General features: G+C 43.5%; 1 protein-coding gene across 1 annotated transcript; it reads left to right on the top strand.

The window, feature by feature from the left end:
• Positions 1–4,466: 4,466 nt before the first annotated feature.
• Arhgef28 (Rho guanine nucleotide exchange factor 28) lies at positions 4,467–119,241 on the top strand. Its single transcript, XM_038322967.1, has 28 exons — positions 4,467–4,557; positions 22,503–22,624; positions 25,965–26,245; positions 30,950–31,154; positions 34,057–34,168; positions 36,794–36,836; positions 39,880–40,003; positions 40,271–40,403; positions 47,124–47,179; positions 48,140–48,188; positions 49,977–50,121; positions 50,203–50,330; positions 52,034–52,174; positions 55,575–55,822; positions 60,634–60,756; positions 62,014–62,131; positions 64,683–64,937; positions 66,552–66,628; positions 69,692–69,870; positions 70,843–70,934; positions 72,039–72,221; positions 74,259–74,390; positions 77,519–77,619; positions 80,305–80,343; positions 80,442–80,489; positions 85,730–86,206; positions 87,491–87,788; positions 118,967–119,241. Exons 1-28 carry the CDS (start codon positions 4,473–4,475, stop codon positions 119,128–119,130), a joined length of 4,158 nt encoding a protein of 1,385 aa, XP_038178895.1. The 5' UTR covers positions 4,467–4,472; the 3' UTR covers positions 119,131–119,241.
• Positions 119,242–144,179: the final 24,938 nt, after the last annotated feature.

Raw genomic sequence — 144,179 nt, forward strand, 5'->3', positions numbered from 1 at the left:
TGAATACTTCAGCAGTACACTGTAGAAATACAAGGAAAGGACACTTTATTTCTGTTTCATATTTAAATTATACTGGAAATGTCTTTAATTTCTTTGTGCTATATTCCTTATGACAACCTCTGCAATATAGATGTCATGATTCTATTTTGAATGTGCTAAGATTCAGAACATATGAGTGACGTGGTTAAGGATACTAATTAAGTGGTAGAAATATAGATGTATATATATATATATAATATATATATATATCTGATGTGTGTGTGTGTGTGTGTTGCTGATGTCCATGATTTTCCTTGTAGCATGAGGTACTTTTAAAATATGAATCAAACTCAAGGAATTTGGTATCTCTTTAACAGATAAGAAAACTTCACAGTTACTAGTCCTCAAATCCCATATTAATATTCCTTTGAAAAGATTTAGTTTTATCAAGGTCAAGAGGGAAGTGGCCTATTGTCTGTATGAAGAAAGTGGAGGGGTATTTTCTGCATGGGTCCCCCAGAAAGCAACAACTTGAAGGCAGCGGTGTCTGTCTTGAATGATAAGAACCTGGTGGAGCTGCTTTGCTCAGTGAAATTTTTGGTAATTAAAGAAGGCACTGGGAGGTGAAGGTGTAGCCCATGAGGTCACTTGCACACTACGGTCATGACTGTGTCTTGAATCTTTACAAAGGGACTGGAGACTGTATCATTAAATTCTCCCAACTGCAGTTTTGATCAGCCAATCAGACAAAGCAAAAAAAATGTATCTTTTGAATATGAATGAGATGTAAATAACTTCTTGGATTAATTTAAATGCAATTAAATTGACAAACTGGAGAGAGAAAGAGAGAGGGAATGGTGCCCTCAATCACAGCAGGAAACAATAAGGACAAATGAAACACATTTAAGGAGTCTTTGGAAGGCAAGCAACTGAGCTGACCTAAAAATAAAACAGGCTGTGCAAGTAATATTTTCTACTTCACTTTCCGTGCTACCGCAGGGCTGGTGAGTGGAGCTCATTCCATTTCTTCAACAACTATGGACAGACGAAGGCAAATGAGGGCTCTGGAAAGTCTCTGGATGGCACAGCTGTTTCCTCATGTATTGCTGGCTTTTTATTGTCAGAAAATTTCCATAAAGTCATTGATCTGTACTTTGTCAACAAGGATTGTACCTCTAGGAGAACAGGTTAAGACACACCTACTTGTCACCTCAACCTGTAGAAACGCTGTGCCGGTTCCTTCATGCCTCCCTCTGTCTTTTTAAACTCTTCTGACCCATTAGTCTAAATGGTAGTCAAGGGAGGAACGTCTGTCCAGTAACTTCTTTGAAAAGATTTGTTTTTAATTGTGTGTGCACGTGCGAGTGCATGCTCATGTGAGGGCAGGTACCCTCAGAGACAGGAGGAGGATATTGGGTCCTGTGGAGCTGGCCACATGGCAGTTGTGAGATGCCTAGTGTGGGTGCTGGGAAATGAACTTAAATCCTCTGTAAGCGCAGCAAATACTCTAAATGGCTGAGCCGTCTCTCTAGCCCCTCCTGTAGATTCTGGACTTATACTTACCCATCTCCCAGTTCAGTGGCTCTAAAATGACTCTGAAGCTGAGGATCAGCTAGGATGGCGCTTCTTCTTAGTACAGATTCCTGCACCACTGTAGGACTAGGAATCCAGTTGTTTGCGTTGTAATGGACACTCTGCCTCTTGTCTGCCTCACCTGTGCTAATGATGCCTCTGAGGGAATCCTGGCCTGCACTGCTGCCTGTGCTGTTGAAGCCCATGTGTCATTGCATTCTGGCCACCCTAAGCAAAACAAATTAGGGGCCCTGCTTGAATGGCATGCTTGTTGCGTTTGCCATTTTACCAAAAACATAGCTCCTCTTTTGCATATTACCAGGACAACATAGTAAGTATAGCATCCCCATGCCTGGGATCTCCTTCCAGACCCTTGACACATCACTGAACGAGCATAGCAATGTCCCGATGGTATTTCAGGCTGTGTGAGTGCAGATCCCCTTTGCCTAGAGATGACATAGAAGAAGCTTGTGGCCACACAATGTCCCAATGTTATCTGAAGCCTTAGGGAACCAGAAATTTTCTTCACTGCAAGATGATGTTCCTTCTACAAATGCAGATACTTTTATTACACAAGTATCAATATATTTTAAACAATTTTAAGAATCCTGTGACTTATCAAAATATATAGTTGTAGTCAGTAGATGCTACAGTTATTACAGCTGTTGTGTAAGGTTTTTTTACCCTCAGGTTGTGACCAACTTGTATGACTCATTCATTCAACAATTGTTTACAGTGCCCCAGGCATGCTCCTTGGCTCTGTACATGAGACTGCATCTCATGTACCCCCGACTAGCCTGAAATTTGTTATGCAACTGACTTCTGATCTTCTTGCCTCTGCCTTTTAAGTGTTGGGATTCCAGGCCTGCACCATCACGGCCAGGTGTGCAGTGCTGGGGACCAAGCCCAGGACTTCATGCATGTTAGGCAAACACTCTATCAACCGAGCTACATCTTAAGCTCCCAGCTGCTCTTGTCTATTTTGTTTACTTTTTTAAAAAAATTAATGTTTTTAATGGAAGAATTACATCACTTTCCCTTCCTCCCTCCTACCCCTCCCAGCTACTCTCCATCAAATAATATCCCCCTCAAGTTGATAGCCTCTTCTTATTGGATTATATTTGGTGCACAGATGCACACATGGGATTTTTAAATTTTTATTTAGGAGGGGGACCCATACCTCAGGACACACGTGTGAAATCAGAAGATGTCTCTTTCCATCATGTGGGTCCCAGGGATCGAACTAGGGGTGTTAGGCTTGAATCCATCTTCCTGACCCCACTGTCTGTTGTTTTTTTTCTTATTAAGGATCATATTGATTAAAACTCTCTTACTTGATGTTAAAGGCTGGGAATAATTTATTCTTACAGTTGTACCCATCTGTTCAAGAAAAATGTATACTTTATTCTTCTTTAAAAGGCTACAACATAGAAAACTACTCAATTTTCCTTTAGGTTAAATCCCCGCAGCTATATTCTAGCTTTGTTTTGTCAGAGTTTCCTAAAGATCTAGAAAGCCATGTGAAAGCACAGTAGTAGTTTACATAATCCGGATGCGGACTTGAATTTACACCCCGTAGCCCCTCCCACTTTTTATCTTGGCCTGTGCCCCTCGCTCACACCTCCCTAATCAGAGAGGATTAGGTACCCACAGCGCACGCTGGGAAGCTGTTTCTTCCACAGCACAGCGCTGGTGCCAAGGCTGGAGAGGGAGTTGAAGAGATGAATGCTAATGAAGACACACGCTGTCATGTTCCAAGCCTGCAGGATCAAATGGCTCCTCGTGTTGTTTCCTTTAGTTTCGCTGCGCATCCCAAGGCTTCATAAAACAGAGCAAAACCTAGGACTTCTTGGTGTTCCTCCTGCGTGGAGTGCTTTAGAGACTCCTGCAGGAGAGTCCTCTTATAGACCTTGGCTGCTCAACTTGATCTTATTTGGGTTCCCTATCTCTGTGTGTCTATAGGAGTAGAAAAAAAAATCAGTGAGTGGCAGCCGTGATTTATGGGGAGGCAATGTGGGCTTCCACTGAATGCTGATCACTGGGAAGTGTTTAGGGGGAACTGCAGGAACTTTTGGTTTGTGGCAAATGAGTCATTAGCATAGTGAGATGGACTGAAAGTTTAGTACTGAGCTACAGAGTCACCCAAAACCTTATGACTGACTGCTAAACTTGGTAACAGTCCAGGGAAGGAGCAAACAAACAACCAAGTTGTCCTAAACAGTAGTGAGTGACTTTGGATGGGTGTGATGAGGTGAGCACCATTGCGTATGAAGTTGAAAGCATCTGACCAATTTAGGACCAAAAGGACCAGGAGACCAGACTATTAAATAAAATATCAGTTATACCCTTCAACCTGTCTAAGTTGCTGATGGTGTAGATGCTCAGTTTCTCTGGAGGGGTGGACCCTGGAGCAGACTGGCTTGTGTTTGCTGTGGATCAACTCTCCGCACACAATTGCTACGCAGCACAACACAGCTTTCCCTAAGAAATGATTTCCTAGCTCTCAGCAAAACAGGCGCCTGTCTTGGGAAGCTTTTCTTGAATCACGGGCAGCGGTTCTTTCTCATCCCGAGCCCTTCCTTCTTCATTTCCATATCTAGCCACAAGAAGAGGGGAGTTAATGATTCATTTGCTCCCTGATGACCTTTTGAATAACTGGACTGCCATGTATCAGCCAGACTCCAGGTCCCCCGCTCTCCCCCTCCGGCTTCTCTGGTTTGGCTTTAATATTTACAGCCTCCTTGTTGGTCTACATGCCTGAACGCCCGAAGGAAGCAAAACATTTATTGCCTCTCCCTCCCTGAGTTTGGAGCTGTTTCACCCAGCCCCATTCCCGCCTTTGACATCACGGGGAGGCTCCTGGCTGGGCACGGTCTGCCTGCTCTCCTCTGCCTCAGCTGGTCCTTTTACCCAAACAAACAATGGATTCTGACTCCGACTCACCGTTCAACTACTCCTGGCCTTCCTTCCCCAAGATGAAGATTCGGCGCAGGGCATCCAAGAAAGGTAGATAGATCATGGTGCCTTTTGTTTGCCCAGAGCCAAACCCCAGCACCTCCCGCTCTTACCTCTCTGCGTGCATTTCCCTGCCTGCCTGCCTGCCTGCTTGCGAGTGTAGTTCGTGTTTTTACACGTCTTGCTGTACAAACACTTTGTGTGTGGACTCCCAGGGCATACTTATTTCCTCCTTCTGTTCCTTCTACTTTAAAAACTACCAGAGTGTCACTATCCATACTTAAAAAAAAAAATGCAGGGGTCGGGGAGGTGGCTGGGGGTCACTGCAAGGTAAATGTTTTGGATTCATTTAATCAGAGTTACCTTGGAGTTACCTTGACAATAGAGTCCTGTTGATTTAAACATGTCTAGACTTCGTAAAGTTTAAAGAGAACGAGCGCTTGCTACTTACTTTATGCTTCTAATTTTTTTTAACGTTTTGAAATCTTAAGGAACATTTGTTCATTAAAAATCCTATCTAAAGATTTTGTAGTTGTTACAAGGAAAGGATTTAGAAATAGTGATTTCAACAAGAAAGTCTCCAGAGAACCCGGAGACCAATCTGTTTGCCTTGAGTCAGAACAAGTAAGCAAGGTCACCCAGAAGGAAGGAGGGCCTGGAATCCCTGGTGGTGCATGGTGGAAGGGACTTGCCTGGTTTATTTCCTCTTCTTGGGCCTTCACTGTAGTGTGGGCTTAGCAACCAAGGGGAAAGTTCTCCGGGAAGTACTGAGAGAAGAGAGACTCTCCCTTCCTGGGCTAGGCGGCAGAGGTGGTCCTTGTTGCCTTCTGTGACTTAGAAAAGCCAGAGAAGTAGTGGGCTGCCCTTCCCATTCCTTGTCTTGTGTACAGACTTGAGTGGTCTTGCCTTTAACCCCAGGGGGAAAGAACATGAAAGATGGCTGGCTAAGGGGCATTTCTCCTTACGTTTCTGTCTTCTGGAGCTTGCCAACTCTGTACAGCAGTGATGTACTTGAAGTACTTTGTGTTCGCACAGGGGACAGACTCCTGCCATAACTCATGTACCTGGTTAGCTTCAAGGATTTTCTTCTGACCTTCCAGGATAAGATAAAGGTGTTGTTTGTTTGTTTGCCTTTTAGCTGGGATTAATGCAATTTTAGGAATAAGATGAGTTGGACAGGAGGGGAAGCAGGAAGCCTTAGCCCCAACACCTTTTTCAGGCTGCTCCATGGCCGTCCTTTAAAGGCAACCGTCAGACACCTTAATACTTAGTGTTTAATATATTATTTGGTTATCCTGTCTTAAAACCAATTTCTTCTTTATTTTGTACCCAAGGAAAGGGTTCTTTTATTTTACAAGGTTTTATTGAGTTTATAGATATAAGGAAGGGATTTTAAAATGTGAGTGGCAAAGCCCATTCCCTTTAAAAGGTGCAGTTCATTTATTAAAGGGCATAGGGTATTGTCAGACATGTTTCTGGGAGAAGGCACACTCAGGGCAGCAGCCACCAGCATGTAAAAGTGAGCTCATACATAGATAGAAGGCAGAGTAAAACTTTAACAAAGGGGAAATCTGGGCAAAGAGTCCGGTAATCTTTGTGTTTCTCCTACTTTTCAAGGTCTTTTGTGATCTGCAATTATTATCAAACTATAAAGTTTTACCAAGTATGACTTATGTCCAAGAGGAGAGATACTTGGAGGCTCCAAACACTGAGGGTGCAATTTTTAGTTGTGGGATACTGGGGAGTGTAGCAAGAGCAGGTTACACTAATTTTATGTTTCTGTTGTCCAGACAATCAAGTGGGTGCCCATACTTTGGCGGCTGGGACTCCAGGTAGAGAACAACCTGGGAGGGGAGGGATTAGGACTGGAAGCCAGGGAGAGCCTCGAGAGGCCGGTGGAAGAGTGGTAGGAACACATGAATCACATTCTCCCTTTAAACCCAAATTTGGAGTACTGCCAGGCTGAGCCAGAACAGAAAATCATAGCAGAGCTATGTATAAATTAAACCTGGTTCAAGTGAAAGCAAGTACCCGGGTAGGAAAATGATTAACTCTTTGCCCCCAGCAAGCAAAGGACAAGTGAGAATGAAGTCTGTAGGGTGGCACGGGGGATTTTTAGACTGCATAGCGCATGTCCCTCCTTGTTTAAGTTACTGTGACCTAGTTGTGAAGAAAGTGATTGGTCCTGATGTAATATCAGCTGGACAGAATCCCAGACCCATAAGCTCTTAGAGAGCTACAAGGGTTATAGAGATGAGCCAGGCCAGCCACCTTACCTCCGTGTGCAGGAGGTAGAGCTCAGAGAGGCTCGCTCAGCAAAGAAATGATCGAATACTCCAGCAAACGTCTCTGGAGTGGCAGATGCTTAACAGGACAGGTCAGCACTGGGCAGGTCTTCCAGAGACCAAGAGCACCAGTTCCTCCCTTCCCCCATTTAGTAGCAAAACAGCAGCAGCAGCAGCAGCAGCAGCAATAACAACAACAACATAAGAAATCTGACTTTGACAAGGTCTCACTATAGAGTCCTGGCTGGTTTGAATTTGCCATGTAGAGCAGACTGGCCTTGAACTCGGAGATCTGCCAGTCTCTGCTTCCCAAGCACTGGGATTAAAGGAGTGTGCCACCCCTCCTGGTCCAATAATTCTGCTTTTCTAACTCAGCAGCCAGTTTGTGAAGAACAACGCTTTCTTGCCTTTGAAAGGGTGATACCATTGTTAGTGCCTCTTCACCAGTAAGACTTTCTCTTCATTCTCTCTACCGGTCCTTGTGTGTGTGTGTGTGTTTATGTATGTACTGAGGCTAAATGTCAACCTCCGACATTGTTCCTTAAGAGCTGTCCCCCTTTTCTGAGACAAGGTTCTTCCCTGGGACCTGGGGCTTATGATGAAGTTAGGCCAGCTGTCAAGAAGGCCCCAGGGAGCCACCTGTCACTTCCCCAATACTGGGCAGAGGTTACAAGCCTCTGCCACCACACTTGTTTTTTCTCCTTGGGGACAGAACTCGGCTGATCATGTTCTATGGAAAGCAGTGGACCTGCTGAGCCATCTCCCTGGCTCCTCTCTCTTTCCTTCCAATCATCAGCAAAGTTATTCTCCCTGTAGGTTCAGCTGCCTTGGAAGTCTTGAAGGAGGATCTTAGGGCTTTGAATTTATGGTCTGTTAAGCAAATGTCTCTTGTATTCAATTCATTAAGGTATACTCTCTTCTAGTCTCTACTATTGGCTCCCTGTCTTAACCCTCTTTGCTTGTATTTCTTTCCCCCAGAGGCATCCACACTCCCAGCTTACTTAGTGAGTGATGTGAAGTTTCAGCAGGGGTTTGTAAACAAGAAAACCCACCAAACAGTATTTTAACTCAGAACTTGCTTTTCCTCATGCCGTCAGAGAAGGAGACTATGTCACCATTCTTTGGAAATTACGTGTGCCTCTGGGAGGGGCTCATGGAAGCAGTTAAAGCCAAGTTGGCCAACATGAGACCTGGGGAGGCCATTCTCAGAAGCTGTCCTTCGTCAGCTCATGGGCAGCCCCAGGACAAGTTGCTTTTGAAGCCAGTGGTTACTAATTGGAGTCGGTCAGAACCCATGACCGTTCTGCTTCAAGGGCTCTAGGAATGCCTGGATTTTTGTTTTGTTGGTTTCAGTAGGCAAATCAACTAAGAAATATAATATTTGTTAATCAAAGATTAATCATAAAAAACCCCCACAAAGATCAGACTTCACATAGATTTCCCATCATTATCATTCAATCTTGGAAGGGCATACCTTGACGTAAGTCATCAGATCCCTGGGAATGTCGACACAGGCTCTCCTTCATATGTTTTGTCCACTCTGCAGCATCTCTCAGTCTCTCCTCCCCCAGGTCATAGCATGTCCCTCTTCGGGGAGGCTGAATGTGAAGAGGTGCCATTTTTCTTTTCATGTGGGCAAAGGTTCCAGAGTTCCAAAGGAGCCAGTACAAACTAGAAAGTTTGACAAGCCTGAGAAGCTTGGGTAATCCTAGAATTGTGCAGTTACGACCAGTCTAAACAGCAGTGTGCAGTGCTTTACCAAGTGTTACTGAACTACAGTGGATGCTTGCCATAGGGAATACATGATTCTTACAATAAGGAGATATCTGTGTTTTCTCAGTGAGGAGCGTGAGGCTTAGAGAGGGCTGCCATTTGGGTGTGACTTGTGTTAGCTAAGGGTGCGTATATTGGCAGTTCGATCCCTGGATAGTGTTGGTAAGATGTTGAGACTTAGATGAAGTAAGACCCAGAGGAGGTCGTTAGGTCACAAAAGGCCCTTCCCTTGGAAGGGATTACGGCAGTTCTTTTGGGACCCTGGTTAGTTCTCGAGAAGATTGTTATGAAACAGCCGGCCCTTGTGTGTCTTCAGGAGGCCTGGCTTACATGGGATGTCTCCCTTGATAGCCTCGTGCTGAGATGCTGGTGTCTCTGTTCCACCCATTTCCTTTCCTTGTCTCTGTGCTTCCTAGAATAGCTTCGGAATCAGCTTTGAAACACTGTTGTCTATGGTTGTCACAAAGTGTCTGAAGTTAGGTAACTTATAAATTAAAAGGGTCTGTTTAGCTCACAGTTTGGGATGTTTAAAGTTGAAACAGCATAGCATTGATGCTTATGAGGGCTCCTTCGCTATGTCACGTAACAAGGCCACACCTACTTCAGCAAGGCCAGGCCTCTTAATGCTACACCCTCAGCATTCATATATGAGTCTAGGGGGACCATTCTTATTCAGACCACCACAGGGTGAGCATGCTAGGAAATCCACGGTCTTCTAGATGGAGAGAGAGACGGACAGAATGGTGAAGTGTGCCCGGAGTGAGATGACAGTGTTCTGCTTTCCCTTCTGTGCTGGGGTCTGGCTGTGTTACTCAGTCTGGTCTTGAACTCTGGGGTTCAAATGATCCTCCTGTTCCAGCCTCCCCAGTAGTATGACTACAAACGTGCAACACCATGCTTGGTTTGCTTTCTTCTGGACATGACCTCATTTAGTATTTGAAGAACGGGTATTTGATCTGAAAAGTAACTCTTGATTTGCATTTAGAAGTATGATGACATTTCCGAAGTTTAGTGATAATTGTTAAAGGCAAATTACTTTAGCTTCATGAGCTTGTTCATTCCCTTCTTCCTTTTCATGGAATAGATTGTGTGTGTGTGTGTGTGTGTGTGTGTGTGTTTGGGTATAATCTAGAAATTTACAAGGAAATTAATAGGTCACTTCAAAAAGCCGTATGACAAATCTTAGGGACTAGAGAGAGGACTCAGTGGTTAAGACTGCTCTTCCAGAGGACCCAGGTTGAATTCCAGGTTCAATTAGCACCCACATGGCATCTAACAGCTGTCTGTAACACCAAGATCTGACACACTCACACAGACATACATGCAGACAAACACCAATGCACACACAAAAAATAAATAAATTATTTTTTTAAAAAAAGTCTTCCCCTTAAGGTGACATAACTCGCTAAGGTATCTTTGCTGTCAGTGAGCTGTGTTTCACAGAGAGTAGTTTCAATGCCGGACTGCCCAGAAGTGCCTCTCTGCCGTAAAGGACAGGGGCTACATTGCAAACCTGTGGCAGACAATACCGATAACATAGCTTCATCCTTCCCTTAATTAAACAAATGCTTAGCCAAATTTTTGAAAGTGATCCCTCCTCCCATCTCTGTAGGAGGAAGGAAATAGTATTACAATTTATTGTCTCCGTATTTGAGGAACTTCTCCCCAAATCCCACAGGAGAGACTGGTACAACTTACTGTTGAATCTCACAGTGAAGAGGGATATCCTGGCTGGGAATGTAGTTTGGTGTGGGGGCGCTCACCTAGTGTATGTAAGGCATATGCTTGTTCAGTCCCCAGCCCTGAACAAAAACAACACAAAAATTGAAAAGCCGTAGGAAGGCAGGGTGGAAGACGTCGCCAAGGGGATGGCACTTGGCAGCCTGTGGTGAACTGATGGGTTTGCACAGGCAGTGTGGCCCCTCCAAACAGATGCCGAGTCAGACATGCACAGAGCAGAACAAAGTGATGGAGAAGAGCCCGGTTGTGTGCACTGCTGATTCACGAGGATACGGAAATATTGTGCAACACTGGGCGTTTCGCTGGCCTCCGTGCCTATCTGTGTCTGTGTGCTTGGCACCTTCCCTTTCCAGCACTCACGTGAGTGTAAGTATGCCATCCGAGGTATGCTGACTGGGGCTCTCACCAATTGAGACCAATCCCAGTGATAAGCCCATGGTGGGCACATCACCCAGACGGAGCCAGTCAGAATCCTTCCTTTGGATGAAATGCTTTTCTTCTTGGGTGGCATCTCTGAAGAAGTTGGCGATGAAGCCATTCGCTATAGAAAGCTTAGTCTGTAGTCAGAAGGAATGCAAAGAGACACAAATAAATCATAAGGTTCTGTGAGGCTCCAGGCCTGTGCACTAGTCTCTGTGCCCCCCCTCCCCTCCGTAGCTGCCCACTTCCCTACTTAAGCTCTGAGTATTAAATCCCTTCAATTCTGCAAGTTAACCTCATGGTCTCCTTCATTCCTTTTTATTTTGAGAAGTTTAGGTGAATGTCTCTTGTCACAAACTGGAAACCTCTGATGTTCCCATCAAGATGCAGCTCATAGACCCTTTCTCAGGTCTCTCTTGTCTCTCTTCAGAGGTCAGCATTCTATCTCATGCAGCATTCTGCTTGTTATGTGTTCTTCTCATGGCCCCTCTCTTTCTCTGTCACAGCTGGCATTTCACATCTCTACCCTGAGTTCCTGGAAGGTGGGGTTGTCCTATGCATCCCACATCTCCAGTGTTGGAATGCAGGCAGTGAATATTGATTTACTTACTATATATTTTTTGTCTACAGTCAGTCTTATTTCCACATAGTATACTGCATAGATATTGGGATAGGAGAGTGGGGGAGAGTATATTTTCTTAGATTTCTCCTGCCGACTCTTTACCCCTTCCTTGTTAGTATTTAATATGGTTTCCTGGTGAGACTGGAGGGCAGTTGGTGGTAGGGGGAGCCTGGTTCTTGAATCTGTGCAGTTTCTGGATCTTTCTGGCTCTTACTGAACTGACCTAGCCTCTTCTCAGAAATATGACTTCTTGAGTTTGGCACCTGTGACCAAGGTCTATTGCTGAGGTCATCCCCTGCTGTCAGCAGGGCTTGGTGACTCTCCTCCTGGACTTCTAGTGATTTGGCTTTCCCTTGGCTCTCATATGACAGAGCTTGGGGTCTCTGTCCTTGGATGCTATCCCAGATGCTCTCTCCAGAAACATCTACCATACGTCTTCTTTTACACGGTAGTGGCTATGATAGGCAGTCATATATCCTCAATACACCCCTGATTGCTTCTCTCTGGGGTGTTTGGGATCTCAGATGGCCTTCCTGGCATATAGACAACTGGAAGCAACCTGGGGAAGCCAAGACTGGCCCTGCTGGGTGATTTTTGTGTGCGTGAACCTCATTTCCTCAGGATTCAGATGATCTGAATTTAAAAAAAACAAAACAAAACAAAACAAAACAAAAAAAAAACCCCACCCATTCTTAGAATGGAAACCTATCTCACACTTCTTCCCCAGGGAGAGAAAGCACTTACTTGTGCCTTTAATCTTCATTATCCTCACAGTAGAGAGCCCTGATCATGGACAAATCCCATATCCAGCTCTCTTTCATCTTTACCTGCCCAGAGTTTCCCCCATAATGGAGTACGATTTAGGAATTCAGCAGTGTTTCTCAGCCAGAAGAAACCTGGAATGATCTGAGGACTTGCCAGGCATCACTTAGCTTTATTATTCATTCACCCACTCATTCATTCATTCACTCACTCATTCATTCAAAATGCTCTTGTTGAAGACCCTTAAGAAATAAGTGACTTTATTATAGTTCCAAGAATAGTTCTCTGTTCTGCTAATGTAGCACCTTGCCTTTGGTAGAACTCAATAGATTCTGATGACTTTTAGGGGGTGAAAGCTTATTACTCTGGAGGCAGGTCCTAGGGTGTCGAACAAAATCATGTCTGTGTGCTAGTGTCTGTCCATAGGAAGGATATGAATTATTCATTGAGTTCCCATGATGATGACATCTGGGGACATCTTCCTTAGCCACTTGTTAATATTTTTAGAATTACTTGAAGTGGTTTTGAAAAGAACAACAGCGCCGGGCGGTGGTGGCGCACGCCTTTAATCCCAGCACTCGGGAGGCAGAGGCAGGCGGATCTCTGTGAGTTCGAGGCCAGCCTGGTCTACAAGAGCTAGTTCCAGGACAGGCTCTAGAAACTACAGGGAAACCCTGTCTCGAAAAAAAAAAAAAAAAAAAAAAAAAAGAAAAGAAAGAAAGAAAGAAAAGAACAACAGCAACAAAGGAAAACACTTTATATTTCTGAGGCTGTCAGTTCTGTCTTGGGTCTCATGCCATGGGTTAGTTTCCTTTGCAGCTGGCCAGTGTTGCCTTTATGCTCACTTACTTCAGGCCTCAGAAGATTTAACCAAGAAAAAAAGGCGTTGTTGACTGAATCTAATCACACCAAAGTCCACACACCAACACAATATCTACTTGAGTGCCCGGTGGGAACGAGAGCAGAAACAAATTATTTACACACTTGAGAGTCTGTTCAAATGTAAACATGTGTGTTGGAAGGCCACTTTGTGCTGCTAGAATTAGGAAAGATTTCGGGGAAATGGTTGCTCTCAAAAGATTGCTCTTTCTCCCTGCCTCTCACTTTCCTTGTTGCCTCTTGGGTGTGATGGAGGCGGGGTGGAGGACTAGTTTCTCATTCAGTAATTAGGACTGTTAAGTCTTACAAACAGCAGAAAGGACTTGGCTAAAGATCTGATGTAATGGAACCAAAATAACTGGGTATGGACAAAAGGTTGTTTGACCCTCTGAGAAAGGCCCTTCACCTCAGGAGTCTACTGGCTTCTGTGTTTGGCTCTCACTCTTGGTAGAGGGACTAGGCAGTGAGGCAAGATTCCAGGAGGTAAAGCAAGTTCTGAGGACATTGGACACTTTGGTATGATGGTCAGAGGTTTCTTGGTTTCTCTATTAGCCTTCTCTCAGTGCAGACTGAGGTCTACAAGTAACCTAGCTTCCATCCAACCCACAGGAAATTCCTGGGCTGGAGATCTTTCTGGAATCTGGATAATTTTCTGTGTAGCCACAGGTCCAGCTCAGAAGAGCTTGAGGTGAGATCTTCCATGCCAAGACTAATGCCAGCAAAGTCCCGAGAGAGCCTTGAAGAGGAATGGCTAAGGAGAAGAGCAATAGTTCTCTGGGCATGGTCGCTCTCAGTGTGAGGGCACTGTATACTTTCTTCTGGATCACATAGAAATCAGCTCAAGGGCCTTCTGTGCATTCTAGAACTTCACAAAGGCCGCTTAAATTGGGAAACAGAGACAAGGAGAGGGTTAGTTCTTGGTCGTCGCTGGGTTTGTGCCACAGTAGTTCAGTCCCTCACACACCTGGACAGGGTTACCACTGCCCCTCTCCTTTGGTCTGACTCTTACTCCACCCACTTTTATCTGGTAGTTTTGGGGTGGAACCCAGGGCTTTGTACACTGTGGCTGAGCTATGCCCCTGGCCCACCTCACATTTCGAGACATGAATGTGTGAGAGGTTTTTGAGGAAAAGGGAGAATAAACAGACATAGTAGGGAGATGGGAGAGGGTGAGAGCGGTCAATATGTATTATATGTATGTTTGAAATTTGACAAGAAATATGTACTTTGTCAAGTACAAATCTAAACAATAGAAATACAATAACTAGAAAAAAATATATTAATACGCATATGGTTATGGAGAATACAGATGACAGGTGGTTACAAATAGCCCTGTGTACTCGTAGGGAAAACACTTCCAAATAATATGCTCATGCATATATTACCTGATACGGGTGACTTACTGATAAACTGCTGTTTTGCATGAAAAGACACATTGCAAAAGAAATGAGCTTTCTCCCACTCTTGTTTTTTTATGTAAGGATGTTGTTCTTGAAAAATCTAGCAATTGTAGATCATAAAGATTTAAAAGTAAAAACATAATATATTTCATGCCATGTAGCTATCTGTTGGCATCTTGGTTTTCCTCTCCAGCTCTTTCCCCTGGGTATTTTGAATGCTGTGCTGCTAAAACAAAATGAAATTTTACATCTGCTGTTTGATGGATGTTTTCTCAGCTAGGCCCACGCTGTCATATCCTGGCAGCAAGTTACCAGGAGAAATTACACACGGGGGACCCAGGAAGTAGGCAAACACACCCAGGGATAAGTCCCACTGTAACATATTAATGAGACTTCTTAATGGGAAAATACAAGACATTGTTCAAATACCATTTTCTTTAAAATTTTTAAGTGTACATTCTATGTAAGTTGTCTTAATAGTAATCTATTTGTTACAAACTGATGGAAATTTCTAATTTTCCTACTTGTATATTGCAGCACTGTAAAAATAAAATCGTGCTTACTTTGTCTCGGATGTATGCCATATTGTATAGTCAGAGGGATTAATTTGTGAAGAGAAAAATTAAATGATATGATTTCTTGGTAGTTCATTCTTCTACAAATAATAAAGATGATTATAGATAATTCATCTAGACTTTTACACATGTGCACATTCTATCCCTCCCTCCCTCCTTCCCTCCCTCCCCCCTTCTCTCTCTCTCTCTCTCTCTCTCTCTCTCTCTCACACACACACACACACACACACACACACACACACACTGAAGGGGTAGTTCAGAATTGTCTGCCAGACTAGATTGAAGCTGTGTCTGCATTTCTAAAATAATTTCCATGGAATATTTGAGCATATATCAGTTTTATGGCTGCAATAGCAAATTTTTTTTTTGGAAAACAAGAAAGTCATGCTACTTCTAAACCATCTTTCTTTCTTTCCCCAAGGCCAGGTGTTTATTATGCATTCATTGCATCTATAGAATCTCCATTATGAAAATGCTCACCAATATTAGGAATATTAGTTTCACATTAATCTTTAAATTGATTAGTCTCTGCTAGAGTATTGCCCAGAGTCAAACATTATTTCCTTTGTTTCCAAACAGAGCATCCAGTGACCTCAGAGATATAGTAAAGTGCTTAGAGCCTAGCAGGGTGGTTGCCAGTTATCTGTTATGTGATCTTGGGGACCTCGAATGACACCTTGGTTTCCTTGCCTGTGTTATTTGGGGATCAGATAATTGAACAGCATCACAGATATCTGGTTCGTAAAGGGGACAATGCATGCAGTTGTCATAGCTGTGCAGTGCCATGCGGACCGGCTGTGCCAAAGATGATGCTTTTGTTATATTTCACATTTTATTCCTTCTTGACCAGTGCCTTTCCCCATCCCTCCCCCTGTTCCTTCATTTATAAATTCGCATGATATCCCCTTATTTCTTTAGAAGAGAGCAAGTACCTGTACTCTACTCTGTTAGTTTTTAAGGCAGAATCCCACAGTGTAGCCCAAACAGCTTACACTCACAATCCTCCTGCCTCAGCCTCCTGAGTCCTGGGATTACAACCTTGTGCCACCGTCACCAGATCCTGATGTTTTGATTGAGGGGATTAAATAGTACTATTCTCAGGCTGTTGATATCCGGGACAAAGGAAGTCGGGGTCTATATTGTTTCATTTGCACTGTTTATTGGTCAGACCCAACCAGGAAGTTACCTCTGCCTGGAGAAGTGAAATGAAAGTTTCTTCTCTGAGGTGTGGCGGATGCTTGGGAAGGAGAGTCTGCTGGCCCTGCTGAGACTTGGCAGGTGACAGTAATGAGTGCCTTGAGGATGTTTGCAAAGGTCAGAGAAGCAGAGAGGCCTGGGCTGGGCCCAGTGGGTCATACAACTCACTCTTGGTGAATGTTGAGAAAAGAGTTGGAAGGAGAGGGAGAGAGAAGGAAGTCTGGAGAAGAACTAGAAACACTGGGACAAAGCCAAGGAAGCTTCCAGAAGCCCAGAAGACGTTCAGTGCCCTTCCCCACCCCACAAGAGGATTCTCTTCATTGTTCCTGGTACAAGTTTATTCCTTCTTTCTTTCTTTCTCTCTTTCTTTCTTTCTTTCTTTCTTTCTTTCTTTCTTTCTTTCTTTCTCTCTTTCTTTTCTTTTTTGTTTGTTTGTTTGTTTGTTTGCCAAGACAAGGTTTCTCTGTGTAGCCCTGGCTGCCCTGGAACTTGCTTTGTCAACTAGACAGACCTTGAACTCACAGAGATCCACCTGCCTCTGCCTCCCAAGTGCTGGGATTAATGGCGTGCGCCACCACCGCCCCCGGCACAAATTTCTTCTCTTGAGGTGAAATTATTCCTTATTTCCACAGTTACTGATTGCATATTGCATATGGCCCGGCCTGCTTCTTGGCGCTGGGGACAAAGAGAATACAACGTTCAAAGTCACTCTTCTTCCAGGACTTAGGTTCTTGGAAGAAAATGGATGCATGGAGGAAGCAGATAAAACTGGTGGAAGAGATGATGAAGCAGATTGTGAGTGGCTGGGAAAAAGCCACACTGGGTCCAATGGATAAGACAGAAGCTGTCCTAGGAGGGCCACTGCTGCCATAGACAGTATTGGTCACTGTTTCATAGGCTGCCTCCCACGGAATCCTGCAACCAGGCTTACCTAGTGTGCCTGGCTAGTTAGTCTCAATAAATCTTCCTGTGTTCATATAGTTCTATGTTTTTGTTATTTTGTCTCTTCCCCCCTTCCCGGAGCTGAGGATTGAACCCAGGGTCATGCTAGGCAAGTGCTCTATCACTGAGCTAAACCCTCAACCCCCAGTTCTATGTTTAAGACAAAGCACACTGCAGGAAGAGGAAAAGAAAGGAAGAAGGGAGGGAGGGAGGGAGGGAGGGAGGGAGGAAGGAAGGAAGGAAGGAAGGAAGGAAGGAAGGAAGGAAGGAAGGAAGGGAATGAATGAGACTAACTTGCCTAGCTGTGGTCAAGAAACTTTGGGAGTGCAAAGCCCTACCTAGCTTTTGTGGCGGGAGCTTGACAGGGCTGGCGAGAGCAAGCCAGGCAGCAGCTTTGGAGGAAGCTGGCCACAGGTTTGTTTATGTCTGGGTGTGTTTCTCTTACATAACTAGGCAAATCGGCTACACTTTCCTTTAGCTACCAGGCCTGGCCTTCCAGAAGGCAAGCTGGCTTTCATCAGAAGTCAGCTTGTAGACATCCAGGCTGTTCTATGTTGGTAACTACTCCCTGTCAGATTTGTAGCATCTCTGAGAGAAGTGAGGCCCTTCAGCCTCCTCCTCCCTCCCTTCTTGGTGCCAAAGGGCCCTCTTCCCATGACAAAAATGTCTCCCTTGTTATCTCCTGCCACTAGAGCATCTGGTATAGCTAGGAAGTACTGATGGGAATCTGTGGTTTAGGAGCCCCAGTGGAGCTACCCAGTAGCGAGGATAATAACTGAAGGAGGACCAGGGATCCCCTGAGCAGTTGTTGATCCTGTAGGATCCTCAGGAAGAAGCTGGCCCCCATCCACTCTGTCTTGTCATAGCTTCTCATTCCTGAGCCGCCCCCGCTGTTCTGGGAACGCAGCATCTCTGACTGATTCTGCTTAGCAGTTATAATCCCTCGGATTTAGAAATGTTCGCTCTTGAGTCATGGGAGAGAAATCCTATTGGAAGTGAGATAAAAGCAGAATTTTCCATGGTTTTTATGCAGCACATGCAATGTTTGATGTGTTCCAGTTTGCCTTGGGTTTGGTGGTTGTCTTGTTTGCTTTTATGAGACTGAGTCTCGTGTAGCCCAGGCTGGCCTTAAATGTGTTGTCTAGCCAAGGGTGAATGTGAACTTCTGATCTTCTTGGCTCTACCTCCTAAGTGCTGGGATTATAGGAGTGTGCCGCCACAACAGATTTGGGTTGTTTTTAAACATGTGACGTTATAGTCACATGAAATTGTTTGCTTGTTGTTTGTTTTATTTATTGTGCGTGTCCATGGAATGTGTAAGTCAGAGAACAACTTTGTGGAGTTGTTTTTTTCCTGCTTCACATGGGTCCTGGGGGTGGGGACTCACCAGGCTTGTCCTTTTACCCCCTGAACCACTTGACAGACCCAAAGTATTCTTTAAAATCACCACTACACATAAATATTAAAGCCCAGCTCTGGGGTCTGGAGAGACTCTGTCAGAGTGGGTCATCCTTGGGGTGACAGAGCAATGACAAGGTCTGGGAGGTGGCTCGCTTCGTACTGGGTCACACCGGGTCACTCCCACACTGAGCCACTCACACCTAGCTACATAGTCAGGTAGGTTTCGAGCGTCTCCTCTCTGTGACATATGAGTGGCAGCAGCATTTCCAGGGCAGGAGGTTTATTTGGATCAGAGTTTTGTGGGAGCTAAGGTGTGGCGGAGAGGCTCAGTGGATGTGGATGGGAGCTTGTAGCTGTGACTTCTCTCATGGGGACAGCCTTGACTGTCTGTCAGTCTGTCAGCTGGGCCCCACAGCCTTCTAGAACAGTATCTCAAGGTGGGGACCAAGTGTTCAAGCATATGAGCTTGTAGGGGCCATTTCACAGTTCACCTGTAGCAATTTTGTATTGCTTTTGCAAGTTGCTCTGTGTATTGCTCTGTGTGTGTGTGTGTGTGTGCGCGTGTCGTGTTCGTGTGCATGTGTGCACATGTGTTCCTGCCATTGTGGAAGCCAGAGTACAACCTCGGTGTCCTTCCTCGAGTGCTAGCCACCTTGGCTTTTACTTGAGAGAGATTTCTGATTCGCATGGGACTCACTAAGTAGTTTGGTTGGCTGCCTAGCAAGCTCTCGGGATGTGTCCACTTCCCCAGCACCAGGATTACATGCATGCATCACCATGCACAGCTTCTTTTTTTTTTTTTTTTTTTTTTTAATCTCCTACCCCACCTGGGTTCTGATACTAGTGCTTTGGGTGGCAAGTGGTTTAGTGACTGAGCTTCCTCAGGCTTTCGCGTCTTTCGGTCTGCCCGTCGTTAAGAAGAGACTTTTAGTGGGACACATCACATCATTAGTGCTTCTTTGGGATTCTGGAATCTCCGTGTGTTTAACAGAGAAGACAGGCAGGCTCCCAGCTTGAGTAGATAGCTATACTTGGAATTTACTGTATTGCTTCACTTCTATAGCCTTTTAGCTTGTCCATTCCTTTCTATTTATGTCAGGGGAGACTGGCTTTCTGTTTATACTGGAGATAAGGTATTTCTTAAAACAATATCATTTAAAAGAAAAAAGTGTACGAACCTGATGGAAATACTAAAAAATGTTGTGCTGCTGTAGAAAAATGGGAAATTAAGAGAGGAATGGCAACAGTTTGAGATGTTTTGGTCCATTATCACTTGTCGCTATGGTTGTAGAGACTCACAGTCTCTTCTCCGTGAATCTGGGATCGGCTCTATTTGGGGATTTTTTTTTTTTTTTTTTTTTTGGCGTGGGGCTTGCACTTTGTAAGTTGTGACTCTTGTAGGAGCCCCTGGGGCACCACAGTCATCTAGACTAGTAGTGTCTCTGTGGCAAATGTCTGAATGTTGACCTAAGTGGGGGAAATAAAGACTTTACCTGAGTTTGAGTTAGATTTGGCCACTAAATATATTTGTGAAGCAAATGTATAAAGAAAAAAAAAAGATTTTCAGAGCTTTGACTATTTTAAATTACTGCTAAGGGATCATTCTTAATCCTGCCTTTGTAACTCAATCAAATAATTTTCTAAGCCCTAATCAAATTAGTAATTCAGAAAACAAATTAGACTCTAAGTCTCCAAACTCAGCCATCTTGTAGTTTATTTTGTGACATGGGCACAGTCTCCTGACATGACTCGGAGGGCACAGGTTTATAATGGACGAAGTCCATCCTACCTGTGTGCTGGAAAACAGCCGTAGTTTCTGGTCCTGCTCATTGCTGGAGCAAGTGGTCGGCATTCTGAACACAGTGTTCTTGGTTATTAAGAACAAGGCTCTCGGGGACTGGAGACAGGCCTGTTAAAAGCGCTTGCTATTTCAGAGGGTCAGAGTTTGGTTCTAGCTTCCTACCCTGGAGGGTAACCACCACCTGTGACTCCAGGGGATCTAATGTCTTTCTCAGACCTCCTCGGGCCTCCACAGGCACTTATATGTGTGCGTGAATACATGCACACAGAAAAAAAATCAGACTGTTGGTGACAGAGCAACACCTTCATCTAAGCCCCTCAATTTGGGGTGAGCTTTCACTAGATTCTATATCTTTCCAATTAAATCTATTCATTGCTTGTTGTCTTCTTGGGTCAATCCAGTTATGAATGAAATCTTAATAGGGCAGTCCCCTGGAAAAGAGGTGAATGGCCTCTAAATGTGAAGGCATAAATGCCAGGTGTTTCATGTCTGTATAAGCAAAGCACTGTAAACAGCCCGGCTGGATTAATCACATGCCCCGAGGCCATGTTGTATTATTTGTGACCGCTTTCAAACATTCTCCAGAGTGACAAATGAGCCCTGGAAGTGTGTTGCTGCCTCATTGGTAGATAACTCATGGAGCCTCTTCTGTGTAATGAGAATGAATGTATTATAGCCATTGATCATAAAGGTCGTACTTGTGAAGTGCCTGTAGGCTTTGTGTGGATCACATTGCTAGCTAGTTAAATACGTTAATGAAATAATCAGTTATGGTTACAAGAAAATACTTTCTTCTATTTTGTATATTTTCTTAAGAAACTAAATAAAACTCAGTTTTGGTATTCTGGGAAAGTAGGTCTAGATTTGTGATCTGAAGCCAGGGCCATTTGGTTTGTTCCATTCATATGTCATTATATCTTTTACATCCTCCAGAACTTTCTGTGGGAAAATAGAATTTTAAAATATAGACCATCAACCCAGTAGTCATGAGTAATAATTCACAATCTGATTTTACCTATGACAGAGCTAAGCCAGGCAGTGGGATACAAGCCAATTCTAATGGCCTTGGGACAGTACTGTCTCCTTGCTTTGTTTTTAAGACAGGGTCTTATTATGTATCCCTGGCTGGCCTAAAACTTGCTATGTAGACCAGGCTGGTCACAAATTCACAGAGACCCGCCTTTGTCTGCTGCCCTGCTGGGTGTGAAGGTGTGTGTCACCACACCCAATCCATTTTCTCTCCATTTTATATCCATTCAAGAAAACTTGCTAGGTAGCACTGTGTGTGGAGATATACCATAAATCTACCCTGTTAAAGTCACTTACAGATACAATACAATGGCTCATTTTATTATCCTTGTACTTCATACTGATCATAATTAAAGATCTTAATAATGACAGCAAACATTAATACCAGCCACATATCATGTTAATGGAGCACTTACTGTCAGTGCTGTGGGCGGCCAGGCTCGTTTCTCTGACATAGACACACAAAGTCAAGAGTAGCGCTGCTCTGTCTTTACAGATGGGAGGACTCCACAGAGGTGTCTGGAGATTGAGTAAACAGACCGGGCACAGGGAGCCAGGCCTCTGGCTTGCACAGGCTTTATTGCCTTCAACTCTGCACTCGCTGCAAACACAGAAGCATCTCAACTGTCCAGGACCCCATTCTGAGCAGCTTTTGCTATCTGAAAGCAAAGCTGAGACCACAGAAGAGACCACGGAAGCAAAAAGCCATTTCAAAATTTAAAATGAAGGAAAGAGCCCCCTGTGACGGCTTGTGGATGATCCAGAGCCACCACTGCTGGGCTCCGTGCTGTCTTTGGATCGTTAGTGACTCAGTCTAACCCCGTCACATACTTGAGAAGCGTGCCGCTAACAATTCTTCCATTTTATTAGTAAAGGAGATGGAGTGGAGGTTAATGTGAGAGAATTTAAAGGTCTCCCATGAAGGGGAAATCTATGCTTGCAGTGGGCTAATATTTATCTGTCTAGATAGAACCATTCTAGTTTTAGATAACAGAAAAGATCTAGGTATAGAAAAGACAGTCCTTGCACTGTAGCTCTTAACATATGAAGATAGAAATACCATGTTAAAATGCATTTTTGTTGTTGTTTTGTTTTGTTGACTAAAAAGGCTTGGTTGTAAGAGAAATTGCTCATACTTGGTCATTTCCTAATCCTGTTCATTTCTTCCAGATCACTCCTTTGATGGCTTCAAAAAGTCCAAGCATGCCCCAACGTCCCTTGCTGCGGGCCAGCTCTCTGACATGCTGAATGGGGGCGATGAAGTCTATGCTAACTGCATGGTGATTGATCAGGTAAGGCATGCTGAAGTGACCAGGGGTATAGGAACCACTTCCCAGAGAGAGAGAGAGAGAGAGAGAGAGAGAGAGAGAGAGAGAGAGAGAGAGAGAGAGAGAGAGAGAGAGCTAGCTTAAGCTCCACCCCTAAGCTTTGACTAGGATTCTTCCTTGGTGCACAAAATACCTTACTCCACGAAGAAGCACTGGAAGGGAAGGGTCTTGAGTATAGCCAGGAGGAATGAGAAAGCTCTTGGAGCAACCACACAGCGAATGGCAGTGAGTGGCCAGTATCATTCATAGAGCTTTTCAATAAGTGCTGTGTCTGTGTATGTGGCAAAGTATGTGCTTAAATTTAGCAGGCAGAAATGAGTAGCTAGACACCTGATCCTAGCCCATCTGATGTGATTGTCTTTCATCCTTGTAACATGCGAGCGGGTGTGTATTGAGATTGTAGAACTTTGATGTGTTGAGAGTACAAGGTCTACTCATGGGGAAGCTGGACCGTTTAGAATATCTCCACTCCTCGCCCAATTTAGAGACTTGTGGGCTTGAGCTCAGAGCAGAGCTTAGATGCATCAGCTCTACTCAGCTTTGGTTTGGTTCTTCAACTCAGTCACCTTGATGCTTTTCGGTATTTGCAAATTTAAATATTCTTATAAATGTGAATGTTTTTTTTCACATCCTAATTTGGCGAAATTTTATGGAATTTTCTTGGATAATTTTGATAATATGAGATTCCTGCTACTTTGAAAAGTAATCTCCTTATAGACATACCATACACACATGTACACATACACACTTGCACATATACATACACATTCACACGTGCACACACACACTAAATACACATTAAGGTATTTTCCCATTTTCTTGCCTAGTAGATCTTTGCTTTGACCTGTAGTTGAGTATTCTGCTCCTCTGCTTTAGTGTCATGAAGCAGGGTTGCAATAAATGCATACTATAAATTGCAGAGGGCTGGGGTGGATCCCAAAATGATGGAGAAACCAATAAATCAGAGTACAGTGTGAGTCCTTCAGGTTCAGGATGATCAGCCTGTGTGTCTTATAAGCGGGTATTTACATGTCAGGTTTATATTATATTTGTGATGACGTATAAGATTTATTTTCTAGCCCTTTGGGGGATAGCTGACAAGGTACTATGTGCTGAAGTCTACAGGGTGATGTGTTGAGATGCATGTGGCTTGAAGCATGAATGATGCTTCTATGATGTGGGAGCAGAGACAGTTCCTAAGGAGCGCGGTTGGATTTCCCCCGATATACCCAGAACGGTGCTTCTGGATTGTATGGTGGTTGTGCTTTGAATTTTTTTTGAAGAATCTCTGTTGTTTTCAGTGATGAGTGTGCTAATTTACATCTTCTGTCAGCAGCTTGCTGGGGCTTCCTTCTCTAGCTCCTTGCTCCTTCTCTTCTGCTGCCTTCCGGTGACAGAAAGCTGTACCACGACAGACACTTTGCTGTGGGTTTGGTTTGCACTGGTGTTAGCAGACATCTTTTCATGTGCACAGTGCCCATTTCTTTGGGAAAATGTCTGTTTAAGCCCTTTGCTCATTTAAAAATGAACTGTTATCACTGAGTGTGTGAGTGTGTGTGTGTGAGTGTGTGTGTGTGAATGTGTGTGTGAGTGTGTGTGTGTGAGTGTGTGTGTGTGAGTGTGTGTGAGTGTGTGTGTGTGTGTGTGTGTGTGTGTGTGTATAAACCACAGTGTGAGTGAGGAGGGTCAGAGGACACCAGTTCTTTCTCCCTGCCAACATAGGCTGTCTTTGTGTTTCTCTGTGTCTTTTCGAAATTCTTTCAGCAGTGTTTTATAGTTTTCAGCATACAGGTATTTCTTGTCTTAATGAGATTTTTTTTACATTATCTCCATAATTTCAGTGGACTTTTCGAGTCTTTATTCCATCTTGTTGTAAGCTTCACTAGACAGATTATTGATCCTTCTTTTTTTTCCCCAACTATTGTGAATGTTTCAACTTTATATAGGGAAATTGTTATTATAATATTCAAAAAATGCACTGAAATTGAAAAAATCCTCAAAGATGAACTTAGGTTATAGTTTTCATTTATGACTACTTTAGGTCAGAGAAAAGCTGCTTTAATAAAATGAAACAAACAAGAAAAAGAGAACGCAGACAGCCCAATTCAGTAATCATAGTAAAGGATTGCTGAATTTGTACAGTTAAGACAAACTTGGCTAGCTTGACTGGCTGGCCAGCAAGCCACAGGCAACCTTCATCTCTTTCCTCCTGCTGTTGGGGTCACAGATACACACCACCATGCCTGGCTTTTCTATGGGGGCCCCAGCACTTTACCAACTGAGGGATTCCCATAGCCCTTCCTGTTACTCGTAGCATCCCATTGGCTGCCTGGAGCATTTGTATTGGTTTTTGTCATAGTATATTATTAAGATGATGATTGATGATCTCAGACCCTAACAACCCCACTCACTCTGCCTTTTCCTCCCCCTTTATCCCTTCACTCTTTGGCCCTAGGAATGGAATCCAGGGCTTTGCATTTGCTAGGCTGCTCTCACCATGGAACTCCTCCTGCAGCTTCCAGTCCCCTCTACAGGGGTGTGGCTGTCTTCCTTTTCACTGCCTGTTCCTGAGAAATGATGCCTTTGGGCAGCCAGCCCTAATTCACAAGCACATGTAAGCCCGTGTCTCAGAGCAAGGGTTCCATCAGCCAGAGCTCTCTTCCATGTGCGCAGCAGGGACTTCTGTCTACGGCAGGTTTCAGGTTTCCCTCTGACTTCCTGCTCTTTCTCCACGGTTTCTTCCCAGGCCTTTCCTACTCTCTGATGAGTGCTCTGCTATGAATACAGTGTTGCTTGTTGGCTTTCATGCTTATTTTATTTGCAGGTAATTTGAGGTTTGTGCATTAAAAAAAATCTTCTGGTTATACAATGTGCTTTATGTAGTTTGATTCATTAGTGATGTTTATTAGGGAACCTCAGACTTCTGTACCCACTGGGACGATTCTTATGAACCGTGTTTTGAATAAAGCTCGTACTCTTTGGTGTTTTCTCAGGTGTTTAAAAACATATGCCCCTCATTTTGAGGTAGTGGTTCATAAAGTGTTAAAAGAAAAGCTAGGTTCTGCTTAGGTCACAGGCTTGGAGGCATTTTTTATTTTTTTGAGAATTATGGGAAAGTGAGAGGATCATGGGATAGACCACACGAACACAAACATATCGGAATTCTCTGGTTACCTAAAGCACAAATTAGAAGAAAAAGATAAATGTGGTGGAGATTTTTTTAAACTCTTGGGGGGTTTGTTGATTTTAATCAAACCACTCTTTCCTTCTTTCATTTGGCACAATGCTTTCTTCCAATGTCCAGGTTGGTGATTTGGACATCAACTATATCAACATAGAGGGACTCTCGGCCCATACGAGCCCCGAGTCCATGAGGTCCACTCTGGGGCCTCAGGCTTGCAGACACATCCCTCCTCCTGACTCCAGTCCCTGTGGGCATCCACTCGGTGAGGACAGTGAGGGGCCAGAGAGCACTGTAGCTCTGCAGCCCTGCTTGTCACCGGCCAGCTCTTGCACTTCTCAGTTGAACCTTCCTTTTGGTCTTCATGAGTTTGAGAAGGAGCAGGGTCATCTCAAGAAAAGAAGGTAAGATGTTTCTCTCTGGAGGAAAATTGCAGGGAACGGGGAAAAGGTTTCTTTTTAAAGATTGTCCTCATTGCTATTTCTCTATATCAAAATGCTATCCCCCTTTTATTTCCTGTATATCTTCATTTGAAAGGAAGGCAGTTAAGAAAGCCAACAAAAATGAAGGAAAGGAAAACCACAATTCTGAGTATTAGTAAATTGGTAGAAGTTGATAAGTCTGACATTGCCAAGATTGTGACATGACCTCAATGGCGGCTGAGGGAAGAGCATTGTGTAACAAGTTTGGAAAAATGATTGCATTGTCTTGTCACTACTATTGACCAGTAGACCAACACGTCAGAAATTGTAGCAGAAGGACATAACTCAGCTGGAGCTAGACGTGTAGCTATGCCTCGTCTTAAACTGTATAAATGGAATGCTGTACAGGTCAAGAAAATGAATTAAATACAAGTGTGTATATATGATGTGCATCTCAAAGGCATGAAGTTGAAAAAGAGGAAGCTACAAACAGATTTAATTTTCAAAGAATGCAAAATAAGACAAACTATTTCATATGCGCATAAGCTATAAAGAAGAAGAAGAGAATGGGGAGGAAAAAAATCCCTAATTTCAAGACGGTTGCGGGAAAGCGGAAGGAGAGTGAGCTAGAGCGGGCTAGAAGGACTTTGCCTGGACTTGTCTTTCAAGCTGGGTGGGCTCATAAAGGCTCTATTTTTTTCTGGTACACATGAAATACCATTTTTAAAAAGTACGATTGTACATGTCGTGGTGACATATATTTGTGTGTGTTCATGCTGTGTCCATTTTCTTTAGGAAATAAGCCAGTTTCCACTTTCCTTATGGGTTAATCTACTTTTCTCTCATGTCCTAACTCTATGATTCTGTGTTCAGTTTCACAGGTGAAGTTAGAGATCAGTGAACTTAGCATATACACATGTGTATGTAAATGTTTATCTATAAATGAACATGCATGTAGACAAACAGATACTCAGAAGAGCTATAGTTGACCAAGCAGAGACGAGGGGGGAACCAGTGTCAGTGGACACCATCCACTGGGTATATTTCTATATGGACCTACAGACTGAGTTTCTTTAAGTGCCAGGTATTGATACTGAAGGCTATTTTGGCCATAAGTCCTAAAATCCTCACTCCGGGTTTGTGTTTTATCTTATGGTTTTGTAGATGCTGGAGAGAGGTTTTTTTTTTTTTTTTTCATTGCATTGTAGGGCCTTTGGGGCTTTGAACCTGTGCACTGGGGTAAGAAGCTGTCAGTGTAGGCCAGACTCCATACGGCCCCACTGTGTGTGATTTGATACATTCTGGCAGAATCTTTTTGGGTCTGTTAAGTGCCCTCCAGATCTCAAGAAGTGGGTTGCTTAAAGAGCCATTTGAGAAATATAAGGCAGAAAAAGTACAAATGGTTATTCTGCTCTCTTTATGAAAATATTCCCAGAACTTCAAATTGATGTCATCATGTTCTGTTGTGAAAACTTTTTCTTGCTACAGATAGAGATTTTCATTTTTACAATAACAAAAAAATCTAAGCCAGCACTCAGGAGGAAGAAGTAGGAAGATTGCAAGTTCAAGGTCAGCCTGAGCTACACACACACACAGAAAGACACACACACATACACACACACACACACACACACACACACACACACACACACACACACACGGTTCTTATTGGGAGGAGTAGAAGCTGTTCTCTCGAAAACACTCTTTGTCAGGCTGCCTACACAGACCAGCACTCTTCCAGTCTTGAGAAATGAGAATAGTGGCAGGAATAGAAGGGAGGGTGGTGGCTGTAGATATTTCTTTTTAGCCTTGAGATGACTAAATTTCCCTCCTGTCAGTGAATGCTGTCATGGAGTAAGCAGCCTGAGAGACAATAAACTGTAGTGAAATTTAGTAAGAGAACAATATCGCGAGAGACCAGGAACTTCTAACAAAAGAGGAATTTGGGGGCACAGAGTCAAAACTGTGGATGCTATAGGGACAAGGTTAACCAAAACAAATCTTACATTTCCTGAGAGTCAAAGCAATATTAAATGGGGTAGCACACGCTAATTCCGATGCTGCAGCTCTCTGCCCGCTCCGTATCTGTATGTTACAGTAGGATTTTCCCGACTTCGCAGGACAGAAGATGCTCCCAGAATCCATTCTAAATCCTACCTCAGTGCACAAAGGGTGTGTCAATTTGTAGAGAAGATGACTGGGAAGCAGGAAAACAATCACAGTCACACTGGCCGTTTTGGGAAGTGTGGGTTTACCGTGACATACAAACCAGTCTGCCGTCTTACCGGGAGAGGAATGGCTAACTGTCTTAGTCACAGTTGAGCTACTTTCCCAAAGGAGACAATAACAAGTTGTGATTAACATTTGCTCTGTGACAGATAACGTGCAGTTAAGTCATTCCTTTTCCCAGTTCTTTCTCAGCTACAGTCAAGGTATTGGGAATGAGTTGGGGTTAGGAATGTATCTAAGGTTTGCATTATAAGCATGGAGTAAGAACTCTGTCTGAGAGTCACATAGTTTTTTTGTTTTGTTTTTTTGTTTTTTTGAGACAGTGTTTCTCTGTTCTGGAACTTGCTCTGTATACCAAGCTGGCCTCGAACTTACAAAGATCTGCCTGCCTCTGCCTCCCGAGTGCTGGGGTTAAGGGCATGTGCCGCCACCGCCCGGCAAGAGTCACATAGTTTATGAAATCTATATTCCACTATTATATGACCCATGTTAAAAAAAAAGCCAAAAGAGATAATTTAAATTTTCATCTTCCATTGTTTGTAGTTCCAACAAGATGGTTTTCCAGTGTTGTGTTGGATGAAAACCTCATCGTCTAGCACTGAAACAGTCACGGAAAATAATAATAAAAAAAAACCCACGTTATAATGCACCCATGGCCACTCATGGCCTTGATGCTTGACGGAATGGTTTAAAATGTAAATGCTATGAGGGACTGAACCTTGAAAGTGGGCAGTCACATTCTGTCCTTTGATGCTGTGGTTATGAACGTTAAATAGGAGGAAAGAAGTTGTAGTCAGGCAGAGGGAATCTTTGCTTCCATCTGAGACAGAATCCTTAGTGGGAAGTCTCTGAAAGTGACCATCTCACGTTGACATGCTTGAGGCTTGACATGCAGTTTATCTCTGACCTTGGTCTTGTCCCCCTGAGGTGAGCCCTTCACGGCACTCCCCTCTTATACTTGCCTCTGCCCTTCTGGCTTTCCAACCGCAGGGATGGTAACTGGATCTTCCCTGTGTCATTGCCTGGAGGCTGCTGTGCAAACAGCCCTGTGGATCAGAATCACTGGCATGTTCAGTATGTGAGGGGTGGCTATACAGGACTGGTAATGGTGTTTACGAAACAAAAATAGAGAGGTTCTCACTGTCAAACCAACCTTTGTAAAGTCGTTGAAATGGAGTATCAAGCTATTTTAGGCCACCAACCAGCTCCCAAATCATGACACATGGACTTCTTATTTGTTTTGAAAGCTCGACCTTAGCTTAGCTGGCTAGCTCTTTTAACTTAGCCTGCTTCTGTTAATCTGCCTTTGCCTCGGGGTGTTTCACTTTTTTCTTTCTGAATATCTTAACTTTCACTGCTTCTCTGTGTCTGGCTGGTGTCTGCCTGGCTTCTTACCCAGGCATGCTCTTTCCTTCTCTCTCATTCTGTTCGCCCCTCCTGAGCCTAGATTTCTCCTCCTTTTTAATGTCTCTGCCCGCCAGCCTTGCCTGTCCCTCTCCTGCCTAGCTTTTGACCATTCAGCTCTTTATGAGACCAATCAGGTACCTTAGGTAGGTAAGGTGAAACAAATCCGAAACATCTTTACGTAATTAATAACACATCTTTACATTTTTAAAAACAAATGCAGCATAAAGAGAAGCAACACACCTTTCCACAGTTAAAGTAATATTCTGCAGCACAAACAGATGTAGCACACCTTTCCACAGTTAAAGTAATATTCTGCAGCACAAACAGATGTAGCACACCTTTCCACAGTTAAAGTAATATTCTGCAGCATAAACAGATGTAGCACACCTTTCCACAGTTAAAGTAATATTCTGCAGCATAAACAGATGTAACACACCTTTCCACAGTTAAAGTAATATTCTGCAGCATAAACAGATGTAGCACATCTTCACACAGTTAAAGTAATATTCTGCAGCATAAACAGATGTAGCACACCTTTCCACAGTTAAAGGAATATTCTGCAGCATAAACAGATGTAGCACACCTTTCCACAGTTAAAGGAATATTCTGCAGCATAAACAGATGTAGCACATCTTTGCCTAATTAAAATAATATTCCACAGAAAATGGCTTTTGCCAGGTAGGACCATCCATTTGGGGACACATGAAATTTTGTTTAAAGGGCCGGTGAGGTGGCTCCGCAGGTAGAGGTACTTGCCACCAAGCATGACATCCTGACTGTGATCCCCAGGTTCCATATGGTGGTAGGAGAGAACTCTTGTGGATTGTTCTATGACTTTCACGTGTGTGCAGGTGGCACATGCACCCCCACTTGTGCACAAAGGGGAAAAAAACAATAAAAATGTTTGTTGGAAAAGTTATAAAAAGCAATATCAATGAAAAGTTGTATGGGCACTCATTGCATCTCACACCAATGATAGAATCTGAACACAGAAAATCAAAACCCAGCATCTGTCTGACTGCTCACCGAATGATCTGTTTCATGCTCTAGTTCCAGCCTGGATGCCCTGAATGCCGACAGTGAGGGGGAAGGGCATTCTCAGCCCCCCATCTGCTATGCTGTGGGCTCTCAGAGTTCCTCAAGAACTGGGCTTCCTAGTGGAGATGAACTGGATTCTTTTGAGACCAGTGCTGAAGCAGATTGTAATATCTCCAGGACCGAATCGCTTTCCCTATCCAGTACTCTGCATTCAAAGGTATTCTCCTTGGTCTTAGCTCGACTTATTGTAAATGCACAGAACGTGTTCTCAATGCCCCCATCTCCACCTACAGGACAGGTTCTGTCTTCTTCCCACAGGAGAAATGCTTGTGTATGTGTTGGGAGGGACTTTGGTGACCTCTGATTTTTAATCTCCATGACTCCATTTTAAGTTTTACAACTCTTCCAGCAGTTGGTTGATGTTATTGACTCACAGGGAGTACATCCTTTTTTACGCACTTGGGAAATGTTACTATTTCAGTTAATATTCCTGCTCTCCTTCCTGCCACAGAGTGAGGTAAACTGGTGATACTGGGTTCCAGTGGTCAAGCTTGCTTATGCACATAATCTTTAGTCTGGTCCAGGCGAGGAGGTAGATGATGTCAGTAAGTCAGAGGTGACGTTTACTGGGTGTTCCTGGCTTCACGAGCCAATCTTCAATGTTACTCATTTCTTCATTTTGAAGTTTAATTTTTCTTGATAATTTCATGAGTTTTATGGACTCACAGAAACTGAACGACAATCAGGGAGCCTGCATGGGGCTGACCTAGGCACTCTGCATGTATGTTAGAGTTGTGTAGCGTAGTCTTCTTGTGGGACTCCTCACAGAGGGAGCAGGGGCTGTCTCCAGCTCTTTTACAAGCTTCTTGGACCCTACTCCTCATACTGGCTTGCCTTGCCCAGCCTTAATACGTGGGGAGGTGGTTAGTTTTACTACAACCTGATATGCCATATTTTGTTGATACTCAAGGGAAACTTGCCCTTTCCTAAACAGAAACAGAGGAGGAGTGGACTGGGAGTGGGAACAGAGTGGCTGGGAGGAGAGGAGGGAGGGGAAATTGTAGCTGGGATGTAAAATAAATAAATAAATTTATTAAAAACAAATATACTTTAGTTTCTCAAAGCAAACTCTTCTGTTTGAACATAGTTATTTTTCTATTTGAAAATAGTCTGTTATAGTCCAGTCATTTTCCTCTTAAATTATATTTATTCATTACTGTAAAACAATGTGTGAAATGCCAAGGTTCTACCCAGAACATGGGGTTATAAGACCTTACCTTTGCAGTGTACCCTGTAATGTACCAAATGGTTTTATGTATGTGAAAAATACAGAGATTTTTCTTAGCCCATCTAAGACGTAAGTAGCACTTTTATTTTATGTTTTGAAAGCATTAGAGTTTTGACTAGGTGGCCCCAGGTTGGTCACATGCCATTACTCAAATTAAGGTCTTCTAACCTCCATACTGAATCCGTTTTCCTGTGTAACCTGGAAATCTATGCTTATCTTTTGAACCTGAACATGATATGATAATTCTGGATAATAAAAATACAAGTGTGGATGAATACTATTCAAGAAAAAGATGGATATGGTTGTGAATGCTAATGCTAGCTAGTTTTGAATGGAATGTGAAAACCTTATCGTTCCTTGGAATGAAATACAGCTTTTTGGAAACAGTTTCACATTGATTTGAAAGAAGATTTTTGCTGTGAAGCACAGCTTCTCTTGCCTCTGTAATTACTCAGCATAGCGTCGCCAAAAGATTTTGGACAGTTTCCAAAGTTCCATCGTCATGAACAGTGGCTTCCGTGCATGATTTAAGAGAGAGGATGGCTTCAGGTGGATTCCTTGTGGCCAGTTCCCTGCTCGGGTTAGAGTGCAGCTCAACACCCCGGGACTCGGCCTCTGGGCCCAGCCGGTGCTTCTAGATAAGGCACCTAAGCCAAGGCTCCTTGAAGCCAGGGGAAGCTTCTGTGATCGGCTCTGCCCTGAGCTCTTTAACCAATGGCTGCCAAGAAACCAGGTGTTTTTATTTAGGAAGACTAGGCAAGACTGACTCTCATGCAGGGCCGTTTGTGATGGCTTAATTTTAGCAAAGAATTCTGCACTCACTTTCTCTTGACTCTCACTGTAGATGACGCCTCAAAAATACATGGGCGGATCGATACTAAGGCCTCTGTGGGATAGACGTTAGATACCATAAATGACTTTGGTAAATTTCTTTTGCATATTCATCTAAAATTTCTAGAACATGTAAGAAAACTGTGTTTTAATTATCTTGACAGCTTTCATTTTTATATATGTTGCAAATATAATAATAGAAATTGGGAAACAGGAACAAAATGGTGGTCATTTAAAAGGAATGATATTAAAGTCATATAAATCATTGATAGCTTCACTCTGGGAAATACAGATAGAAAGTTTAATAAACAATGGGCCCAGAGAAACAGGATTCACATGGACTTTCTCTAGAGGCCACAGCTAACCCTGTAAATTTAAACAGCCATTTGAAAACTTAAAACCTCTTAAAATTAGACATAGGTATCCTTCTAAAATTTCTTAAGGAAAGATATCTCGGTTAGTATATAATTTTGTTTAAATGCTGAAGTGTAAACTAACAAAAAAATAATAACCTGTGTAAAAACAAATTAATTCCATGGCTGAACATTCAGAGAAAAAGTTGTGTGATTTAATTTTCTCATTTTTAACCAAGTTGTTGAAATGGTCCCAAGGTATTCTTTGACATGGATGAGAACTCTCCACAAAACTTAAGTTTATCAGGGCTTAGATGAAAAGGAGAACACTGGAAAAGCAAACAGAGCAAATTATTAAGAAGGTCATGTGAGAAAAGAGATGGCGGGTACAGATCTCTTATCCCAGCTGCATGGGAGTCCAAGACTAAGCCAAGAACAGTGCCAGCCTGGGCAACTTAGTAAGACCATGTCTCAAAAGGTGCTGTAGAACATGGACTGAGAATGTAGCTCAGTGATAGAGTACCTTCCCAGCATGCACAAAGCCCTGGGTTCAATTCCCAGGACAAAGAAATAGCTGCCTGGATGAAGTGCATGGGTTGGGGCTTTGTTTCGTGATGGGGATTACATAACGCTGCACTCTCTCTCAGGAGTCCCTGCTTTCTGGAATTCGCTCACGTTCATACTCCTGCTCATCACCCAAAGTCTCTGTCGGGAAGTCCCGGCTAGTGCGTGATTTCACAGTGTGCAGTTCCGCCGAAGGTAAGCGCTGTCTGCATCTGACTCCGCACACATTCCCTTCCAGAGCAGGTGTCCAGCTAGTCTACATACATAAAACATACAGGGACTGCAGGCCAGCTCCAGCTCTGCGTCCACAACCGATTCCTCTAAACCAAGTAGAAACCTTTCCTTGTTGGACGTCAGCTCTTATAGATTTCATTTTGATAAAATTATACATACGTTCCCACTTCTCTGTTGTTTTAGTTTAGTAAAACGTTGCTCTTTGGGATGGTGCAAACAAGAATGGACTTCAGGGATATTCTGTGAGGGCCTTAGAGGATTTTACTTAAGTGGATTCTGAGAATTACTTTTGTCCTGTATGGATGGTGCTACGAAGCAGCAACTCTGAGGCAGCCCAGCAGGGCAGATTGGAGGTGTCCCCTTCCTGGTTTAGCCCAGGGCTTGGAAGAGCTGAAATAATAGTGTGCTCATGGTACCAATAGCTACATCTCAGCATTTGAAGAAAGAGCAGCCATGGAAGGAAGCAGAAACATAACTTTTGTACGATAAACTTTTATTAAAATCGAGCATAGCTGCAAGAAACGAGGCACATTAGAGGAGTATGCTGAATTTTCAAAAGTGAATTCTGCCCTCCAAATAGAAAACTTGTGGGCAGTGTAGGGCTCCCCTGGGAGCTGCTCTCCTCCACTTCTCCCTTGATGAATTTCGCATAGTACTAAGTTTTTCTCGATTTAAACAAAGAGCAAGTCTTCATTTGCCCCAGGGGGGATGCTTCCTGGTGTGAGACATAATACAAATACCCAAACTTAGGGTGCATTTGTGCTATTTTTCATTCTTTAAAAACCTTTTTAATTTATTTGTGCATGTAGGTATTTTGCTTGCATGCAAGTATATGCACCACATGCTTGTCTGGGGCCCAGGGAGGCCAGCAAGGTATCAGATCCTCTCCAACTGGAATTAAAAATAGTTTTGAGCCACCCTGTGGGTATTGGGAATTGAACCCAGGCCCTCTGAAAGAGTAGCCAGTGCTCTTAACCACTGAGCCATCTCTCCTTCTTAATCCTTTTAAAAATCTTTTATTTATATTTAATTTATGTTGTATGTGTAGGAATGTGCCTGAGTGTGTGTGTGTGTGTGTGTGTGTGTGTGTGTGTGCGCGTGCGTGCCCATGCACAGGTATCAGGGACAGTAGTGAGCTACCCAGTGAATACTGGGAAGTAGATTCACGTCCTCTGCTGGAGCAGCGAGTGCCTTAACTACAAAGCCACCTCTCCAGCCCTTCTTTTCTAGTTCTTATTTGGCATATTCTTCCTTATCAGTTCTGAAGTTACTTCTTATTCTTTCTCATGCCTTCTTTTTTTGAGTCGAGTGTTTAATGGCAGTAACTTAAGTATTTAATTTTTATATGCCTAAAATAAAACCCAGTTTTATAGTTTCCTTTGGTACCTGGTGGATTTCTATAAAAGGGAAGTTGTCAATATAATGATAACTTCAACCTCACTGTGAAAGCCAAATATAGAGATCTGAGCACTCGAGAGGCAGAGTCAGGCAGATCTCTGTGAGTTTGAGGCCAGCCTGGTGTATAGAGTGAGTTTCAGGACAGGCTCCAAAGCTACAGAGAAACCCTGCCTAAGAGAGAGAGAATAAAGAAAAGAATTTGTAGCGTGATGTCATACCTTAAAAGTTGCTATAAACCGATGGATGGAATCCAATTAGATTGTGACTAGTTTCTTTATAATGGGCTGTGTAAGTTGATAGGCTTGGCTCTCTTACTTTCTTGGAATGCCACCCTATTTATTTATAAGAACAATGACTTAATTTGTAAAACATTTTGCAATGACCATAAAAAGCCTTTGATTTTTCTCAAAGTACATTTGTCTATTACATACAAGAACTCAGGGGGTATTTACACGGTATGCGTAACTGGCTCATCCTCCTGTATTCCTGTTCCTACCTCATCCCCCACTCTGCATGGTATTGGTGAAGGATTGCCCTTCTCTGTGGGTGGTGTGCTCCTCGGTGCCCGCTCCCTCCCACCCTCTTTCCAGGTCTAACTCTGCATCCCCCTTCATCCCCATAGTGAGTATTTTGAGTCTCTAAATAGGATGGCACCATGTTTGCAGAAGCCTGCCCTTGTGCAGCAGCAGGCCAATGAGGTGGGTGGTTCTTCTTCCCCATCAGCCACAGAGTGTATCTCTGATTGGGCTGCTTGAGGGTGTGACCTTGGAGTTGTGTTAAGAAAGACCCTTCCCCGTGCTGGCCTTCAAGGCGTTCACAGGAGCTTTGCTGAAAAGCAGCAGCTTATCGATCCCCTGTGTTGGGGGTTGGTGTTACTAATAAAGGGTGGCATCCAAGTGAGAAGTACCCTAAATTAGCCAGTTTTCTGTACAGTCTGCAAACCATGGGCTTCCCTTTGTTGGGGCTAACACACTCTCTGAAGGTGCCAAATTGACCTCTTCTCCTCCAAACCAGGGAAAGCATTAAAACCTCACATGCAGAAGGTCAGTTCTCGCAGGTTTTCTAACTGATAACACATAAAATGATGAGTTTGGTGAACATGGGCAGCTCAGACTGACAAGTGACTGCTGTTTGTCTTAGCTTCCTTATTAATTAATTGATTAATTTATTTGTGTGTGTGCCTTACAGAACAGAGATCGTATAGTTTTACGGAGCCACCAGGAGAAAAAAGGTACGTTGAGGGTTCCCCTTTCTTCAGGGTCCACTGATCTGTCTTTGCAAATGTCTGTACATCACTTTTCCTCTGTGTCCTATAGTTGGTGAGAGGTTTCTGTGTAAGAAGCTACCCAAGACCCGTTGTTCCCTCTCTGGAGTCAGTATAGCCAGCCAGCTGTGACGTCTGTTTTCTATCCTCAGGGGGACAGGCTAAGGGCTGGGGACAGGGGGTTCTGTTTTAGGTTCTTTTCAGGTCTGAACATCTCAGGGGGCTGTGAGGACCGCAAGCTTCACTTGTTGTAGGATTTCTCTGCCTCTGCTCTACCTCTAGAAGACTCTTTGTAGCTCCAGTTGCTCAGGTGGTTGTGGAAAGCCCAGAAACATGCCTGCCCTGCCCTCTGTGGATCTCCGCCTAGCAGTATTAGGCCTGATGCAAGTGCGGTCTTCAGCACCGCCAGGCTTCTGCTTAATATGTAGATCTGAGGCTTGAAGCCCAGGCTGCTGTCTATCCTAGGATGTAAAGCTGGTGCCATAACCAAGCCTGGGAAGAGACCAGGCTGCAAGTGGGAGGGAAGGCTGAGTTCTTTTGGCCTTGAACACCTAGCTGGTGTTATTAGCCCTGGACTTGCTACAGAACAAGTGACAGAAATGGCAGTCAAGGTTGGCTTTCAGGACTCTCTGGGAAACAGTGAAGTAGTTTTCACTTTAGTGGCGTGAATCCTAGCACTCTGGAACTTTTTTAACATCTAGGTGAAGATGAGTGTTTTGCTTTAAAACCTCCCGATGAAAGTAGTGGTAAGAAAAAGGCAGTTTGGGTTCATTTATACTGTTTTAGACAAGAATAGAAAGTTCCAGATACATGAACACAGGAAAACTAAGAATGCCATTGAAAGAGGGGGTGATGACGAGGATGGCATTAACAAAGATGGTGATGACAATGGTGACAGCCGAGGCAGTAGTAACTGACAATTTCTGGGTGCTCGTGTGTGCCTCCTGCTGTTCTAAGCAGTTTATATTTAAAGAGTCTGTTCCAAACACTGTAATTTGACAATCATCTAGGTTGTCAATTCCCTGTCTTCAGGATCCTGTCTTTCCAACAGTTGTAGTAATAGTAGGTTGATTATTAAGACATTTTTTAAAGTAAAGTATTTCCATTAGGTGGTTGAAAGATGAGAAGAGTCCCAGCATAGCACTTGGTCACGTCACAGCTCGTGCAGTAGTGTTCCCTGCATGGCATGTGTGGGGGAAGGGCCTTTCTTACCCTTTGTTGCTCTGTTTTCCCTCTCAGTCTGACCCCGCCCACTCATGCACTTAGAGGGCACAGTCGGGCACAGCAGGGTAGATCTGTCTTCTCCCTGTCTCGATTCCTGGTGTCTTGTTGGATCTGCTAAGAAGCTCCCCAGCTGCACCTGGTGCTTTGCCTTAGTCATGGTGTAGGTAACTACTCGAAGAACTGTCCTCTCTGGAATTCTCTTACTTAGACCAGCCAGTTTCTGAAGAAAAGAACTCATCTGAGGTAAAGGAGGACTTACCCCAGACCTTGTAGGCTTATTGCTACAGACAGGCCATTTTCTCACTTCACTGATGATTCTATAGTACAGATCATCGTTATCCCAACGACTATCCGTTTTAAATTAATTACATCTAATTAAATTAATTAGCCTTAAAGCGTCTATGTGTTAAAGGAAGTCTGACTACGTTGATCCTCCATTTGCATAGTGGGAACTTACTTTAAATACCTTGAATCCAGTTCACTGAAAATAATAGGTTATCGATGAAATTGATTATGGTTAAGATTTGAAGATTCATATTCCTGATACACTTGAAGTATGTGTTGGCCTATTGAAAAGGGTGCCACAGAGTTTTCTGAAGACTAGGGTTTGTAAGACTTTATAGTGAGAAACCCCACTGATCATCAACCTGATATCAGAAATAGAATATTTTTGTTTGGGGATATTGAAAAGAACTTCTGAGTTTTCTAAGTTTAGAAGTGATTTCAACCGAGTTAGTTCTTGCCCAAAGCAGCAGGAATACAGTGCAGTCGATTTTGGTTAAAATACAGAATGCCCCAATCTCCTGCATGTGCAGAGAGGCAGCACCCCTCCCCCATTCTCATGACCCAGCAGTGGCTCATGTGTGTGCTATCCACTCTTCTACCAGGCTGGGTGGTGGTTCTAACACCTGAATAGTCCATCTTTGTTTGTTAACACCTAGATTTAAGTCTCCTCTACTCTGAGCCTCAGGGTTGAATGCCATAGTTTTGCAGCATTCTGAAGAACAGCATATGGGGAAGTCAACTTACAGATTTTTGACAAAGACTAATAGTTTCTTGACAAAGCCTTCTGGGATATAGAGAACAGAAATAGATTCGAGGAACCAGGAATTAATTTTCTTTTATTTGGGATAGTTCAGTCTGACTCTTCTAGGAATGGCTGTATGGACTAGGGGAACGGAAAATGGCCATGGTGAAATTACTTCTGGTTTGCAGTCTGCTTAGCCTCAAGGTGCAAACCTGGCTGAAGGGAAGAGGCTGAACCTACAGATGCAGGATTTGTTTCTCAATTGGTGCCCGCCAGGGAAACGCCCGTCTACTAAAAACCACCCCTGCGTTTCCAAGATAATAAAATCTACTTCCATACTGCCAGTTATTTGGCTTCTCTGTCTCAGGAAGTTTCTGTTTTCATATTAAGCAGGTGGATGAGTTTTTTCAGGGTAAGATTATCCAAGTATATTTTCGAAATATTTCAGTATAATTTCAGGAATATAGGAAAGTTGAAGCAAGTGTATGGCAACTACTTCTTTTGTTGGATTCCGATGTTGTTAGCATTGCTAGACAGTTGCTTTATCAAATCTAGTCACCTGTTCATCCCTTTATAAGATATACTTTTAATTATGAAGTTGCTATTTTTTCTCTTCACAACCATTTTTTCTCTTCACAATCCAAAAAAAAAAAAAAAGTTTAGCCATGTCCATACAGACGTATGAACAACCACATTTCATGATGCCCTTTGGCTCCCTTTAGGCTTCTAACACCTGGTCACAGAGTCCTTTCTTTGTAGAATTCAGGAAGAAGAATGGGACGAATACATCATTCCTGCAAAATCTGAATCCGAAAAGTACAAAGTGAGCCGGACGTTCAGCTTCCTCATGAACAGGATGACCAGCCCTCGGAACAAATCTAAGGTAATCCAGGGTGTGCGCCTACCCGCTGTAGAGTGTAGGCAGCTTCAGTCCTCAGCAGTCAGGACAGTTTCCACACGTGTCCCTTTTAGGCCACCACCCGCCTTTGCCTGAGTATGCACCTTTATTACGGATTCCTGGCAGGTTGTTGGGAATATCATGGCAGCTCCAGCAGGGGTCAGTCTGTGTTGATGCCTGAGTTCTGTAAGCATGCCCGCTGACAGCTGTCTCCTTTGTCCATTCCCTCCCACTTTTCTGCTGCTTCTGAAGATGAAAAACAAGGAAGCCAAAGACAAAGAAAAACCGAATCGGCACCAGTTTGTCCCGGGAACCTTCTCCGGGGTTCTGCAGTGCTCGGGTTGTGAGAAAACACTCCTGGGGAAAGAGTCACTCCAGTGTGCCAGTAAGTTCTCAAATCCAGTGTATGATGAGTTTTCTCCCCATCCTGCAAGCTCCCCAAGGGTAAAGCCTCTGCTCAGCAGCTTTACACAACCTTCTTTCTTGAGGGGTATAACATGAGGGCCTGCTTGTGTGTGGGGGTTTCTGTCCTGCCCAGTTCCCACAACCAGTAAGCTCCAAAGAAAATCACACAGAGAGTCTACATTAGGTTATAAATCATTAGCTCAGGCTTCTTATGAACTCTTGTAACTTATATTAACCCATTATTATCTATCTTAGCCACATGGCTCAGTACCCTTTTCAGCAGGGTAGGTCACATCCTGCTTCTTCCATGATCTGGGCAGGAGTCAGGGAAGAGCTTCCTTCTTCCCAGCATCCTCCTGTTCTCATTGCCCTGCCTCTACTTCCTGTCTGGTTTTCCCACCTATATTTCCTGCCTGGCTATCGGCCAATCAGCGTTTATTTAAAACATGATTGACAGAATACAGACACTTCTCCTGCACCAGAGGGCCTTGTATACCACTGAGCTGTTTGCCTTGCCGTGGTCAATACTGGTTGTTTGGTACTTTTCGTCTCTGGTTGATGACTTTCTTACATCCAGGCCTATCAACCTTGCTGTCTGCTGGATGTCTCACTGCTTTTGAATGTTGCATGTCTGAAACTGAGACCTTCCTCCCAGCTCAGTGCTTACCGGCAAGGCAATCCTCCCATCACTCCAGACAGATACTCAGGACAAGATTTTAGAGGATTTGTCCATGACTCCCATTTCTCATGTGTGACAGCCAGTCCTTTAGCAACTCCGCTGGCTCTGTTTACAGTGTGTATTTCAAGCCCATCCACTTGTCAACCCACCGCTGCTCTCACTGCTCTGAAGCCACCATTCCTTTAGGTCCCTTATACTCTTGCCACCTCTGTTGGTTTGTTTTCTATCGCTGTGATAAACACCATTGATCTGGACCAGCAGGTCATTGACAGGAAGAAGCAGGGGATCAGAAAACAAAGAAGATAGGAGAAGTTTGGAATCAAGAGATCTTATATAAGCTGTGATATGCCCAACACGTTTATTAAGAAGTATGACATCTTAAATATAGTTTGCAGGGGAAAACGGGACAGAGTCAGCAAAAACTATCATACAATGGAAAGAAGTCTGCAGGAAGCTGATCAAGTGATGTTGCACAAAGGGAACAAAGGATATCTCAAGTGTGTCAGAGACAAGATCACAAAGCCTTGGGAATTAAGCACAGCCCTTCAAGGGGGCAGGGGAGTCGAGTTCTCAGGATCCTAAAAACTGTAGCTCCTTCAAGGCCTTGGCCCAAGCCATTACTGGCCTTGCCAAGCGTATCTGGGTTTAGGCAAGGAACTGAGTTCCTTTTCTATGCATCAGGGCCACAGGGAAGGTCTTGGACTAGCCTGGCCCTTAATACACCATGCCCAAAAGCAGCTAGAACAGGAAAGGGTTACCTACCTCGTGCATCCTGATCACAGTGCATCATCAAGGAAAGCCAGGACAGGAGCTCAAACAGGACAGGAACTGAAACAGGGACCATGGAAGGATACTGTGTACTGGCTTGTTCTCTATGGCTCACTCTGCTTGCTTTTTCTATAACCCAGGACCACCTATGCAGGGGTAGCAATGCCCACGAGTGGGCTGGATGCTACCACAGTAATTTTAAAACTGCCTGTAAGCCAATCTGATGGAGATTCAATTTTTCAATTGAATTTTCCAAATGACTTTAACTTGAGTCAAATTGACAAAGAACTAAGCAGGACACAAGATAAGGCTATTCTCAAGATATCTGTCAGGGAGAGGGGATCCCTAATGTCTTACAGTGGCTGCAGAGCTCTTTAAGACCTGGCTCATTTCCTTTCTCTCCCCTTTCTCCCTTTGTTCTGGCCACACTGCCATCTTTACTGTTTCTCCAACAAGCCAGCATCTTGTCTTAGCACCTTTTATCTTTGAGGCTCTTCCTTCTGACCCCTGTAGATTTTTGGGTAACACCCCTCAGACATGACCACCTTGTGTCTAGCTTGTCATTTCCCTCATCATTAAATCCCGGGCCCTATAATTTACCACCATCCATGCTGTGGCATAGTCTCCATGTAATTTTCCTTGGCCCTCTCTGTCACCATAAATGCTGGAAGGGGAAAGGGAGGGGGGCATAGTAATTTTTCATAACCCCCCAGGTGCTGCCACAAAGCTGACCCTTAACACTTAGGCTCAGTTAATGGCTGCTAAGGAAAACAGATGCATAAGCAAGACCCACTCCTGTTGAGTTCATTAAGTGCATGTTAATGACATCGTGTGGAAGCCAGAAATTGCTGAAAGTCCCTCAGACATGCTCAGCTATCAAATCTGTCATTGCTTAAAAAAAATAACTATATAAAGACTTACAGAAGACTTACTCACTGCTTTTGAATGTTGCATGTCTGAAACTGAGACCTTGCTCCCAGCTCAGTGCTTACCAGCAAGCCAATCCTCCCATCACTCCAGACAGATACTCAAGACAAGATTCAATAGAAACTTAAGTTGTCTAAAAATTTTCTATATGCAAAAACTTTGCTATCAATATATCATCATTTTGTGAGCATTTAAATTGTATAAGCTAATGAGTTTTATTATGGCATTTCATACATGTATATAATATACTGCATCATTTTCAATTACCTACTGTCATACCCTGCTACCCCCTCCCACTGTTACCCTCCCTCCAGCTCCCACCCTCCCCCACTCTCGTGTATTATCTCTATTGTTTTTCTTTAATTACCATTTTACACGTATGCACACATACAAATATACGGCTACAACCCGAGTCCATTTGGGGTTGCTCTTGTTTTGAGCTCTGAGCGCGTGGCATTGGATAGGCCCTTAGAGGGCTCTTCCCCAGGGAGGTCTAATTCTCCCGCTCTCCACATTCATTATTTAGTCGCTAACCTAACGAGGTTACGTCAGTTTTTAATGCTGGGATTTCGCTTGATGATTCTATCAAGAGTCTTCAGTCATTTCTCATCATATACTTAGGTTTCCTATATTTTCATAACATAGACGAACATGTGTTTTCACACACCTCTGCCTACATTGCTGATTACTCCCTTAGATTAAATTCTGCAGTCTGTGTGCAAGCTGAAGTGTATACTCGCTGTTTCTCTCTGTACCACAGTGGGTTTTAGGATTAGTTTGGGGGACTTCCAAGGTTTTTCACTGGAAGGCGGAATATTGGTCATTTAAACTTATATTAACCTTACATTTTTGACATTGAGTAGTAGGCAGACTTTGACAGTCTCTTCTGTGCTGGGTGGATCTTCTATGTGTTTGATTAATAGCTTCAATCTTACAGACAAATATGAGGTGAAACAGTACATTGTAGAGCTACTCAAAATCTTAGTGTCATTTTCTCTGTGAGATTCCGAGATGCTAACAGTTCATAAACACTGCAGTTCTGTAACATTCTCGTGTATGCCTGAGCTCAGTTGCTTGTGTTTTGATACAACATTATCTGGTGCACAGACTTTCATACGTGAATTCATTGCAGATGAACTTTAATTAATATTGTTGCACTTTGATATCCTTTCTTGCCTTTTGTACTGAGTTCTGAATGTCTCAAATTAATGTTCCTCTTGCTTTTTCTTTCTTTGTGTGTCCCTTAACTGTTTCTGTGGTTTTTATTTTGGCATGTATGTCTTTAATTTAGCTAGAGAGAATCTGTAATGCAACTGAAAATTGCATTTTTATAACAAAGGGGTTTTCTTATTTACATTTAATTTTACTGCTGCCAACTATCTTTGACAATTCCTGGCTGTTTTTCTGCTGTCTGGCTTGGGGCTTTAGACCATGTGTTGCTTGCTTTTATCGTCTCCTGCAATTTGGCACAATAAGGGCTCTTAATATCTACTAATGATAGTGTTATGTCTACGTAAGGCTCATAACTTAATACAGTTTTATCTTCCTTATGTGAGCCTTTCCTCCCTCTGTTAGTATACCCAATTGTTGTATTATTACATTCTCTTTCATATTGTAGGCTGAACATTTCAGGAATGGCTTCAGTGCTTCAAGAGCAATTCAATGTTTTCGTTTAATTCTGTGTGTGTACTTACAATAGCTTTGAAACCCCTCCTCCCTTCTTCTCTCCCTCTTGTCCTTCCTTCTTTCTGTTCTTCCTTCCTTCCTTCTTTTGTTTTGTTGAGCTATGGTATCTTGTAGCCTAGGCTGTCCTCAAACTTACTATGTAGCCAAGGATACTTTGAACTCCCCATCCTCCCGCCTTCCTCTCCCAAGTACTGAGAATACAAATGTCTATCACCAAGCCCTGCTTTCTTTTATTAGCCTGGGTCACTGCTTACTTTTAGGCTAGAGAGATGCCTCAGTTGCTAAGAGTGGATGCTGCTCTTGCAAAGGACCTAAGTCTGGTTTCCAGAACCCATACTGTCACCAGCTCCAGAGGGATCAGATGTCCCGGCCTCGGTGAGCGTCTTCACTCAATTCAGCATTCTCACACACAGGCACATAGATATGATTAAAAATAAAGATAAATCTTCAAAAATGAAAAAGAAAACCTTTCGTCAATCCATTCTTCAGTCTTTACTTCTGATTCTCCTCTCAGGCTCAGATGGGATGGGATAGTTTACTGAAACCTATGCACTTTGCTTACGTGGCTAAATAAAACTTTAGTCCAAAGTTCAAGCTTCCGTCTACAAGGTCCAGCATAGTTGAGTATTAACTGCTACCTCAGGAAAATCTGATGCCTGTGTGACCTGAATCCCTTGTTAGTAGCCCACTTCTCTCTACCTGTATGCCAAAGTACTTTTAACTTTTTCATCTCACGGATATTGTCAGACTGTGCCTATTATTTTTATTAGGAAATAGTGAGACTTTTCTTTTCGCCCTCGAGGTTGCTCATTTGGCTTCAGGACATTCTCTTCTGTTGCACCTTGGGCTATGACGGCTCTGGTTTCATCTTTTCTGGCTTCTTTCTTAGACAAGGGTCATCTCTGGGAATCTGCCTTTGTCTATTTTATAATCACAGCCTTCGTTTTCACATCCTGGGATCTTTGAAGTTTGAGTTCACATAGCACATAGTTTGATATCATGGTCACATGGACCTGTGTCTGTTTGGTTGAAAATCTGCTCCTGCTGTTCACCTGCCTGGCAGTGTCTGCCTCACAAAGCCCCGCCACCTCTCATATGCTGTTGACCTACCCACAGTCCTGATCTCCCTCCATGCCCTCGGCTTTGATTTCATAGACACATCTTTGCCTGTCCTATCAGAAGCACATCTCAAAAATCTACGTTTTCCATCTCTATCTCTGGGCCTGAAGCCTGGTGGGCGGCTCTTCCTGTAACTCTCACCCCTACCCAACCTGCACCCCCTGCTTTGTTCACTGGCATCTCAGAACCTCCGCTTTTCCTTTTCTTCTGCTTGGTTGCTTGGTTGGAAATAAGAGGAAAGAAAATGGATTTCGTCTGGAGAGCCAGGATGTAGAGATGCCTTGCTCTGCAAACTGGCATTAGCTAGTCAACTAAAATGCCCCTTTGGACCACTGAGGGACAGTCTGAGGCTCAGTCTCTGGCCTGGCTCACAGTGGCCTGCAGGGTCTTCTGCAGTGGGGCGTGATGTGCTGAAATGGGCTTTTATGGATCAACTCCCAAAGACATTTCAGTTACAGGCCACGGGCTCCTCCTGAGAGAGGCAGTGTAGGGTGGCTGACTTGAAGGTGGCAAGGAGGATCAGAAAGGAGCATGACAGCCTCTGGACTACAGCCCCAATGGACACCACTGTACATGACAACATCCTGGTCTCTATCCCTGTGGGCAGACAGCTTGTCTTCCTCTAGGGACATGAGGCCGTATGAGCTAGTGGCAAACCATTTTTATATGATTTGCCTGCTTCCAATTTCTTTGCCTTTTAAAGATTTATTTTTGTATTAAATTATTCGTGTGTATTGTGTGTATGTGTGTGTGTGGTTGTGAGGATCTGTGTACTTGTGAATCCAGCTGTCTGCAGAGGCCAGAAGAGTGGGACTGGAGTTGCAGGTGGTTGTGAACCACCGGCCGTAGGTTCTGGGAACTGAATTCCAGTCCTTAGCAAGAGCAGTGTGTACCTTTGACTTCTAAGCCTTCTCTATAGTAATTTCTTCCAGTTGAAGCTGACGTGCATTGTTTTTTCTCGGTCAGCATTATTGCGAGCTCATTTCTTCCCATCCCCCTAGACAGTATACCTGATGCTAGAGTTGAAGGCTATCAGTCAAGCCTCAGAAATCCCTGAAGACACACAGTGCATACAATAGGAAGTGAGCTATCAGGCAGACCCAGAGGGGTTCGGTACATAGCTGTATGCTTTCTAATGTATAAGGTCATTACAGATGATGACAAATTGTCCTCAGGGGACTCAAAGTTCCCACATGTGCTTATACTTGTGTGGCGCTGTGCATCATTTAAATATTTTTTTTTTGTTTTTGTTTTTCGAGACAGGGTTTCTCTGTGGCTTTGGAGCCTGTCCTGGAACTAGCTCTTGTAGACCAGGCTGGTCTCGAACTCACAGAGATCCGCCTGCCTCTGCCTCCCGAGTGCTGGGATTAAAGGCGTGCGCCACCACCGCCCGGCCATCATTTAAATATTTAACTTCTTAAATATATGTCCTTTGTGTCGTTTTTATAATAACTAATAAAGTGTGATGTGACCTTAAGTCACATTTAAGTCAGATGGAAATGTTCGTGTCTTCTATTTCAGACTGTAAGGCGAACACACACAAGGGCTGCAAAGATGCTGTGCCTCCGTGTACCAAGGTAACTTCCCGGTCCCTGCAGAGTACGTGTGCTTTGTTGCCTAGCTTGCTTACCTGTGTCGTCTGCTGCTGGACACCAAACTCTTAGGGCTGTTGGACTTACCATATGTTGGTAACACATACTTAGAGGGTGTGACTATCGAGTAACTGTTCATGTTTACCAGTAGAGAGAAGATCTGCTTGTGTTATTTGAGGTGGGCAAGCTAGGCTTTCTGTCTAGAGCCATATTCTCAAGCAGCCGTCATCAGAATCACCCAAAAGGCTGTAAAAACCTCAACTTCTAGGTCCCCTCCCAGTTTTCAGATTCTGTAAAGTGGGTCCCAGGGATGTGTATTTCCAGCACATCCCCAGGGAGCATCGCTGTGGCTGAGAGCCTACCTGGAGGCATGGAGCTAGGATGCATATTTGGGACAAGGTTACAAAGGTGACGACAGTTACACTTCCAGTCCTTTATGGCCACTCCACCATTGAATGTGAGGTGTGTGTGAGTTTGAGCAGGACCCTCCTGCAGTGTGGAGGTGGTGGGGTGGTCGTCACGGAGCTCTGAGTTAACTGATACACTTAAGGGTTGTTGTAGAAGGTGATACCCAGAGTTTGGGGTGGTTATCCCGGGAAAGAGGAGTATGGCGAGGTAGAAAGACACAAGAGAAGCAAGGCATTGTGGGTAGAAGGGCCTCTTTCTCCACGGCCTGGCTGCATGAGCCGTAGACATTAGTTGTCTAGAGCCTTCTGAGCACTGAGTACTCATGAGGCTCATCCCTCCTCTTCCTGGCACATTTCCTGGTCACCACACTCAACTTTTGTTGCATTTACTGTTTTCTGCTTTGAATTCTTTCTTGAAGTGAATAAGATAATGACTGTGGAGTAGATAAGATCCCTATGCTGTATAACCATGTGTCCATTCTTGTAGCCCAGTGGTGCTTTGATCTTATTTTATGTGTTTCTAATAATTTTTTACTAGAAATTCCAAGAGAAATACAACAAGAACAAACCACAAACCATCCTTGGAAGTAAGTGATGTGGGAAAATGACGAGAACTTTTAAAAATGTAATGCATACCATACTTTTTCCATCGTAAAACTACCTCCTGCGTTTGTTTCCTCATTTGTCCAGTGATTTCTTCTTTATAACATATGCAATGGTGTAATTTTTACCTGGGTAAAGAAGTCAAGAAAAGGATATAAACTTTTTTGGTCAGCCTATGAGTTTCTGCATCATCTGTAGAGCGTGGCCTGTGTATCACAGGGACTATATGGGAATAGTGTTACCTGATGGGTCTCAATTCTAATGCTGTTTATTGATTTAATGACTTTGGGGGTAGACAGAGACATTGCATTGAATGTACATGATATGATGTTTTCCTAATAGTAGCATATGTTCACCTGTAGAAATGCATGCTAAAACCTCCTTATGACTCACACAGTTTAGTGGAGAAGAAGCCTTTGGGTTTGGAATCTCTCCATTCTCACTGGTCCCTGTGGTCCAGTGTTATGGAGACCCTGTGCTTGGATAAGTTGCTTTTGAGGCTGTGGTCTTTTTAGTACCTTCAGTGTGATGCTGAAATTATAAAGCATGCTGAAGTTTTATTTGTGTATTTCTAAATCTGATGACTCTGTCCTTGTTTTAATTATACACTACCGAGGTTTAAATAGTTTCTCTTGAAAACAACCAGGAACCTTGGACACTTCCTTGTGTTCCAAGCGAGGAGCCAGTCACACTGACTTTGCCTCAGTTCAAAAAACCCTTGTTTTCCCGTGAAAGCGTTTGTAGTTTCTTCTGTCTGGGGTTGCTTTGCATTTTAAGTGGCAGGAATTTTAAGTGCCTGGTCACTTTTCACTTCAGCGCTTTAACAAAGTGTGACTGGCATCTTGGAAGCCACTCTGGTGGAGGCAATCAGTGCGCTAAGTCATGGTGACATGCTTTGCGTGTGGTGCTACGCACCTTTGTTTAAGCTTCTCTTGTCACTCGGTCCCCTGCTTTGGCCTCAGAAATCTCTTGCCATCCATTCTGAGGTGCTTCTCATTTTCATGAGGTTCAATGGGTGACTAAAAAGGTGCTCAGAGTTTAGATATTTGTATGTCTTCTGCTCCTCTTCTTCCCGTGGAATTCACGGGACCAAAGCGGAGATGTATACATTTCCTTGTTACATCCTGGCATCTATGTAAACACTTCTCTCTTTTGCTCCAGAATGTAGACTCAATAGCTGCAATCCACAGGGTCTGAAATTCCCACTCAGGGTTATTTATAGTTCTTCCCAAACATAAATGTGTCCATGCCCACTTGTTTTCAGTGCATAGAGAAAACAACATGGCTGGGCTTTGGGCTTCGTTTGCCTGGGAGTCTTGCTCCCTAAGGAGTGGACTCTCCAGCATCATTCCTTTCCCTTGAGCTGCTCTCTCTGGGTGCATCTGCTTGTTTACACACACCGTATGCATTTTGCCAACAGAGCTAATGACACCTTGCGTCTATTTAAAGCTGGCTTCGAAGAGCACAAGCAGTGGTTTATGGGAAAGCCGGCTGGTCCTTCCCCATTCCATTCATCTGTTTGCTTGGGTCGCACCAGACATCCACAGTCTCCCAGGGGAGGTGTGGAAGCAGGCCGGCGGCATGGGTGTTGGAAGGGTGAGAAGAGGAAGGGACACGTGAAAGGTGCCAGGCAGTGTCAGAGAGACTGGTTTCAAGGCTGGGCCACAGCCCATGGGAAGTGGCTGCTGGAGGGTGTACCTGTCTGGATCGCCTGTGGCTTTCTTGGCTTGTAAATGCTGCCCTGGCACATGAAGTGTCCCCTGTGATTCCAGGCTCCTCACTCAGAGACGTCCCACAACCGGGACTCTCCTTGCACCCGTCCTCCTCCATGCCCATCGGACTGCCAGCCGGAAGAAAGGAAGCTGCAGGGCAGGTGCACCCGCTGTCCAGAAGCGTCCCAGGAACCACCTTGGAGAGGTGAGGCTCAGCGGCCTGCTTTGTTCTCATGGCCCAGGGTGGTTGTGGGGGCTAACTCGTGTCCCCCTTTCTGTCTCCCAGCTTCAGGAGGTCAGTGACATCCTTGGAGTTGGAGGGGGACAGTACCAGCTGGCGAAGCAGATCTCATTCTGATGAGCTGTATCAGTCCATGGGCTCTTCCCCCTCCACAGAGTCCTTCATGATGGAAGGTGAGAAGATGGGGTGGAACGCTCCCGTCTCTGTGGGCATTTACTGAAAGGGATATTTTGTACAAGAAATGAGATAGAAGTGTGTTATTTTGTTCTTTTTCTCATGTTTTTGTGTATGTGGTATGCACATATGTGTGTATGTATATTGGTCCCACACACATGTATGGATAAGAGAGCATACATGTGGAAGCCTAACCCTGATAGTGGGTGTCCTTTTCAATTATTCTTCACTTTATTTCTTGAGGCGGGATCCTCAAACCCAGAGCCCACCAATTCTGGTTAGTACAGCTGGCCAGCTTACCCGTCTACCTCCTAAATCCTGAGATTGCGGAGGCCACAGCCTGCTTGCCTGGCTTTTGCATGGTTCTGCACACCGAACCCTTTATCTGCTGAGTCGTCTCCTCGGTTCTCTGCTGTTCTGTAGAAGTCGTATGGTATCTGCCTGAAGTAGAAACTACTTTTCTTAAGGGCCTCAAGAAAACCTGAGTGTAGCAAAGTGACTTGTTGGGGGTGTGGAAGATGGAAGGGAGAGGTAACAGTACTCTGGATGTACTTTAATGTTGGAACTGTCAAAGACCAAATTCAATAAAAGTTTTTGTTTTTAATGACAGCTTAGTCTTGAGGGACGCAGTCAGGAGTGACTGAGGAGTAAAGAAGCAGTTTTTAGATGGACACATTCCTAAGAGATGGATGTAATGAAAAGAAGGAGATGCACTGTGTTGGGGTCATGGATAACTAGGCACAGCTATTGGGAGAATGGAGTAGAATGGAGAGAATGAATTCCCCCCCCCCCCCCCCCGAATACGTATTTAATTAAACAGCTCCTGCCAGGACCACTGTGACTTGTGCCCCACCTGTTGTCTGCTGCTTTTAGGAAAGAAAGCATTTTGGAGAATATTTTATAGGATGTAAGTCAAGATGGGGGACTGTTTGTTGTTTTCAGGTTGCCTCGATGAATGAGGGCAAGGCAAGTGGAAGAGAACTGGGTAGACGGTGTTTACTCGGTTTCTCCTCTGTTTTCCTAAAGCGTTGTCACCTCATCTTTACAGCCACCGGTTGGGATCTTTAAGGATTATTGTTTAGGGCAAATAGGCTTTTGTTTCCCTGAACGGTGTTTGTTCATATTGTGTGTGTGTGTTTCTTTTCCTGAAAGATGTTGTGTGTGTTTCTTTTCCTGAAAGATGTTGTGTGTGTGTGTGTGTGTGTTTCGCTTCCTGAACGGTGCATGTGTATGTGTTTAGCTCTATTAGAAAAGTTTTTACCTGCAAGACTTAAGGTTCCCACTGTGTTTTGCATTTTGCCAAGTCAAGGGTAAACCGAGTGGACATGTTCAAATTCAGATCTGAGTAAAACGTGTAAAACAACCCAGGCAAAAAGAGACCAGCGAGGTCAAGGCTCTGTAAACAGGGCATAGGCTGGGAAGGTTACTGAATCAGACTCCAATAGAGTGAGCCCAAACCAACCATGACATCTCCAGTTTTCCACAGCTCCCTGCACGCTGCTGTCAGACGCTGCTCTTCTTCACTCTCGTGGCAGCTGTGCTGGACCCTTTCACCCCTGGTTTGCCGGTGCTCCACGCCTGCACTGTAGCTGCTCGCTGGGGCCTTCCTGTGCTTCTAGCAGGTTCGAGCCCGAGAGCCTGCTTCTTGACGATCTCTGTGATTGGCGTATGGTGCACTGTGCTTCTGGCTTTTCTTTTCTAGATGTTGTGGATTCTTCTCTGTGGAGCGACCTCAGCAGTGATGCCCAGGAGTTTGAAGCTGAGTCTTGGAGTCTTGTGGTGGACCCTTCCTTTTGCAGTAGACAGGAGAAGGATGTCATCAAAAGGCAGGATGTCATTTTTGGTAAGCATTTTAAATATGCCTCGGGGGCGGAAGTACTGGGTTGGGAGGAGAGAGCATGGGTGGGGATATACTGTTCAGACCTGGGTTCAAGGCTGGTTTTGTCATTTTCCATGTATCTGGTCTCAAACAAACTAAGCGGCTCGCCTGGGCCTCAGTTTCCCCATTTGTAGAACAGGGATAATAACATTCAGGTATAAAATACTGTTCCAAGGCTTAAATGCAGCCTTGCATGTAAAAATAGCAAGGAAATTTGATTTCCCATACCCTTAACAGATCTCCTTGAGTTTGGCCTCCTGTTACTTCCCCACTTCTTCTGTTTGAGCCGCAGTGAACTTTCATATTCTTGCTGCAGAGATCACAGTTCTGCATGTGGCCTACAGTTGACCGACCATCCGTGCCTGTAGAAACTGTCAGGGCCTGAGGCCGGGTTAGGACAGTATTTGTGTGCTGCAGTCCTTAGTATCCAGCTCAGCTGCACTGAGATATCACCATGGTGTGCTTCTGGGAGTGAAGGCAATCTGAAGTAGAAACAGCTAATTAGGACAATCCCAAAGTGTGAGGAACGTACTAAAAAGTAGTCTCAACAAGACACCCTACTCTGTAGCCGAGACAGGGTCTTCATTCTCCTTGGCCTATGTTTTCCTGTCCTCTGTTAGGAGAAGCCTTGTTCATCTTCAGTATGGGTGAGGGATGGAGGTTGGGGGTGGGGTTTCACCAAGATCAGGAGGTACTAGAGTCCTTGGGAGTCACATCACAGGAAGATAACAGGATGATGCTACCCCTTTTATTGTTTGTTAAACAGTAATATTATTAATATTATTATTATTATATATTATTATTAGTAATATTATTTAATATGTTAATGCTGCCATGTCTCTTCCTTCAGTCTTGGGTCACCCTCACACACTATTAAGTTCATTGTCACCATACAGGTGCATTATTTTAGGTCATGTGGCCTCTGGTGTCAGAAAGGTTTGACCAGCAGAGAAAATCTTTCCTTTCCCCTCTGTTCCTCATTGCTTTCCTTTTAAAGGTGAAGAAAGCTGGCATGGTGGCTCCTGCCAACAACCCCAGCCCTGGGCAGAATTGAGCATCTCAGACCACCTAGCTACCTAGCACCATTCTGTCCCAAACCCAAAACTAATGAGAAATGAACAAGGGCCAGAGAGTAGCTCGGTGACAGAGTGCTTTCCTAGTATGCTCTGGATTGCGTGCTCAGTGTCACCCTCCCACCACCACCACACACACTGAGGAGGAGGGGGATTGCCCCCCCCAACACATACAAAGGGGGGATAGTATTCCTACCCCTTCAGTCATAACCAGTAAATTAGTTAAAGGATTTAATATTATGATAGGGTAAGCCAAAGGGGCGCTAACAATGCGGAAGGAAATATGGATTCTTTAAAGGTGTGGGTCTCAATGAAAGAGATTTCTGCCTCCGATGAAGTAGAATGCTGTATTTAGACCTATTTCCCCTTCGTGGCTGATACTTTAGATTCTGTCCCCAAACATGGGGTAGTTGGAAGCTTGTGCAGAGATTGCTTCGTATTCCTACACATTGGTGGTTGCTGTTTTCTCTCACAGTGGATTTGAAAAGTTGAGATATAATCTATATGCCATAAAATTACACCCCATATGTAATCAGGTGGGTCTCAGTATATTCCCCAAAATTTTGGAGCCATTAAGCATTCCAATTCTAGGATATTTGCATCACTTCAAAAAGAAACTTTCTATCCATTAGAACTCACTTCTCATTTCTCTTTTTCCCTCTGGATTTGGGCAACTGCTAACCTACTCTCTGTCCTTTGCCTCCACAGTCTCTCCTCTCTCTCTCTCTCTCTCTCTCTCTCTCTCTCTCTGTGTGTGTGTGTGTGTGTGTGTGTGTGTATCCTGTTACTTTATATGATGTTTGAAGAATCATCATATGTATTTCACTCCTTTTTAAAGTCAACTAATATCCCATTTTGTTTATCTGGTCATTAATGGATGTACATTTCATGTTGTTTCTTTTCTTTTTCCTTGAAAGTCATATCGTAACTTCATTTGTAACTTTTTAGTGATTGCAGGCTGTTTACTAAGGCAGCTGCAGCATCTTACATCCTTGCCAATGTAGGTGGGTTCTAATCGCTCCCCACCTTCACCTTTGCCAACATGTGTTTATTCTCCATCTTTTCTTCCTATAATTAGCTCAGTGTATGTGACATGCTGTGTTATTTTGGTTTTGATTTGCAGTTCCCCACTAAGGATATTGAACTTGGCTGGGGGATGATGAGGATTGGGGTAGGGGTGGGGGTGAGGGCTGTGATGAAGGTGGGGTGAGGGTGGGGGTGAGGAAGGGGTAATAATCTCACACAAAGCTTTTTGCCTTAGCGACAAGGCTTCTATCACTAAAGTTTATCCCCACCCCTGTTGAGCATCTTTTTGGATACTTAGTGATCATTTGTTTGTTTTTGAAGTTTTTATCTACTAAATTGCTTTGCCCATTTTTGAATTATTGAAGACATTTAGCTATAAGACTTTTCATACATGCACATGATATAATATATATGATATATAATCTAAATTCTATCTTTTATACATATATAATTATCATTTTCCTCTGAAGAAAAATGAATTTTGAAAAATGATTTAGTGACAGAAAGAATCTACTATCATAAAGCCTTGGGAAACTTTCTTACATTGAGTTTATTTCACCAAGTTATTTCATTTCAACTATTTAATTATGCATGCACTCAACAAAAAAAGCAAAGAAAGACTTTTCTTCAACAAGCTGCTATATCTTATAGAGCATTGGCATGGGAGTTGAAGCTATTGGAAACATTTGACTCTTAGCTGCTTTACTTGGTTTTCATTTGTGGGTCCTCTTCTAATATCTGGACAATTAATATTTGAAGTATAAATAAGATTTTAATCATCACTGACTTTTATTTGGGGGAAAATGTTCCTGTTAGTCTTGAACATTTCTTCATTTTTATTAGTGTAGTGTAGAATTGTGTTGCAAGAGACATATATGGGGCTTTTTGTTTGTTTGCTTGTTACAGAGAAAAATTTGATAGAATTATCTTTATTTTAACTGGTATTATGTATGTTTCTCTAATTCAGTGCATGATCAAAAACTGAATTTGCATATGAAGGAAGTTACTAGCATTCATCAAGAGGGTGAATAAAAGATATTATGATATGACACAAAGATGATTAGATACTCATTACTATTTAGTATATCCATCTGTCCTGTCTGCAAAACGTGACTTGGAAGGGTGTAGGCAAATAAGATCTGCGATTCTGCATTCTTTTCATTGAAGTATCTATTCTTGAGTGTTCACAGTAGTGTAGGAAAGGCTGCATGTCTGGCAGACATGCTACACAGCTCATCTGGGTCATGCATGTGCTCACGTTTCAGAGCTGATGCAGACCGAGGTGCACCACATGCAGACACTGCTCATCATGTCTGAGGTCTTCAGGAAGGGCATGAAGGAGGAGCTGCAGCTGGACCACAGCACGGTGGACAAGATCTTCCCCTGCTTAGATGAGTTGCTGGAAACCCATAGGCATTTCTTCCTCAGTATGAAAGAACGCAGGCAGGAATCCTGCATGGGTAACGACAGGAATTTTGTGATCAACCGAATTGGAGATATTCTGGTACAGCAGGTAAGAAGGGTGTCAAAGCTGGTCTCAGAACCCTAAGTGTTTGCAGGAACACCCCTTCCCTTAGATTTTTTTTTTATATCTGAGTGCTTTGTCTGCCTATATGTCTGTGCACTGTGTGCTTGCCAGGTGCCCACAGAAGTCACAAGATGGTGTCGATCCCTGACACTGGAGTTACAGATGGTTGTGAGCTACCATGTGGGTGATGGGAAAGGAACTGAGGTCCCCAGCAAGAGAAACAAGTGCTCTTAATCACTAAACCTTCTCTCCAGCTTTGGTTTGCAGACTCTTTATTGATTAAAAATCCTTGGAATAATGAAATTGATTTCTTTTTCTTTTTTTTTTTTTTGGTTTTTCGAGACAGGGTTTCTCTGTGGCTTTGGAGCCTGTCCTGGAACTAGCTGTTGTAGACCAGGCTGGTCTCGAACTCACAGAGATCCGCCTGCCTCTGCCTCCCGAGTGCTGGGATTAAAGGCGTGCGCCACCACCGCCCGGCTGAAATTGATTTCTTTATAGTTTTTTTTTTCTATGTGGGGGCCATGGGTTTTCTTTTATTGGGTGTTGGTTGATCCTGGCTGTGTAACAGATGTCAGGTAGCTCCTGACCACCAATGACTACCTCTTCTGCATGGCTTGGGTTATTCTGTTGTCTCCAGCAGATTATGCAGCCATAACTGAATTGCATGAACTTTTTGATGGGAGAGGGGGTCTTCTTAGAGCATAGGTCCCTCCAGCGTGGCTTCAAGTCAAATACTGGCTCACCCTAGGAAGAGGGTTATAAATCCTTGATAGTTAGCCTAGAAGACAAGATAAATAAATGTCCCTTCAGGGATCTGGGATTTTGGGAAAATCACTAAAAACAGGTTGTGCAGTTGCTAATACAGAACCCACAACAATGTTTCACAGCGGCCTTGGCTCTTTCTGAAGGGGTTCTTGTGAAAAGCACGCTCACCCAGAGTCAAGTAGCATTTGACATGGAAGAAACTATGTTCCCATGTGTCCTGTCTAATTTTCATAGCCTTGTGGGGCGGGTGCCGTTTTCCCACTGTAACACCAGGGGTAATGACTTTCTAGCCTTTACACATCTCACAAGTGATGTGCCTGAGACAGAGGTCAAAATCCACTCTATCATCTAGATGAGCCGAGAATTTTAGCAAAGGGCAGGAAAGCCTTTACTGTCACAATTGTGAATCCCAGCCGGGGCGGGGGAATCTTTTCATTTGTTTATTGCTGTAGTCTAACACCGATAGGGAATCCTTAGGCTTGGAGTGTTCATTTATTGAATAATTGACTCAGACAGACCGGGAAGGAATTTAGTGGGCCAGGTTTGGGCTGGGGGGATGCCTGTGGCACTTGGAGAGGTGCCTAGAGTTCCCCTCTGTTGCCTTAGCATGGCCTTTTCTGGGAAATGCTTCCTTCTCTAAGGATTTCAGTTCTTAAAATGCTCTCGCTCTGTCCTAGGTAGCCATGGAGATAAGCTGTTGGTCTGTATGTAAAAGATGGAGGAATTAGATTTCCTGATGGTTTAGATATGATTCAATGCAGTATTTTTAGATGCACGCACATGTGAAGACTTGTCCGGTAGTAGCTACTCTACATGTCTAACAATATAAGAGTCTGTATTTGTAAAAGCTTTTCTTTTAACCAAAGAGGAATCTGCTTTGTTGCTTATCCCCTGAGGCCGTTTTGTCTCTGTGATATCACGTGATCCATCCATACAGGACGACATAAAGGACTTTGCGCCTCAATTAAAATAAAAATGTCAGAATACAGAGAGCATTCAAAACTGAACTAGAAGCGTTATAATTTTGTCATTTGAAATTACCTGAGTTTCTCTTTCATTAATATAAATAATCATGATTTTACTCTTTTTAAACTCTACTCCTTGGAATCAGTTTTGTTCTTTTTTCATATTTAATGACAACATGTGTTTTTATTGGTTCTTTCTTTATTTAATTTGTGTGGATAAAGAAGGAGCCAAAATTGGATCCTTGTCATCACCTGACATGCACCTACCTAGTGGCCTAATGGTTAGAGTCTAGATTTCTCTTTCGGGAAAAGGAGTGTGAGAGAAGCCTGGGCCTGTGTTCCTGCTCCTTGTTGACATGTACGATGTGTGGCCACAGTTCCTGCATAATCAGCTAACACTGTCCTTAGAGGATGTTTTAGGGACTGTGCCTCACAGGAACAATGGAGGAGGCAGTGTTTAGGGTGTAGGAAGGCTGTACATCCTGGTGCAGGATGGGTCCATCCTGGAGTCTAACCAGACGTGTGCTTCAGAAGGCAGGGTGGAGTGAGATAGTACACAGTCAGCAGGAACTCACTGTCAGTGGAAGCTGTTGCTAAGGCACAACGAATTGTTTTTTTGTTGTGATTATTGTTTTAACTTCAGGGACATAAGGCTTACCTGAAAGTTGTTGAAAATGAAGCTCAACATTCTGTCTCTCAGTGGTTACCATACGAGCGGGCCAAGATCTGAGATTTGCTACGTAAAATTATAATTGTTTGCATTATCACTCCTCCAGCTATAACATCTTCCAAAGCTATCACACCACAATCAGGACACTGATGTCTACACTATGAAGACAATGTACTAACCATACCACAGTCAGGACACTGATGTCTACACTATGAAGACAATGTTCTTACCACACCACAGTGAGGACGCTGACGTCCATACCATCAAGACAATGTTCTTCATACACCACAGTCAGGACGCTGACGTCACACTGTCAAGACAATGTTCTTATCACAAGCTTTCCCCATTTACATTCCATACGCCTGCCTCCCTCTTACCCTTGCTCCCACCTCCTCTCTGAGTCCAGAATACTCTGTATTTCTGTCATTTTCAACAGCGTTGTGTAAATGGAATGCTGTAGCTTGTAGTCTTAGGGAATTGGCCCAGTTCTTCCCATCACATTAGTGGTTATCTGTGGTAGCAGGGCAGCCCTCAACCAGAACATCTGGAAGAAGAACCAAAACAAATACCCGCAGAAGAGGCCAACGACGCCTTTCGCGGAAGTATTAAACGTACCTAAAACATACTCACCTCCTCCTCTCCTCTCCCCTACTCCTCTCTTCTTCTTCTCCCTCTCCTTCTCCTTCTCCTTCTCCTCCTTCTCCTCCTCCTTCTCCACCTCCTCCTCCTCATCCTCCTCCTCCTCATCATCATCATCAAATTCAGGTTTTGACTTTGTCAGAATAAATCCCTAAAAATGCAATTTCTGGATTTCCTGGTTAGTTTTCTATGAGTTTTGGAAGGTTGGGGTTCTTTAATTTTTATTTTTTTATGTCTCTTCTCTCCTATCTTTATATATCCATTGAAAGGCCATTCTTCTCCCATTGGAACTGGTTTTGAACCTTTGTCAAAAAATATCTTGTGCATACTGGGTTTCTGTTCTGTTCCGCTGAGTACATGTCTGCATCTTTCCATTCCAGCTTGGAGACAGAAGCTGTGCAATAATCTAGAAAACTGAGCGCTGGCGTCTCCCTGCTGTACTGAGAATATTTTAGATGTTTTCTTTTCTTTTATTTCCTGTATACTGAAGAATGATTTTGCATATATTTATAAAAAGATAGCTATGATTTTGTTAAGATTTGGGTTAAATCTGTGTTATCTATGGGAAGAATTGACACCTTTATTATTCTGATTCTTCCATTCTTTGAACTTTGCAAAGCTCTCTGTTCATTTAGATTGCAAAAACTTTTTTAAAAATATATGTACATGGATGTTTTGCCTACATGTATATCTGTGAATTACTTAAGGTCAGAAGAGGTCATTCTATCCCCCAGGAACTGAAGTTACAGAAAGGTGTGAGTTTCCATGTGTGTGCTGGGAAATGAACATCGTTTACAAAAACAGCAAGTCGGGCAGTGGTGGTGCATGCCTTTAATCCCAGCACTTGGGAGGCAGAGGCAGGTGGATCTCTGTGAGTTCAAGGCCAGCCTGGTCTATAAGGGCTAGTTCCAGGACAGGCTCCAAAGACACAGAGAAACCCTGTCTCGAAAAACCAAAAAAAAAAAAAAAAAAAAAAAAAGCAGCAAGTGTGCTAAACTACTAAACCGTCTAAGCCCCTAGTTGTTTAGATTTTTGAAGTATCAGTACTGTGTGTTGTTAGCTCTGTTTTAACCATGTGGCTTAAGGATCATCTCTTCAGAGATATCATCAACACAGATAAAACTGAGCAAAAGAGAAAAGGCCAACGATGATGGAATGCATCTTAAAGACTTTTCTGAGGAGGCTTTTTGTCACAATGACCTTCCTCGTGGACGCAATCGTATAGAGCTATTGTGGTCTTAAACCACAGCTAAATGAGGCAGCCAACCCTCCCAACTCTGCCCCGTGTCTCTGGAGTTTATGAAGATCTCTCCACAGGTCAGGGTGATGGAAACATTCAGTCCACACCTTTCCTTTTTCCCTCTGTTAATAAATTAGCATTTTGGTTATTCTCCTTCTCCTCTGATCATGGCTAACGGTCACCTGCCTGTGATCCGCTCACGATGTCAGACATCCAGTGTGAAAGTAATGCTACCTAATACTACAAGTTTTAATAATTAAGTTGCATAAAAGTGAAGCAAACATTAAGGCACAGGTTATATTTAATTGGCTGTTTGATAATTAGCTCAGTACAATATGATGCTGCTATGTCGGCCCTTACTACTTCGTTTCCTTTTATTTTAATTTGAGACGTGCCTGGGGAAAGGGGAGTGGTTGTATTTGGGAAATTCGTGAAGTTTGGAAATACACAAAAACTCCATGTTCTTTTCCCTGTGCACGTGATGAGTATTTCTAAACCATCTTGGGAATGTGCTCAGTTTTCAGAAGAAAATGCGAGTAAAATGAAGAAGATCTACGGAGAATTCTGCAGCCATCACAAAGAAGCCGTGAGCCTCTTTAAGGAGCTCCAGCAGAACAAAAAGTTTCAGAACTTTATTAAGGCAAGTGCTGCTCAGCTCAGTCGCAGAGTGGGAGGCCACCGTGGGGTATTGTGCATGTTTGCGTGTTAGTCATCTAAACAAGTTTCATATCGGCTCCATTTCTCAGGGGGAAGAAGGAAGTGATGGGTTCATGGCAAAGACGGAAAGTCTAGAGAGTAGTTAGATATTCCTCCCAAAGCATTCCTTCTGCTGTCTGTATCTGTAACGTCAAATTCCCCAAGCCTGTGAGAATATTGGCAGGGTTCTGGGAAGGGGTTTCATACCTGGGCAAGTCGTATGTCAGAAAAATCAAAGCAAAAGCAAATAGAGAATCTGTTTATCCCATGTATTTGCTTCAGAGTGGATTAATATGAACCAAATCCATGACATCATATGATCTCATCTATGTCTTTTTGAACACTTTTAAAGCATCGTGGTAACATCAGCACTTGAATAAATTATCAGTCGTTTTCTGATATCGTTAATTTTCACTGTTCATCTTTTGAAACTGGTCAGCCAGGACCTGGTCAAGGTTCATTTTTGTATATGGCAGTTTTCTGTCTCTTCTTTTTTGGTTTTTCTCTGTGTAACCTTGGCTGCCCTGGAACTAGCTCTGCAGACCAGTCTGGCCTCAAACTCACAGAGATCTGCCTGCCTCCGCCTCCTGGGATTAGAGACATACGTCACACTGCCTGGCTTGCAGTTTTGTCTCTTGAATCTCCTTGACCTTGAATTCTCTTCCCTGCTTCTTTCCCTACCTTTCACATTTATTTATGGAAGAAGTTTGCCCAAATTCTGGGTCCTGCATTTTTTGTTTGTCATTCTATGAGTTCTACCAGATTCTCCTCTGGTTTTCTTTCTCACAAACATGTGCAGTGGGACTTACAGACTTAAAGTCTGTTGCGAAATGTTAGGAAAAGGATTGCCCTGTGACAAGAGACTTCAGGTGCCACCGTGCATCATAGCAAAGATGGAGGGAGATATGTTAGAAAAGCAAATAGCGAGCATGCACACGTTCGTGATTGTTCAGAACCTTTGCTGATGCTGGACCCTGAGAGTTTGTTCATTTGGGGAATAGAAGTGCATCAGTGTGAGCTGAAACTCTCCATACCCTGAACTATGGCGGTCAATAACAAGAGTACGAACTGCAATGACAATGTATGCATTTTAACTAATGACGACAATGAAGTATGGACAAAGTATACAGTTGTAGATTTTGAATTGTCAAATCCTCAAGTAAAATAATTGGTGTATATAAAAATGTCTATACTTTTCAAGATCCGAAATAGCAACCTTCTGGCCCGCCGCCGAGGAATCCCAGAGTGCATCCTGCTTGTCACCCAGCGCATCACAAAGTACCCGGTGTTGGTGGAGAGGATCCTGCAGTACACAAAGGGTGAGAGATGACTTCTGGGATGCTTTTGTCTCTCCCAGTGCCTTTTGACCTTCACGATGCTCTCATTGTGAGCAGGCATCTAAAGCCTTTAAATTGGAATTCATTTTGAAAAATATGAGAAATTACTTTTTTAAAAAATTACATTTATTTTGTGTGTGTGGGAGAGAGACTAGATATGTTTACACACACACACACACACACACACAAAATAAATGTAATGTGTGATGGTCAGAGGAAAACTTTCAAAAGCTGGGTCTTTCCTTCTTTATGATTCTTTATGGCTTGATGCGCGAGAGAATACGATAATAGTCTATGGAGAATACGTTAATAGTCTATGGAGAATACGGTAATAATAGTCTATGGAGAATACGGTAATAGTCTATGGAGAATACGGTAATAGTCTATGGAGAATACGGTAATAGTCTATGGAGAAAGCTTCACTGATTTTATTCTCAGCAAAATAATGAAAGCAAAATGGGGGCTTTTGAGTTTGCATCGTGTGAATTCTCTTAACTCCCTACAACACCCCAGCGACAAAACCATGTCCAATAGCGTTAGTCAGCTCACCTTACTTTATCCAGGCTTCATCGCGTGCCAAATTCTCGGTAGGCAGAGCAGATGGCACCAGTGGGCTGCCCCACTTACAGTGCAAGCTGTACCTGTGAGTTCTGCCTCTGGACAGAGTCAGCATGGTGGCACAGAGGCCTCCTCCTCCTGGCAGCTGCTGTTAGCCCTTGGTCCACGTGACCTTTGTGGCCCCATGGTCCTCAACCTCACTAGCTGTCCCTTCACAAGGGAGTAGGTTTGTGTGCAGATGGGAGTCAGTAGGTATGAGTGGAGCTGGGCGGGGCGGGCTGGTGGTATTTGTCAAGGCTCCCTGGAGACTGATGCTGCTCTGTTTTGGGTTGCAAGGCATTAGGGGACAGTGGTTTGTTTGCCAGCCTTTGAGCCTTCTCCTGGAGTTACTCACGATCACTTGGTAATTCAACCTCACTTTTGTTTCCTTGGCTTTCCTAATTTTGAAATAGTTTGCTTAGAAGTAAATCTCCTTTCTGGAGGGGAAAGGCTCTGTCAGGGAGAGAGAAGCCATGAGGTGTGTGTGTTCTTTGGAAGGTAGCAAAAAAGACTCCTCCTTGGAGACACGGATATCGGGTGTGATCTTTGGATGCTCTGATGATGTTTGTGTGCACTGAGAAGCTGGGATGTGTAGACCTTTGGAGATCTGTGCCCACCCCCACTCCTGGCTGATCTTTCTAAAGGTGTGTCCCGGCAGCTGTAGGCTCTCAAGAGCCTCTGGTTCTCTGCCAGTTTTCTTTTTTCCCTTCTTCCTCTTCCTCCCCCTCCTTTTAGCTCTTCAGGTCCAGGCACCTGAGCAAATATCAACTAGCTGATCGTTATCATCAAATACAGAAAAGAGCTCAAGTCCCTTTCATCTGAGGTTTCCGGAAGCCATTCCAGAAGCTACTCCAGAGGCCTTCCTTAAGGCCGTCTGGAGGTGAGAGGCGTGGCCAGTGGTTTAATGAACAACAGAGGATAGTCTTATTCAGTGTAGATAAACCTGCTGGTTTTCTCGAGGCACAATACAGTGCCCAGGACCCTCAAAATATGTTCATTTCCTTCATAACCAAAAGAAAAGAATAATGGGACAAAATCCCTTTAATTAGAATATTAAAATCCTCAATTTCATGCTAATGTAGCCCAGAAGGCAAATGAGTCTAGGCTATTTAAATCACCCTGTGGCTCCATTTCAGAGGACAGGAGCTTGACCCCACCGCTGGGTTCAGTCCTTAGGAAGGCAGTGAAGGGTTTACTCGCTTTCCTGTTTCTAGGACAGGAGGAATGCCCAGGTCAATCCGTGCTCCCTGCTTGGATTACATTCGATCCATTTTGTTGCTGTGACAAAATAACCTGATGAGAAGCAGCTTCAGGAAGGGGCTGTTTGTCTCTCAGTTTGAGGGGATGCCATCTGTCATGATGGCGAAAGGCATGGCAGTTGCGGTGTGAGGCATGGCAGTTGCGGTGTGAGGCATGGCGGTCGCGGTGTGAGGTAGCCGGCCACATTGCATCTGCAGATGGGAAGCTGAGATACATGAGTGTTGGCGCTGGATTTGTCTCACTTTTTTTTTTTTTTTTTTTTTTTTTGTTCAGTCTGGGTCCCCAGGCCATGCAATGAAAGTGGGACCATCCTAAGTGAAGCATCTCTGGGAACTCTCCCAGAAATGCCCTGCAGCTTGCTTCCTAGGTCGTTCTAAATCTAGTCCCATAGACAATGAGGGCGAACAATGGCCCTGCTGCAAAGAGGCAGGCTTTCCCCTCGAAGCCAGGCATCTCACCGTGAGCTAAGGATCATCTACCGATGCAAAGATTTTATAGCAAGTATTGTATTGCTTCTTTTTGGTGGCCCAGAGAGATATTTTAGTGTTTGAATTTAATCCAACGTCTTTCTTAGGGAATCTTAGTTATATTTAAACACTTAAGGCAAAAAAAAAAAAAATAGCCTCTCTTAGTATTCTGGCTTGTTATCATTTTCTTTCTTTTCTCCCTCATGCAGAAAGGACTGAAGAGCACAAAGACCTATGCAAAGCTCTCGGCTTAATTAAGGACATGATTGCAGCTGTGGATCTAAAAGTCAGCGAATATGAGAAGAACCAAAAGTGGCTGGAGATCCTAAATAAAATTGAAAACAAAACGTACACCAAGCTCAAAAACGGGCACGTGTTTAGAAAGCAGGCCCTGATGACTAAGGAGAGGGCCCTCTTGCACGACGGGCTCGTCTACTGGAAAACTGCTACAGGCCGTTTCAAAGGTACCGTGCTCCCATCAGTCCAGTCTCTCCTCCCCTTGTATGTATCGCTCATTCAGCAGAGGACAGATGTTCGAAAGCAGAATAGCTCTGACTCGGAGGTACGCCTCCGGCAGCCCCGGACTATTGTAAGTTGAGACAACAAGTTGTGAAGGTCAGCCGGTAACTGTGACTGGGAGATACACGTGCTTGACTGGAGCTTGCTGTCCTGAGCAAAATCCTTCCCCTTTATTTTCATGAGTGTGGAAGCCTGTGGTGTGTGACGTCAGAGGAGATGAGAGTGCTGGTCATCGTTGGCGCAGAAATACTCTGCTAAATGTGGGTGTGTTAAAAGCAAGACCAGCCCACACCTACACAGCGAGGATCTGCCGTGTGCCAAGACAGCCTGGGGCTTTCAGACCGTGGAGGGTGAAACGAGAAAAGTCTAAATATCACCTTGGTTATTCAGTAATGTGACACATCTACCTGCATACTGGCCCTGGGATAAGCTCTTTTTCGGTGGTTCAATTTGTTGACAGGCTTCAACTTGACCCTAGTCTGCTTAGGGTCCAGAGCTGTTTATTGGTGTTCTCAAGGGCTTGCATTGTAGCTAGCACCTTGCCGTCCTGTGATTTCTTCTATCTCTGGGACCTGAAAAATTGACTGTCCCTCGAGTCTCCTTCCATAGATTCTGGTATTATTAGTCCAGACCTGAAGACCAAGCCTAAAGGCTTGCCTGTTCAGCCTCCTCTACAGCCTCTGTGCCTCCGTCGTCTTAATTACATCCTTAGGCAAGGGGGAGAATAAGGATTAATTCTATTATAGTCACTTGAAGGTCATTGCCCATCGGAGGATGAGCAGGCTTGGATGGAAATTCAAGCAAAGGTATTCGCAGATGAGCAACTTGCGATGTTGTCTTGAAGAACTACTAATTGCAATCCACGTGATGCTGTTTCTCTGCCCAGTGAATAGCATCATCTGTTTCGACTAGACTATGTGGTGGTTACAGGAAGGGGGAGTTCTTGCACAGATTCTGAAGGAGGTAGAGAAATAAACTCTACGCAGCCCAGATGGAGCAGGTGTCCCTCCATCGCTTGATGTGGAAGCTGTTCCCTTACAGTTTTTTTAATTAGCTACATTTCCCTTAAAGGCAAGGACATGCTCTATTCTCTTAGGCCCCTTTTTTCGTGGGGGTGGGGGTGTGCATGTGACATAAGGTCTTGTTTTGTAACTCAGGCTGGCCTCAAACTGTACTCCTCCAGCCTCAGCCTCCCAAGTACTGGGATTGCAAGCGTATGCTATCTCATCATCTCAGAGCCTTATTTTATATAGGATTTTTTTTCTTTCATTTTGAAAACTGTGCTGTGCTCTTAAGTATTTTCTAGAGAGTTGGCTCTTGCTACAGTCCTATGGTTTATCTGAAGTGCTGCATAGAAATATGTCCATTTAAACAACTCCCTGTGCATTTTAACAATGATAGGTATTAACTACTATTTAGGTTTTCTAAATACATTTCCTAGAAACATCTTCCATTTGTGTTAAACAGATTTAAATGTCAAGCATGAAATTAAAATAGCTAGCAAAGTCATCTAGGCTGTGGTTCCCTTCATTAACACTGTCATGGTTTTGTCTTCGAAGATATCCTAGCTCTGCTTCTAACCGATGTGCTGCTCTTCCTACAAGAAAAAGACCAGAAATACATCTTTGCAGCTGTTGTAAGTATATGACCACACAATGCACATTTTCGCAAGTTGGTGCCGTGTTGCCCCAAGTTCCTAATAAAATACAAAGGTCATTTGGCAAGAATATGTCTGCACTGTACTCCCACTGCTATAACAGATTTCATAACTGGTTCAGCAGGCAGTTTAATCAATTGTGAAAATGTTGAACTATTTTAGCATTGATGGTCAATAGACACTGCCCTCAGGGCTTCAAGAACCTCCCTACTGTCTGGCTATTTAGGTCTTTACTCTGGTCTCCATCCTCATCCCTATCTCTCATGCTTAACTCTGGCAACTGAGGTATCAATGCTGGGCATGGGTCATTTACAGCATCTTGTTCTTTCTTTCTGCTGGATGGTCCTTTTACCATGCCACTTGCCAACCTCATCTGTCACCTGCTGTGATAATGTCCCTTCTGTCAAACAAGAGGACAGGGAGATTTCTAAAAGAGAGTATTTTTTCATTTCTTGTGGTGCTGGGGATTGAGCCCAGGACCTTTTGCGTGCTAGACAAATGTGTTGCTACTGAGTGACAGTGTCAAGCTTAAAGAAGAACCTCCTTCCTGCCATAGTGGCTTCTAATGACTACAGTCATTCATGTGTCCCTTCCCTTTGTGGTAGGTAGACCACTCTCATTGTAGCACAAAAGTAGACTTTGGCATTTTTTATAAGTTCAACTTTAAAATATGAAGCAAGTTTAAGGTCTTTTTGCCCCAGTAGGATCTCTAGCTGATAGAACCAGCACCAGTGGAGATGGGGCAGCAGTTGGACGGGAGACAGATAGCCCCTCCTTTCCCCCTTCCCTTTTATCAGAGGCCTTCCATTGCAGATAGCTGTAGAGGCTGGGCAGGAATGTTAGTGATTAAAGTCAACAGAGAGCATGATGAGGAGAGCAGCGGGGACTGTCCTCAGCTAGAGAGCACATGTCCAGGGTCAAGGTGAGTCATGCTTTCTGAGCTGTAGCTGGTGTTTATAAATTAAATGAGAATATGGTCCAGGTTAGCCAGTCTTCTGTTTCTACCATGCACTCCCAACTCGAGAGTATTTTTTAAGGGTGACGGCTCCTACTCACAAATGTTGCTAACTTTAAAAAATACCTTTAACATTGGAAGGCACAACAAAACATCCTTGTAGACTGTATTAGGCCTTTGCATAATCAGTATATAACATCTGTCTCCAGAGCTGATGTGTTGCCTTTATTGTTGGGGATGTTGAATCTTGTTTTTCACTAGTGTTTGTGTAGTTAATATGAATAATGACAAGCATGCCCTTGATGCCTTCTGGTTGGTTGGGATTTAATTAATGCTCCTTTCTACCCTTTATTTATTCTTCACTTTGGAAAGATCTTGCCATCATCTCCCTTTCTCTGCAAAACTAAACAACTAATAATTTTCCATCCTTTCACATCAAGCAGCTCAAACTCAGCTTACACTCTTACATACAGATAGGAAGCTGAAAGATAGATCTCTAATACAAAAAGGGATCTTAATAACGTTTAGGGGACCTCTCTCATTAAAGAGAGAATTCAAGATCGGCTTTACTGATTTACTCTCCCTTTCCAGAGGCCAAGCACGGGACTGGGTAGACCAGTAGTCTGTTCCATCATGATCTATTTTTTTTTCCTCACACTGCTCTGAAAAACATGAAAAACACTGCAGAGATGCCTTGGCCAGTAACTCTAGATGTGGCATAGCTATGCAATACTGGGAAGGCAGACAAGCCAGCAATAAGAAATCAGAAGTGGAGAATATAGAATCCAAACTCTGGATAAAACTCAGTCCACAAGGAAAAAAAAAAACAAAACTACATGCTTCAGCTAGCTCTGTAAACAGTGGTGGGAGCCACAGACCAAAGCAGATTTCATATCCCACATCCTTCTCATCCTGCAGACATTCTTTTGGCCCTTCTTTTAATCATGGCTCTTGAGCCAGGTGTGGGGCTATTGAGGTCTCATCTGTGAAGCTCCAGGGCATAGCATGGAGGCACTGAAAGACCACAGTAAATGTTGGCAGAAGTTATTTCATTATACCTTGGACACCAACTCTTAGACTTTCTTCCAATTTCCCTCAGATGGAATTTCATTAAATTCAGTTCTGCAGACATTGATTGCATGACTATACTATGCAAGGCTATGAGTCTGGCGTATGAAGATGATTTAGGGCCAGTTCTGCTCACCCAGTGTTCATCTGGTTGGTGAGGGGGAGCTACTTACAGGTAGAGCTGCAGCAGTTCTGGGACTGAGACCTGTGAGGCTGGAGCAAAGGGATTGGTGATGTCTAGGACTCTCAGGTCGTGTCTGTCCATTTCTACATTGTATTTGATGACTTAGCCCCTTAGTTCCTAGGGTTCTGTTTCCATCACTGTCTTGCAATTATTTCTAATTCCAATGGGCTCTAACTTTTCATCTTTCACAATCTGATTGTAATGTCAGAGATACCTTTTATATTTTATTCTTTGACCACAGTTGATCATATTTTTTCTTCACCATCTGATCTCTTTAAAATTGCCCTGTTAAACTACCAATCTTAAAAAACATTGACTTCTTTTTTTAAGAATCTGTTTGTCTCTCTGTGTGTGGGCGTGCGTATGTGAGTGCAGAGGCCAGAGCAAGCACCATGTCCCCTGGAGCTGGAGTTACAGGTGGCTTTGAGCCACTCAGTGTGGGTGCTGGGAATTAAACTCAGGTCCTCTGCAAAAAGCAGTATTTACTCTCACCCACTGAACCATCTTTCCTGTCCCTAAACTGACAGTCTTAAGGACAGTTATTCCCCTAAGTCCTCATTTTTCATTTGCTTTGGGGTTTGAGCAAGAAATGTCCCCCACAAGCTCCTATGTTGAATGCCATGTTTCCAGCTGATGGTGCCAAACACTGTCCTAGCCACGGGAGAGCTAATGTGATCTCCTTTCCCCTCTCCTTTGGAGAACTTCTGATGTCTCCGAAAGGATAACAGGTGGGATGGAGGTTCCCCAGTCCTGTTGCTTTCTGCAACTCCTTTCTCCCACGTGGCTCTCAGTTTAGAGACCCCGCTAAACCTGTGCTTTTCCCCAACTCTGGCAGGACCAGAAGCCTTCGGTTATTTCGCTTCAGAAACTTATTGCTAGAGAGGTCGCTAACGAGGAGCGAGGCATGTTCCTGATCAGCGCATCATCTGCTGGTCCGGAGATGTACGAAATCCACACCAATTCCAAGGAGGAACGGAACAACTGGATGAGGCGCATCCAGCAGGCTGTGGAAAGGTAACCTGGCTGTCGTTCATCTTTGGGGTGTCCTTGTTCAGTTGGGGAATGTGTTCTAACCGTGTCTCCCCTGCATGAAAACTTTGCCTCAGCCAGAATTGTCTGCTCCCTGACCTTTGCCCCTGCCTGCCGTAGCATGTCGCCTGCAGCTATGTCCTCTGCACGCCTCTCTGCATGTCGTGCCTTCCCACTCTACCTGTGTGCTTTGCTGTGGCTCCTGCTCACCTGCTTCACGAAGACCTCTTCAGCCCAGGTGGTCTCTGTCTTACCTGAAATGCATCACATCACAGCCACTCTCTGAGGCACTGGTCTGGCGCTTGTCATCTATTGCCAGTAGTTGTTACATTTTACATGTAGGTAGAATGTATCCCCTTAGACTGGAAGCTCCTTGGGGGCAGGGACCCTATCTTCTGTTTCTCCGTGTGCCCGAAGAACCATTCAAATAAATGACTGGTGAATCTCAGTGTTCTCAGTTAACACATTGCTTATTACTCGGGCAAGAATGGTTTTGATAAACGAGGAGCAAGGGTGGGCGTTATAATCCCTGTTGGTAATTTGATTAATTGGATGAACGTGGTATTCTATAAGGTCCTCCCACCTCTACCACACCTACCCCACATGGAGGCCTGCTGTCTGTCCTACATCCCTTCCACTCTAGCCCTGTCAAGAGGAGTTCCATAATGGTACAAACCCCAAATTCTATCATCTTAGCTGCACTGCTGATGGTGGTAGCAGTAGAGGGGGAGGGTTGGAATATTTGCATCATGCTACAGAGCTGACTTTGAATCGATGTTGTAACGTGTGTGTACCCAAGAAAACCGATCTTTTGAAAAGAGGGAACAATGAATTCTCTTCATGCTGAATTGTTTTGCCTGTGTGGTTAGTTCCCTTGCCAAGTTCCCATGTTTTTCTAATAAGCTTAGAGATCCTTGGAACTAGTTTCAGTGATGCCTTGGCTGTTGTCTTTTAAAGTTGTCCAGAAGAAGAAGGAGGAAGGACAAGTGAGTCTGATGAAGAGAGGCGGAAAGCTGAGGCCAGAGTGGCCAAAATCCAGCAATGTCAAGGTACGATGTGTGTAGCTCTGACTCCCGGGTCCCGTGCTCTTGAGTGGTGGCGATGATCAGGATTAATTGTGAGCATCTGAGGTCTGCACTACCCACCCCCCACCTTTGAAAACCACCAGTCCATAGATAAGGAAAAGTGACTAAGATACTCATGGAAATACACATAACCCATAAGGAAGGATAATTGTGGGTCATGTGGTGCTGGTGAGCACTGGAGTTGCTGCCGTGTCCAGCTTCTGTGAGCAGACAAGCTCAGCAGGAGGGTCATCGAGTGCCCTGTGAAACCAAGAAATAGGTTATCCTACTAATTCTCAACTCCAGGCCCGACATTGGAGTTACTTAGGGAGGTCATTATGAATTTGCTATCTGGCTGGGTGGTGGTGGTGCACACTTTTAATCTCAGCACTAGAGAGGCAGAGACAGGTGAATGTCTGTGAATTTGAGGCCAGCTTGGTCTGCAGAGTGAGTTCCAGGACAGCCAGGGCTGTTATACAGAGAACATCTGTCTCAAACAAACAAACAAACAAACAATTTTGCTGTCTTCTTTTCAACTCTCCTAACAACTGAAGCAGGGACTCTCTGGATTTGATGCTAGCTAAGGACTCTGTGTTCTAAGACTCCTGTAACACACTGAAGTGAGGGAAAACTGATGCGTGCAAAGATGGTGTTTAGAAGCAGAACCATAAACTGGCTCTGGCTCTGGCCAAGACTGACACCGACGACGACGGAGGCTTCCCAACCCTGCACTGTTCACCCCAGAAGCCTTCACCCATTGAAGAGAGGGCTGCCTTAATTCCCTTTGCAGAGCTGGGGATCCCCATAAACAAAGAATAGCTTTGCGAGGTTGTCTGGAATTTGGAGGATGAGAGGTGACATTTATTTATCGCATGCAGTGGATGATGGGAGAGATGTGAAGTCACCTGCAGGGGGTGACAGTCACTAAATGAAGGCATCAGAATTTGAATCTGGGTCTCTCCCACCCGACGAAAGCATTGGGTCAGACTGCTTGCAGAATTGTGGTGTCTTCTTCCCCTAACTTGATTTTCGTATTGGTTCTGCAGCTATGCTCATGATAATCTCTTACGATGAATTTTATTCCCCCAGAAATACTCAGTAACCAAGACCAACAAATTTGCACGTATTTGGAAGAAAAACTTCATATCTACGCTGAACTTGGGGAGCTGAGTGGCTTTGAGGATGTCCACCTAGAACCTCACCTGCTCATCAAGCCTGACCCCGGAGAGCCTCCCCAGGCAGCTTCCCTGCTGGCAGCAGCCCTGAAGGAAGGCAAGTTGCTCTGGGAATGGTTGGGTTTGACAGCCTCAGAATGTGTTTATCTAGTGCCTCCTGCATGTCACACACGGTGGCCTTGGTGCTGAGGGTGCAACAGAATGAAACAGAATACTTACTCTTATGGAACCTATGCTCCAGAAATTTCAAAGTATAAAGAAATACGTATGTCAGATTATGGAGTGCTATGATGAAAAATTAGCAGAATAAAGAAGTGGGGAATTGCAGAGCTCTAGAGAGGGGGTGAATCTACTCACATTGGGTGTCCAGGACCATTATAATGGAAGCAGAACAGTAGACAGCTTTGGGGCATGTTTGGGAAATAAAGCAAAGGATGCTGAGGAGCATCCCAGGATGCCCCTCTCACAGGACAATGCCTTAATGGACCAAATCACTTGTTCTTATACTTAACCCGTGACTTCTACTTTCTTCTCTCTGTCAAATCTTCCCTAACGAGAGCTGGGAAGTCCACTGGCTTTTGTTCTTTTGGCTTAGCACATGATGAAGGAACTTGGGCGCACTCATGGGCCCTGCTGCTCCACAGCAGTGGAGGCACGAGGTAGGCCATGTATGCTGAAGATGAGAACGCATCCCGGGTCACTGATCTATCGACTGCAGCTGAACAGGGCTTCTCATCAGGGTGAGGACATCATTGTCTCGAGAAAGAGCATTGAGTGCACACATTGAGAAGCCCCTTTGCTCTGCGAGGCTGCTATTTTCCTTCCGTGCTCTTCTTGAATCCCATCTACCCTCCCAGGTCTGCTCAGTTTCCACCCCGTTTTAGGAACTTCTCCCCAGTCCCACTGGAGACTGTTGCTCTCCTGCGCCTCTGTGTGGCCAGAGCTGCAAGCGTCTCCTACCCCTCTCAAATTCTCCCTGGTTAGTCATCAAACAAGCCTAGCACCAGGACAGTAGACGTTCAGTGTGTAGTTTTATCACCTGAATGTGGTCAAAACGTGGTGAGAATGCTTGAGAAATAACTACAAGTTCCTCGAAATAGTAATATTCCACATGCTTGCTGAGACTCCTTTATGCGGGTAAACGTGTTTCCTTTTTTGGTGTGGTAGTTCCCAAGAGAAATAGAACACAGATGGGAATATGTGTTATTAAAAGCAAGTTTGAAGAAACACTCTTTTGAGGAATAGCTAATATTTCTTAGAAACTGCATCAAAAATCCTAATACCTGATATTGTATGTATTATTAATTGAATTATGAGTTTTCAGCACAGTAATTTACTGAAAGTTGTACCTGAGGTATTTTATACAATGTATTTTTAAAACTGTGTTAAATTCTCTATGCAAAAGGGTGCCGTGGTCAATTGGTATAGACTGCAGGGTTGTATAATTTTTCCGTAAGGGGCCAGCTGTGTTTTAGTCTTTGCGGGTCACACCCTGTTTGGGATATGTTTGTATGTGTTTATGTGCATGTGCATATATAACTATTAGTGCTATGAAAGCAGACTGGGGACATAATGCAGTCGGTGCAATTCTTGTTGAACATGTATGAAGCCTGGGGTTCAGTTATTGCATCATAAAACCAGTCATGGCACACATGCCTGGAATCCCAGGACCTGAGAGGTAAAGGCGGGGGGGTGGAGTAAGAGTTCAAGGTTAGCCTCAGCTGCATAGGTGTTTGAGACTAGCCTGGACTCCTATTTTGCAGAGGGAGGGGGTACTCAAAAAATAAAAACCAAAAAAACCAAGCTACAGTTCTCAGTCTACGTAACAACAGTTGCAGGCCAAATATGATTTATCAACCTTCTTTCAACCACAGTATCTAACCATTGGGATACAACAAATTGTCATCTGCAAAGTTTATGCTCAAGAGCCAGCTGACAGAGTTACAATCAAATTAATTAATTCACAAGACGATCTTGTAATGTCTTCGGTAAATTTACAGTTTTGTGTTGCACTTTCTTCGTGGTGATCTGGACACACGCGGTCCACCTGGTGCACCTTGGCCACACCTGGTAGACTAAGCCGCCTCTCTATCGAGCTCTTGTTTAAATCTACCTTTGTTTTCCTCCTTCTTAGCTGAGAGTCTGCAAGTTGCTGTGAAGGCTTCCCAGATGGGCGACGCAAGCCAGTCACCTGAAGAAGGCTCCAGAGGAGCTGTCCTGACTGACGCGCTCAGTTCACAGGATGTACCTGCATCGCCAACTGCTTGTAAGTGACCGTAAAGGCCTTGGCGGTGAGCCTGAGCACAGCCCGATGACACACAGCGGTCGCATAAAATGAAAACAGTAACTGCCTGATTTCAAGGGAGCTTAATGTATTTTTTTTTGTAATTAGAGGAAAACAAAAACCTTGAGAATAATGATGCTGGCCATAAATAGGTATTATGTGACTATTAATGACACTCATATTCCAAGCACAGAGTCTTATGTTGGTGGGGTATACTTTCTGTCCCCAATTAAGCATTGCACTGTCCCAAGATCACATTTCCCTTTTCATGACTTCTTGGATGGGTTTTTGAAAGGACTTTTAAAGCTTTTTAAAGGGTCTCTGCAATCCACTAAGGAAGCAAGTTTTCAGGCATAATATTATGGGCATCAGCTAAGCAATCAGGAAACTAGAAAGCACCTCCCACCTCCTACCCACTCAATGATACACAGACCTACGTGTGAAGTGTAAGGTTTGGCGGTATGCTTATAGACAGAATTGCCAAACAATTCTTCTTGCAGTTTTGTGGTACCTGGGTTATTGACCCCAATGCCTCGAACATGCTAGGCGAGAATCTCCTACTGAGCCACACCCCCAGCTCTCCCGAGATCCTTCTTTGGGTCAGAATATTCCGTGTTTTGAGCAGCCGAGGTTGGTCTCAGAGTTGTGATCCTCCTGCCTCAGGAGTGTTGAACTGGCAGGTGGGCACCATTGTATCCAGTGGTCAATCCGTTTTAGAGAGAAGAGGTAGAGAACGAGTTTAGCAATGTCTCAGAAGCCAGCCATGCTGTTTTATGTATGGTTTTTAAGCGAAATACTGAGTTCCATATCGAACTCTAAAATAGGAACACAGAGTATACTTTTTCATCAGGTAAAGATGGTAAAAGCTTCATTCTAAAAGAAATTATATGCAGATAAAATGTCTGTAATAGTTACCTTTTTTGACAAAATCCCATGTGGTATTCACATTGGCCTCAAATTTACTATTGTAGTTGAGAATGGCCTTGGGTGCCTGATTCTCCCGAGTGCTCGGTTTATAGGTATGTGCTACGATGCCCACTCTATTTAGAGTTTCTTTAACAAATCCTGTGGCTCAGGAGAAGTCCATAAGCAGTATACTTTTATCACGTATACATTTCTTGTTGTCATTTTATCACCAGTACCTAAAATTATTTTTCCCCCCTTTCAAATTCTGCTTTATCTAATCCTGGCTTTCTATTTTCAGAGTGTGCACATATGTTTTTCATTTCGAGCAGCTAGATTCATCATGGGAGTTGTACCGCTCTGAGTGGCTTCCTATACAAGAGCCTCATTATGCCCTTGAGGAAGTCTTCTCTAAAAATACAGAGGGTCTGCCACTTTCAGCCCCACCCCAAGGACAGCTGAGAGGCTCCACTGCGCCCCTGCAGCTGTTTGGAGCACTTGGCGGCTCGTCCCATCCCTCCAGGCTGGGCAGTGAAGGTTTTCCTCCATCAGAATCCACAACTCACACCGTGTGGGAGCCTTCCAATGGGACAGACATTTGCTAGAACCAGAGCAGTCTGCCATCAGGGTCGAGCAGGGAAGCATGGGCTGAATCCTGTATGCCAGAGGCCATGCATTTTGGGTCTGGATTCGAGCATGGTGCTACGAGGAGTCTGATTTTTTTTTATAGTTGTTAAGGGTGGACAGTTATTGCTCGTTGAAGGCACGGGACAGAGAGTAGTCTGCAGTGGGCCCTGGGGAGGCTCTTTGTGAAGCAAGCCCATATCAGTCTGAGGTTACAAATCAAGCAAAGTTCTGATTTTATTCATCAATATACTTAATCAAAAGGGACGATTATGATCTACTTTGTAGAATGGCGGGTCCAGCTGAAGCTGAGCCTGGGGGCACAGACACTGGAGGAATCTTCAGTCTTCTACCTCTGTTGGGCTCCACATCCACTTCCTCCTACTTTGACTGTTAATGTGAGGAAAGCGGGGGAGAGAAAGACTTGTTTGGAAATGGCTTGGACATCTCCTTAGGTGTTAGGAAAAGCTGCTAGACATTGTTCCCCCCACCCCCATCATGGCATAAGCATTGATCAGTCTGGACACAATGAACATGGTTTTCACTTGATTCATTTGCAATGGCTTCCACTCAGGCGGAAAACTCTAGTTTAGAAGAGGCCTTTGGAATCCTGGGCAACTGTCATTTTCCAAAGATAATGCAAGCGATTTGTCAAACAAAGAGGAAAAGGCATTCCTTTGTTAGCGACACCATATTTAAAAGAAGAAAATGACAAAACTCACCCCAAAATGAGTATTTGGATCATGTTCTGATGAGACATTGCCCTGTGACGTGTGTGCGTGGCCCAGCTTTGTTGAGCCTGGTTTCAGTCAGTGAAAGGTGAACACAGTCTAAGCTTCACTGAGTTCACACCCTCCGCAAATAAATAAGGAAATGCTGCCAACTGAGGTTTCATGGGTGAAAGTAAATTTGTATCTGATACTCACCATCTCTGGACCGGTTTCTGTGTTTCCCTAGGTTAAATGTACAGTATTTACAATGTTAACGCTTAAGTGGGGGCCGTGAGAAAAGCTGGAGCTGACGAGAAACTGGAGCAGGCTCTCAGTTTTAATGACTCTGAAGCCATAAGGCATTAGCCACCTCCAGCCTTCTTAGAGCAGGCCCCCTTTCGCCTCTGCACCTTCCGTCTAGACTTTGGCCACCAGCTGCTGCTCTTGTACTGGCCACGAAGGAGCCTTTTACGGACCTGGGTCTGCCAAGAGACCTTGCTTTTGTTCCTCCGGGTACCTGTTTTAAGTTTCTCCTCTCCGGGGAGGCTTTTTTCCTATTTCATGGACGTGAGATGTAGACTCACAAACAAACAGCACGTGGACATATCAGCCCGAGGAAGAAGCGCAATTAAAAAGATGGTGACAGAGGATGCTGCTTGGTATTCCTTAGCCTGTAAGCTCCATGAGGGCAGGGACTGTGGGCTTGCTGTGCCTGGCTCTAGCGCCCTCTGCAGGAGTACCCAGAATGTATCATCTTGTGATGTTTCTTTTTTCTTTTTTGAAGTGTGCGTCAGTTGTGTACAGAAGAGCCCAATTGGCTGGCTGATGTTTGATGTTGTCCTTTTTGTTTCTGTCTTAATGGCGTGCTTCCAGCACTAGTCACAGAAGGGACAGAAGGAAGAGGCTGTTGGGATGTGGATCCTGGGCTCCAGGGTGTGGTAACGGACTTGCCGGTCTCTGATGCAGGGGAGAAGGTATTGTTAATTGTTAACCAATTTGTTAGTAACCAGCATCCATTGCTTTGTATATATAGTAGCTTCAGCTATCAGGCAGTGAGTGGATTGAAAATACTTTTTCTGAATTGTTTCTGATTCATTTAAATATCTCTATTGAAACTTTCTAATCTATTCTTTAAATGTTCGTGTTCTTTCTATATCATATAGGTGTAAAAAAACAACTGAAAAGTTATTAAAAAAAACAAACAAAAAGCTTGAAAACCCTCATGTGTATGTGTGTGTGTGCGCTCTCTGACTTCCAGGCTTCCTTTCTGCACTGCAAACCTGTGCTTTTCCTCACTACTTTTGGCAACTCTGTGGCTGAGAGGCGGCCCCGGACATTGGGATGCTGCACCACCAGATGGCGCCACTGGAGCTGAACTCGTTTCCACTCTGGGAAGGTCTTGCTTCTGTCCTCTGTCAAGACTTTCCACTCCTCTTCACCCATATCCCACCTTCCATTTGCAGACTTTGAATTCGCGTAGCAACGTTCTGCCTGTGGCAAGGTGTTCCCAAACGCTGCTCTCTCTCTGATTCTTGATATCTGTAGACCGCAACTCTCTCTGTAGAAATTGCATGTGTACCATTTCTTATTAGCTTCAAGTGTGTGATTTCATAAGCAGGGGAGGAAATAGCACTTCGGTTCGGGGAGGTGGTGAGTCGGTTCAGGAGTTTTTGCTTTGTCTAGCACTGGTTTAATGCCACTGCCAAGTACTGGTGTGGATCCATGTGAGAACATGGCACATGTGGATCATGGATGCAACATTTTACTGTTACGTGTTTTCCAGATATGTGACATAGGACAGAACCAAGTCTGGCTTTCAGAATTTCACACAACTGTCTGCTCAGACTTAGTATTCACTTGCAAAGTTCAGAGGCCCGAGTTAACGTATGAATGCAGAGTTTTACCATCCTTATTCTGATTGTAAACGTTGAAACATCTTTGTTTACAATGCTCCTACTTCTCCATGCGATCTTCGCTCTGAAGCCTGCAATATGTAGCCTTCAACTGCTCCTAGGATTTTAGGGAGGGAAAGAAAGTTGGCAGTGGCAGAATAGTTCGGCATAGAGAATGGTTTGGCTCCTACCCACAGCTCAGTCACGGGAGGCTGAGTGAGATGCTGTGCCCGGGTTCCTCTTTCTATGAACCTGGAAGAACTGACCTTTGATGAAGCCTTTGAAAGAAACCAAGCTACAGGACAGGGTCACTTGGCTAAAACTCTAAGCAAGGGTATAATGGATGTTTTAGCATTCGTGTTTAATAAGATAAGGTTAAGAAAAATTCGGAAAGAATTAAAAATTAGAAATTCTCCTGTGCAGTGATCAACTGTAGTTATGCTGTAGAACCACCAGGTGGCAGATGAACTCCATTAAAAAGATGATCCACAGTTTCTTGTCTCATCCCAAGCCCAGTGGTTCTAGCTGTAAGTAACCACCTTAATCCAGTTTAACGTAATCTAACTCGTTTCTACATATTCAGTTCTTTATAGAGTATAAAAGTATAGATATTATATTATTTTTACCACAAAAGCGGTGGCTAGGCAAAGATGGGCCAATAAGAAAAGCAAGAATCACCAAACTGGAATGCTTAGCACTGGTGAGGTTGGGCAGAGTTCTGAAGTATGGACATAGTATCTCCCCGTCAGCCTTTGTCCTTTCCCTGTTAGAGGGACGGCTTAGCAGCAACATCTTTAACTGGCAGTATGAAGAAAAGGGGATTGGGCTAGCCCATTGCCTGACTAGGCTAAATGACTCATTTGGCAACAATGAATGCTACTTGAGGCCATCACACGGCTGCCTTCCTTTAGGGCTTAAAATGACATGTGCTCAGACAAACGCAAGCATCCTACAGAAACAGTAGGTGCCCAGAGCTAGGGAAATGGATGATTTTCCATTTCATAAAATGTGGAGTTTGTAGTGTTGATTGCTCCAGAGACTCTGGACACCTTGTAGTGATTTACTTGTTGAGTGTCCCTTACATGCTAGGCACCATTCTTAGGTTTGCAGATATAATATTGAATACACAGTCTAACTCTGAATTGGTTTACTGATGAGAGAAGACAAACAATAAATAAACAAATGCTTAGTGCCATTAACTAGATGCCCTCAGTATCTACATGCTCCCTAACGTTCAGTGGTATGAAAGAGACAAAATCTGAGGCATAGGCTCCATCCCCAAGGAGAAGATGGCCAACCTTGTGTGGCTGGCTTTCTTCACTGTTTTTGAAACAGACTGGTAATTAATTGAGGTAGGATCTGGTGGACACTAAGTGTTCCCCTGTGGCCATCTCTTTGTACCTTGGACATCATGAGTCTCCAACATTGAGATGGAGGCCTTGAAGCCCCGTGATGGTCCATGCCTTCCAGAGAGCCCTGTGTATCAGACTATCCCTGGAGGCGAGCCAAGGGTTCACTGAATTTCTTCACTGTCATCTGTGCCATTGGAAGGAATGATTGGCTAATGTTGTCACACATCCGAGTTTGAGTGGGTGAGACCTGCGATGTCAAGGGGCTGTTTAATTCTGCAGGCATTTCTCCCTAGAAGAGACGGTCATGGTAGCTGAGGTAGCGGAGGTTAGAGAGGGAAGCTCATATATTTTGAAAACACAATAGCTTTCAAATGTCGGGCAGCTGTTGATTTTCTCGTGTTTTTATGTGTTTTAGGTGGAATATAGAAGTTTCCCAGGTTCTTCACAGTCGGAGGTGAGCTACACATACTTGAATCATATACCATCCTTTCTCAGTCTGTCGCTAAGGAAGCTTTCCAAGAATCTGACACATACAATCCTTTCTCCCCCCAGATTATACAAGCGATACAGAATTTAACCCGCCTCCTCTATAGCCTTCAGGTAATGACTCTCCTGCAATCTCCACCTTTTGAATGTGTCTTTCAATGTCCTCTGATGATCCCCAGACCTTCGAAATTAGCTCGTCTGAAAGGTGGTAAGCGATCTTAGAAGCATGCCAAGCCCTGAGGTGTGACTCCGTTCACCTGGTTTTGGAATCAGGAGGCAGCCCGGCACCACCACATTTTACCCCCATTCTTCTCCAAACCATAAAACGGTTCCTGCCTCTCAAAGACAGCGATGAGTCCGCTCAGGCCTGACGCAGGGAAATGCTTAGCTGCCTGCATCGCGACTTCACATTTCCTGCTGAAAACTTGAATTCTCACCTGAGTGTGCAGCACTTCCACATGTGGCCTTGGGCCTTGGGGGAAGAGCACTTAAGCCATTTGCACGCTCTTTTGTGGTGTAGTTTGCTCATTACTTGATACTTCTTGGGTGTCCTTTCTGTGCGGCACTGTGCAAAAGGATAAGCTCACAAAAGCAAAGGGGCCCCCGAGCCTCCTGCTGATGGCTGGTTATCTTTTAAGGAAGGCACAAATCACCCTTGGGTTGTGCATTAGAGGACTGGGAAATCCATCCCTCAGGTGATGCTCGCTAAAGAGGCCGTCAGTGCACCCAAAGTGCTTTGTGTGATGATTAGAAATTTTTAAGGCTACCAAGGCAGTAGTTATAGAGTAGAAATTTTTGAGAATAAAAAAAAATCAAATAAAATGTCTTGGGGTTCTGTCTAAGGAGACAATTGCTGTTGCCATGCTAATTAAAAAAAAAAAAACAAAACTAAAAAGACATTGGTTCCCATGTTGTGGGTACCCCTGAAGAATTTAGATTGCTTCTTGTTACTCATTGGTAATACACATCTTTCCGTGGCAGCAATTTTTCTGCAACATAATTATTAATGTATGTATAGTATTTGGGCCTATAGAATTTATTCAGCTCCAGTTATTTATATTTGTGTTATTAATAGCACAAAATGTTGATATCCTCATATTCAGATATCTTTAGCCGTATTTGAATGTCTCCTTAGGCTAAGTTACTATAGATATCATTTTGCGATTTTGTTCGACTGCCAAAATTAATCAATCGTATCTTTTTCTCTCTTTCTCTTTTTCCTTCCTTCCCCTCCTCAATATAAAAAAATGAAGTAAGATATCAAATTACTTTAATTTGTGCTTCTTTACTTATTATTAAGACCAAACATGTTCCGTCAATTTTCTGTTAGTCTCTTGTAGCTCATATTTTATATCATAGGACTGTTAAAGGAAAACTAGGTCTAAATTTAGAGTAGAAAACATAAAGCTGTGGGTTCATTAGATGTTTTCTTATTTATGTTTTGACACTGACAAACCTCTTCCTCTTGAGCACTGTTGACCTCACGCTCACTCTTGTTTCCGTACCAGGACCATTGCTAAAGCTTGGGTTACAGCCGAGCGTATGGAGACACTAGCTTCCTCTTAGTATTTTTCTATATGATTTGCACATTTTTCAGAGTATCTAAATCACTTTGTCCATTTCCTGCCCTTCTACCAAGACCATTATATTAAAATTGTACTGTATTCATGAATTAAATGAAAGAAAATTTGTGCTTCTGCCACGATCGGTTACCTTGTGTAAGAACAGGGTCAGCTGCCTCTTATTTTAGGAAGTGCAGGAAGCTTTGTAATTGTCTTAATATATGTACTATATAAATTGTAAAACATATGTTTATGCTTCTCCAATTATGATTGCTGATAAAAAATACTGTTTTTTATGTACTTGTTTCATTATCAGCCAACTTATTTAACTTTAGTTTTTGTTTTACTAAATTTTCCATGGATTCTCTGGAATGTTTCAGGTAGAAAATTTGAAAAAAAAATAGTACTATGACTATTCTTCAATAATTTTATCAATCGCATTTTCTTGGCTTATCACGTTGGATAGATAGAGGAGTATCTAAATTTCTGGCACGGTGACATAGCATAGCATTGTCATCTGTGAATGTGTTGGGCTGTATTCATGGCTATCCTGGGACACATGTGACACACACAGCACAGGTTGGCTATGCCTCCATCTGAAAATATGCTAACCGTGGTGACAGTAGCTTCTTATCTGGTTCGTACCGTGTGGGGATGCCTTCACTGCCTTACAGATGGTAGGTGTGACGCAGGTGATCTGTGAGGTCCATTCATCGCGTGAAACAAATGACCTGGTTTTCTTTTAGATGTCAACTGGGAAGCTTTGGCATTGAGAGAGAACATTAAATTCTCAAGGGCTGGAGACCTTGGGCTTCCTGACTTGTGCTACCTGATGAGAATATGTAGTCATTTTGTTGCTGTTCTCCACCCCTGAGTACAGCCCTATGTGGCTCTTTGGTCCAGAAGAGTTCAGCAGCCTATTGACCTCAGTTTTGCAATATGTTAAGTCAGTGGTTCTCAAACTTTGGGCCATGACCCCTTGATGGGAGGGTTGGATGACCCTACAGGGGTCATTTGACACCATCGGAAAACACAGATCTTTACATTATGATTCATAACAATAGCAAAAGTGCAATTATGAAGTAGCATGAAAATAATTTTATGATTGGGGATCAACACAACAAGAAGAACTGTATTAAAAGGTCATAGCCTAAGGAAGGTTGAGAACCACTGTGTTAAGTTGAATCCAAATGGGAAATATCAATGCCTCCAGTAGGTTCCCTTCACCTAAGTAAGCTTTTGAGCCAGTCTTAGGATATGGGGTGTGAAGCATTTCTGTTTTGTGGCATGGCTCTCTCCTTAGAAACTGAACTCTAACCCATTTCTGAAACATGAAAATGACAATAGGTTCCTATAGCAGAGTTGGAGAAGTATAGACAGACTGACAAAGGAAAGGACACAGATAATTCTACCCAGTAAGTAAAATGAGGGTGAATTAAGACTTCCTAAACATAAATGTAACTTTAAATGTGGAAATCAGTGTCCAGTCTTCAAGTATATGTTGTATCTTATCCCAAGCTTACACAGGCACATTAAAGTCTTTATGGTTGCACTGAGATATCCTAATTGTAGTCCTTATGCAAGAGCTAATGCCTTTTAGATTTGATGTGCAAGATATTGGGGTTTGCTTTATAAAAGTACTGATACCCTTGGGCTCTCTTGATATTAAGTGGTGGCAGCGTCTACAGTGTGCTTTATCAATGCTGATTATCCCATTTTTAAGGCCAAAATGGTGGTCCCCGTTTTCCACGAGGATCAACCGTTCTCCTAAGAGCTCCCTAAAGTCATGTCTCAAGAATGACCATGATGTTTTTCAATTAATTTTTTAATTTAAAAATGCAAATTTTATTTAAAAAGACCCCAGTTAATACATTTTTGAGTCTTATTCCAAAGCAAGTATGAATTTAAAATACTGGAGTTGGTTAACTTTCAGAAGTAGAGGAAAGTGCTGATCTCACACAAAAAAAAGATGGTCAGAATTCCTTCTTCCCAGGGTATATGTTACATGGGCAATTTAAAAATGTCTTAGAAAGGAAAAATGTGAATTTATCTTTAGGCTTATAATGACATCTCAATCAGAGTCAAGCCGTGCACACATGCCTGGTGTGTGTCTGCAATTTGTTCCTTCTCTACTTCTTTACACTTTAAATGGGTACTTTTAAAATTAAAAGCTTCCAAGGACATTCACAGTAGGTTGTTGTTGTTGTTGTTTTGGTGTAGTGACATCTTTCCAGGTCCTATTTCCTGTAATGTTGTCCAGCTTTTCATAGGTAAATACTAGAGTTCAAAACAATTTTTTTTAATGTTTGGTCGTATCTGCTAGAATTTTGAGTATCTATTTCCCCTTAACCACTACAGCCTCCTGTTAGCAATCTAGTTAACAATGAATGACTTTAAGCTTAGATTTTTTTTGTATGACCTTCTTGCTCTAATGCAAAAACCTAGCAGTAAAGAGACTAGTTCTACCCAATTCCATAGCTCCTAAAAATGGCATTAACTGTGATTCTCGGGCATTATGTTATAAAAAGGCTATTTGCCAAAAGTCTCCAAATAGTTGACTTTTATTTTTATGTCTTCATGAAAGCAATGCATAAAGCACAAATAATTTCTGGTTTGGGACTCAAATAAAAGATACCACTGTGTTTATATAGATTCTTAAATTCCCACAAATGATTGACTAGGGACCTCAGAAGGAGAAGGAGACTATAACAGGAATTTAGAGTCTTGTGAATTTACACACTAAATTTTTACCCAAAGGACTGACTTAAATACAACCCAACAACCAACAGCCAATCTCTTCTCCAGAAGCAGGGATAAGAACAATCGACCCTCTGTAGTCATGAGTTTTTCATCCTTGGATTTAACCACCCTTGGACTGAAAAGATGGAAAAACCGATTCCAGAAAGTTCGGAAAAGCACTGTGCTTTCTGCCTTTCCCGTGTGGATAAAGTGATGTATAGATGGCACATTAATTGTCACAAGCAATCCCGAGGCAACTTAAAGAGTTCAAGTGACAGGATAGGGGTGGGTTATGTCTTATTACTAAGCACTATCAAGTAAAGACATGAGCATCACCAAGTTCGGGCATCCAGTGGACTCACCAGACCAAACTCTCTTAGATACCGAATGCCAATGATACTGATCGTCTTATTTCCTTCCTGTACAACCCCAAGTCATACCGATAGAAAATGTAGGCAAGCCTCTTTGAAAGCTCAAGGTGCCTTCGGATCTAACTTGGAAAGGGGCAGGATGTGGCAGAAAGTACCCTAGCCAAGCACTCCGTGTTTTAGAGCTATTTCCAACAGAGAGGTCAACAGTCCATGAGCTGTGCTAACCTTGTGCCTTATTGACAAAGTATCCCAAAGAGCCAGCTAGAAGAGGCAGAACTGAAATTGGCTCCTTGTTTCAGTACATGGTTGTTTGGTCCCACTGCTTTGGGGAAGGCAGAACTTCATGGTGGGGGGTACCGGGTCCAGCAGAACTGCTTACCGCATGATATCAGGATACAAAAAAAAGGAAAGGGCTAGTTCCCATTATCTTCTTCCAGGACACAGACACACAGACAGACTAAGACAGACAGACAGACACACATACGCACTGCCTTCCCCCATATGCACACACTCGTACATTGTCCATCCATGAGACCTGTCTCCTAAAGGTTCTGCGTTTTCCTACTAGTTTCACAGCTGACCACCAGGCCTTCAACCTTTGGGGATCCTTTACCACCCCATGTGTGATTCAAACCTGTGCTTACTCATTTGACCTCTTCTGCTTCCGCCTACTTCTCCCCAGGCTGCCTTGACCATCCAGGACAGCCACATCGAGATCCACAAGCTGGTTCTACAGCAGCGGGAGAGCTTGGCCTCTTTCCGAGGTGGCCCCTTGCAGGACCAGGAGAAATCCCGTTACCTGGAAAAGCAGCGGGAAGAGTTGGCTAACATCCACAAGCTCCAGCACCAGTTCCAGCAGGAGCAGCGGCGCTGGCACCGCCTGTGCGAGCAGCAGCAGCGCGAGCAGGAAGCCCAGGAGAGCTGGCTACAAGCGCGGGAACGTGAGTGCCAGTCACAGGAGGAGCTATTGCTGCGCCACCGTAGCGAGCTGGACCACCAACTCCAAGAGTACCAGCAGAGCCTCGAGCGGCTGCGCGAGGGCCAGCGGATGGTAGAGAAGGAGAGACAGAGGATGCGTGTCCAGCAGGGTCTGCTAGGCCACTGCAAACACAGTCGCCAGAGGAGTCTCCCCGCTGTCTTCTCTCCAGGGAATAAGGAGGTATGTCTTAGCCCTGCATAAACTGGGCTCACCCAAACATCTGTGTTCCTGGCTCTTAGTGAAGAGCTCCCAAGAGTGTGTCGTAGTTTGGAGATGGGATAAAAAAGCCAAGAGTGTTTAGAACCAATTCTTGGGTGTCTTGACTTAAAAGATGGAAATTCTAAGGTCCTGGGTCTTTATTGGGGCCTCTGTGCTCTGAGACACCCTTTCCTAAGAAGAGACCACAGAATGGCATTGCCCCAATAAAATAATGGATATTCTGACCCGGAGGCACATACACTGTGAGAAAGATGCCTCTTAGGTATTTGAAAGATCTTCTTTAAATGATGTAATGTCATGGACTAAGAGTGTTCTCTTGTATTGTATGGCATGTGTCTTTTGTAGATCATTTAGTTCTTCATGTATAAGCACTGAATTTCACAGATTCTTTTTTTAAAGATTTATTTATTTATTATGTAAAGTGTTCTGCCTGCATGTACACCTGCAGGCCAGAAGAGGGCACTAGATCTCATTACAGATAGCTGTGAGCCACCATGTGGTTGCTGGGAATTGAACTCAGGACCTTTGGAAGAGCAGCCAGTGCTCTTAACCTCAGAGCCATCTTTCCAGCCCCGAATTGCACAGATTCTGATGTAGAAGGCTTATTTCTCTTTGTGAATCGGAGATACTGAATTCAAAATCGTTTTCATTATAAAGTCATCCTGAGCTGTACCTGATTAAGGACTGAGTGGATAAACCCGTTTAGAAGATCTCTGTTCCCTCTGCATCCTCTCTAGCCTTGCCTGACAATTCCATTTGTCTGGGCAGATTTTCTGCACTCTGCAGCGCATGTGCGATTTTATCGATAGTGCATCACAGAGCTGTAAAAGTTAATAGGCTTATAAGAAAGAACTACGTTGCATCTGATTTCCCCTTCAAGTTTGCTAAATTACATTTATTGCAAATTCCTTGTGCACTGAAGGATATGTTTTCGGCCTTTTTATGTAGCAAAAGTGGAAACACTGCTTGCTTTGATTAAAATAAAGTGGAGACTCTCCAAGGGTATAGACTCTACTGCGTTCTAAAAGTAAGATAAATTGTGCATGGCGACTCGGAGGTTCTTGTTCTAGCTCATTTAAAGGGGTTGGGAGGAGGGTAAGTGGGAGATTTCTTCCTAACCTCATTCTTATTAAGATCTTGATTGCTAGAGCAAGAGGTTTCAGGCTTGTGGGCTAAATAAATACTTTATGAACTTGTTTAAGTTGCTAAAGAAATTACTGTATTTTTCTGTGTTTCTTTATGCAGGTAATGGAACTTAGTCGAGCTGAGAGCTTGTGTCATGAAGATTCGTTTTTCATCAATGAAGCTTTGGTACACATGTCACTTAACACTTCCAATAAACCAAACCCGTCGGGTGTCCCATGGGACGCTTACCCCCCAGGTGTGTCTCCTTTTGATGTGGTGAGGACTAGTGGCAATCAAACAGAACTGAAGAGAGATGTTTCTCAGCCTCCAGATGTCAACCATGAACTCTGGACAACCACGGGGCCCGGCCATGAGATACCCGCCCTCCAAGTAAACGTCCAGGATTCTTGTAAAAATGGTAATTAAGTCTCTACACATCATCTGTATGGTGTCAGTGAGAAATTGGTTCTCTCTGAGTGCTTGGTTCCTCAGGAGAGTGAACCAAAGTGAGCTTAGCATGGGAACAATGGCGGCCATTAGTTGGAATTTTCTTTGGAAAGTCCGGGACGCCCTTTACCCCTGAGTATCTAAGTAGATGATGCCATGTGGGAGACTTAGGGTATGCCGTAGACATGACCAACAGGGCTTTTAGGTCAGTGGGCTAAACGGTATCCACTTAAAAGTGGTCCGGCTTGATATTTATTCTCCGCTGTAGACCCTGCTCCATCTTGATGCGTGTCTCAGTTGACACTCAGAAATAAAAGGAATGGACAGGATTTGTGGTAGGACTTTATTGTCTATGGGGTGATTTCCTGTAACCTTGGTGAAATCTTCTGTTGTGCTATTAAACACGCAGAATGAAAGTGTTAGCATCATTTGTCATTGTAAAGAAAAAGGTGTTGTCTCCCGGTAAGTACCTCCTAAGGACACAATTTGCTAGCCCCATTAAAGCATTTGCCAAATGTAAAGGAAGGGCAGCTAGAGTTTCCAACTCCATGTGAATCCAAATGATTGAAATCTCTGTCCGTTCTGGATTGTTTTCCGTGGGATGGTAGGTGGGGGAATCAGGAGAACTTGAAACCTCCCTACTGGAAACCAGATGGCATTAAACAAATGGCTGGCCGCATGCATGTGAAATAAATCACTGACAGCGCGAGGCTTCAGAAACATAAAACAATCAGGAGTTCTAGCGATCTTTAGAACTGGACACAGATTTGTTTCCGGGCTTAACATATATTCTTAGTTTGTCAGTTGGGAGGATCATTTTTCAGCAACAAAAAAACTTTGAAAGGCATTCGGTTCCTTCCAGTTAGGGAGAAATCATTCTGAGGCTGCCTCTGAGTTGATTTATGACTGATCCAGGGAACGCTGAGTCTTAGTCCTGGCTGTTTCTTCACACTGCTCGGTCACCACTGTACTTTCTCTAGGAGAGACTGAACTAGTTCGTCCAAAGATTGTTTTAAATGTTTTTCAATTTAATTTGCTAAAAGTACAGTGGAATACATTGGATTAAAACGTAAAAGATGAAACAAAATTTAGAAAATGGAAACCCGTCTCATCTGTTAGCCTTGGAACTCTGTCCTGTGGAGGCCAGGAATGCTGATGCCGGGCACACTCTGCCTGGCTGAGCTGACTCAACTTGCTACGCTCGGTGTTTTATGAGCTCTTGTCAGTGTGGTTCTGTGCTGGCTTTGGTATCACTCAGAAACTCCATTTGAGCCAAACCACATTTGGCTTTTGTTTAGAAGTATTGTTTTTTACCCATTATGGGCCTACCATCATTTTCTCTCACCTCGGGCCTCAACGACTTAAGCTTTGAAACGTTTGGCAGCATGTTTACAGTAGACAGAAAAATGTACCAAGGAAATAAAATAGACAGCAAGCCGTTCCATCCGCATAGGAAGCACTAGATAGAGTCGAGAGCGATGCCGAGACAATTGACTTTCCGCTTAGGAAATCCATCATATGTCCAGTGTAGACCAAGGGCATTCAGGACATTGACAGCAGGGAGGGAGGTCAACTTCAGCCTGAAAATCTCAGGAGCATCCTGGGGTGTAGAAAGTAGGGGTTAGGACAGATGTGTCCACCGCTGGAGTTCTGCGAGGAGTCAAAAAGCCCTGCTTGTGTGCTTGTTTACTTTAACGTGAGAGGTAATTTCTGGACCAGAGAGAAGAGAGTCGGAGAATAGGAAGCAATAGGGGTAGTGAAATGAAAATGGTTCTTTATTTTTAAAGGAGTAGCTGGGGCCAGATAAAATTGGTCAAACCATTCCAAGCTTTCATAGTTCTGTGGCTTGAATATCGCACATTAGCCACTGGTGGGGGAGGGGAGAACGTGGAGGGCGGGGGTAGCTAGGCTCTGAGCACTCTCCACGCATGCTCTTGTTGGAGGGAGGAAGGAAGGGGAATGAGCTGGCAGAAGCAAGCCGCGGGTACACTGGGTGATGATGACATTGTGCATATCACAGGGTGCTTCTGAATCTGAGTGACCACTGCAAAGGAGCCGTGTAGAGCACAGTACTCCAGCTGTTTGCCTGTGATGTCCTAGCCTGGTATTTTTGTTAAATATGCCTTTAAACGGTCTAGCAGTGGTGGTGCACACCTTTGGTTCCAGCACTCGGGAGGCACAGGCACGTGGATCTCTGTGATTTTGAGACCAGTCTCTTCTACAGAGTGAATTCCAGAACAGCCAGGGCTACAAAGAGAAACCCTACCTAGAAAACCAAAACAAAAAACATGGCTTTAGCGCTGACTGATGAAAGCTGTACTGTTTATTGTTGGATCATAAGGGCCACTATTTCAGGAGGGCCCTAGGAATGGCTTATTCTCTATCCAGTGCTGTGTTTGGGTCCAGCTCAGAAGAGTAAAAATAAGGATTTCTGAAACCAGAGGGCAGATATATGTGTGTGTGTGTGTGTGTGTGTGTGTGTGTATGTATGTATGTATATGTATTTATGTATATATATATATACACACATACATATATATGTATATATATATGAATAAAATTCACGGATGTTCCTAAAAGTCACCTAGTCAAGAATTTTTATTGTTTTCTTTTCTTTTTTCTTTTCCCATCCAACCTCACCAAGACTCTCCAGGTTCCCTTTAGTTTTTGCGCCATTCTTCCACCATTACCACCAGCAGGCACTGTACAGACATGTCAGCTTGCCAGCCCCATACAGAGGTTTTCCGTGAGAAAACCACTTAGCACTCCCAGGTGCCAACATGGTCCTGTGGTGACCTCCGTAGTGGAGGGGGAACTGAGCAAGAGCAAGGCAGAGCAACTTGTCCAAGGTCACAGGGGTGGCAAAGGAAACCAGGGATCAAACGTGGCCAGACTGGTTCTGTTGCTCCTGCTCTCTGAGCAGCAGCTGAAGAATTCCCAAAAGCCATGCTGCACTGTACATTGAACAGAATGTGGAGGAGATGTGGAATACATCTTTATGGAATGCCTGGCAGGATACTCACAATTAAGGGCCAGGCTTTTGTTTTTGTTTATCCCTCCTCCTCTTTAGTATTACCATTTGGAAACTATTTCTAAAGGTTCTGGATTTCTGTGACCAAGTCTTCCTTGGGACCCGAACGTCTTCAGATATCATAAGTAGGCTATAGTTTCAGTTGTTTCCCAGGAGACACATTTTTCTCAAGGATATTTGGTTTTCTAATACCTAATAATAACTCCATTTTATTTCTAAATATTTAAGGTAGTGCCATAAAGAAGTTTGCTTTCTAGTTTTGGAAGCAATTTCATGAACAAAATTGTTGGATATTTGAATATTAAATCCAAATTGGCATTTGATTTTATTTATAGTGGAAGAGATGGTTGGTTTAAGGACATTTTATTCTTGCCCTCTTCTGAGGGATTCCAGCCAAGACCACAAAAAGTCTGAATTTCTTTAAACAACGAAGCCTCTGTGGGACAATTGCTATATAATTGGCCCTGTGAAATGCTCGAGTGCATTACTCTCAAAGTCCCTCCCCAAAGTCATTTTATTTTATTATTGTGTTTTCCCCCCTTAGCTTTTTTAGAACTATATGTTGGATGCACCTAGTTCTTGTCTATGATTTGCTCTTTCCGCAGTGAAGAAAACATTTTATGGTATGATCTGCTCGAGCTTAGTCTTTCCTTTTATTTATATTTTTAAAGCTATCTCAGAACTCTTCAGATTCCCTAAAATGTTCTCTCTGACAATATTAAAGAATTATTATTTTGTGATCTGTAAAATAAAATTTAGGTTGGGCCAGTTAAAATTAAAATGATTATTGTACATATGTGTATGATGTGTGTGCATGTATATGTGCATGTGTTTGTATGTGTATGCATGTGTGCGTGTGCAGGTTTGTGTATGCCATGCACACATGCGGAGGACAGGGAACAACTTGGGAGCCATTCTCGCCTTCTGCCTTGTGGAGGCAGGGTCTTTCTCCTTATTGCTACCATGCTGTGTATGCAGGCTAGCTGGTCCATCAACTTCCGGGCAGTTCCCTCTTTGCCTCCCATCCTGCTTTTCGAGGTGCTGGAATTTCACATTCTAACCACCACACCCAGTGTTTTTTTTTTTTTTTCTTTCTTTGTTTGTTTTTTAAATGGGTTCTAGAGCTCAGACTCAAGTCATCAGGCCTGGATAGTGAGCCCAGTTTACTCACTGAGCTACCTTGCTGGCCCATATTTTTATGGTAATCTCATAGATCTTGACCAAAAGATGACTTTATTTATTTACAAGAGGTCGAAAGCCCAAGCTAACTTCGAACTTCCTAGGTAGCTCAAGATGACCTTGAACTTCCCATCCTCCTGCCTCCACCTCCCTATTGCCGGGCTTACAGATGTGTGCCACTGTATGTTCAGTTTACGGTGTGAAGAACTGAACTCATTCGTGCTAGGCAAGCACTCTGCTGGCTGAGCTGCCAGAGGGACTTGATTGTTTTGGTTCCAAAGGAGTTCTTCTTGCATGACATATTAGAACTTGGTGCCCAGCAAAACATTTCCCAACTTGAGGGAACTGTATTCAGAATATCTCATCTTGGTAATGTTGTTGTCCGTTTTGTTTTTTTTGTTTGTTTGTTTGTTTCATTTGAGCAAAAATAGGTGTGTTAGGTCAGGCTCTTCGATGACAGACTGCTTAAGCATAGAAATGAAAAACTACACTATAATTCTAAATAACAGTCTTCAAACACGTGAGAATCTGGTGACTTCCAGTGTTTAAAAACTATTCTAGAATTCAGAAATTGGCACCTTATTTGTGTAGTCTGAATGGAAAGAGAGGCCGTGCCAGAGACCTTCAGGCCACTGCCCATAAAACAGGAATTAGCCTTAGGCTCCATCAACTTTGGTACACAAAGGTGCATTTGAAGTGAGGGTTGGCTAAGTTTTCAAGGGTTGCCAAGCCAAGTACCTCATACTTGGTGGGTTTAACAACAGAAATCTACTCCCTCAGAGTCCTGGAGACTGAAGTCCAGGCTTAGGGTGCTGGAAAACTCGGTTTCTGCAGCAGTCTCTCTCCCTCATGGGTTGTCTTCCTGTGTACTGACAGGATCTCCCCTCTGTGCCTGGCCAAGCTCTGATCAACTCTCCTAACAAGGACATGGTTATATATTATGTCAGGGCCTAGACTCATGACCACCTTTAACACACTTCTTAATGGCCCTATCTCCAAATACATCAAGGGAACCTGGGTTACGTGTAAACTTTTAGGGAGCATTATAAGCCTTTAAAAGGGAATAAAATGACTTTTCTCTCTACAATAGTTTTAGATGATATGGAAGCTTTGCTTTTTATTTTAACCTACTGAAGTAGGACTATAATTTACCTACTTTCTTTTTTTTTGTTTTTTTGTTTGTTTTACTTGGTTAGGGCAGTGAATTGAACTTCATTAAAAGTGACATTAAATTGTGACAAATTGGTCTGTCTATCTTTATAGACATAGGTCTTTGTGTTATCAAGCCTGCTTCAGTACAGGGGGTAGGGCAGCAAATCTTGACTCTGTAGGCTTATTTCCTATATACTTAAATTAAGATTAGAAATACTGAGTCTATAAATTTATTTCCGACTACAGCCTAAATAAGAAATTTAAGCTATGCTTGCCAGCCTAGGCCTTCATTAGATGGCTTTAGGAATTTGAGCGTTCTCTGTGGTTGGTGGATATTAGCTGTCTGGGGTTTGAATTATTTAAATGAAACAACAATAAAGGAGTGAAAACATTCATTATGGCATCAAATTCTAGTCCAGATACATCTATAGGAGTTTGAAGAAGTCAAAATTCAGAAACCCAGTAGGCAGTTCTGTCTTCGGAAACCAGACACTGTAGGTAACGCTGAGGGAGCCACGCTCTTGCTTGCTTTTAGTAACCTGCATCGGAAACATAAAGAATGGATCTCAAAGGCCTAGTTTTATAGATGATTGACTTGAGACTCTCGCAGATTCTGTACCAGGGAAAGGAAACATGACATTTGCCGGTAGAGCCTGGTGAGCTGCAAGAGCTTATGCCAACTTCCTGATTGCATAGTCTCTGGGGGCAGGTTTGCTACCAGAGCCAACTGGGCGTGGGCCATCCTGCCTTAGCATATGGAGCCCAGTTCACAGCAGGAGAGCACAGCCAGTAGAGTTGTGGGTGGATTAGAGGCAGGAAGCCAGCCTTCTGGCTGCTATTCATTCCCTTCTCCTCCCCTAGGTTTCAACGTGGGTTGAACAAGCGGCTCAGGTGAGAGTCCAGTCAGTGCAGAGGTGGGACTTGCTCTTCCGTCATTGTTAGCTTTAAAAATGAAAACCAAAACACAGGCATGTGTATGCATGTGTGGCCTCGGGGTCACATTTTGACATTTCTAGAATAGTCAAAGTGATGAATAGTTGGATTTGAAAGGAAAGTTGTCCATAACCATTTATGTATTAAATAACCCTGAAAGAAAAAATGCACTTCTGTTGATCACAGTGACTTGTAGGGCAGTGATTCAACCCCAAATAAGGAAGCATTACCCTCCCCAGGTATCAGATTCTGAACACTGTCTCCTCTCTCACCCCAACCACCAAGGTTCCAGTGTTAGCATGGGTGAAAGTGCAGTGGGTTCAAATGAGAATTATTTTAACTTCGCCTCAGAAGAATATAGCCACCTGGTTAGGAGGTAGCAAGACTTCCTTAAAGGGTCATGTAGTAAATACTTAACGTTATTTTGAATCACAAGATCCTCATTGCCAATAATCAACCCAGCCATTGTAGCTGGAATGTAGCTATACATAGTATGTAAAGAATGCAATTAGCTGTGTTCTAATATAAAGCCACTGACAGGTAGCCTCAGGGCTGGAGAGATGGCTCAGTGGGTGAGAGCTTGTGTAGCTCTTGGGTAGGACCACAGTTCAGATCCCAGCACCATGCCTGCCAGCTCACAACTTCCTGTAGTTCTGGCTCCAGGGCATCTAGTGACCTCTTCTGGACTTGGTGGGTACCTGCACTCTTGTATGCACATACCTCCATGAATCACCCCCTACCCCAGAGATTGCTTTCCAGACTTCACCTCACTTCACCTTCTGCTTCAGTTGAAGGATGAGGAAGATTAAACCTCTTTAGCTTAGGAATGTTTGTCCAAATTAATTCACCTTTGAGTCAACCAATTCACCCGGATGAATGAACAGGATAATATTATATGGCACTTTGTGCTATTCAAATTACATTTGATCTCATTTGCTGTCTTCTGAGATCATGTTAACTCTCTCTGTTTCTCAAACAGAGCAGCTTTGTCTTTCATTATCAGTGAAAAGATGAATTCATAAATCTATAGTTAAATGTATGTGATAGAGTCCAAAGTTTGTGGGTTAAAACTTGGAGAGACTCTCCAGCCCCTAATCTGCCATAATACTGATCCTGTTATGGTGTTGTCTGGACCATTATCTAACAGTGAGCTAACTAGAAGTAGGATGTTTGGATGGGATGTGTTCCCATAGCTGGCATTTTCATATGCTTGGTACCATTGTGTCAGAGCTTCACCCTGCATGTAATAAATACAGATCACTCCACCAAGAAATATGATTTGAACCAGGATTAAAAAGAAAATTCTAGCCTGCATCTCTAACAGCTTCCTTGGATGCTTTTGTCATTATCAGCCTGGCCCAGTGTGTCATTGCCCCACTGACCAGAAGCTTGTTAGACTTAGTTCACACCATGACTCTAGCATCTGCTGTTAGAGTCGGGATCCTACCGTTGTTTGATCTCAAAGTCTTACTTTTCCCATCTACACAAAAGATTAGGAAGTGCCCAGAGAACTTAGCTTTCTTGGAGATCTAAAGGACCTTAGCACCCCGCCTACATTCTGGAAATAATCTATTCGAGCTGAGACTCCGAGTTAGCCTGCTAATAACATGAATGGTTCTCCCAACAGGTACTGGAAAGCCAATAGCTTCAAATATGTTTAAAGAAATATTAAAAATTGGTTTTAAAAAACCCCAGGATCTAAGCATGTTAAGGAGAGATCTGTACATATCAGTCTCTTAAGAAGCACTTTAAAATATTCTTACTTATTACTTCAGAATTTCAAGTGATACATTTTATTCGTATTTACTCCCAACTCCTTACCCACACCCAACTTCATGTCCTAAGTAGTGTGTCATCAAAATTGTCCTCCAGGGGACAACCCAAAGCACAATGGTTTGTTTCTTTTTGTTTCTGTCTGGAGTAGAACAAATGCCATTAACCACATTTCTAGGCCCAAATGTGAGCACGGGAATGCAGGACATCCTGATAATAAGAATGAACATCAATTTTGGGTGCAAAGCTACTTTCTCTATAGATTACCCAAGCCTGAATGGGTGTATCCCATGAATACATCCCCAGAACAAACTTCCAGTCAGACTTTGGTTTTCTGAATGGAAAAGAAAATGCCAGACACAGGCATCAGAAGGAGATGGATCTAAACCATATCTTACCTTACGTTTAGAACTTCTGATGGTCTTCTATCTTCTCGAGACCGATTCACTTGAGACAGCTTATCCCTGTCAGTCCTGGGAAAATGGACAAAAATTAAGCTCCACATTCACCGGGAAGCAGCTCTTGTTCACACTTATAATTTGAACTAATTACATGTGCAATGAATTTGTCTGCTCCACCAAAGAGTAAGCATCACACGGGTGGAAAACTCCTTGCGTCTCTTTTGCTAGTTTTGCTTCCACAGGCACCATACACAGTGTTTAGTGTGTAATGGTGTCTGAGAAATATTTATGAAATGAATTAAGACCCAAATCCACCATTCCTCCTCCCCTTCCTCCTCCTCCCTTTTTCTTCCTCCTTCTCTTCTTCTTCCTCCTCTCCTCTTTTCTCCTTCTTTCAAATAAAGCAATTAAATTAAACTCTATGTTCCTGAATTATGGTTTCCCTTTTTTTTTTTATTTTGAACTGACTGCGCTGCTGTGTATCAGTTTGGTATAAGAATTTCCATACGGTACTAGAGAACATATCTTTATAATAGTGATTTTCTTTTTTCGTTTACGGCATTGTGCTTGTAACTGCCACATGGCCTTGTACCGCAAATGAAAACAAGTTAAAATGTGTTTCCCATAAAATACCTTAAGTTAGCTGAGTCTCGTGGAATCGATCCACTGCTGTCATTTGGGTAAGGAGACACATAAACAACTCAGCACGTAATTGTCCCCTCAAAGACAGTTCGTCAGCTTAGCTGGTCACCGGGGCATCTTTTCTGTTTTACATAGAATATCTTGAACACCAATATATTAAGTGTGGGTGGCGAGCTGAGCATCAGCGAAACACTTTCCTAAGCTCTTTTTCTTCCACTAAATCCTGTTTAACAGTCCAGTGTCTCTCCCCGGGCAAAACAATTAGGGTTTGTTTAGCTAAGTACACTCCCAGAGTGTGAACTAACTTCCCTGGCACGACCTTCTGCTTGTCAGCCATAAAATACTGCTTGAAATATCACATATTATTGTAGCCATCTGCAGAGTGAGCGTGCTGTCATCTTTGGAAGTATATGCCTTTGTTTTGCCAGACTGAAGTGTATTTCACATTCCTCTCCATCCAGTTTTTAGACACAGCTGGCTGAAGAGGAGAAACGCTTCTCATCAGACCTTGGGCTAGACAGTAAATAAGCCGGCGAGGATGTTAATTTGCCGTAATAAATCACTAATGAGTCTTCTTGGATAATGGGTCAGATATCCATCTTTTTTATTTATAATGTATTAATTCAACTTAATTTGATACGTTAATGTTTGGTTGGGAGATTTACCTAGAGAAAACTGCAGGCGCCCAGACTTTCACAATGTGTGAGCCTTTCTTTGCACAATTACACACAGTAAGGCTGCTCAGATTCGAGGTATTCTTTTTTCCCCATTCTTTGTGTGTGTGTGTGTGTGTGTGTGTGTGTGTGTGTGTGTGTATACACATTTGTGTTCATGTGGTGTGCATGCCTGTGTGGATATGGTGCACATGCATGTATGCACACACGCAGAGGCCAACGGTTGGAGTCAGGTGTCTCCTTCTCTTCTTCTCCACTGTATTTGTGTGTCTAAATGAGACTGAGGCTCACTATTTCAGCTAGACTGGCTTGCCAGCCAACTCTGGGTATCCTCTTGTCTCCGCCTAAAGCCCACAGCACTGAGATCACAGGTACATACTACTACGCCTGGCTTTTACATGGGTCTCGGGGACTCAAGTTCAGGTCTTCATACTTGAGTAGCTAGCACTTTACCCATTGACCCATCTCCTTAGTCCCCATAGATAGCTCTCTGCCCAAATTTCCTTCCTAAAACATAGCATGCTGGATGCTTGTATTGAGTAAAGACCCTGGGATCATGAGCAGTGGTGTCGCTGGAGGCTCAGCTTCCCTGGTGACAGTGGCTGCAATTCTTTCCCTAACGTGGTGCTCTAAGGCGCTGGAAGAAACATTTACAAGCAAGGCCCTGGCAGAGTTTTAATTTTCTTTAATGACTTGCTTCCTACCAGTGATCTTGGCACCCCGTGCAGCGATTTGCCATCAATTAATCACACCGAATGGTGTAATACGCTGCACTGAGGGCATTGCCCTTAGTGAGTCTCATAAATCTAACCAGAAACAAACAACAGGACTTGCGTGCTTAAGACTCTTCATGCAAAACCCCAAATGAGGAGGTGGTTTTATGTTATTTTCTAATATGTCCTAGGAAGCCCGGGAACTTTCTTGTGGATCCCGAGTTTTGAAATTCCAGTGTTTCCGAGATGATTGAACTAAGTTCTGGCTGTGGGAATCCACATCTTACACACTGGCGTTCATGTAGAGTGCAGGGAATCGTCCTTCTTCTGGGTGACTGGAAGGGGAGTATGGCTTTGTGTTTTTCCCTGAATTCGGGGTCTTTGTGCTCAACCACAAGAGACCGTGTTTTAGGGTTTCGTATAGGGATGACTCAGAAGGGATGCAAGCTTCCACCCTGGGAGCCCACAACATTTGCAGATGGCAGGATGTGGGGTAGTGTGATGCTAGAAGTCAAGGATCTTTCACAATACGTCGCGTTGCCAGCTGCTTCTGGGATCCGTGTTCGGAGTCTTAAGCCTGTCTTCTTGTCACTTCCGAAGCATGCTTCTAGTTAACTGCTTCGCTGTGATGGATTTCTCCTCCTAATTTTAGCACAGTAAATATGAGTCTATTTAATATTAAAATTCTATGAGCCTAAACCCTGAGGCGTGCACACTCCATGTCTTTATAAATGTACTTATGGTCTGTCTTTAGAATATTCTTGCAATGGGAATATATGCAAGCCTGGCATCTATCCCATCTGATTCAAATCGAACCCCCTTTATAGAAGCTAAAGGTTTTCAAAGCTGGTTTATTTCCAATGAGTGGATTGAAGGTCTGGCTTGGGATGGATTTATTCCTACCAAAAAAGTCATGACGGCTTGTCCAGGTTGGCGGGATCATTACAAATGGAGCCCATATTCTATTTTTAGTTTTTTTGATGCTTTTGTTAACTGGAATCGTAAAATACATACAGTCTTTGTTTTGCATATGCAAACTGCTTATCAACAACTTGTAGACCAATGGGGAGGGAAAAAGCATGGTGATCATCTTATCCAAAATATGATGGTATGTTAGTAAGCATGGAGTAATGGGATCACATTTTATATAGGCTCTTGTATGTGAAAGTGAATTTGCCTGTTGTTGTTCCCTGAGGTCTATGGCCTAGAGCCCTGGCCACCATGAGGGTGTGGTCATCCTACAAAGGGTTGTTTAGCCTTTCTATAGGGTGCTCCACCTGCTACCTATACAGTTATGTTTGTGTATTTGTTTTTAAAGGTTTATTTTATCATTTACTTATTGTATAGATATATGTGGGGGTTAGTTTTATATCGCTTGACACATTCTAGAGTCATTGGGAATAGGGGCTCATGAGTGAGAAAATGCTTCCATAAGATTGGTCAGTGAGGAAGCCAGTACTGTACTTTCTTGATCAGTGATTGAAGTGGGAGGGCCCAGCCTATTGTGGGTGGGGCCAAACCTGTGCTGGGGGTCTTGGGTGCTATGAGAAAGCAGGTAAAGCAAGACATGAGGAGTAAACTGTTAAGTACTTCGCCATAGTTTTTGTGTCAGCTCCTGCGTGGGGTTTCTGTGCTGACTTCCCTTGATGATGAACTGTAGTATGGAAGTATAGGTAAAATAAACGCTTTTCTTCCTGGTTGCTTTTGGTCATAGTATTTCATCATAGCAATAGTAGCCCTAACTAAGACTCTCTCTCTCTCTCTCTCTCTCTCTCTCTCTCTCTCTCTCTCTCTCTCTCTCTCTCTCTCTCTCTCTCTCTCTCTCTGTGTGTGTGTGTGTGTGTGTGCGTGTGTGTGTGTGTGAGTGTGTGTGTGTGTGTATTCATTAGTGTAGTGCACACAGAGCCACCTAGTGTGTCTGCTTGGAGCTAATCTCCAGTCCTCTGAAAGAGCATCAGACCCTGTTAAGTGCTGACCCATCTCTACAACCTGTTTTTGTTTTTAAAACATACAGTGTGGAACCTCAGATTTGACTTTTGCGAGTTCCTCTCTTCTGAGCTGGCTTAAGTTGGTTTACTGTAATGGACAAGAAGAGAAAGCCCGAAATTTCCCTTGTCTGAGCTGGGAGCAACCATTACTGGGAAAATTCACATTAAAAGTAATCACTTTGGGTAGACAAGATGGCTCAGTGGGTAACAGTGTTTGTTTTGCAAGCCTGGTGACTTGAGCTCAATCCAGGAAACACACATAAAAGTGGGAAGAGAGAAAAAAACTATACAAATATCCTCCGACCTCCCACATGTGCTGTGGCATGTACCTCGCCTCCCCTCCTGACATCAGGTGTACGCACATACAAAACAATAATAGCAATGAAACAAATAACAGATTTTTAAGTAGCCAACTTATAGAAGTTATCGCTTTGTGGTAGTTTCTCTGATTTTTACCAAGAGGTAAAATATAGAAGGATTATCTTTTTCAAATGTGCCTGCCAATAAATTAAAATATTTTCTCTTCATATGTATCAGATGACAGATGTGGTCGTTTGGATAAGGAAATATGATAGATGGATCTGCCAGAGTCAGCCTCTTCCCACAGCTTTAGAGACCCAGCAACTGTCTCATTACCCTACTGATAGGAACCCCGCTGATCGGATGGGGCCACCGTGAACTTCCTGTTTTCAAAAATCAAGGTGTGCTTACCATAACATTTCTGTTTTATTAGTCAGGCAGACTGGTATGATTATTTTCAAGTGAGATTGTTGGTTAGCCCAGTGATAGATATGGTTCAGGAAAGTTGGCTAGAGTGTTGAAGGAATGGATGAGACTTGGCATGTTCCTGGGAGGGGAGCAAGTGCTGTGATTTTTCTACCATGCAGAGATGAACAAGAAGCAAAGGATGCTGCCCAGTGTTTGCAGCCAAGTTTGAGCAAGCGTAAACCCATCCCCTTTCCAGTGTAGGGAAACATATGCACATTTATTGGTATCTCACTGGTTTGCAAGGATGAACCTAGCGAGTGGATGAACAAGCCAATGTGTGGGAGAATGCACTTCCTTCGTATTGGGCAGTGGAGGTGGGAGGCTGTCATAGTGATTCAGTCAGAGGGCCTGGGACTTATGCCTGGGTTCAGATTCCAGCTCCGTCACTTATCTATGAAATTCTAAATGGGTGTTTAAAAATTATTTGGTGTGTCTCAGATTTCTCACGCTCCTGATACTATCTTCTTTGTGGGTGGTATAAGGATTACATAAGGCAATACATGAACAATTCTTAGGCTTTAGCAGCATTTAATAAACATGACTGGTGCTCGGTTTCCTGTGGTGAGAGTGGTCTGAGTTATTAGGAGGTACATCTGATCACTGGCATGCTTCCACAATACTCTCGGTGATGGGACATGCCTCTCGTGTCCCATTGGGGTGAAGCCATTACATCGTGAATAATGTTCCACAACATGATTGGCTGACTGTTATTATGTATTATGTGAGTTTTTTAAAGCTCCCATGACAATATTGGGAAATGTTGAGGGGATGACAGGATTGTTTTGTATGCTTCTGTTGTGTTCACATGCTCAGTGACGTTTCCAAAGTGCCACTTCCCAAGCCATAACCACAGCCAGCACCTACCTTCTCCTTCTCCTCCTCCTTCTTCTTCTTCTGGCATCCTTTGGAAAATACTGATGTCATTGGATGTTGAAATCACCTCCTTGCATGTGGCACACCCTTAAATACCGTTTTCCCCCTCTCTTGGGAATAGTTGAAATCCAAATGACACGTCTCCACATAATTTACCACAGGGGTTGTATTTTGAAACTCAAACCAAGCACAAGGAGCTTCAGCTGGGACTTTATTTATAGCATCTCCATGCTGGGCCATACTGGGAATACCTCAAGGCTTGTGTCCAGTCCGTTTAGGGTCTGTCTGGGTCAGCCTTATGGACTTATTCAAGGTCTCTATGTGTGGAAGTCGGTCATCCCTGAGAAAGCCCAGAAGGTTATGTTTACCCTAAAGGCAGAGTCCAGCTTCTAGTCCCCCATCCTCACAAACCATCAGCCTTCTTACCCGATGGTCCAGTCATGGTATTTTGGTTCATTTCTGATTTTCTGATGTACCTGTAGTTCATCCATTCCCTATGCCCTGAGGGTCCACTCTGCCTTATACTTCTACCTCATCATCCCTTCTCCTCTTCAAGAAATACTCTGGGTCATTGTCTCCCAGGGGCCTCTCCAGACACCCTCAGCTAGGGTCAGGAGCCTCTCTCATGTGGCTCTGTGAAAGTAAGCAGAAACTTCGATTCGCTTCCACAAAGTTCCCTTGTATTCCTTCTAGACACTGCAGTGCCTTATACAGCATATTCATTACCAAGGTATCATTTACATTCAGTGAAATTTTTAGCCCTTCAATTGACTATCCAAACAGTCTTATAGAAAGACTATCAAGGTACAGAACATTTCTGACAACCGACTTAGGCTCTTTTTCAATCGGGCCTCAGACCTGTGGTGACCACACCTTTGCTTCCTACCACCACAGGCTAATTTTGCTTTTCTAGAATATCATGGAATCAGTCAGCCCTTTCAATCAGTACCTTTTTCTGTCTGGCTTGTTCTTGCCCTTCCTGTTATTTCTGAGATGGAGCCATGTTGCTGCATGGGTCCGTGACAGGTTCCTTCGTTTTACAGTGTAACCTGTTGATGGTTACCATACCTGACCTGCCTCTAGTTTTTTGGTACTCTGTGAACTGTGTTTCTATATCTCTCAAATGAGCACCGAGGAGTAGAATGACTACTGGGGTAGGTACCTACTCAACATAAAGAAACCCATGGAGTAGTTTTGAAAGTAACTGTATCAGTGCTAAGTCTCTGGGGTACTGAGAGCAATTGGTTTGCCTGAGTTCCTAGTGCCCAGCCCAGTGAAAGGCACATGGTAGGGGCTTAATGTTTATAGAAAGATAAGTGAATGAGATGCTCAAATCAGGCTTCATTCTGAGTTACCCTCTGACCCAAACCAAATACTTTGTCTATTAAGCGGGGCAGGGATTTCTCTAACTAATGCAGGTTCAATAAGGGCAGGCAAAGAATGAGGAAACACTGATCCTTCCTTACCCTGCTCTTGATGAGCCTCCTGTGTCAGGGTGGTATTGGTAGGGAAGCCAGCAACACAGGTTAAAGAGGGACCATAAAGGGGACCCGATAACCAGAAACCACTAAGCTTTACAAAGCCTACCTTTCCTCATGACATCTAGCATACCCCCCACCCCCGTGCAGTGGCTGTATACTTCACTGGGATGACTTTCCATTTGGATGTTGACATCTTGGTGAACTTTTGAGGTTCAGTTCAGATGCCTTCTCCTCCCCCTGAAACCTGTCTTTGACCACCGCATCTGGAAACTATTCTTCTGTAGAAAGTTGTTGACACTGTGCAGAGGATGTCGTATTTATTAGCCACCAGCAGGATGCCTTGCCTATTGAATGTAGTCGGACTTTCTTTGGACCGCCAGCTCCTGAATAATGACATGGAGACGTTTTATTAATTACAAAAGCTTGGTCTTAGATTAGGCTTGTTTCCAGCTAGCTTTTAAAACTTACACTAACCCATTTATGTTAGTCTGCATTGTGCTAACTCTTTGTTACCTCTCCTTACTGTACAACAGACTTCCTCCGCATCTAGCTGGAGAATCCCCACCTCTCAGAGTCTTCCTCCGAGTTCCTCTCTCTCCCTAGAAGTCGTACCTGTCCTCTCCTACCTAGCTATTGGCCATTCAGCTCTTCACTAAAGCCATCAGAAGGTGTCCTTAGGTGGGCAGGGAGGGACTGGGACACGTTTCTAAAACAGTGTGATCAAGTGTATTTCTACCTTGTTATTCTACAAGGAAACCAGCAACTCCATGGCCACAAGCTTGAAGGCTGTCGGCAGCCGAGCAGCTGGGACTACAGTCATTGAGTGAGTGTCCAAGGCTACTGAACACTGCCCTTGCTCTTGGGGCTTTTCCTAGTAAGGAGTGAAATTATATGGCCAGATGGGTGTTGTTTCTCAAGAAGAATGTGTTTTAAAAGAAACATGTGTGTCAAAAAAGGAGGTTACTATGCAACCTTGAGTCTGTGTCACCTGGATAAGCAGAGGAGGGCTGCTGGCTTTCTTTCAGCTCTGGTCCTGGGTCATGGGTCAGGAAATGCAAACACCAGGAGGCGGAGAGCTCATTTACAAGACAGTCTTCAGCCCGTTCTTTTTGAGAGAGATGGTTCCAAAGAGAGATAGTCATATTCATCCCCCCTCCATCTCTCAACTACTAGGTGAAGAGTCTATTCTTTAATTTATGGTAGTTCTGCTTCTGTCCCCCCAAGTGTTGGGGTTACAGGTGTGCCCCACAAAAATGGCTGCCTAGTGTTTGTTTTTGTTGCTATTTCAATACTTTAGAAATCTTAATTTCCCTCTTTCCTATAAACGTCCTACTTTTGTAATTATGTAATTCCTAAAGTATTTTAATTTTAATGTTTGGAAGTGTAGTGACCTTCACTATGATAACAGGCTTGGAGAGAGCCAACGTGCGAGATCTTGGTCAAACTATGCACATTTTCTGTATATTACGTTGTGCTTCTTAAATTAATAATCTTTTGCAGTGACATAAACTCAAGGCGATAATTAGAAATGATATTTCATGATTTGGCTTAGCAGATGTCATCTCAAACAAATGAGAATTACGAAGTTAATGTTTCTCATTAAAAACTACAAAACTACGTTGCGCCAAAAAAAGCCAATTTTTCAAAAAAGAATAGGCCTGCAGATTCTTTAACATTGATCGTTTTGTAGTTAATCAAGATGACAAAAAACAATCCTCATTCATAGGCATTGAAAACAAAGAATTGTGTTCCACTTTTAAAAATCTGGTAATAGCCTAATTATGAAGAAGCAGGTAGAACTAATTAGCTTGGGTGTGTTTGATTAAGTTGCTTGCCCTCTTCGGATGTGAGCAAGCGCCGGGTCTGGTGCACCGGAGAGTGTCAGCAGCAGCTTTCCCCTCCATTGAACCGGTAACCATTAAGTGCAGCATTCAGATTCCTAGCTTGCTTTCCAGCCTTGTTCAGCTGGCAGAGAAGCGATTCTTCTTCTCTCAGCAAAACGAGAGACTTAGGTTTTGCAGCATGGGCAGCGTCAAGCTGCTGGCAGTTCCCAGAAAGCCTGCTCTGGTGCGACAGTGCTTAGAAACAGACGGTCCCTGGAGCCCTGGAGCCCTGGAGCCGTGGAGCCGTGGAGCCGTGGAGAGATCCGGCGCCATGACGATGCCGCCTGGAGCCAGGTGTTCCTTCATCCAGCATTTCTTGAGTTACCCTTTCCTCTTCCCAGCCTTCCAGAAGCCCATTGTTTTGTTTTGTTTTAAAATGAACACACTCCTTGTCTGCCTGGACATGCCACGGAGAGTTTCAAATATACACAAAATTAGCAGAGGAGTGTAGTAACCACTCATACCATCGCCCACCTTCACAAACCTATGACTAATCAGGTTTCATCCAGATTCCCACCTCCCTAAATTCTGTATTGAAAGTAAATCATAAAAATTTTTATAAGTGCATATTAAGCCCTGAACATTTCGGCAAATATCTCTACTAGATAAGGCACTCCTTTAAAAAGTTTTATTTTATCTTATGATGATTATTTGCACATATGATTGTTGCAGATAAAATATAATACAGAATTATCTACAATTTATAACATGCTTTAAGTGTGGATTAAATAAGTTAGCATAGATAGTGTCTTTCAAACACACTTTAATACTTCAGAATAACTTCTGAAAGTCAAATATAAACACCAGAATTTACAAAATTTAATCTCAGTAATAGTACTGCTTCATTTAGCTTGAACAATAAAAAAGATGGCATTGCGGGGGCCTCATTTTTTCAGGTATTCAGGTATTCAGTCTTCCCCTAAACAGATCTCTAAAGTGAATGCTTTTAAAGTCCTTGCCACACCTAGGAGGAAGATGACAGGAATCCCATCTCAATATGTGGCAGCTGTGTGTCTAAATTCCCAGTGGTTTCATAAATATCATTTGCGCATTTCCAGTTATTAAAAATAAGCTCTAAAATAAACCTCCCATCGCAACAGCAGCTCTTTGCTGTGTCGTTTGATGTATTCATTAACATAGGCGGCTTAGCCATGAACATCGCGAGTGCAGCGGAAGTAACCGGTCACACAGTGAGCAGCTCGCACCCTTCTATCCGCATTTGCTTCGGACCGCTGTCCTTTGTTCAGGAATGGTGGCTCACTGATAAGGCTGTAGGCCCTGCGGTCACTTTCCTTTTCCTTTCTTCTTCAGAGCTGACCACTACCCTAACATAGGTACATATCATTTCTACAAAGTGTTTTTACTCTTTTCCCTGGACATGGATATGCATCTACATCCCATATGTCAATCATATATTTTGTTTTGTGTTTGTGAGTAAACGTTGAAGTACCAGTTCCCATAGTTAGGATTCTTTACGAAGCGTAGGTCCTGTTTATGGGACCATTTATGCCCAGGCTTGCTTTTTCTCTTCAGTGTGTGCGTTTATACATGAGTGTAGTGATGCTCTTCCAACTTATGAACGAGGACAGTGCATTCATCTCCTTATTAATGAGCAAGTGGCATGTGTCCCATCCTTTCTCATTACAAATTATGACAGTAGACATCAATCTGATCCCTTGCACACATGAATGGGAGTTTATGTAGGGTATGCCCCTCAGGAGTGGAAGGCCGTCCTCAGCCTTGCTGGACTGTTGGCCTTCTACAGTTGTGCGGTATATCATTGCCATCAGTGTCTGGGACGCCTGGTGTTCCTGGTCCTCCTTAGGACTTAGCATCATTAGGATGCTGCTGATCAGTCGGCATAATGTGCATGGCAACGGCGAGTCGTTCCTTCCATCCATCTATCTGATCACAGGTAAAAAACAGTACCATTGCGTGGTCGGTAGCTTTTCAGGTTCCACCTCTGTGAATTCTTTTGTTCATGGTATTGTTTCCTTCCTTCCTTCCTTCCTTCCTTCCTTCCTTCCTTCCTTCCTTCCTTCCTTTCTTCCTTCCTTCCTTTCTTCCTTCCTTCTTTCCTGAGACAGGATTTCTTTGGGTAGCCCTGGCTGTCCTGGAACTCACTCTGTAGACCAGGCTAGCCTCAAACTCAATGAGAATCACCTGCCTCTGCCTCTCCAGTGCTGGGATTACAGGTGTGCACCACCACTGCATGGCGGGGTTGTTTCTTTTTAATTCCTAGGTTCTAGAATTTCAATAGATCCACTCTTAGAGATTTATTTCAAATTGGCTCACTGTATTTTTGTGCTCAGAGAAGTCGTTTTCAAAGAAAAATCTTTTTATAGTTATATGTGGACTCTTTAGAGATCAGAAAGGGACCTTTCTCTCCCCCCCTTTCCTTTCCTTTCTTTCACTCTTTCAATTTGTCTGTCTGAAATTTTGCTAGTTGGCTCCTTTGTCCTTCTGCCCCAGCATGGACTTGTGCTCTGTCTAGCTCAGGACTTGTTCTTTCATAGCTTATGCTTCTGTGTCCTCAGCTCCCAGCTTCTCTCTAATATATTCCTTTATAGGAGCATGTGCAGGCATGTGTGTATGTGTACATGTGTGTGCATGTGAGTGCTGCCAATGGGTGTGTACGTGTGAGCATGTGTGCATGTGAGTGTGTTACAAGTGTGTGCATGTGTGTGTGCATATGAGTGCTGTAAGTGTGTGTATGTGTGTGCATGTAAGCATGTGTGCATGTATGTGCATGTGAGAGTGTGTGTTACGAGTGTGTGTGCATGTGTGTGCATGTGAATGTGTGTGCATGTGTTAGTGTGTGTGTGCCAGCAAGGGGGGGACTGTTTGAGGGAGGGATATAGTTCCTAAGAAAAGATGTAATGAAAATAAATTTTCTGATAAATTGAAATATTTTTATTTTATTTATTTTTACCACTGTGACATTTAGTTTTTTACAGTTTACCCAGGATCACAACTGTGTTTTTTCACTTTCTCAGATTCCCGCTGAGAAGTCTGACCTGGCTGGGTCCTGCTTCCTCCTTTGTGACCTGCTTCTCTCTGGGGGCTTGTAGAGTCATCTCCTGTCTTCGCTCACCTGAAGTTTATGATATCTGTCTGTAAGATCATCTGCTGGAATAATTTTTATGAGTTATTCATTGGGCCCTTTCCACTCAGAGACATATTTCCTTCTGTTCTGGGAAATAGTCTTTTTCTTTTCATCTTTTTTCTTAAAAATACTGTTCCTTTTTACTTACATCGCTGAAAGGCTTCTCAGTGGAAATTGAATTTCTACAATTTTCTCTCTAATTTTTCCCCTTCCATTTCTTTGGATATTTAAGTCTCCTATTATTCCACTGACTTTTAAGAGCGTTTTTGCATGTGTATATGGTGTGTGTGTGTGTGTGTGCGTGCGCGCGCGCAAGCCCACATGTATGCCACAGCATGTGTGTAGAGGTCAGAGAATAACTTCAGGTGCTGGGTCCCACCTTCTACCATTCGGCACAGGATCTCACTTGTCTTCACCCCATGCACACGAGGCTAGCTGGCCTGAGAGCACTCAGAGGTTCTGCTGATTTTGCCTCCCGTATCTCCCCGAGAGCACTAGGATTGTGCACACGTGGGTCTGGTTCACGTAGGTTCTAGGGATCTGAACTCAGACTGGCAGTGTGTGCTGTGTGCTCTTTACTCATTGAACCACCTTCCTCACCCCCATGAATCGTTTTCAATTCAGCTTATCATTACTTTAGTTTCTGAGGAATATCCCTCCATTTTCTTACCATTACTGTTTCATGATTGGATTGCCTCTTCAGCATTCCTTTTGAGGATGGTAGTCATGGCTTTTGGAAGTTCTCTTCAGTTTTCCCTGTTCCTTGTTTAGCTTGGCCTCTGGGTTTGCTTTAGGCTCCTGCAGTGGAATTCACATGGTAGCTGCCATTTTTGGGTTGTGGCAATGGGACTGGTTGAGAAATGTGTACAAAGTTTGTAGAACTGTGTCTGGAGTGGATAAGAGCTCAATATTTTTATGCTGATTTTTGTTATTCAATGGTTTTCCAAAGGCCTGGCTATTTACATTCATATATCACCTTGAAATCCCTTTAAAAAATAAACAGAAAGTTGAACCTTTTCCAGCTAAAATAATAAAAAAAATATAAAAAGTTAGTTTTGTAAGAAACCCTAGATTTTCATATTTTCAGTTAAAGAATGTTTTTTTGTCCCTGCATCTGTTTTGATTGGTTTTGAGAAGCAGCCCAAATATTAAAGTAGGAAAACGGAGGTCCTTCTGAAGTTAGTAAACTCTGGAACTTTGATATATGTCATTCTAAGTGAAAGAAAATTCCAGTTGTTCTTCATAACAAGAATTCTCTCCATTTTTTGTTTTCTGACTTTTTTCCCATGGACAGAAGAGCTGGATAACCCAGGATTGCTAATAATTTACGGCCTATTTTATGTGTGTGACAACCTGTAATTTGAGGAGATGAATGGCTGTATGCTCTGTGGGTGAACGTTATCCCATGTGCTGTTGCGGGGGCAAGTAGAGCATTGCTGTGACTTCAGATACCTATGTTCACCAATGAGTGGGTGGAGGTTTCTGGTTAGGTGCTATGATAGTCATCTGAGATCAAATCACATTAGTGACTTAATGGGAGAAGGCCTTCAGAGGAATTCTCCCTCTCCTGTGCATGCTGACAAGTGTCTGCCATTGGGCCAGACCCCACCTGCAGCCCTGCCCTGCCTTTTCATATACTGGGACTCTGCTAACTGCCTTTCTAAGTTGTTGAGTTTTTTTTCTGATTTATACTCTTTTATTTGTTTTTAAATGATGGACTCTCTGTTCCTAGAACCCCTGCCATCAATACCATGGACCCTTTGAACTGTCTTCAGAACCATGCTCTTTCTTATATTGTTGACTGAGTTTTCGGTCCCGCCCAGTCCCCCAACCGTTTAGTCCCCAAAGAAATCACACAGAGGTCTACATTAATCATAAACTGATTGGCCCATTAGCTCAGGCTTCTTGTGAACTCTTATAACTTACATTAGCCCATTATTCTTATCTGTGTTAGCCACGTGGCTCAGTACCTTTTTCAGGAGTGTAGTCTCATCTTGCTTCTTCTGTGTCTGGACAGGACTGCAGAGGGAGCTTCCTTCTTCCCAGAATTCCCCTGCTCTCATTGACCTGCCTCTACTTCTTGTCTGGTTGTCCCGCCTATACTTCCTGCCTGGCTACTGGCCAATGAGAGTTTATTTAAAACATAACTGACAGAATATAGACAATTGTCCCACACCATTATATGCATAAATACGCATACTGAACAGTGGCTTCTGGGTGGCAAAAGCCGCTCTATTTTTGTGTTTGTCTCTATCCGCTAGTTCAACACAGACACACACAGGGCTACTGACTTAATAGTCGTTACCTTTTGGTTTTTAAGGATGCATACAAGGTAATGGGTTTCATTATGACATTTTCATAGCTCTGTCGTTATACTTGGTTCTTATTCCTCCTCCCCACTTCCTGTTAATCTTCTCCACAGCATAATCATAAGAACTCCAAGTTAATGTTTTTCTGGTGAGCCTGATCAAGGGAGATACAATTTTTGAACCAGATATTCACGAATACATTCATTCATTTGACATTGTTCACGTAACCAGAGACTTACTTTGATATTGTCAGACTAGATGAACTGCTTTTAATTCCTATATCTTAAGTATGTTAGTTTCAAATGAGCTCAACCCAGAAAAAGCAAAGAATAGAAATCCAAATTCCAAAAGAACCTTAATAATTCATTGCTAAGGACAATCAGACCAGGGATATCAAATGAGATGCTTTCTGAAATAGAGTTCACCTAAGAGATGTTATTGGACTTCTAGGCAAGAACAAAGGCCATTTTGGAATCGGTATCAGTTTTTATAGAGAAATATAAATGCAAATTAACCTTATTCATTTTATGGGCAATTTTCTATATCTTTCTAAAATATATGGAAACCCATATATAAATTCGCCAACGATCTGCCACTCGGCTATGCTAAAATTGATGTAAACATGCTTGTATCCAGGCAGGGCTCCTAATTCACCACCACAGTGCCCCATTTATATCAGACATATAGAAGCTACACTGTTGGAACAACAGAGAACCTTTTATAATATTATGATTCAGATATATGAAAGGCCATTGACTTTTTAAAATAGTCATGGCAATTTTTAGGCATATACAGAAGCCATTTGATGAATTTCATCTACCCACAGCCAGTTTTAACTGTTAGCAACCCACTGCCACTCTTGGGTCTATTCCCTTTTCTCTCTCATGTTGAGTTACCGTAAGCATTTCCAGGATGGCCTGTCATTGCACTGGGAAAATATTTCATTATCGTTTTCTGAAAGAACTCTGTTTTTTACCTTTACGATGTCATTATTGCACCTCAAACAATATTAACAAAATTAAGCTGTCGCTCAAAATCAAGCTGTCGGTATGTGATTTGACTATGATTGTCTTACCAATGCCCTTGATGATTGTTTTATGAAAATAGAGTGCATATTATTTCATGTATAGCCTGTAGTCGGCATATTCCTTATGACTATTTTACTGTAAACTTCTCTTGCTTCTCTCTTTTAACACACATTTCAAACATTCAACTTCTTTGTTGAAAAGGCCAGTTGGAATTTTTCTGGGAAAAAAAAAAACATTCTCCAAGTCCTGGTCTTGCTGATTGTATCTCCCTGGTGTCACTTTACATATTCGGCAGCTGTAGTTCCTGTTGCCGGGCATAGATGCTTGATGAGATACAGGCTTCTCTCCGACATGAAAGCGGCTCCACGGATGGAGTTGTCCATTTTCTTCGCGTCCCATCATGAGGCACAGAGGGTCTGCTTCTGTGTTCTCGATGCGGCGATGGAGCCCTGGGTCCAGCTGCCAGCATCGTCTAGCTAGCCATTCTAGGATTTCCCGCTAGCTTTTCCCTTCAGTTTTAGCTACCGCTCAAGAGTTTGGCCTTGCTCCACTGTGGCTTTGGGCTTCTGGATTTAGGAGACTTTCTTTATTTCCACCCTTCCACTCTGGATTTATTCTGGTGTCTTGCTCATTTGTTTTCTTGCACAGTCAATAATGAATTTATAATTCTCTAGTGCCCTGGCCTGCATTTATTTCATGAAATAATATAGTGTCGGGGACCCTGTGAGAAGAGGCTCTCTGGGTTGGGAAACGCCTGGTCCTCGTGTTCCTCTGAGGCATTATGTGTGTGACACATGGCAGCTGCGCCCATTCGAATCCTAAGAAACCTGTCAGCTCTGTGTGCTACTGGAGCTGGTATTTCAGCAGCTTGCCCACTGTTTCCTTTTATCCTGAGTGCCTAAGAGGGTCTTATCCGGAGATGCATATTTTGAGATACTCTAGAATATGATAAGGAGTTATCCTTGTGGGACTTGACCAAGGCAAGGTCATGGCCACTAATTGGTGGTAGCCCTCTTTGGGGGAAAGACAGGTAGAAGAGCAAACTCAGGTTCCGACAGCAGCGTGCCATGCTATGCTGTGCCCTTTTGTGAACACAGTCTCATCTACGTGGTGCCGAGTTCTTCCACTCTGAATTCCTCCACTCTTTTGTTCAGGTCTGGCATTGAGTACATCTCCAATGTTGACCATTTTATGTATATTAAATACTGCCAAAGTCCAGTTCCTCCCTCCCTTCCCCCTCTCTCCCTCTCTCCCTCTCTCCCTCCTTTCCTCCCTTCCCCCCTCTCGTCACTTTATTTCAGGTGCAATATCAACACATAAGGAATAGAAAAAAGAATCACGGCAGTAATTTAAAATTTGCTTGTTTGTCTCAGCTATCAACTCTAGATTGCTTTTCACATCAGAAGCTCACAGTCTGTTTTGTGGCTCACTATGGAAAATCGAATTGAGCAAAATTAGGGACAGAGACCAATTTTCCTCTGCTCTGAAGATACCTCCAGCTCCGCACAATAAATGTTTTCCATTAGAGGGAAAATGTTGTGCATTAATGCTCCTGAGAAAAAATAATGATTGCCAGCAATGCCATCAGGAAATGATTTTTTAAATGTTGCAGAGTGTAAGCATGAATCAGAGACTAAATGGGAATACAAATTATTTTGTAGAATTGGGACATTAATGATAAAAAAATCATTTCTTGGAGAAGAAGTTATTCTAGGAAAGTCTGAATATTGAGTTTGGGGACATGCACAAGGAACAGAGCAGTAGTAAGACATACAAGTCAGAAAGCCTGATTAAAATAAACAAGAGCAGAGCCAAGGCTCAGAAGATGTGGAGTTCTGTTCTGTGGGATAAGACATGAGAAGGTCTGCGCCTTCTCGTGTTGAAGTCGTCATCAGTGACGTCAACAGTAGACTAAACATGCTTTGTGCAGCCCTGGGCTTCTGGGTCCTTGGCTGCTGATGTACTGTTGGGTTCTGATTAGACTTTGGCACTGCTGCCTATGGTGAAGGTCGTACAGTTTTTAATGGTAAATAAAACTTTATTTTCAAATGGTCATGATTTCAAGTGTCTTTTCCTGCAGAATGTGGCAGCAGACACTTTTAATCCCAGTGTTTGGGGAGTAGAGAGAAGTGATCATGAGTTCAAGGCCAGCCTGGACTACATAGTGAGATTCTAACTGAAACACACACACACACAAGAAAATAAATACATAAATAAAATATTTTTGTATGTAGAAAATTCAGGAGAAGGCAAAGAATATGAAAGCTAAACATTTTGAAATTCAGAGCCTTCTCTATTTGTCAGAGCCCTGCTCTTTATGGTAAACAACTCTTAATTTTGTTGGTCACAAGAGCAGGTCCAGTATAGACAGTAGCAGTGGATGTTGCTAGTTTCCTCACCCTTTAAGGCTAGTGTGTATGGTCTGTTCAAATGTATGTTGTTGAGAAGGATGAAGACAGACAATGGAAAAATGATGAATACCATATAAACATTAATGCAACTTTAAGTAATGGATTTGGTTGCATTATGCATCCCTTTATTTTTATTTTTTATTTTCAAAAGTTATTTTTAATGATTAATTTTATTTTTATTTTTATTGTTTTTATTGAGCTATATACTTTTCTCCACTGCCCTCCCTTCCTCCTGCCTCCCCTTCTACCTTCTTCCATGGTCCCCATGCTCCCAGTTTACTCAGGAGATCTTGTCTTTTTCTATTTCCCATGTAGATTAGATCCATGTATGTCTCTCTTAGGGTCCTCTTCGTTGTCTAGGTTCTCTGGGATAGTGAATTTCAGGCTGTTTTTTCTTTGTTTTATGTTTAAAAGTCACTTATGATTGAGTATATATTGTATTTGTCTTTCTGGGTCTGAGTTACCTCACTCATTAAGGTGTTTTCTAGATCCATCCCTTTGCCTGCAAATTTCAAGATGTCATTATTTTTTTCCATTGTGTAAATGGACCACATTTTCTTTATCCATTCTTCAGTTGCGGGGCTTTTAGGTTGTTTCCATGTTCTGGCTAAGGTATCCCTTTATTTTGTTTTACCTCCGGAACATTGTTTGTAAGATCACTGAACCCAAATAGAAATGTAAGCGAATTTCACAACTTCAGCCCAATCTTTCATGACTTGCTCAAGGCAACAGTTCACCTCATAGGGCAGATTTTGTTTACTTCACAGTTGACGAATCACTTTGTTCATCTTAAATATAACACAGCTATGTTTTCTAAACCATTTATTGTCTGGCCACGATAATAGCTAATGAATGATCAAGTTGGCTCAAAATAATAATCGTCACGGTGAGACACTGGAAGGCTGAGTGTCTTCAGTGTTTGTTAGCAATTCCAGTGTTAGGGAACAGAAGGATGTATGAAAATCATAAATGCCAGGGTCAGCAGCTAGGTTGTCACCAGGTCTGAAGCTCAGATTTAGCGGATCATCTTGGGGAATGAGTGCTTCATGCACTCTCTAAACAACGAGGCTGTTTTCTGCCCTGAATGTCTACAGGAAGAAGCCATGCCAGCCAAACTGTTAACAACACTAACTTATAAAGCTGCTTTAGGGAGCTGGTCTGAACCCACAGCAGCCCTCATAATGTAGCTATGGAGATTTTTTCTTTTTTATTCAGCCATACTTTTGGGGTTTTGCAGTGTGTTTCAGCTTATTTGTCCCTGTTTTAGGCTTAATAATCCACACTCCGTTTCATTTTAGAGATGTGGTGAGGTTTAAATGATTTGTGTCAAAGGATAGTGTTGCACTTTGAAATTATGCCTCATTAGAATAGTGTCTGCCTTTCAGTTTGCCAGATTCTGATTCCATTAATATTTCTTCACTTATTACAAATAAGGAAGATTTATTTTTCTCTTCCTCAGTTATCAGGCCTTTTGATCACAAATGAAATTGGATAATTCATTTTAACTCTCTAAGAATTCTGCTTCCAGAGTCGGCAAGGGTCCATTTGAAGAAACGTAATTTCAGTCTTAGGTTCTCTGTGAGGACCATATTCTTTGGGGTAAAAAAAAATGTGGAAAAGTTGGGTGGCTTTCAGAAATACACAATTGCTCTTCTAGAATTCTCTCGGGGTAGAAGTGGAGTAATAAAATCAGAAATCACAGAATGGCTTCTATTTCAAAGTCAGACTGCCTGCCCTTGCCTGTGTAGTTCAAGTGGAAATGAAGAAGGAACACGGAGAAGGAAATTGAGTTCCTCTTCGGGTGCCGCGTGACCACACGGCATCCATCTGGGATTGCAGTGCAGGTCAGGCACGTAAGGGCCGACGGTCCTAGTAGAAATAGTGTTCTCTTGTTTTCTTCCTCATTTCAAAATGCTCCGATTAAAGCCCTGCTCCCCACTATAAAAGAACATGTGTGTGCACACACGTACTCCCGTATCCTACCACCATCATTTGGTTCCTTTCTTCCAAAGCTACAGCCAATCATTTAAAGATAGTCAAGAATTCTTTCTGATGTGTGCTTGATCCTTTGCTTTGCTTGTTGGTTTTCTTTTAAAGCCATTAATGGGACAACCCAGATTGCCAGGCCTCTGGGCAGTTTGGACTCTGCTTCATCTCAAGGGAAGGAAGTGTCATGGACTATGGGAGTGTGTCCAGAATCATCAGATTTCAGCAATAAGCTCTCAGTCACCTCTTTTTTCATTCTCAGTGTCATGGTCTGTGTGTCCTGGCTGGTCCCTCTTTTGCTGCAGCATAGGTGACCTATTTCCCTTTGAAGTTATTTTGTGTCAACATCAGCCATTCCGACAGCTGGAGAGAGGAATGAAGACTGTGTGAGATGCATCGTGTTCACAGACACGCATGCCCTGTCTCCTAATGTGGTAAAATCATCTGGGGAAGCATTTGGGGTTGATTTGTAGTCTTACCCTGTAAGTGAAATCATTGCTTGGGATACTTGTGTTTGTCTGATTGTGTTGGGGAGGTTGCTAGGTCTGTAATTATTGCCCTGTTTGTTTAGGGAAATCCAAAACGTCTTTTGTTTTGCCATCTTTTAGAAGGGTGAGTGGGGAGAACATAGTAAACCTGTGTAGGATCTGGTAGCCTGGAGAGTCTGGGCAAGCCACTTCTAGCACACTGAGAAAGGAGGTCAGGAGACTCTGGATCTGACGAGGAAGGTGTCTTTGTGCAGCCACAGTCCTTAAGTCGAGGTCTGGGAGACTTCCTAGCTGTGTGATATGGGGCAAAAAGTTGAAGTAGCCTGAGCCTTAGTTTTCCAACTTGTAAACTGTGGATTCCATTTTGAGTTGCAGAGAGATGGTGGATATAAAAGACTCTGCACAGCTTTCAAGTTGGTAGTAAGAAGGTACAAACAGGATGGCTGACATTCAGAGGCATCTTCAACGCCCTGTAGATAACACTTTCCTTGTGTTTGAGAAACACGACTCCGTTTCCTCAGTGTAAGAGGAGATTTTCTTCGTGGGTTGGTGATGTCGCTCAGTTGGTAGAATGATTGCCTAGCACATACCCATGACACCCTGAGTTGATCTACAGCACCACATAAACTAATCAGGGTGGCACATATCTGTAATTCCATAGCTCAGAAAGTAGAGACAGAAGACTTGGAAGTTCATGGTCATCCTTGGCTAGCCTGAGAGGTTCTCTCTCAAGAGGGAAGAGGCTCTCTCTCAAGAGGGAAAGAAAAAGGAAAAAGAGAAAAGAAGTTAGGCTTGGCCGGTGCCTTTGAGCAAGCTGAAGTTCAACCTCAGCTCTTCACCCTGCCCTCAGGGTTCTTTGCTTCAGAGTTGAGGCTCTGACCATTGCTTCTCCAGGTGATCTGGCTCTACTTCCTATGCCCCTGGCTGCTGCTCCCCCATGAGCCTCACCTCCTATTGGGAAAAGAAAAGAGCCGGGAAGGGAGTAGTGAAGGAGGAGTGATCAGACGCCTAAAAAAAATACACCTTCCCGCAGCAGAATAACAAAAAGAAGGAGCCCTGTAGGTGAAATTCTGCTCTTCATTTTTACCGAGACGTGCATACCTACGTTCCCCAGCAGCCAAAAATTCTTGTCTGCAGAGAAAGGTTAGAAACATCGCTGTCATTGGCATGGAGACAGGTATATCTGTCTAAATCATGGTGGCTTAGGATAAAATGTGGCAAAGATGATAATGGTTTCCTTTTGATGATCGAAAGAGAGCTGGGTGGACCTCAGGGTGACCACCCTCACTCTCCGTGCAGAGTATATGCCTCTTTGCCTCCGGCTTTAACTAGAAGTCACTTCCCTTCAATTTTGCTATATTGCCACACCTCGGGGGGTTGGTTATTGGAAGAAACGCAATGGAAATGATTTGCAGTATGTTTCTTTCTCCAAATCAAAGTGCCCCTTCATCTCTCCCTTTAAAGCACAATATAGAAGAAGCTTTTATCGGGAAAGGGAGAAGGTACCCGCTGTTGCTAGGCAACCATAAAAAAAATCACTGCAAGCCCAGTTACAGTCGCTGTTGGCAAAATTTTCCCAGAAACCTAGCTGCTCTTACAAAGTTCTTTGTGTAGCAATAACGGAAATGCATGATGGGAGGATAGAAGGTCTTCTTCATCCTTCAACGCCCCTTTCCCACCCCTTGTCTATACTCTTCAAGCCCCAGATGAATGGAGTCTTGAGACCAATTTGTTTATTATTTATTTACTTTAATTATTTGTTGTTTATTTACTTGTTGAGACAGGGTTTCTTTGTGTAACCCTGGCTGTCCTGAATCTCACTCTGTAGACCAGGCTGGCCTTGAACTCACAGAGATCCACCCACCTATGCCTCTCGAGTGCTGGGATTAAAAGCGTGTGCATGCACGCAGCCTGAGAGCAGTTCTTGCCGTGGGGTGTTCTGAAGGAAGATGCTGTGCAGATACATGTGTGGTTACCATACACAGAAGGTTGTCTTCATTTTCAAGACCTGACTCAAGGAAGCCCATGGGAATCCCTTTCTCTTGTAACAGTGATGTCATGGCTAGGAATGGGACCAGTCTTTACACACTTGACACTTCCTTAAGAGTCTTCCATGAAGGTTATTTTTAGTCCAAAAAGATGCACGTGCCCACAATTGAATACTGATGACATCACTAGATAGCCACTGTGTTCCTCTCATCCTGGGCTTGGGCATTCTCTCTCTGGCTGACCATGAGGCCACTATATTTCCAGATTTTGAGGAAGGGTGCCATCTGTCGTGTAGAATCCAAGTGGAGTCTTGTGTGACCTGTGGTGTCTTTCTGTTGCAGATTTGGATTCCTTCCAGAGTTACTCCCCAGACCCCCAGGACACAAATCAACATGGTCCTCAGCCACAGATGCTCACCACAGAAGTGAAGCTAACTCTCCCGATGGTGGCCAGTCACGGTGGGGATGCTGGAGATGGAGCTGAAGAAAACATTGTTTACCTCTGATCATGTGCTCCTTTGTTTTCTCCAAGGAAACCAACAAAAACACTGGCACTTTGGGGAGAACCTTCCCTGGGCCCCAGTCCTTGTGTGTGTGATTGTCCGTGCCCAAACTGCTTTAAGAAGAATATTTAATATTTCATTCAAGTTCATTCTTTTGGGCATGAGTCTAATAATTAAATTATTGAAAATGGCTCTGTGTGTATTGTCTTTAATTTCTCTCACCCACTTTCAAGTTTGTAGAGGAAAAACTTAACTTCACTAAGTCGAAGGATAGGAAAAAGTTGTTTTGACTTTGAATTCCATATTGTACATTGTAACCATTCATCTAGAGAGTGAAATGCCTTTTAAGGTAAAGATGAAGCCCTTTTGATGTGGAGAATGATCTTTGCCAGAGATGAACAGCTGTCCAGCGGTTGCTCATTGACTGTGGCCTTGATAACCTCAAAGGCAGAGATGGCTTTGGGAAAGGCCTTTTCTTGCTTTATTCTTATGTGTTTGGGATATCATAGTTGGAGTGCTGTCACCCTCACCATGCAGCCCATGTGTCCCATCTAAGCACCTGTTCTGACGGGGCAGACGCTGTGCTCCAACACAGTCTGGACACAGCGAGGGCCTGAGTCGTCCACTCTGTGGCTCACTTTCTTGTTCTAATGCTGCTGGGTTCTGCGGCTCTATTCAGCAGCATCTCTGAGGCCAGCCCGGAGCCTTCCACAAGATAGCTCTCCCTGGGCTCTGCTGGCCGAGGAATGAGCGCGAAGATCCCCATCCACTGCAAAGAACTCGCCCCTGCAGTTCTTAAGGACAGAGTAGCTAGGCTTGAGGAAGCTTGTTGCCTGTGTGGGCTTTTCTCCAGAGTGACAAGTGGCACTCCTTGCATTTTGAGAACCATGGATCTCTGTGAGAAAATAAACTGGGAAATATCTTCATCTTCTTCTTTGGAAATATTTGTATTATGTTCCGGTCAGTGTCAATAAATATTTTTACCTCATTATTTTACTCTATAACTTTAATATTAAGCATAGGGCCATGGCCAAACACACATTGCACACATACACACAAATAGGTCCCCGTGGAAACTGAAAGGGAAGGGGAACCTTAAATTCGCCCTGAATTGAAGCAATGACTCGGGGAGACATGATGGGAGGGGAGAGAAGTTACTTGGGTCCCAGCTCATTTTTTCTGAAGTTATAAACCGTCTCTATGTTAGATTTTCACTTACTAAAGTCAACTCTTAAGGTCCTGAAGAGTCTCTTGGAAAGGCTGCTCTTTTCTAGTTCCTGCCACGTCTATGCTTTCCTTAAAGTGCATTTAAAAGTTTGGTGACTAAGTTTTCCCCAGAATGGCCATTAAAATTCATACCACCTATTAAAACTCTGCCCTGTCACTTAACCCCCAAGGCAAACTCCCAATAAAATGACACATCCCCCCCCCCCTCCACCCAAGACACCTAGGAAGGAAAATCTTCTTCTGGCTCTGCTAAAGCTGCCCTCAGAATCCTAGATCCCTGGAACGAAAAGCATGGGGTTATTTCAGTCTAAGTCTTTTCTCTGATAACTATAAATATCTTTCTTCTCTTTTCATGACATTGGAAATGAAAACAGTAAAAATATGTAAGGATGTTAAAATCCCCATGGGTTCTGCTTTAAAATCTCTGCTTAGTTGACTTGAAAGCCCTGAAAACCCGCGCCTTCGTGCAGCCCCTTGGGATGGCCTGAGCAGTTTTTGAGATGCTTGTATTTGCAGGTTCATTTTGGCCATTCTCTTATTGAATATTTAATATTTTGATGTTTTAACTGATGCAGTTAATGTCCAAGTTTCCTTGGGACGTCCTTCCTTTTCACATGCCTTTACTGTGTAATGAGCACAAATCCTCTGCCGTTGGAATAGCGCCAATGTTCTACGCATTGTTCCCGCTATCTTGATGGCAGGACACGGGGCCTTCAAGAGGTGGTTAAATCCTAAGGGTAGAGCCTACATAAATGGGGTTAATGTAGTTATTAACAGAAACCTTGGGAAAAGCCCTCAGTCCTTTCGTCAGACATAGCAAGGAGGACATAGCAAGATGTTTTCTGTAACCCAGGAAGTTGGCACCCATCTGTAGTGAAGAGCTGCGGGCGGCTTCCCGCCACCCGGCTCCCAGCCACCGGCTAGCTTATGCCCTGAAATAACAACACACAAATTGTATTCTTTTAAATACTGCCTAGCCCATTATTTTCTAGCCTCTTATTGTCTAATTCTCACATCTTGATTAACCCATATCTAATAATCTGTGTAGCACCACAAAGTGGTGCCTTACCAGGAAGTTTCTAGCGTACATCCATCTTGGGCTGGAGCTTCATTGTGTCTGGCATCTCTCTCAGGAGAGGCACGGTGGTCTGTCTCACTTAGGAGAGGTGTGGCATCTGACTGAGCCATCTACCTACGTCACTTCCTTCTTCCTGTTCTGTCTACTCCACCCACCTAAAGGCTGGCCAATCAAATGGGCCAGGCAGTTTCTTTATTAGACAATGGGAGCCCTCCATCACCCATCAGACACCAAATCTGCTAACTCATCGCTCTCAGACTTACCATCTCTTAGAGTGCTGAGACAGAAAGTTCTTTTATTCATAAACAACCTAGCTTATGATATTTTGTTAGAGTAACCTGAACAGACTAAGACAGACCTCAACAGAGGTTGTTGACTCCTCCACAAAGTCACTCATCATATATAAGTGTCCCCGACAAGGTTCTGCTGTGCCCACCAAGTTGAATCTTAGAGAAGGCAGCCATCATTTTGTCCTGGAGTGGAAAGCGTGTTGTTCTGCCCCTTGCAGGCTGCGTGAATTTATTCATCGTCTCCAGTCCGAGTTGCTCTGCATTCATCAGGATGGGGAACTGCTGCATCCATACGCCTTCTAGCACACTCACAGTGGGGAGCCCTGTTCATTCAGGAAAATTAACTAAAACAGTTGCTGCTAAGGAGAGTTTTGTGTGTGTGGTGTGTGTGTGTGTGTGTGTGTGTGTGTGTGTGTGTGTGAGTGTACATAAGCATGTCGTGTAAGTTAAGAAGATAGCACAATTCAGTCACGGGATAACAGGTAATAGAAAGGAGTAGATATTCCTTCCTGTGCCTGAGGTCATTCATGTCCTACCCTCTCTGACTTTCCCATCCAGGGGCAGCAGTACTTGGCTATTGAGAGAATGAACATTATTGAAGCAAATGTTCCACTTAACTAGCTGTGTGACCTCGATATTCTGTTTTACCTCTCTGATTCTTCATCTATAAAAGATGGGTAGTTACCTCATGGGGTTGCTGTGAGGATTAAACAATTAAGCAATGTGATTAGAACAGAGTCTAGGGCATAATAGTCGCTCAAATATATGTTATCTAGTATCACCTTTACAAATCTACTAATAACTGCTCGGCTTAGCCCCAAATGTTAGGAAGATTGCACTCGCTTGCCAGAGGCTGTGAATGGAGAATATGTATGAGCACTTGAAGACGGCTAGAACGGGGGTTGGAGTAAGTTCCCAGAAGGTTAGCTTCCAACTTATTTGCAGCCTTAAATGTCCTGTCACGTAATCAGCAAGCTGTATTCAAGACTGTATTCAAGAGGCCAAGCAACCTGTCAGGGATGCAATGAAGATGAACAGGTCCGCACATCTGCACTATCACGTGAGTTGATGGTCCTGACAATGACACAGAAAATGACCCTGAGATGGGCAGGTTGTCATGAGAACTCACGGGAAGACACGGCTGGGGCAGGTATATGGGGGACTGGCGGGGGCAGGCTAAAGAAAGAGATGCCCGGGGCTTCAGGAATGGAGAAGGCAGAGAAGACACTTCCTGCAAGTTGGGGTGGAGGCAAGTATGAGTCTGGAATATAAAATGAGAAGACACAGATGTTGTAGTAGGCGTTTGAAGGGGCCCATAATCAGTTTCCTCTCCTGATCAGGTGTCTGTGAAATGGCCTCTCTTTGCCTCTTCAATCGCCCCTATACATGTAGCAGGGAAACAAAGAAAGCCTGCCCTTCTTACCCTGGTAACTGACTGGGTTCTGCCAAAGGCCAAAATACGGAGTGGAGAGAACTATCTTCCCATATGACCGTGCTCTTTTTTTTTATTATTATTAAAAATTTCCGCCTCCTCCCCGCCTCCCATTTACCTCCCCCTCCACTCCCCCTCCCTCTCCTGTCTGAAGAGCAGTAAGGGTTCCCTGCCATGTGGGAAGTCCAAGTTCCTCCCCCCCTCCATCCAGGTCTAGGAAGGTGAACATCCAAACAGGCTAGGCTTGACCGTGCTCTTAAATTGTGATGAAATGCCCTCATTTCCTCCCCTTCTATACCAACCTCTACGAGCAGTACGGATTCTAGTCAAATGGGCACTGACATACTGCCTCCCTGGTCCTAAGTTGTAATGAAAAAGATCCCAGGAATCCCTGGGATCCCCTGAGGATGCAGATTGGAGCCATGGAAGGCTTCTTTGGGGTGAAACTGGGAATCTGTACGATGATCCACTAGGTAGGACTATGACGGGAGAGGGGGAGGAGAAAGGGGCCGTCTCACTTTGCTCTTCTCTCTTCTCCTTGTCAACTCTTCTACTGCCTCCAGATTTTCATTTATCATTAGAGGTATGTGCAGAAGAAAAACAGAGAAAGAAAGAAAAGAGAGAGGGAGGGAGGGAGGGAGAGAGAGAAGGAGGGAGGGAAAGAGGGAGAGAGGGAGGGGCACATGGATAGAAAATTCCAGAATCTTATGACTAACATGAAGACATCGGTGTTCTTCCCTAATTGGTTCCTCTGCACAGATGTCCCCATGGTGGTTTGACTGACTGAGGTGCCCCCCACAGTCTTGGGTATTCAAGACTTGGTCTCTCCAGTTGGCGGCACTGTTCAGTTTGGTTTAGAAGGTATGGCCTTGCTATTGGAGGTATGTTCCTGGGTGCAGGCTTTGAGAGTTTAAAGACTCCTGCTATTTCTAGTTTGCTCTTTCGAACTCGTGCTTATGTTCAAGATGTGAGTCCTCAGCTTCCTGCTCCTGCTGCCACGCCTGCTGCTTGTTGCCATGTTTTCCTGCCATGAGAGCCTCTTACCCCTCTGGAACTGTGTGCCCAGATAAACTCTTTAGTAAGTTTCCTTGGCCATGGTTTTAACACAGCAACAGAGAAGTAGCTAATAGTCCCTTTACCAGAGTAAAAGAGGCAATAAAAAGATACTGGAAAGCCAAACAGACCTGGGCCCTGCTTCCCAAATGTCTTCCAGCAGTACTGGCTTCCACACCCCCAAAGGTCCCATGCGTGGACTAACACGAGGCAACACCTATGCTCCTGGAGTCCAAGGTGAGAGGAGCCTGTGCCAGCTGGACAGTCCTTCAGCCATGCTTCTGGGCTGAGCTGCTTATCTATAAAGCAGGGGTGTTGGCGAGAGCCAGACCTAGCAGAACGAAAGTGAGAACTGTGTGAATCAGGCCCAGGACAGATAATAGCACACAGCAAGCACTCCAAAAGTGGCATACGCAGGTAATGGGGTGACAAAAAGGTGTGTATGAGTGTGTTTGAGAAACAAAGCAGCAGGGGCCTTATTCAGTGTTTCACAGTTCATGCTCCGGTGTCCTGGAAGACATCCAAGGCCCAAGAGTACACGATGCTGAGCTCGGAGGATGAGCTCCAAGCTCCACATGGCAGGGGGTGGGGGATGAAGAGTCTTTGGAAGCCTCAGACCAGAGTCTCCAGAACAGGAATCGGAACCCAATCAATTCCATCTCTTTGCCTCTGGCTCCAGGGTTTATGGACATCACTTCAAATGGATGATTCCACGTGGCTTCTGGTGGGGTAACTTCCAGGAGATCATGGTTCAGGGGTTTTGTAGGGGTCTCATGGCTGAGAAACTTCACATGGTATTAATTGAATTTCAGCAATCCACCCACCAATATAATGCTTGGAAAGGTGGCCAGTCAGGAGTTTTAAATATTGCCAACAGCTAAGACACTTTTTTTGCTAATTTCACTAGCTTCTACAAATGTATTAAAGAAATGTCCCCTATTCTTACAAAAGTCCCAGCTCCCGTTCTGTCAGTGGATTTTAATTCATAGGCCTAGCAACCGTGCTGCTCCGTTTACCTCCATCTTTAGCCAATCCAGATGTGCCCGGGGATCCCTGGAGTCAGCTCCAGGGAAAGGTTAAGAAGTTTCCCCTGTCCAGATGCTCATCAGAGATCCCCCTTTTTTTCCATAAAATAAACCTTACAAGTCTGTTAAAATTCATTTTTGACTTACCTATTAGCTTGTCAGTGTTTTCCCCTTCTTTCTCCTCAGATGACTTCATTGTGTTGCCTGACTGTGTGTAGAAGGCGGCAGTGAAGGTAGATTAGCTGGGTGCTCGCTAAATGGTTTACTTCTGGTTAGCAACTCAGGTTAAACATTCAACAATGGGTGTTGGTGTGATTTGAAATTTACCCACTGGGGATAAATGTTAACTTGCTTCTCCCCCACCCGGCCCCATGTTCTCTATACCTCTTGCCCATAGCTGAGGTCTAAGGGCCCTGACATCACGCAGGCTTCCTGGGCACTTTCCAGAGCTTATTTTTTTTTTTTTTTTTTTTACAATCTATAACACAACAGCTTCAAATATAAACACAAACACAGCCAGCAGCAACGAGAGCATCTGCATGGGCCAGGGAGCTAAAACAGATCCCCAGAAACGGGTTTGCCATGTCACAGCCTCCTTGGAAAGCTTGGGTCCACCTCACCACTGCTGGCAAGGTGGACTGTGATTGTCCAAAGACAGTGGCAGCAAAGCAGTGGGCTTTTAGTTAAAGTCGTAGGAGCCAAGGCTCAGAAAACACCCCCTGAAGATCTGCTTTTAAATACTTGCGATCTCCTAATGACCCAGCATACAACAGCCAAGGTCATCAATCTTTTTAGCACAGGAATTTCTTGCGACACAAAGGTAATGATGCAGGTTTTTTCTTCTTTATCTACTTCTCAGTACCTTGAAAAAGAAAGCGCTTTCTCTATTCCCAGTTTAAAGCTGTTGTTGTTTTTGCCATGGTGATTATACGACCTGACCCTTCCAGGCCAGCCGCTCCTTGCAAAGTTCTCATTAGATCTGACACTAGAATTAATGTAAATGTACCTTGGTTGAGGCCATATTGTGACTCACTCGCATGGAGGAAGAATTTCTACGGTGGAGTCTGAGCCTGCTAAGCACGGTTGCTATGGAGACAGTGTGAGAGATTAATTAAGGCTAGAACAGATGTTGTGAAGTGTGTGGAGTACGCTGTTTGCTGTTAGTAATTAAAGAGGGTGTGTTTGGACGTGAGAGGAGCAAAACTGGGGTAGTGGGAGAAAGCAGGCAAAGCGCTGGTCATGTGACCCTTTCCTCCAGCAACTCACCGGCAATAACCCTGCTGAGTCCACCCACCCAGGCCAGACAGAACAGTTACTTGAAGTGTCCAAATAGTCTGTCCAATCTTCCTTTCTTGGTCTGATTTCTAAGCTGCTGTTAGGATTCAGGCATTATGCTGGCCTGCCCTGTCATCTGGCAGGACGCACCCAGCCCAGGGTCCTAGTCTGTAGGCAGGTGCAAAGGTCCCTTTAAGAGACCAGCCCCACCTACTCCCGCTCTCTTCCTTTCCGCCATTTCTAGAGGATGCAGCTTTCTGTGTCCCTCTCTGTCTCTCTCTCTTTTCTCCCCCCCCCACCCCCCTTCCCGCCTCTCTGTCTCTCTCTTGTTCTATCTTTCCTTCCCCATTTCATCTCAATAAACTCCACATTCAAGCTCTGTCTGTATGGCGTATTTGTCTCCCGCCGGAGGTCCTCACCCACCATGGGACCTGCCAGGGTCCCTCTCGCGCCATAATCATAACACATGCATCAGTCGTCTGTCTGGACACATGAAGATCAAGCTGGACGTCAATGGTTTTTCAACTGACTGGCAGGGAGTGTGCACACTGGAGTTCGTCATCCAGACTGCTAGGCGTACTCTTAGCGGTACCTTGTCTACCGAGGGGGAGACTGACCTGTCCACTGTCATGGGAGGTTTTCAAGACTAGAAAGTGAATTAAGCACCAATCCCATTCAGGTTTCATTTGGAGACTGTTGATTTCAGGGTGGACTAAATCTTTTGATTAAAATTAAAACAACAATAACAACACTGTATTGTTTACTTTAACCTGAATTAAAAGTTAGTATAAAGATGAGAGCAGCTCTGGGGTAAGCGCTGACCCGTGGCGAGCTTTCTCAGGAGCCGGGTTCCCAGCCGAACTTCTGGGCGGCGTTTGGAATGGGGTAGTGAGACCGGAACAGAGATTTCCAACATGGAGTTTAGCAAACTGGGGTCTGCTTGCATCCTATTTAACAGTCCCTCTGAGCAGCATCCCCACACTGCCTCCTCCCGGCTGCCAGGGAGTGGTTAATGGCTGGAAATAGCTCTAGGCTTTCCCTGGGGGTGGGGGCAGCAATTTTACTTGGGCTGGCATCCTTTTTTCTTTGTCTCACAGCAGTAGAAATGGAGTGGTCTGAAGACGAGGAGTCAGAGAGCATCCTAGAAGAACTCTGTTTTGGTGTGGGGCTGAGGTGGGGCTCTTTACCCTGGTGGTAGAAACTCGGCTTCCTACGGTCCACAGAAGGCCCTAAGGTCTGACGGGTCACAAATGGGTGTGTTGTTGGGCAAGGGCACAGGCTCATAAACTAATCTTGGTGTCTGCTCATCTCTCCCTTCCTTTTTCTAGGTTTCCCTTTTAACTAAGAACCGTCTTCAGGAGACACCTGTCTTAGAGCAGAACAGCTGTTTTCCAGGTGTATGCTACTGAAAAATCACAGAGCCAGAGAGGGGACAAATTGGTTCCATGGGGAATCATCACCAGCTTTCTTCCTACAGATGCCCTAAAGCTCACCTGCTCTGAATCTTGGTCATTGAACTTGTTCTGCTTCTCCTTTTCCCTCTCATTTGAAGCTTGTCTGCCTTGAACCCATGAGATGAGCCTTTTAGTGAGACCACAGAAGCAGAAAGAAGTGGGGTTTGCCCTTTGACTCAACTGTGATTCCTACGCCTCTCATCATGAATAAGAAAAACGATCTTTGAAAAATATAAGTCTACCCGCTTTTTCTTTTTTCCAAACACATATAGATGAAAGGGGATGCATATTCTGGGTTTGATGCCTTAAAATGAAACTGGGCCATGAGGAAGAAACATCAGCGGTTTGATGTCCCTGAAGGGACACCTCGTTTGGTAAAAGAGCAACGACAGAGACTTTAGAACAATGGGGATAAAAGTAGGAATTGATTCAAATGGAAAATTTTACTTCCCCTACTCCAGTCATCAAATTTTGAGAAAATGTTTTATTCTTAGCAAACACTGGTATGCATTCTTCATTTGTGTGTGTGTGTGTGAAGTGGCATATGTGTGTACTTACATGTCTGCACAATTAGTTTGTCCTCACTTTACTATACCTGTTGCCTCAGTAACAGAATTAGCTACTGTCCTTCTAGTATGCCTTTCCAAATGTAGTATGACCAACAGGACCCAGCCTCCCAGTGGCCATGGTGCTGCAGACACAATCTGCTATTGCATTACATGGTCTTAGGGCATTTGCATTGCTAGCAGCAGAATACCATAGCCTTGGTGGGTTCTAAGCAGCGGAGGCTCTGGAGGCCGGGAAATCTAAGATTAAGGCCCTGGAGATTTATGACTACTGAGGTCTAGTTTTCTCATTTACAGATAGCTCTGTCTAACTGTGTCCTCACAAAGCTAAAGAGGCATGGCAAGCATCAAGGGTCTCTTTCATTAAGACAGGAATACAAGGCCCCACTCCCTAATGTCACCTTGGTTATGTTTCAATACATAAACGAGGTAGAGGACTGGTATTCATACCATTGCATCCATCAGCCTATGAAGATGAGAAAAAAATTACAATATATTGTACTTCTTATACAAGCACTGGTCAATAGCTCAGGATTTAGTTCCTCTGTATTTTTTATACATAAACCATTCATCAGCATAAAGTAAATGAAGTCTACCATGCCCAGGACTCTACTTAGTATGGGGACACAGCAAGGCACAGATCCTAAGATATCTACCATCCACAAGAACACTATTTATGTAATCAGGCAACACCTAGATAAGCAGGGAAAGACTACCAGATCCCATGGAGCATCAAAACAGTAGACAGCAGCTGGGTGATGTGGTGGTTGCAGCCTCTGCCACGCTGGGCACCTTACAGACTGGGCTTTTGGATATGCTTGCATTAGAGAGTGATTTCTTCAATTCTTCCCCAAGAAAAACTACTCCGGTTTGGTGGAGCTGAGACAGACATCTCTCTGAAATACAAAAGGGTGAAACAAACGGCTTAGAACTGTTGAAGAACTAGCTCTCTCTCTCAAAAAAAAAAAATAGAAGCGGCAATAAAATGAACTGCCTAGTGGGGTGGTGGTGGTGGCACACCCCGTTAACCAGCAGAAGCAGGTGGATCTCTGTGAGTTCGAGGCCAGTCTGGACTACAGCACGAGTTCCAAGGCAGGCACCACCAAAGCTACACAGAGAGAAACCCTGTCTCAAAAAACAAACAAACAAACAAGTCACCTTGTGCAATTGTAGGGGCTAACATAGGGAGACGTGGTCTGAGAATCCAGGTGTTGAGGCTGTCACTGGCAAAACCTTTGTTTTGAGTTTCTGTCTGATGTTAGGACTTTGAAGTTTTTGATTTAATTTAACTTGGTCTCAATAAGGGCATACTATACCTCCCAGAGGTTTTGGGGAGTGTGTGGATGCAGTTTAGATTGTTAGGGTAAGGACAGAAAGATGAACTAACTGCTTCTCCTTGACCCCTCTAAGTCACAGGTGCCACCCCCACAGCAAAGGACAGGGGAGTAAAGAAAAGCATAAAAAGTTTCTTTACTCAAAGTCTTACATGTGTGGAGCCTTCAGAATCGAAGACCTCATGGTCAGGGAAAACTACTTTTATGCTTAGGTCTATGAAGCATTGACAGGCATGGAGAAATGGAACCGACCCATGAGGTGCACCAGAGTGGATAGACTGAGCGGGGAGCTGGAAAAGTCTGTCTGTTTGGGGTCTTCATGGTCTCAGCAATTTCCCAGGGATAGGACAAGGACCCTGGAATGAGACTTTAAGAGTGAGGGGAGAGGAGATGGTGTGGTCTTTGTATGTCTCTGGCTTGGTTTGGGGCTGAGTTCCAGCTTTATGACCTGCCTTGGGAGAAAAGAAGTTCTGGATTCTGTGACTTCTGTTGGGGAAGGGAAGGACAAAGGGACAAGTGGTGGGAAGATAGTAACACCTTGCTTCCCAGTCTCTGTCAGTTCAAAGTATACAGCAGGCCACCAAGCCATACCTTAGGGTATCATGTTCTGAGAGCTGGTACTTCAAAACTGTTTAGCAGTCCTGATGTTCAGTGGGCAGAAGATTCGGGAAAATGAGAGGTCATGCTATGAGAAAGACTGTCCAATAACAGTTACCCAGCCCCAATAAGGCCACTGAGAAATAGCAACCAAATCCCAGCGTTAGGTAGTTTGTCAAGGCTAGCTCGATTCGGGAAATAACCAGGCCAGCTTAAATATAAACAATTATATTTTTAATTGTTATAAGGGGAAACTCACGCCACAAGAATGGGAAGTCCAAGTTCCTCTGTGTTGCCCAGAGAGAGAGCGAGCACACACACCTGGTCCGTCTCAGCTCTTCTTCTTGGGCTTTCTGGGTTAACAGAGCTTCCCCATCAGTAGCTAGTTTGGAAGTAGCAAACTTAAAAGTCTTGAGGATAGACCACTCCATCATAATCAACTTAAGGCTCTGTTTTCTTCTTCTTCTCCTCCTCTTCCTCCTCTTCCTCTTCCTCCTCCTCCTCCTTCTTCTTCTTCTCTCTCTCTCTCTCTCTCCACTTCCCGCCCTTCATCCATCCTTTCTTCCTTCCTCCCTTCCTTTCTTTTTGATGTTATTGTTTTGCTTTTTGAGACAGAGCAGCCCTAACTGTCCTGGAACTCACTCTGTAGACAAGGCTGTCCTTTAACTCATAGAGATCCACCTGCCTCTGCTTCCCAGGTGCTAAGATTAAAGACTTGCCCATCATTATTAATTATTAACATTATTAATATCCATTTTAAAGAAAGGGAAACAATTGCTTCCCTCCTCAAATTAGAAGTAACCCTATGAAAGGAAGAAGGTGGAACGGAGGCCCTTTAAGGAAAGGCTACACATCACATGTAACGCCAGCTTTTGGGGTACTTTATACAATGTCATTTCAAGGTGCAAAGCACTTAGTGACCATTTCGACATTCTGAGGAGTGGCAATTTATAGACAAAGGTAATTTGGTGCGTCTTAATTTTTGAATCGAATCCAGGTTTTTAGGAGCAGTGTCAGAAAATGTCAAAGAGGAACCTCAGGCATGCAAACTCAGTATTTAACATTGTCAACCAAAAGCAATAGACAGGGCCAACAAAGCCAAAGTTGGTGAGGTTCTGAATCTTTTTTTTTTTTTTTTTTGAAAGCACACTCTAACTTTAGCTGACATTTAAATTAAAAAGCTCAGCAGTATAGCAGGGAGCTGATTGATTTGGAAAGCATGGATAGGAGCTAATGAGGGCTCTGCCAGGCTCCTCTCCGTGATGGGTAAGAAATGATCTATTCCTGGCTGAAAGCTAAGCGGGCGAGGCAGCCCCTGTGTTGAACGTGAGGAATTTGCACTGCATTGAGCTGAAAAGTCACTGTCTCTTCTCTGCTCCCTGCAGCATATTTTTCACATCAGCGTTGATCTGGGTTGGGAAAAGGATCCTGGTAGGCATTTCATGTGTCAGACATTAGCGTTGCTTTTCCTAATTTCCCCAAAGCGCTTTAGACACACTTTCCTTACATTCAAATAAAGATTGATTCTTCAATGCATTGGCTTCCCCTGCCCCCTGGTATGTGAAGGGTGTTTGAAAACCTTAGGTTGGCAAATTGAGTGGACCGTTGGTCCTTAGGAAACTTGACTTTCTTTTGAGAAAGTGCTGATTCTTTGCAGTCCTAAAGCATTATGCGCCCAGGTGGCTGGTGGGGGTAGGGGTTGGATCTCAGGCTCTTCGGGATCACTATAAAACTCCCCACATCAGTTGTCCCATCCATATAATGGCTCAGTTGTAAAATTCATCCTCTCAAATTCATCCTCTCACTGAGGATTAACGAGGTGAGACCTGTAAAGGACTTTCTTCAAGGATCAACTCCAAGTCTTTTAAATCCTCTGAAATAAAACTACTCCCAGGAATATTTATCTGGAAGTCTGCTGGACCTTCTAGAAGTCCCGTGATAAAAAAAAATAGTGTAAGAGAACCATTCCTTCCATTTTCCAGAAAAACAAAAACAAAAACAAAAAAACCGTGGCTGCTCATTTTATTTATTACAGGGAAGCGAAAGCAGAACTGTCCCAATTGTCACACCAGTAGGCATGGATTTAGTTGACAGTGAGCTCTGTCCTTTCAATCTGGTTCCATTCATTGTTCTGAATCAACCTAAGGTCTGTCTCCTTGCAAGAAGTCATTCCCTCTCAGAATCAGACTTGGAACAGGATTTTAGTCTGCTATATCGTATCCTGGAACTTCTCTTGAGAAAGCAGATTGTTCCTGAACATGTAAAAAGGAAAAGAAAAAGAATTCCATAGAAGCTTGGAGTATCAACAACATTTTTTAAAGAGTCCCCTGGGTCCTTGAAATGTGGTATATATCATACTAATTGGACATTTTCTAGACAGATCTATGTAGAAGGACTCTTAGGGTATTTATCTTAATTTGCTCCTTAGAGAAATGTTTAATTATCATTTTTTTAGGTGATTCTTAAGTTGGTCGCTGTTAGACTGTGTCTGACGATAAACTCTCTCCTCCTTGATTTTCCCTCTGGGATCCATCTGACTCTCAGGCAGTTTAATGAAAGACAAAGGTCCATCAATATCACTTAAGGGGCCAAAGCAACTCTGCTAATTGCCACCAGCCAGAGCGCAGCTCACTGCCTGGAGTAGCTCTCTGGGTGCAAGCATCCTGCCTTTTATCCCATCCAGGGTTGTGGGGGACTGTGGAGTTCTGACAAGCGCAGGTGACATGCCTGCAGATGGACTCATTTGCGCGACATCACATTATAATTTAGCCTCCAGGAACGGCTGGCATCATGCCAAGCCCACAGACCTTCCACGGTGGTCTACCCTGCCAACATGGACATTTGCGTTGACGTCCCCAAGCACTCCCAGAGAGGAAGGAGTGAAGTCCACCAAGCATTAGGGAGGTAGAGGGGCTGGGGACAGAAACAACTCATCCTGAATTTTTTAGATTCCTATCAGCCAGAATGTATTGGAGAGAATCCTGGCCTCTGAAACAAAATTTATCCATGGAGTTTTCTCTGCTTCACAGAAACAGCTTTAGCAGGGTGCAGTTGAGCCATGGACTGTAACAGATTCCAAGGGAAGGATGTGGGCAGTGGGCAGTGGTGGTTATGAGCCTAGGTTTGGAGTCAGGTGATACAGATGTGACAGTAGCCCAACTGCTTCCTGCCAATGAGGCCTTCAGTGACTGCTTAGCATTTCTTTGCCTCGTTTCCTAATGGCAACTAGGGATCCAGATTTTATCTACCTACATTATGGACTGAATGTGTTCTCTCAGAATTCCCCTGTTGAAATCTTAATCCCAACCTGATAGTTTTTAGAAGCAGAGACTTTGGAAGAATATTAAGTTCAGTGCAGTTGTAAGGATATGGCTGTCGTCACAGGATTAATGCCGTCATAAACCAGGAGGTGAAGTGGGTGTCAGGGCTCACACTTGTAGTCACGATACTCAGGACATTGAAGCAAGAGGATTGACATGAAATAAGGCCAGCCTGTCATATAGAGTGAGTTGGAGGCCTGGATACAGTGTGAGATCTGATCTAGAAAAAGCAAAATAACGGAAGGAGACACGTTATTTCTTGCTTTTCTTTATATCCCACAAGAGTGCAAAAGACACTAGCATGCACTCCATAAAGGGTGTGCACCCGAACCTGACTGTGCTTGCACCATCAGGCTTCAGGCTCTAGAATCGTGAGAAAATTAATTTCTGTTGTTCAGAAGCCACTCAATCTACGGCATTTTGTTAAGGTGCCAGGTGGATTAAATCAACTTCATCGGGTCATCTTGAGGTCTGTCTGAAGCTCTAGACTAGATAGTGCCTAGTAAATGCTCAGTAATCTTCCACGATCTTCAACACGGCTGCTATTTGGGGCTTACTTTCAGATCCTTTCATGTGCACCGGCATCCATCATCCCCACCACTCCCTCGTCGTGACTTTTATTTACAGAGAGGAATTTTTATCTGAGCAGCTAGTTGTAGATGGCAGGCCTCTTATTAATGCTCAGAATATCATTAAGGGGTAGCTAAGAGGGCAGGGATAAGCCACTTTCCCACAGTCAAGGGGGAAAGGTCCTTGGCATCGACTCCCTGGCCTCATGAACTTGCTGGTTCTCTGGTCTTTCATCGTTTCTCTTTTCACCTTGGCACCAGACTCCTGAGTTTAGTGAGTCCATCGGGGAAGTGCTGATGGTTACTCCACCAAGCCTCCAGAAGGTCTGGTGAAAGATGAGCAGACCCAATTCTATTCTTTAAGAGACATTTAAGCAGAGGGCTTTTGGCTCTCCACTCAAGACCGTCTTCTGGTTCACCTCAGAGGCTCATACACAAAAGACAGTGACATTTGTCATTGTTCTGGTGCAAACTACCTCCTGGGAAGGGGATGCTATTAGGAGGGATCTGGGCTTATAGTTCCAGTGTATGGCACCTCACCAAGAGGCCTGAGATACTGGCTGTTAGTTGAACAAGTGGCAATACTAATTTCTTCCAATCTATTTCCTGGGCCAAGATCAGTATATCCCAGACTAGACTTAGAGGGGAATGAATCATTTCCTTCTAGCAAGGTCTTCTGCATGCCTTAAATTTGGATATCACATGAACTCCTAATGGATTAAGCCCAGTGAGAGGTGGTGCTGAACGAGACAGAAAAAATCCCCAAATCTCACTCTAATTTTCTTCTTGGGTTTATAAACAAGTGGCCACAAATAGCATGAAAATCATTTTGAAGTCATGCATTATATAATATCAAAAAAGGCACCCCAAACTTGATCAGTCCATTGATCTCAGCATCTTTTCTTAAGCATAGTCATTATAAATAAATAAATAAATAAACAAACAAATAAATAAATAAAATCTACTCATACTACAGGATCCACCAAAAGGAATCTGCCCTTGTCCCTCTCTGAGTTCTCTGTGCATATTCAGTTACTGTAGCAATTTACTCATGGCCTTACACCTGACCAATGCAGTTTGTGCACCTTGTCTTGATCCTCATCTTTTGAGCTGATAAGACCCACCCATCTCCATGCCAAGAGTGAGCCAAGTGTGGCAACTTGGGAGCCGGGGCTCCATAGAGCCAGAAAGATGAAAGAGAGGAGTGGGCCTTTGATTTTACTGGAGAAAGTTAGCATGTTTGTGCAGATCTTTTTTCTGAGATGACATAGCAGGCTTCGTAGTAGCAACATGTAATCTGGCTGCAGGCTGTTGCTGTCACTCAGCTTCATCCTTGGAAAAGGAACAGGCCAACCAACCCTAGCCAAGCACCTCCAGACGCTGGCCTCCTTTGGGCCCACCCTGTGTTTTGCAGGCTCCTTGCACCAAGGTCTGCAATCCATCTGCACATGGAAGAAAATGTTCTCATTCTGCTTTAGTGAGATCTTTAATGTGATCCTCTTCGGAAACCCATTAATATTCTCCTTCTTTAGAGCTGCCTGTCCACAGACCTAAGGAGCCTTCAAATAAATAAACAAAGCTGTTTTATTTTGAATGAAAAAACTCCTCCTGCCAAGAATTCCTTCCAAATCTGGAATTCAAAAACCACAAGCAAATCAGAAATGTCCAAATCAGAGTTGTCCTAAGTCACATAGCCTTTTAGATTGACATGAAATGAAACAACCAGCCTCTCACCCAACCATCCAAAGGCAGGCAGAGCAGTAAAACTCAGCCCCTCTCAAGGAGACAAGTCCTAGAGTCTGGAGGAGCACAGGATACAAGACAAAGGTTATAGACAGAGACTGCTTGTTTCTTTCCCGGCTGCATGGACATGAATAATCACACAGGAACTGTATTAATTACAACACTGCTTGGCCAATAGCTTATGCATATTTCTAACTAACTCTTACATTTTAAATTAACCCATTCCTATTATTTTATATTTTACCTCGAGGCTAGTGGTTTACAGGTAAGGTTCCCTGGGCATCTGTCTCTTTGGGTAGCTACATAAAACCTCTCTAACTCTGCCTTCGTTTCTCCTCTATCTCTGCTTGGAATTCCTGCTTTGCTCTTTTCTCCCCTGTCATAGGCCTAAGCATCTTCTTTTATTCATTAACCAATAAGCAACACATAGACAGAAGGAATTACCACAGCATTTACCCTTTTATGTCCAAATAAAAAGTAAGGTTTTAACTTTAATACAGTAAAATTACATATACAAAACAGGTATCAAATAAGAATTTTACAGTTACAATATTTATATTTACCTTATCTTTTATCATCAGTAAGGAAAACTATAATTATAACTATCTATTCTTCAACTCCATCAAAGACTCCAGAAGGATATAATATTACCTAAGTTAACAAGAATGCATTGTAAGCAACTTCCAAAACTCTAGAATTGACAGAGACATCTCGCTGCCTGCAAAGTCACCCACAGTTCTTCTGTAACATGGGGGCATCCATCTTCAGCCTACAAGTCCATAGTATCTAACAGACTTTTCCATGAAGCAGAAAATTTGAAAGACTATTTTGCCTCTATTAGCAGTTTGTCAGTCACTTTCTTCTGTATCCTGCAGAATGTCTGGCAGACTCTTTCATGAAACTGGAACCCTGAAGGACTGTCTTATCTTTAGGCAAGTTCAGCAGTCATTTTTCTGTGGGTCCTGCATGTCCAGTTTATACAGCATACCATCAAGCAGTCCAGACAAAAGCAATTTCTGCCCCAAAAGGCTAACAAACTCCATAAGAAGCCTCTTCAATGCCAATCATTCTCTTGAAATAGACTGGTGCTACCAGGAACAGATGAGTTTCATTGTTAAGAAAAGTCTTAAAACATTTAAATTCCATATTCTGTAGTCTTTGAAAGGTTTGAAGAATACCTATCCATCTGAAATATATATCTGTATATCTAGAAAACATAACTAAAATGTCTACAAGCTTGACTATCATAGATAACTATCTATTAACCTGTATTTTAAAATTATACATTACATTTTTAAATGAGCTGCACAAACACAATACCTTAACCAAGAGTATAAATACACATATAACAAAATTGACCTTAAATTTGTATCAATAAACCAAGATCCACACCAATGCAAAGTATTCATCTCTATAACATATCATCCTTTAAATGTAAACAAACATTTATAAACAATCATTTAGGGAATTTGGGTATTGTTCTCTAGACTATTTCCAGCTGATTGGGGGCACTGGTAATCAGGTCTTTCATGGGATATTCTGTGTGGTAGGTCCATCTCAGCCAGCAGTCCTGAAGCTGTCATGGATGTTGGACCATCTGGGCCATTGCTTCAGGGGGTTTTGATTGATCAAACCATATTAGCAGGTAAGGAATCCACAGTTTTCTATCCCCTGTGGAAACAAAAGCAGAACCTCTTTTTCAAAGCAACATATCCTTAGACTCAAATTTTGAAGTCAACCTACCTTTATGTTGGTTTAACTTAGCAGCCACCAGAATCAAATATCTCTCTACAGTCAAAAAACTCAAAGAAACACAATATATACAATCCAGACTCTCTGGGTATATTTCACCTTTATGTGGCTTATTTTTCTTTACTCCTTTAATCTATGACAGTCTGTACTCTTTTATATTACTTTTACTGTCTCTTTAAAGTCTTTGCTTTATTTTTTAAAAACCTATTTCTTTTTATTACTGTCTATACTCTTTTTCTTCTCTCCCAAGCTTATGTTTATTTATCCAACACTGTGACCCATTCACAGGTCTTTTTTTTAAAAAAATCTGAATCTGTCTTTATTGAGTATCTGTAATCATTTTCTGACCAGGAGCACTTTTGTTTTTTCTTTTCTTCTTTTTTTTAAAACTGCTAAGTGGGCTTGGGTAGGACCAACTCCACAGCCCTGCCAGCTTGTTCTGTTTAGTCCAACATAGCAGAGGTATGTCTACCACCTCTGCAAGCTGTGCACACCACCCCAACTCCAGGGACTTAACAGGTCTATGTTGCGCCATTAAACAATTCATAATATGCTGCTCACAGACCCCATTTAAGTTCAAGACCTTCTGAAAGAGCCAGAGTTTGTGCTAACAGCACAAATCAGGAAGCTGCCACTTTTAGACAGGCCATGTAGCTTTTTCTGCTAATGCTGAGTCAGGAAGCTTTCTCTTAGAGGGGCCGCACCTTTGCTTGCTGCCAGCAAACAGAGTCTAATTGAAAAAAACCTATGGCTACCAGGAAGCTCCAATTGACTCTCATTTTTGTGGGTCTAGAAGTCCTTTTTTAAGTTTTCTGAAGCTTTATGTGAATGTAAGTTGCTGAATGTTTGGGTGCCATTTTGTAGAAGGAGACTGCTTGTTGGTTTCCTGGCTGCCTGGACATGAATAATCACACAGGAACTGTATTAATTACAACATACCTTGGCCAATAGCTTATGTATATTTCTATCTAACTCTTAGATCTTAAATTAACCCATTTCTATTATTTTATATTTTACCATGAGGCTAGTGGTTTACAGGTAAGGTTGCCTGGGCATCTGTCTACTTTGGTAGCTACATGGAATCTCTCTGACTCTGCCTTTGTTTCTCCTCCATCTCTGCTTGGAATTCCTACCTTGCTCTATTCTGCCATGTTATAGGCCAAAACAGCTTCTTTATTCATTAACCAATAAAAGCAACACATATACAGGAGGACCTCCACACCAAAACGTGCTTACCATGCTTCCTGTGGAAGAATTGGTGTGACCTAATGCTGGGAGCCGTCATCCCAGAGCAGGCCCAAGTCAAAGCAGAGACCTCTGCATATAGGGACTCCATTTCCCTCTCTCTCACATGGAGCATGTGTTGTGCTCGTACCCCACAGGTGAGTCTGCTGATATGGTCAACCTCACCTTAGAGGTGGGTGGCTAAGGATGCAGATGAGCTTATTTACAGTAAAGATGAGATTCATTGATCATATAGAATCTTAAGCACGCGCTTTATTGCAGTTCTTTAGAGGCAGAACATATTGTGGGCTTTGGGCCACAGAGTACTGAGTGGGTTATGAGTGCTGCTTGATCAGGAATACTCAGTGTCAAATTCAATATTGTAGTGATTATTATTTACTGGAATGAAAGATAACAATGGCTAATATTCATTGAGGTTTACTAGGTATAAGACATTGCACCAAGGATCTCAAATTGTGTATTTTCATTTACTTACCATTGACTGGTGCTATTATCAGCCTTTTACAGAAAACCGAAGCATGGAGAAGCATGATAATTTGTCCAGGCTCATGTGATATTGGGTGGGACCTTTTAGATGTGCTCTCTTCTAAGTAGATACTAATTAAATACAGTTCAACTTCCCATTTACCTGAAACATAATTAATAAAAACTCAGAGAGAGAAATTGGGGTTTAACCTGAAGGTCAGAAAAACAAAACAGTCGGCAACCTTTACCTCAGTTTGAAATGGCTATCCTGCCTCCAGGAATCTCAGAATGGACTGTGACTGAGACCTGTTTCCTCCAGTTTTATAATCCTTTCTAGGGCTAAGATTAAAGGTGTGCACCACTGGGTTTAAAGGCAAGCACCGCCCAGTTTCTATGGCAATTTACTGGGATTAAAGTTGTATGTTATCACTTCCTGGTCTGTAAGGCTGACCAGTGGGGCTGTTTTACTCTCTGATCTTCAGGCATGCTTTACTTATTAAAATACAAATGAAATGCCACTACAATTAGCTAGTGAAGTTAGGGTCTGAGCCTAAATTTGCCACCTCACTTACTGTCAGAGAAATAGTCACTGTGCAAAATTAAAGTTCTTGAGGAGCATTCCAATCAACATCTCATACCAGAAAGAAGTAAGTAGCAGATGCAACTCACAGTGTTTTTATACCCAGTGGACTACCATGCTTCTAGAAAGAACACATGTTTGCACAATACACACATACATACATAAACACACATACATACACAAACACACATACACACAGCACACACAGCATACATATACAGCATACACAAACACACACATTCACACATATGCACACTCATATACACACATACGCATACAAACATCACATATACACACATACACACAACACACACACACATACACACACACACCACTATCTAAATAGCAGAATGAAGATCCAGTCCCTGTATGTCACCATGCATCTACCCCATCTTCTTGTTCTCAGTATGACTCTCTCTGTAGCCCTTCTGTTCTACAGTCCCTGCCCTTGGACTGACCTCAGACTCCCGCTTCTCCTGCCTTGACTTGCTCTGATGAGGCTCCTCCTTTGGATTGGCTCCAGGCACTATGTTCTCCCGTGTGACTCACTCCTTCTCCAGGTTCCCACCTCTTCACCCTAAGCATTTCTACTCCTGTTCAGCCCTCTGGGGCTTCTAGCTGCAGCTCTCAGGCTCAGCCCTGCCCAGGCAGCTCGCCACCCTGGGGCTGACCTTGATAGTCCTCTAGCTCCCAGTTTGCCTAACTACTTTGCTGTTCCAGACTCCAGAAGATCCGACTTCCCTCCCTTTCCCTCAGCCCATTGTGTGGGTTGGGACAGGGCAAGCTTTGAAGGTGTCGGGGGATAAGCTTGAAGGAGGTGGGAAACTTAGCTAGCTCAGTTTGTTTCCCACGACCGTGAAGTAGTTCCTCAACTTGGGGGTAACCCTGGCAGAGGTCATGGGAAGCCGAGAACTATTTGTGGTTTTAAGATGCGGGGGAAACTTAATAAAAGGGTGTGGTGGTAAGTCAGGAAAGGGGAAAACATAGGGGTTAGGTGTGATTGGTCCCCTAAGTATGCAAGTCTCCCAATAGCTTAGCTCTTAGCAGAAAACACCAAGCTGTTTAAGAAATGAGTGGGCAACGCCCCTAGTGAGCATGGTACAAGAGCTGCTAGGAAGCAGCTCCTGAAGTCTGACTGGAAAGGACAATGTGTTTGGTCTTCCTTTCCTCCCAAGTTTTTTTTTAAATGGTGAGTAGAATGGGACAAATGTCACACAGAAGGGGTGACCAGCTGTCCTACTACCTCTTTCTTTATGGCACGTGTCTCCATCTTGGCCATCCTGAGCTTCCAGGCCCATTTCCTTTGACAAAGAATTAAAAGGATGACATTAATGAATGAAAATCTGGGGCCTGGGACCGAAAGGAAGGTGATGCTGAATGATTTCAGTAGAAAAAAAAATGAGTCTATTTTATGGGGAAATAAAAAGGGTCATGGGGGACATGTTTGGGATGATTGGCAGGTGGTTAATAGGAAACCACGAAGTGTTGTGTAAACTTACCTCGGGCCGATGATAGCTAGATCTCGGTGCCTGATCTACTGCATAAGAACAGATGCACCCAGGAGAGTCCTTTCCCTACAGTTCAACTATTGTCGGCCTCTACTTATCCCATCCCTATGGATGTTACAGCCCCTGCATTTGGGCATGGCACAAAAGGAGACTGAGAGAACAACAGGGGACCAGACATCCTAATACAGAGGGTACAGGTCAGCAAGAGCAATTATTTAGTGTGTTTGGAGTTCAAATCTTAATTTTACCATTTGGGCAAGTCTCTTTATTCTTCCATTTCCCTAAGACAAAAAATAGCTACCTTGTGGGATTAAATGAGAGCATCTATGCATGTAATATTCTTGGCAGAGGGTTTCATTCATATGAAGTGCTGTAAAAAGAAACAGGTAATATAGTCATTATGAAGAGGATGATGAATCAGGGTTAATAGTTTCCTTTGTTTTCAGCCACAGAGACCTTCTTTAATCTTTTACTTTCCCCAAACCCTGGTCCTTCTGCAGATGCTGGGAATTGCCAGGAACTCATAGCCGCAGGCAGAGGCTTGTGTCCTCTTTTTTCCTATACCACCTCTATCCAGTGCACTGGTCGCGAGGGTCTCCTTTGCTGTGCCCGGGGCAGACGACGACACCCAACCTAACCAGGAACTCCTGATGAGCCACTCAGTAAAGCCAGGCTCTTCTTCCACCTGAGTTGATGGAAGAAAGTGTCCTTGCTGTCAATGGCACATGAGAAGGACAGATTGCCAAGTAGCTAAGTATCATATCCTGCTGGGCTACCAAGCACCATATAATGCATGTCCTTTTAAGCATTAGGGTTATTGAATAGAAAACTCATTTGGAAAGGCCTGATTCTGAGCCTGTTACTTGATACTCCTCTAATGGGAAATACTTAAAGTGCATTTACTGGAAGTGAAGCGTTGCCATTCCGTGGCTCACTTGGACCACACTGATTAAAACCGGTTCGAGGGCTGCACATGCTTGCGGTGAGTGAGTGATCTATTTTGATTGCTCTGTTTTCTGTCTGGTAATGTCCAGCCCAGCCTCTGCTATCTATATATGAGAGGAAGGGAGGGGGGTGCAAGTGCTTTGGAAGCAATTCACACTGGAATCAAATGAACTTAAGGAGTTGATACGGGTCAATAAATATGCTTGAACATGTTTATTTCAATGTGCGTTCAAGTAAGGCCATATTTACAGTTTGGCTGAAATGGGTTATAATTAAAAAGGGATGACTATCTCTCTGAACACTGATTGTTTTCTCATGTTTGTACAAATTGAACGTATTTGCAGAACCTCAGTTACGGGGACGCAGCAACATCTTTCCTGATTTTCCCAGGAACTGAGCTCTCGATGAGGATTTTCCGGATAATTGAGGCTTATTCCGTTTAAGAGAAATATTAATCATTTAAGTGAAGATTTTTCTTGAAATGGAGGGCATATTTCTCAGATTTCCTGCACACTGATCTTCAATTTGAGTTAATCTTCCTTTTAAAATAAATTGGGGAGGAAGTCTGTGTGTACTTGGCTCACATGTAGAGGCCAGAGTACACCTTTTGGAAGCCATTCCTCTTTCACCAAGTGGGTTCAGGAACTGAATTTAAGTAAGCCATCTTGCCAGCCCTAAGGCAACCTTTTGTTGTTGTCGAACCTTTGAGTGTTAAAGATGGTAGCCACTGTAGCAACCCAGGGTTTTCTGAAGTGTGATCAGTGTCCCTCATTGATGGCACTGCAGAGTGACGCCTTCATGGTTCTTGGTCTTAGGTTCTAGAAGATTCTCTTTTTCTTCCTTGGGTTCATTCTGTTCCTGTAATTTCTTGTTGCCATCCACAGGCCAACTTTTATGCTTTTTTTTCCCCTGAGTTTGTCATTCATTCCTACTCAACTTTGGATGGAGAGACCAGATAAACAGTCTTAGCAACCTTTTAAGCAAAGCCAGAACAAATAGTCTCAGAGTGAGGTCTCCCTAGGAATAAAATATTTAGTCTTCAGTACATTGACTCTGTGAGACCTGTTTCGGCTAGCCTAGTGGCATTTTGGGTTTGTTTTGGTGTTTTCCCAAAAACGTACCAGATAGGAGAAGTTGACAGGCATCTGAAATGAGATGGTGCTGTTCTTTTAGAAATGTAATCTGACCTTTAAACATATCTTCTTGTGTGTCCATTAGCTCCAGATGCAAGTAGTGAGTTTTTCTAATCAGTATAACCCACATTAATCTCTGCCCTGATTCCCTAAGGATAGCACTTTGATCTCCAACCACACAGCTAGTGGCTTATTATACAGAGGAGACCCCGGAATTCACCAGAGATGTATTTTGAAGCCTTGATGAAGTTACAGTACTGCCAACATTATAATATAAGAGAGTCCTCCATGCTACACAACCAAGTGTGATCAAAAAAATTCGAGTACTCTTGATAATTCTGTAAATACAGGACTTAAGTTACTTATAAAGCTTGTTAAAATTTTCTTTAGGGCAGTTTCTTATAAAGATACAAAGTCATATTATTTATTCAACAGTCCTCCATGCAATCTGCTAGAGGAAA

The sequence above is a fragment of the Arvicola amphibius genome, chromosome 3 (genome assembly GCF_903992535.2).
Source record: "Arvicola amphibius chromosome 3, mArvAmp1.2, whole genome shotgun sequence".
NCBI classification, from domain to species: Eukaryota; Metazoa; Chordata; class Mammalia; order Rodentia; family Cricetidae; genus Arvicola; species Arvicola amphibius.

Bases quoted from the DNA above. Each gene is read 5' to 3' on its own strand.
- Arhgef28 (XM_038322967.1), top strand. From the start codon at position 4,473: ATGGATTCTGACTCCGACTCACCGTTCAACTACTCCTGGCCTTCCTTC. The intron at 36,837-39,879 runs GTACGTTGAGGG...CTTTCTTTGTAG, and splicing joins GAGCCACCAGGAGAAAAAAG to AATTCAGGAAGAAGAATGGG. The intron at 48,189-49,976 runs GTAAGTGATGTG...CTGTGATTCCAG, and splicing joins ACCACAAACCATCCTTGGAA to GCTCCTCACTCAGAGACGTC.